The sequence below is a fragment of the Cenococcum geophilum genome (assembly GCF_001692895.1).
Source record: "Cenococcum geophilum 1.58 unplaced genomic scaffold K441scaffold_46, whole genome shotgun sequence".
Lineage (NCBI taxonomy): Eukaryota > Fungi > Ascomycota > Dothideomycetes > Gloniales > Gloniaceae > Cenococcum > Cenococcum geophilum.
In genome coordinates this window covers 681039-803238 of record NW_027137604.1, presented here as the reverse complement: position 1 = coordinate 803238, position 122200 = coordinate 681039, and the positions used below count along the sequence as shown (strand labels likewise).

Below are 122200 nucleotides of genomic sequence, written 5' to 3'. Positions count from 1 at the left end.
CTTTAGAGCGGCGACTAGTGCTGTTTATAGAGCTTCTGTTTTTAAATTATCTAATAAGGATGTAATTTGCCTAGTTTATAGATTAACACCTAGAACGCGATGGCCTAGTTATATAGCCTTTACTTAAGAGGGAGTAAGCTGGCTTTTACCTCCGCTATTAGTAGAGTGACGGTGCGGAACCCCCTAATAATAGCTTATGCCGTAATCCTTTGCGCCTACTAGAGGAGCTGCTTTAACTCTTATATTATAAGTGGGTACTATATTAGTAATGTATAGTCTGCTACTAGTAGGACCAAGCTCTTAGCTAGCTGCTTAACGCTCTTAAACTATAGTCCCTTTAATCTGCGCAACGCTAGCGCTACCTTAGTGGCTTTACTTGCCTTATTTGCTAGGTGTGCCTTAAACCATAGCTCCTTATTAAGAATTACCCTAAGGATTTTAACTTCCTATATCGGGGGGATTCCTTTTCCTTTAAATTGGAGCGGCGTGGTGGTATTCCTGCCTACTTCTTTATATCTAGTAAGGTGGATAAATAACGTTTTCTTTGCTTTAAATTGAGCTCTACTAGTCCTCTCCTATTTCTTAAGTATTGGTATAATCTCGCCCTAGATGATTTGCGTGTTTTCCTCCGCTATAGGGCCTATAACCTATGCCGAGTAGTTGTTAATAAAGGCCATAAAGCTACTATTTCTAGGTGCGCTTTATATAAGATCCGCGTTAAAGAATAGAAAGAGTATTAGGGCTAGTGCTGATTCCTGCGGGAGACCCGCTTATAGGAGCGCCTATACCTCTAATATGTATCTGTTAACTAGGATATAGGCTTAACAGTTTATATAAAAGTCCTATACATATTATATAATTGTCTAAAGTATCTATTACTACCGTAATCTCCTAATTTCTGGCTCTATAGCCATATTATTATACATACCCTTAACATTAAATAATACTAGAGATAGCGTCTTCTTTCCTCTTTATATTCTGAATATGTCCTTATAGAGATATAATAGCGTATATATTATTAACCTTTGCTTCCTAGCTCCAAAGTATATCTTAGGTAGTAGGCTGTGTTCCTCTACTAGGTATGCTATCCTCTCCGCTACTAGTAATTTGAGTGCTTTTTCTAGCGTTAGGAGGAGGGAGATTGGCCTATAGTTGTTTGCTACTGTATAGTCCCCCTACTTTAGCTTCTATAGCGGCATAATCTTTACTACCTTCTATTCCTATAGTACTTTCCCTATCTTAAGTAATTTGGTAAAGAGAGTGGTAATTTTACCGCTTAATACGGGCTATATCTCTTACTATACCCTAGTTAGTAGGCCGTCCCTTTTTAAAGCCTTATCTGGGCTAGCCCTAAATATAGCTACCTTAATCTTATGTTTAGTAATAGGCTTCTACGGTAATTGGTTGTAGCTAGTTATAGCTTCCTCTTCTTATTCGCACGGCGGCGGGACCGGAAAGAATGCCTAGAGTAGTTCTCTTGTAATATTATAGTTCTCTATAATAACCTTTCCCTATCCTCTAGCCTTCTTAATTAGTGGTATTCTAGCGAACGCGGTTATAGCCTGCGGATTAAGGTATTTCGACGCTTTCTATATATTATTACTGTTACTAAGGAATTCGTCCTAATAGAGCTTCCTATATTGCTAAATAGTCCTATAAAAGAGCTTCTTTACTTTTACTGCGATATTATATAGTTTAGGGTCGTCCCTTCCTTACCTCCGCATTATACTATTCCTATTCCTTTAGTATATATATAACTTCCTTAGCGTTATAAGGTCTTCATTCCACCATCTTTTTATATACGGTAATGGCTTGGCCCGCTAGCAGTGTGCTTTAAGGGCTTTATTAACCCACCTATTAAGGTAGTTAACTATTTTATCTATATCTTTTAAAGGGAATCCTATCTTTTTTTATCGCTCTATGTCTTTTTAAATCTTATCCTAATTTGCATTCTTAATAAGTAGCCTCTTCTAGCTCTCCTACGTGTTTATGTTAACCTAGAAGCTAGTGTAGATGGCTCTATAGTCTAACCCGTACTTATACTCCTAGATGGCGTACTTTGCTAGTTTACTTACTAGGCCCGGGGTTATAAGTATAAGGTTAATTATTAATATTCGCCCCGCGTCGCTCTTAAATATAGGTACTTTTACTAGAAGTAGGCTCTGAAGTAACCGGTCCGTTATAAAGTTAATAATTAGCGCGCTTTCTTCCTGCGTTAATGTGGTACTAATATAACTTCCTCCCTATAGCGGATTGTGCCGATTAAAGTTACCTATAATTACTACCTTGGTATATAGGTTGCGCAACAGTTTACCCTGGATTAGACTATTAATTATCTCTAGCCTGCTAGAGAGCTCCTTTAGGTTCTCTTCCTTGGTTCTCCTTAAATATCTATCTGGAATATATACTAACATAATTATAAGTCTCCTTTGGCTGACGTGCGCTACTACCGCTATAATATCTGCTAAATCTACCTATAGCTGTGTAGCTGCTAGCTCTCTAGATGCCTAGATATATAACCTAACTAGGGGATACCGCTGCTGCCTGCCTATTAGGATAAACCTTATCTACTTGGGGTTTAAGCTAGCTAGCACTACTTCCCTATCTAAGAGAAAGTAGTAAGGCTCTTAGCCTAAAATAAAGTAGAAGTCCGCTAGCGCTTTGTTATTATATAGCGTATACTGCGCTTCCCTATACTTCTTTATATTCGCCTAGAGGATCTAGAGTTCTTTATTTATAGTGCTATTATATAAGAATCCTATTTATCTCTTTCTTATATACTAGGTATTTACGGTATAAGGCTTAGTAAGGACCCTAGTAGTTTATATAGTGTAGATTAACCATCTTATACTAGAGATAGCCTTCCCGCCTATATATTTTACACGTGTTAGGTCACGTGTAGTCTCTAGCCCTATATCCAAATCTTTTGCATTTATAGTATACTATAGGGGTACGTTGCTCCTTAAATGGTGATATAATAATTGCGCCTCCCCTAAATAATACGTTATCTAATATAAGCAGCTTCTCTGCATCCTCCTTTATTGCCACTTTAATAATTACTAACACGTACTAGCCGCGCGGCCTTAGTTGTCCCAGCTATCTTATTATACATACCTTTACACTATTCTCTACCCTAAAGCGCTCCATGGCTAACTTACTTACTTTTCCGCTGTTAATATTTATTACTAAAGGTACTTTAACCTAGTCTGCTTTAACCGTATACTACTTAGGTCCAATAAACCTTACGCTAGAGATATGCGGTTTAAGCTATTAAGCAGTCGTCTGCCTAAATACAGCTTTTTTATCTTTTTCCACTGAGAATCTAATAATGCTCACGCTATTGCTTATTCGCTATACGCGGAAGTCCTTAAGTATAGCTCCCGTAAGCCCCTTAACATCCTTTATACCTTACGCAATGGTTTACTTTACTACTTTAGTAGTAACTACCCTCTCTGTTACTTCTGAACCTGCTTAGCTAACGTCTATTACTAGCTACTAATTGGGTTCCTTAGGGTTCCTGGCGCTTGTTATTTATAGTAAGGTTATCTCTAACCCTATTATACCTCTACTAGCCGCTACTAATGCCTATAATTGTGTTAGAGCTAAGGGAGTGTTTAGTTGTACTTATAAGGACCAGATGGCCTTTTAGAGTTTGGTATTTTGCTTTTTAAGGCTTTACTATTCCGATTTAATGTCTATAAGGTTATTTTTAATGCTCTTAATAATACTATTCTAGTTTGTAATAATATTGCTCTATTATACTATAGTTTCTTTAAGGCTTTTAATAAGTTGATAAAATTTATTATAGTTAATACCTTCCCCTTTATATTTAGGTAAGGTAAAGACTCTTACTATAGGGAATAGAGGCAGTATATGCTGTGTAGCTTATAGTCTAGTTTGTAGTGCGGTTGTCTGCTGTTTAAACTATGCTAATATTTAGGCTTGTGTCCTTAGCGACTGCTAGGCCTCTTATACCTTCGCGCTTGGTTTCTTTATACGTCTTAGTGGAGCTGCTGGTGGGTCTAGAGGTGGTGTTGCTAATACGCGTTTAGGGGTTAAAGTAGCCATTAGGGCTCTAGGGCTTCGTTTGGTGGGCCGTAGGGGCCGCCTTATAGTGGGAACTAGCTAAATAAAAGACTAGGATTTGATTAAAAGAATGTCTAAGATCTTATAGCCTACGTATCTAGCTATAGGGTTTGGAAGCTTGTACAAGGGTGTGGCCGGAGCGGGTCAGCTATTTTCCCTACTAGTGGTGGCAACATCTAGGTGCCGAATCGCTTTTATTACCGTTATATATCCCTTATAAGCATGCTTACGTAGCTTGACCCGTCCTGTATTTGCACTGACGATGGTACTAGAAGAGTCCTCCATGTTTATTACCTGCTTACATAAGCAGATTCCCTTTAGTTCCTTTTTAGACGACGTCCGTAAGCAACCACTTATAACTCTGTAGGTATAGGCCTATATAAAGGCCTATATTCATTATAGATATATTTAATAGATTTATTTATTCTTTTATCCTTAGATCTAGTTTATTAGGTTATAAGCACTTGTTACTACTAAGCTGCGACGTTAGAAGATTAATACCTTACTATAGGCTATATAAAGGGTTATTACACCCATGCTAGGTCATATCTTACTGCTCTATATTTAACGCCTTACTATAGGCCGTATTAAGGGTTACCACACCTGCGTATAAAGTTATTCCTTATTATTAAAATTACGCGTTAAAATCGTTTGTTTACGCGTTTAAAAATCCTTTTATTTACGCATTAAATTTATTTATTTACGCGTTGCTATAGGTAAAGACTATCTAGGCATTTAACGCCTTAAGAAAGATGGTTTAAATTAGTATTAATATTGGATACAGCTTAGCACGTACCTACGTGGTAAGGGCCTTCTATATATTATTTAAGAAGATGCGGCCCTACTCTACCTAAAGCTTTAGAAAGAAAAACCTATAATATCTATTAATTAAGTACTAAAGGACGCCGGCAAGGAGGAGCGAGATAAGATCCTTAAGAGGTCTTAAATTATTACGGATACTAATAACTTAATCCGCTTAACTAATAAAGCACTCTCTAATAAGTACTAAAAGGAGTTTAAATAGTTTAATAAGGACGACGGTAAAGTCTATTTAGTTATCTTTGGTATAATTAATAATAAGATCCTTACTGCCTTAGAGCATAAGTAGATGGTAAAGGACTATATTAATTACCTTAAGTAGACGTTTAAGGCCCGTGGCTTAATCTATAAGGCTAATATATAGAAGACTTTTATTAAGCTCCGCTTTTAATTAAACTAAGTAGTTATTACTTTCTTAAGCCGTTACTAAGAAGCGGTTTAAGGAGTTAAGTAGGTAAAGCTTACCCTAGATAACAAGATCATTAACTATTAATTTATTAACGCCGTTGATAAATACTTCCTTATATAGGCTCAAATCTAACGTAATAAGATTCGCGACGGCTATATAATTTTACTACCCTAATTAATCGCTGACCTTACTAACGAGGCCTGGCGGAAGAACTTACCTAAGAGCTTTGCCTTAGTCAATAAGCCACTAGGTGACTTATATTTAAATAAGTAGTCCGGTTAAGGACGCGGCAATAGTTATAGTTATAGTAATAGTCGCGGCGGAGGCAGGGGAGCCGGTTATAGTGCCTTATTAGGTAATTAAGGCTCTGCTAAGGATACTTTAAATAAGTATAGGTGGTGCAAGCAAGGTTATCTAGGTAGTAAGGAGGGCTACTAAATAAAGCACGCCCACCTAAGGCCTAAATAGTGGAGACCTAGAGAAAGGTAACCTTAGCGCTTAGGTAATAAAGTAGCCTTAAATATAAATAAGGCCTCTAAGGGGACATCTAATCGCCTATTTTAAGCTACCAATTCGGTAACTAGATTAATCTTTGCTATATAGGTTATTAGGCCAGCAGCTATAGCTTTAGGAATAAATATTAAGAACTTCTAAATAGCCAATAGTTGCTTAAATATTTATATATATAATGATATTAGGAGGTTTATATAATATAAGGAAATTAAACCTATTTAAATCCAGACGGGAGGAGGCCTAATGAAGGCTATTAGCGTTAGATTAGTTAAGCTTACAGTCGCCCGAACTAACCACTCTACCTATATAATTATATTTACTAAAGTATATCACTATCCTGACTTCTTTATAAATATTATCTCGCTTAGCATTCTATAAGGGAAGAAAGCCTTCTTTAACAGTCTCTATAATACAATTAACTTTATTAAAGATTGGGTAGAAATAGCCTACACCCTATATATTAACGGACTTAATATGTTTATACTAGTAGACAACCCTACAGAGGTTCCTTTTACAATAGCTCTGGCTACTATATAATCGCGCCTTTATAAGAAAGGCGTGCTTACTAAAGCTACTATAAAGACTTAGTACAAAAGACTATAACACCTTCCTCCTAATTAAATACGTCTCCTCACCAGGAGTATAAAGGGGATTGTAGTTACTAAGGATAAGCCATTTTACTGCGAGGACTGTTACCTTAGAAAGGCTAAGAAACAAATATTAAGACGCCCTTAATGACGTAGCAATTGTATATTTAAAAAGGTGCATATTAACGTAGTTAGGCCATTAAAACACAAAGGTCTCTACGGTAAGAAGTACTAGGTATTATTTACTAATAACTAAACACGCTTTAGATAGATCTACTATATATTAAATAGAGGCTCTATAGCCTCTACCTTAAAGCAGTTTATCTATATAATTAAGACTTAAATAGGGATAACGATTAGTTACTTCTAATTAGATGGAGCTGCTAAGTAGTTTAGTAAGGACTTAACTAATTTCTTTAAGGACGAGGGTATACTTACTAAGGTCTCTACCCTATATACCATATACTAGAACGGAATAGTAAAGAAGGCTAACTACCTAGTTAAAGAAAGGGTTAGGGTGATGTTAATTAAGACTTAATTATTACTAAAGCTCTAGCCTAAAGTTGCTAAGGTAGCCGTATATAGGCTTAATATGTTACCTATATTAGTTAATAAGGATAAAGCTCCGCCCGCTTAAGTAATAGCTTACGCCCTAGGTAATACTAACTCTATAATTATATACAATAACTAAAAGATTTATGGCTGTCCCGCCTACGTCTATATTAGTAAAAAAGACCCTTAACGGTAATAGGGTAATAAGTTCGTTATAAGGGCTTAGAAGGGATAATTAGTTGGCTATAAAGGCTTATATATATATCGCGTCTATCTACCTTATAAGAATAGGGTTATTTGATTAAGTAGCGTCACCTTTAATAAATTAGGAACCTTTCTCACTATACTAATTAGTAAAGAAGAAGGTGGCGATAATAATATCTACTGGATATTACTTAAAGAACTTCCTACTAAAGACACTATACTAGAGGTCTCTTAGTTACTACAGAAAGGAAGTAAAGTCTCTCGGTTACTATAGGAGGTAGATAAGGTCTCTCAGGCCTTGTAGTTGGGGGGTGACTTTTAGTCGGGGGGTACCTCTGATGATTACGATATCGCACCCCAGCCTAATTAACCTCCCCTTACTGATGACGAATAGGCAGGCCTTGACTAGCAAGAGCTACCTAATCTAGGAGGACACCTCTATAAGGAAACGACTCCCCTAAGGGATATTTACTAGGAGAATCTAGAATAGATTCTAACTAAGTACTTAGAGGAAGAAGTTAAGATTGATATATATAATACGGTAAATACACGTATATAATTAAAGCCACGGCTTAACTATAGCGTACTCTATAGAACCGGAAGGAAGGAGCTAGCTATAAAGGCTACCTACCTTACCCCGTCCTTCGCCTATATATTTACAAGTGCTCTATCGCAGCCTTAGTAAATAAGGATAACTAAAGAACTACCTCCGGAGCCACAGAACTAAAAGGAAGCCATAAATTTAATATTTAAGAGGGAGTGGAAGGCTGCGGCGGATAAGGAATAGAAGTCTTAAATAGTTAATAACTTATTTAAGATTATTAAACTTCTACCCAGAGCTAAGGCTCTACCTATTAAATAGGTCTTTACGTATAAATTTAATAAGAACAACGTCCTATTTAAATAAAAAGCACGGCTAGTATTATGCGGTAATAAGCAGCGCCTAGGGATTAACTATAGTAATACGTTTATAGGCGTCGTTCAACCTAGTATATTTAAGCTACTAATGGCCCTAGTTGCCGTATATAATCTAGAGTACAAACACTTAGATGTAATTACGGCCTTCCTTAATAGGAAGCTTAACCATAAAAACATCTACATTTAGCTACTAGAAGGATACCGCCAGTATTAGAAGGACGGCGTTGTTTTTATAGGCCTACTGCTTAAGGCTCTCTACGGTCTTAAGTAGGTGCTATATCTTTAGTATAAGGAGCTTAAGAGCTTCCTTATTACCCTTAAATATATACTAATTCTAGCTAACCTATGCGTCTTTGTTAGCTAATAAAGCGGCTAAATTATTATCGTCTATATTAATAATCTTATCTTAATTGGATAAAACACACAAACAATTAAACTGCTTAAAGAAGTACTTAGGAATAAGTACAAAGTAAGAGACTTAGGCCTAATTATATACTACCTAGGTATTCAAATTATAAGGAACTAATAGGCGCGCTTAATTCAACTAGTATAAGACGCCTATATTAGGAAGATCCTATATACATTTTATATAGACGATTACGCACCAGCCTCTATACTAATTTACCTCTCTGCGGTAGACTTTAAGCTATATAAAGATTAAGCTCCGCCGGAGCTAATAAAACGGTATTAATTACTAATAGGCTTTCTACTTTATCTATATAATTAGACTCGGCCTAATGTGGCCTAAGCTATAGGAAAGCTCTATTAATTCCTATATAACCCTGCCGAACTATATATAGAAGCCGTAATGCAGATACTCGCCTACTATATAGGAACAATCGACTTAGGTATAGAGTTTGGCTTCCCCCAAGGGCAACAACTACCTCCAAAAGCCTTCACTAAGGCATTAGTTACGGACTATACTACCCCTAATTACAATAGGGAATATAGCGGAAGCCCACTAAGTGATATACCTGACCTATAGCTATATAGCTATAGCAATGCAGCGTTTATAGATGCAGTTAATAGGAAGTTAACTTCCGGCTATATCTATAAGCTAGCAGGTGGCCCAGTTTCACACAAATCAAGTAAGCAGTTAATTCTTACAACCTTAACTATGGAGGCTAAGTATATAGCGATAACGCATGCGGCCAAGGAAGCCTTATAGCTCCGTTAATTGCTTACTAACTTAGGCTATACTAGAAAGAATCTACTACCGATACATTTATATGGCGATAATTAACCAGCCATTAGCCTTGCTAAAAGCAACAACTACTACACGCGCACTAAGCACTTTAAGCTATACTAGCACTATATTTATAACAAGGTTTAAAGCGGCGTAATTCACCTACAGCACGTTCCTATAAGCAGCATAGTAGCAGACGGTCTTATAAAGCCACTATTAACGGCTTAGTTTAAGAACTTCGTTAAGCAGCTAGGCCTCGTTTAATGCGATATAGACACTAAACCTAAGTAGGAAATCATACACAGGTCAGCAAAACCTCGGAGGGTATGCCATTTGACGATTTTAACCCACGCTAACAACTTTTAAATAGGGGATGAGAACAATATAGAGCTCAAGACGGGTGATTAATTATAGCTTAGGGAGAGGTTAAATAGGACCTATAATACACTCAGAGGATTACGAGGTGTTTCTTTTATATATTATTAAGTTCAACACTAATTTAGGAAGGATCTGCTTCTGTTTTGGTGGAGTACTAGGGGGTGTAACGATGGTGCTGGAAGAGTCCTCCACGTTCGTTGCCTGCTTATATAAGCAGATTCCCTTTGGTTCCTTTTTGGACGACGTCCGTAAGCAACCACTTATGACTCCGTAGGTATAGGCCTATATAAAGGCCTATATTCGTCGTAGATAGATTCGATAGATTCATTCATTCTTTTATCCTCAGATCCAGTTCATCATGCACTAGCTTTAGATTATTATTTTTTGGTCTACCGATGAGGCTGCAGTATGCTGGCTCTGCAGAAGTTCATAAGCCAGTCTCTACCGTGAGCATACGATCATGAGACTTGCTTAAGGGACACCATGACTGCATCGACACCATGCCATCCAAGAGACGCTCTAGTCCATGGAGGAGCCGTCCCTGACAAGATTAGAACCTTGTCGACGCACAATCCTAGAGACATCACTACCCCCCTTGCCAACTGGATACTCTGATGTAAGTCGCCCGCGGAGTATTCATATTTGAAAACCACCCGGCCTGTACATCAAAACTTGTCGGACACATAGGAGAGTTGCAGAGAAATCTCCCACACTCGCAGTATTCTTCCATCATGTCTTCTGTAATAAGCCTAACACAGGCTCCTTCCCCAGACTCGAGGCTCTGCAGCAAGTCTTCCATGTCGAAAATTTCCGAAACCCATGAGTCACATTTATCTTGGCGACGATATGTCAACATTTCCGTTTGGACAGCGGCCCACAGCTTTGCAAGGTCACGATTCATGCCGAATACACTCTTCTCCTGGCCCCATTTAAAGTTCTCTTCCATACCAATTTCTTCCTCGGAGTGTAGCACTGAGCAGGGGAGATGAAGATTCTAAGGGCTCGAAGCAAAGGTTGATGTTTCCGAAGGAGTTTCCAAGGCTTCCTGTAAGCATATATCTTGCATTATGGAGTTAATGGTCCCGTCTTGTGTCCGGTCGCACCCGAGTATCCATTCTAATTCAGCGTGTGCCAAGACCCAGTAGCATATGCGCCACCCAGTTACAAGCTTTGGCGACCAACTAGTGGAAAATTGAGCAAGTATCCTTTCCGTAAGCCTGGATGGTGTTAACGGCTTATGTGAGCATTGGTCGTCGTTGTATATGTCGTTCAATAGCGCGTCAGATATCTCTGCAGTCTTGGAAGGGTCAACATGATTTACCAGGAGGCACAGAAGACAGGCAAGAATTCCAAATAAATCTTCATCATCTTTACCGTAAAGAGAGAGCTGCAGCGCAACTAACATGAGCGTATGCAATGGAAGGAGGTCAAGTCGCCTTCCGCAGTGGCCACAAATTCTCCGAAATAGCCCGCTGGGGTAATCTCGCGGGGGGACACTAAAGAAGCAAGAAAAACTGATAGAGTGGCATATTGCTAATGCCGATGTGTGGCAAAACTTGTGCTTCCATTCAAACGGGATGGTTTGTTTCCCAGTGGCGTATAAAGCCCGAATGCATTCAGAATCGGCAGCCCACCGGCCACATATATCGATGTCCTCTCCAGGAAAGCGGATTTGGCCCTTAAGCGCTGGATCAACTATTCCGGGGTCGCAAGCAGAGTGAGATCGAAGGATAGTCATCATGAGCGCATCCAAAACCGTGTCCCAGGTCGTTGACGTAACAGTCTCCCAAGATGTGGTCTATTTCGTTCACCAAGCAGTCGAAAACCAAGCAGCATCCCACGGCTCCATCTAAATATGTTGCAGCTAAGTGCAACGGGAATATTTCATCAATGCAGACTTTGGACTCTTCAGCTTCTTCGAAGAGATTACATAGCAGTGGTCTATTGCCGCTCATGATTGCAATCCGAACGGATTCGATAAGGAATTGCTCTGGAACTCCCCGACCTTCTTTGGCGACATAAGCGATGGAAATAGGTAGCGACGTTTGCATTAGATTGCTAAATGAATTGGATTGGAGATTTCGGATGAGTTTCTCGGGAAATGGGCCAACTGCAGCTGACTCCTCGGCTGTCCACGCATGTTCCTCCGTATAGACTTTCAAGAATTTATCCCATTCATGAATAGACCAGAAGCATATCCTAGACGGCTTCAATCTTGAGTTCGCATTCAACCCAAGGATGACCTTATCAGGATCTGTGTCCGGACGACAGTCTTCATCGTTTCTAGCATCATCCTGCAAGGGGTCCAAGTCCATGGGATCATCTCCAAGAGTGGAAGGTGAACTTTTGGAATGTGCAGGTGGGATGTCAGTATGCCCAATTAAATCTTGCGTCCATTCTTTTGGTCCACGACCCCAGTATTTGGCAGTTTTATATGCGTGGAGCCAAAATTGATGCACCCAAGAGCTCATGGTTCTGGAATGCATTAGCGACATTAACACTTAAACTCTTGGGTCAGCGTACTGTCTTTCCACTCTATTCATGGACTGGAGGAGACTGTTATAATCCCCAGCCACGAAAAGACGACCCCGATCTGTGGCAATTTTCCGTTGGACCGCAGACATGAGAGAAAGTGGCAGCTGTTGCGGAGACGTAGGCGTTTCTGGTGGCGGAGTTCCATTGGGAGATGGTGTGGTTATCCATCCGTCTTTCTGTGGAGCAAAGATCGGGCTTTGATCCGATCTTTGTGTCCAACTGAGGGGACCCCATGGAGTGCACCATGACATAAATCTTATATAAGTGGTCAGCATCTGCTGAGATTTTAAAATAGCACTTACAATCGAACAAAAGGTACTCCATTTCCTGACGTGTGAGATTGCATATCCACTGTTTGGGAAGGTGCGATAGCCAGACGCGGAGCACGAGTTCTTAGTTTAAGATGACGGATCAGTTTCCTCGCCGTGATTCCATCGTAGGTTATGGGTGCGCTCGGCTTCCCCTGCAACGTCTTTTGGATGGACGCTATCATTTCTTCCTTCTGTCGAACCGTTAGGCGTTTCTTAAGGGCCCATTTCTTGTTGATGTGGTATTTGTATTGAGCATCTCTTGAAAGATTAAACACATCAGTACTTTAAACGTTCCACAAATAAAAAAAGGAATCCTCGTACGTCGCATAAAATCTAACTTGCTCCCTCAGGGTCTTCGCAATCTGCGGGATCGTCTCCCGTTTCTCGATGAAAAGATGCTCAATGACATGCCTTAGAATCTCCCACTTAGCTGCATAAGGCTTGCCGCTAAGCTCTTCTTGAAGGCGTTCAAAGGTGTGTCGGTCCATGATTAAGCGAACATTATGTGGAGCGGCGTGACGGTTGTCACAGAAGGGAGCTTGGATCTTAAATACATATTGCTGGCAGTCAGTTCTGCAATTCACTTCTAAGGCTGTGCGGGCAAAATATCGCACGCAACAAAAGTGACCTGAGCAATCAAGCGACGAGGCAGATGCAGCCACAAATGCCAAAAGGTAACGGATTAATCGAGTCGCTGCCCGTTAAGCTGCAGCCACCAGTGCAGTTGGTCAATGCGCTTGTACACCGGACAACAAGGACAAAAGTGGACTGACCAACCAAAAACAGATAGTTGCCCAAATGGGTATCAGTGCTCAGCTGTATAGCAGGCTGATTCGACGGTGTTGAGACCTAAAACATCGTCCGCATTTAGAGTCTTCCGGCACAAAAGTACTTTACCCAATCGAATGCTTTGGTGTCGTGAACGCAGCAACAAATTCAAGTGCGGTCATGCGGGACGGGGGCGACTGACTAGAGATAAGCAATGGGACCGTCGATATGAGGTAAATTGCCGTGGGTTTTTTGAGCGTTAGAAGAGGACTATCGAATGAAGGCAGAGCTGGTCCTATCTTACCGAGCGCGACCTCTGATAACAGAATCATTGAACCAGAAGCATGAAGCAGCTTTATCCGCGGTGTAGTTTGGCAGACTTAGACTCTCGTCAAAGCCGTGGAGCTAGCAAACCTATTCATATATATAGTAAAGGAACGTGACGCGGCAGGACTCAAGACCCCAAAAAAGCTGTTGTTCTTGTGTTTGGAGCGATAAGTGCAAGTCGATCTGCGTAAGCATGCTGATAATGATATCTAACGGTAATCAAATTATTGTGGCGGATGTCGCCACCATAACCAGAGAGGACGGCCGACCCCACACCCTTGTACAAGCATTCTCGTAGTCAAGATGGTTACCGCACTACTGCCTGCAACGTTTAAGATAGTGTCGCTAAGAATAGCCCACCAATTCCTGGAGTAGGTTATGGCTGGAGCGTCGGCGATGCTCGTGCCTCCGAGTGCTTCTTTACCCGAGAGCAAGGGCAAGGACAAGAATATTTCGTGCAAAGTAACAGCATTCCGAGCTCAGCCAGACTTAAACGACGTGGTTAGGGAAGATGAGGCTGTTGATGGCTAAATTTCGAGGCGTGCCGGGGGATTCGGGGCATCGGTGGGAAGAGAACGCCGGGGAACTTTGGTTCGAGGGGTTGCCTCAGCTGTCGCCATCCCTGCTAGCGAGCTTCAGCCATTGTCCCCTGCTCGGATCTTGACTTGGCTCCGATCCCACCTTCAACCCCTCCATCGTGATCGCTACACGCCGCCATTTGCAGTATACCATCGCATCAAAACATGGACCGACTCTGCGCAACTCATGCTCCCGAACGAAACATGGAGAGCGATCTAAGATATATAAAAGAACCTCCAGATGCTCTCCAATTACAATCATCACAACCGCAATCATCTCCAGCTTCACTAAACAACTAAACACTCCAGCCTCCAAAGAAACCATTCCTCCTATCCAACCCAAACCCACCCAGACCAACTCAATCTCAACCCCAAAATGGCATCCCAAACCAACCTCCCCGAAATCTCCCGCTATATCACAACCCACGACCCACACACCGGCCTCTCAATCTTCTCCCCTTTCCACGCCGCCACCGTCCCGAAAACGACTCTCCCTAACGGCTCCGCCTTTCAACTCGACTACACCACCTCCAGCACTCCGGTAACCTACACCGCCGACGCGGACATCAGCGCCTACAACGCGCACCTCGCATCCCACCCGCCCCTGCCGCCCGCCCACACAACCCCCAACGGCACCGTCCTGCGCCACACCGAGATGCCGCCGGGCGGCGCGACGCCGATGCACCGCACGCTGACGCTGGACTACGCGGTCGTGCTGGACGGCGAGGTGGAGCTGGTGCTGGACGGCGGCGAGGCGCGGGTGCTGAGGCGCGGCGACACGGTCGTTCAGCGCGGGACGATGCACGCGTGGCGGAATCGCAGCCGGACGGAGTGGGTGCGGATGCTGTGCGTGCTGATGCCCGTTGAGGAGGGGTGGATGGTGAAAGGCGAGGTCATGAGGCAGGAGTTTAGGGGGTCGCTACCACAGGCGCAACAGACGCAGCAGGTGCAGACGCTGGTTGAGTGAGTGGGTTTGCTCGTCCCTTGTGCTCTATTTACCCTTCGCTTCGCTTTTTCTTGCGGTCCTCATGTTTCTCACGACTGCTTTTTGCGTAAGGGAGAAGTGCTAATGTAGGTGCAACAGGACTCCCCGCGTTGAACTACGGGGCGGCGGTGGCGGTGGCAGTGGCAGTGACAGAGGCGCTGGGTGTCCGCGAGCTCAGAGTCGTGGCCGGTTCTTCGGCAGGAGGGAGCAGTCGCTCTCGCAGGCCTCGCAGGTGGAGGAGAGCAGTAGCAGCAGCGTGAGCAGCGTGAGCAGTCCGCAGGGGGGGAGCGAGAAGAAGTTTGGGTTATTCAGTCGTTGATTTTCATTGGTTCGTTCGTTTTCGTTATGCTGTATTGCGATCTGCTATCCCTTCCCACGTTGTTTTGTGTACACAGCTATCGATAAGAATCTGGCCAATAAGAGGCTCTCAATCAGCCCTCTGTGGTAAGGACCGGCACGGTGTTCCTAGGCTTAGCGCCAAGCTGTGGACGCAACGTGGGAAGGGATAGTTTGGCCTATGCTATATTTTGGCATTTGCTATATTTCTAGGATTTTACGATATCTTTGGTATCGAGGTCTGTCCACAGCCTGCCTAGCGATCTCGTAGGCGTGTATGGGTAGCTGAATTAAATGTGCCTTCTTTCGTCCACGCTGGTGCAGATTACATGAAGGGGGTTTTGGAGCCTCGCAGCTGGTCAGCTTACCATAATAACTGAGACCTGGGCCCAAGCACGCTTACTATCCAGGTTGTGCAGCTGAGGTTTAAACCCCTCTCCAATTTCATTCCTCGCCAATAGTCCGGCCTGCAGTCGTAAAATAAAGCCCTGGCTACTCGCTTCCGCCCTTCTGGAACACCCAAACGTTGCGCCCGCACAACCACGCTTGGCGGGGGTCCTTCATCCCCGGAAACGTCTGCATGCGGCAGCTACCGTCCTGTGGTGTCAAGGGTAAGTTTTGTGCCAAGTCCCTTACAAATTATTAGAGTCTTGGCATAAACTTACCCTTGATACCACAGTAGTTGCCCACCCGCTTTGCCAGCTGGACTAATTTTGTACTAGTCTTAGTCATCCAATACGATGACCACATCAATTCTTGTGACACACGCTCGGATCTTTCCTGTCATCAGCCCGTCGCCGTGCTGTAAATCAGCTGGAGCGTATAAAGAGGAGAAGAGCGCGCGTTGAGGAGAGTGCTCATCCCGCAGCTAGGACGCAATTGCGAGAATTTCTTAGGCTGTACTATTTATTTTACGACTTCTAGATTCCTCGGCTTCAAGATTTCACAACTTTCGGGCATTTCGGGCTCCAGCCAAAAAAAAATATGTCACGCCTACCTCTCCTCGTCCTCGCAACAGCCGTCCTGCGCGCTCTCGCCCGCGACATCCCAGAAAACGTCCAGGACTTCTACGATGCGAACATCGTGCGTCTCTCCCTCTCCCAATTCCCTACCCCACCTCTCCCTCTCTGTATATATATACAAACCCTCTCCAATCCACAATACACTTATATTTATTCCCCACACCTCCAAAAACCCTCCACTAACATCCCCCGCTAGGGCGGCGACTGCGCCAACCCCCTCTCCGACGCCTTCACCGACGGCCAAACCTCCACCGCCAACATCGTCTACTGCAGCGACGCCTCCACCGGCGCCGTGTACCTCAAAGGCCCCGACGGCACCTACGACGACATGGACATCGACTGCGACGGTCTGAATGCGTCGGAGGGGCTGTGCAACAACGACCCCTCGGGCCAGTCGCAGACCGCGTTCCAGAGCGAGGTGCAGGAGTTCGGGATCGCGGATCTGGACGCGCACGTGCATCCGTACGTTGTGCTGGGGAACGAGGGCGAGGATCCGAGTTTTGATCCGCAGAGCGCGGGGATACAGCCGTTGAGCGTGGTGGCGGTGGTGTGTAATGGGCAGTTGGTGAGTCTGCGGCCCCGTCCCACCTTTTCCCCCTTTTCCCGGGAGCAAGAGCGAAATTGGTCATTGGTTCCCTAGGCTGGTTCGGGCTGAGGCGGGAGGTGGGAGGCTGGAGAGAGCGGAGCGAGCGGAGCGATGACGGGCTGGGCTGACATCCCGCTAGATCTACGGCGTCTGGGGCGATACCAACGGCGGCACTTCGACCGGCGAAGCGTCGCTGGCACTTGGGCAGCTGTGTTTCGGTGACGATGCGGTCAGTGGGGATAATGGGCATACTGAGCATGATATCCTGTATATTGCGTTTCCGGGCGATGACGCTGTACCAGGCAGCGGGGCGGACTGGACGGCGGCGACGAAGGAGGATTTCGAGAGCAGTATTCAGGAGCTTGGGGATAGCCTTGTTGCGGGGTTAGGTGCGGAAGGCCAGAGGGAGGTTAGAGGGGTGAGGAGGTGGAGGGGGAGGGGGAAGAATTGAAGGGAGGGACGGAGCGGTTGAGAGGATGTGTTGGGGGTGAGTTGGTGATGAATTATGGGTAGGTGGGGGTTATAGGTTGCTTGTCAGTAAACCATATGAGAGAATTACCTTTTGGAGTTTTCTTTCTGCCCCGTTGACAACTTCGCGCCGAATAGGTGGTGGGTACGAAATTTGAATCAAGCCAAGATGAACATTCGAGCAATGAACTGGAAAGTTAGAAGCGAAGGACTTGGATTTCCTGCTGCTTTAGAGCAAGGCTCGAGCATATTTAGCGCGCTAAATAATGGAAATAGATAAGTTTATAGCGTCTCTAAGTGTTGCGAATGAAACTGCGATTACCCTTGATGATGGGTTATTGGGTAGACTACGGAATAAACAGCTGAGGGGCCGCAGGTGTGGGCCAAAATGCCAAGGATAAACCAAGAAATCCGAAATTATTAAAGGCATCGTGGTATCCAGCTTTGATGTGGTGGCCCTTCGTCGCGGGGGAAATATAATACCAACTCCCTGCCACCAGCAGTGGTGATGTTCGGCCTAGCATTGAAATCACCTTTGCTGAAGCCGACTCTGACTTGATTTGCTAAATGGTTCTACGCAGAGGGCGAGATCAAAAATGAGGTCCGCCTTGGTTTTTAACCGCCGACACGTAGAACAAAAATTTCGCGCATCCGTTGGTGAAGGTTATTCTAATGCGGATGGAAAATCGCGAGTGAAGGACAGCATGGAGAGGAGAAGTAGAGCCAAGAAAGTAAATACTGTACATGGATTCGTCTAGTAACGTGTTTTATCATCTAGTAATATCAGTCATCCGGTAGCCCCAAAAATTGGAAAAACTGCACCTTAATATCTTAACAACGGCTTAATAATAAATTCCAAAATTTTATAATTAGCCTTTCGTGCCTACATTAAGGCTTTTAATAAAGTTCTAGTATAATAAGCCTGGCCATTATTAAAATATCGGGTTTTGGCCCCTAATTTTAAGTTAAATTACGATATTTTTAGAGCTACTTAATAGATTATTTTTTAAATCTAATAAGAGGTTTAAAATAGGTATAAAAGGCTAATTATAAAATTTTGGTTTTTATTGTTAAGCCGTTGTTAAGATATTAAGGTGCAGTTTTTCCAATTTTTGGTCGTTTTTGGGGCTACCGGATTACGCTTGCCGATGGCGGGCAGTTTGGGACAGCAGGGCCGTTTTCATCGGATTATCTTCCGTTTTCCGTCAAGAATAACTATGTTTACGTCTGTAAACGTGCAGGCTTTATTTGGTGAAATGTAGCTTTGACTCGAACATTTTCATGGTGCCGCATCTTCCTGCACTATACAGTACGACTTGCCCATCATTTGATTTGATACCTGCGACGCCTCCACTGAAGTATTGCCTTCCGATCATACCACCCTCAAAGCTGAAAGCCCCCGAAACATTGCGTCATGAATAGGCCGGGATTTAGTAATTCAGCTCGAGAAGAATTGTCCGCAAAGTTAAATCTGAGACCCCATATCCACATCTTCTGGAGCATATTGCGGTGGCTGCCCCACACACACGCTCAAGCCAATTATCCCAGACCTAAAACCTTGAGGCGCCGAGCACCTTTTAGCATACTTTGAGGAGGAAAGTTCAATCACCGATGCCCCTGCATCTTGATACTGGATATGGCAGAGATGCGTCGTTACAGCGCCACTGCTCGGCAGTTCCCCTACTGGCAGTTCCCCTGCTGTCCCGCGTTTTCTTCCTTGGCAGGGCGGACAGACCTCTCCAGACCTGCATGGGCCACTCCATCCACGAACAACATTCGCACTAAAAGGATCGTCGAAGGCGGGGAGTTTGTTGCGAGCTAGGGGAGCTAGATTCGGCTTAGATCGTCGCTTCCGTTCATCGCTCGGAAATGATACTGGCTTCTCGGAGCTTTTAAATGCCTCTGCTTATGCTGCGTCGCCCGAAAAGGAGTTTTCACAAAATGAACTTCTCAGAAACTTTCCTTTCAGGAGACCAGATATTGAGAAACTAAAAAAACCTGCCCTAGGGTATGGATTCCGGCTCATGCGAGTGACTGACTCAGGTACAATTCATCTGCGAACTTTATTTTACGTGAACAGGGTGAAACACGACTGACGGGCCGCCTCCTGAAAACCTTGACTTCTCCACGATTCGCTTTCTGGGCAGCTAGTCATAGGCTGGCTTCGAAAATCCTCTTTAGGCCCAGCCAATTATGTAAAGACGGCTTTGAGAATTACTCGTATCAAGCATGGACCTGACTTTTGTCTGTTTTGAGATACACCTACTGCAGGCTTACGGCTGCCCGCGAAAAATCTGGACCCTGAAGGCTTTGCTTTGAATTGCTTTCGGTGCTGCGAAATCATTTCGCGTGTAATACAGAGCTATGCAGCCGCTCTTGTATTCCCGTAGCATGAAGACCGATAAAACGGAATAGCTAATAAACTGCCCCCGAGACATGCCCTCCGGCCGTAATAAGCGTGCCAATACGGCGAATCGAAAGGGTGAGATGCGAGATGTCGACTGGGCAAGCCACTATGCAGCTAAAACCTTGTCTGCGACGCCAGGCCAACGGCAAAGGTCAACACAAAGCGAAGCCGGCTAGGGATGGCTGATGTGATCTTGGGAATATATCTATATAGTATGTCCTCACTGCATGGCTTGCTGGACCGCACAACTCTCCGCTTCTCTAAGCAGCAACGTACTTAGTCCCGCTTCCTGTCTGAGCTTTCCAGAGGCAGGTGGAGCACATCTTGAGTACCATGGCCACCCAAACAGCTGCACCTGGCCCGAACGTCAACCACGCTCCAGAATTACTAGGTATCACTGGAGCGCTGTATATCGTCGCACTTCTGCTATGGGGAACAAGGATGTATTCTCGACTCCGACCCACACCAATGCTAGGATGGGATGACTACACAATCACGTTAGGCATTGTGAGTAGACCACTGCCTACTTCTGCGCCGTCTTCAAAACGCTAACGAATCCCGAGAGGTCATAGGAATAATAGGATGGGGCTTCTTCGTAGTCTCCACCGTGCATGGCGTCGGCCGCCACAACTACTACGTCAGTCCATCTGACCAAATCATGGCGCAACGCTGGCTCTTTGCCAGCGAAGCGCCTTGGCCAATCGCGGTGATGTTTGTCAAGATCAGCATTGCTTGCATGCTCCTTCGTATCAAGCGAAGTAAGCCATGGCTAGCCTTCCTATATATCATGATCGCTATTCAGGTAGCGACTTGCATCGGCTCCGTCGCATTCATACTCTTCCGATGCATTCCTCTGCGCGCACATTGGGATCCCAGCGTAACCAATGCTCGATGTGTGAGTATTAAGTCAATATATTATAGCATCTACATCACCGCGGTAGTTTCCATCGTAACCGACCTGACATTGGCCTTCCTACCATTAGCCTTCATCCGGAAAATGCAGCGACCTCTACGCGACAAGATCGTCCTCTCAGCACTCATGGGCCTCGGCATCTTCGCAACCATCATGTCCATTGTCAAAACCACCGTCGTGAAACACTACGGCGCGACGGGGGATATTCTCTGGGACAGCATCGATCTCTCCCTGTGGAGTATCCTCGAAGAGCAGGCGGGCATCATCGCCGCCTGCATCCCTTGCCTAAGGTCGCCCTTTGAGCGGATCCTCGACCGCATCCGCTTCGTGCCTGGCGGAGAGCGGGGCCAGGACGCTAGCAGCGTCACTTACATTGGCGATAGGAGGTCGTACCAGATCTCTAGTCCAAAAAGGCTCTCGAAGAACACGAGTGGGGTTGCGGATGCGGATGCGCTGAGTGAAGAGCCGGTTCTGCCTTTTGAGAATGACAGAGTGAATAGGCAGTCTGCGACCGGGCGGATCTTGAAAACGACGGAGCTGCATGTTTCGGAAGAGGTGTCGAGGGTAGAGTCGGCGGGAGGGGTGGAGAGTTGGAGGACGGACTGTGAGAAGGGCCTTGTGTGAGAATGACGCTGAGTAGTGTTGCAGAATGAGATTTAGCATGGAGGGTATCTGGGAATTTTGTCTGATGTTAATTTTGAAAGGCGTTATGAAGCGCGGCTATCTTGATACTTCTGGGATGCTGCATAGAGCATTGGGCCGTATCAGAAGGCGTTGATACTTTTGGGTGTTTTTTTAGTGGTATTCGGACAAGCTATGACCTCTATATACAATCCTCATCACTTCGTAGAACAATGGAGCAGGGCGGCGAGGTGGGGTTAGGCAGATGCATCTAGATCAGAAACGCGTTTAGAGATGTGGCCGAGCATTTGGTGAAACGAATTGCAATGTAACTGTAATTAAAAGTGACTCTACATGCCTAAATTATATTTTGAGATGGTTCGCTCTAGCTACATGTATCAATGACTCCACGGTGGCTCATTTAATGTTACCTCAGCAGGCTCAGACCATAGAATTCAATTAGCGGATATTGCTAACCTTTTTGTCAAAAAGTTGATTCTATGGTCTACTCGCCGCACCGACCAAGAGCAGAGCGGTTAGAGCCGTAGCTTTACAGGACTGTAGGAGTACTATAGACAAAAAATATTGCGATAGTAATAAGTCTATTTTACTAGGAGATATAAACCTTTACTACCCGCAGTAGGGAGGTATCTATATCGCCGCTAAACTATAGGTAGAGAGCCTACTAGAAGCTATAGATAGTTAAGGCCTTAAGCTAGCTACCTCCCTAAGGGCAACTACCTAATAAAGAGGTATAGCCAAGAGTATAATCGACCTTATATTTATAGATAAAGGCCTATGCTAAAGGCTTAAGGGATATACCCCTAAAGAGGAGTAGGTGCTTATTTTAGACTATATACCTATCTAGGTATTAGAGGTCCGGGTTAGGCTTAGTATAACCTCGGGTTACGCACGACCCCCCAAGGTCCGCGACATATCGTCCAAATATTACCCCCCCCTTTGGTGGTGGCCCCTACTTTTTAGACGCGTTTTTAAGGCCTAGGTTAGTACTAGGTTAGTATAGAGGGCCTTAGCGCGCCTTCGACCTTACCGTCGCCTCGACGATCTATTTTCCAACCCTCTCCTATCCTTATGCCCGCGCTAGCTCGCGTAGGGCTTCTGATTTTATATAGAAAGGCCTACCGTAATTATAATTGTATAATATAAAGCCCTCTTCTCCTTCTTCTCCTTTAATATTTACGCGTTCGGTAGCTTTATTTACCCACGCCGCGCTTACGCGTCTCCCCCTTACCTCTTATAGATATGGAGTCTTTTAAGAATCTCCTTACCCTATAGTCCACTTTATAGTTAACAAAAGCCCCTTTAGCCTCCTCCCCCTATAGCCTCTAGAGCGAATTTAAGGCCCAGATAGTACGGCTACACGATATTTATAAGGCCTAGCGCTTAAAGAATACTATAAGGGCATATAAGCTAAAGTAGAAAAAGTGGGAAGACTAGTATATAAGACTAAAAGGTAATATAAACGGCGCCTAGGTAATAGAAGATAAGCTTTACCTATTTTTAGAGTAGTAAGTTATTAACTAAGAATTATAGGCTGCTAGTTATTAACCAAGAATTATAAGCTGCTAGTTATTAAAAATAGAAGTTAAAATAGAAAGAGATATAAAAAGATAGTAAGCGGGTAAAGAAGAGATAGAAGATAATTAAGCGGGTAAGGTAGCTAGGGGGGAAGGCAGCCGTAGGGGCAGCTATAGGGGTAGCTGTAAGTATAGGGGAGGAAGCTATAAAGGAGGAAGGGGAGATATAGGATAAGGAGGCCCTAAACGCCCTATTTAACGAGATAGTCCAATACTTAGTTATAAATAGCTACGTCTCCGCTATTACTAAGCTTTACGCATAGTAGTTAAAAGGTAAAATTTTACAGCCGCTATAGGGGGTAAAGCTCTTAGTAGTACTAGATAGCGTCCGCTATAATAAGAACTGGATTTAACGCGTTAACTTTATTAATTAAGGCCTATTTATAATTACTAGCGGCTATAATATTAAAGGGCTTAAAAAGGCGATTACTTAGTACTAGGAGATGGGCTCTAAGATACCAGGTTTAGTTAAGTTTTACCTTTAAACTATAGCTAAGTATTTATTAGGTTTGTATATACCCTATTTAGTTTATATAGCTACCATTTTCTAACCTATTCCTTAGGCTATACTACTATTACCTATAGTAAAAGTAAACGAGACGTTTAGCTTATTAACTTTATCCTTATTAAACTAGAGAACGAAAGGCCTAAACTAAATAAATTAGCGCCGTGTATAATTATATTAATAATATAAGGGAAGCAGAATTAGCACGGCAAGGTTAAGTATATAGGCTATATACGGAACGCTAACCCTATCCTCTACCCCCTCTTTATAGTAGCCTTCTACTTCTTTAACCGCTAGGGTAAAGACGGCGCTAAGAGCTTCCTATTCTTTTAGCAGCTAGAGGACTACTATAACCTATACGTCTTCCCTAGCAGTATTAAAGTACTACAACGGCCGCTAAGCTATTATACGCAGTTTAAATAAAATAAAAAGATATTCTAGGGGGTAGGAATTTACTTAAAGAAGAAGACCTATAGCGCTTATAAGTAGAGCGTCTAATATACTAAGCTTAGCGGCGTTAAGGAGACCTAAATTAAATAGGCCGGATACTAAAATATGGATATAATAATAGGAGCCTACCTTAGCTACCTACCCTATACGTTTATACGGTTAATTGCTAGCTTCCTAAAGGAAGAAAAGGGCTACTTTTTTCCCTACACACGGGAGGTGCCGGAGGAGGCCTTTTATTTAAAGATATGGCCTAAGACTAACGTCTAGCTAAAATATATAAAGGCCTATTACCTAGGTAGGGCCGATAATAAGGTTATACGGCTTAACCTTATAGGCTTAGGATTTCTACGCCTCCTCTATACACTTAGGGTAATCTTATTATAGGACTTAGTAATTTTACGCAAGCAGTTCCCGCTTTACCCCCTATAAAAGGACCCTCTTTTTAGCTGTAAGGAATACTAGAGGTTTACTACATAAGTAAAAAGCTCGCTAGCTAACGTAGTTACGCTAGATAAGCTAATAATGTGGAAATACTAGCCCGCCTATAAGGCCGTAGCTAAGCTAAAATATAAGGCCGTAATCTCTAAGGTAAAGGGGGTTTAATTACGCATATAGACGATTTTAGAACGCCTTAGTGAAATAAAAAGGTTATTAGTATTATTCGCACCTATATAGATTTAGTAAGGGAAGATAGGTATTTAGATAGGGCCTATAGAGTCTATATATCCACCTTTAGGCGAGCCCGCGCCGTCTATTATAATATCTACTATATCCGCGCCGCCTATTTAGCCGTCTATAATATCCGTACTGCCCGCTTAGCCGCCGTTTATAATATCCGCACCGTCCGCTTAGCTATTTATAATATCCGCACTATCTGCTTAGCCGTCTATAATATCCGCACCGCCCACTTAGCCGTTTACTATATTTATATTGCCCCTATTAGTATAGGTACAAGCTAATACTTAACTATCTCTTCTATTTATTCTTAACCTATAGGCGCTGTTAAGGAAATATAAAATGCTTTAAGGTAGTAATTTAGTCTTTTAGCTCTAGATTAAGTAGACTTTAGGGCTAGCAGGTAGGCTATTAATTAAAGCTCTTAATTACTACTAGAGGGCACGCTGGCGGGTTAACGGCAAGGCTATATTCTATAGCCGTCGCTATAGGATTATTAAGGATATAAGATAGCGCGTAAAAGACGGTATGGTAAGAAATAAGAGATAGGCTATTAACTAGCTAGAACAGCTACAAGGCTAGCATTCTTTAGATTAGCTTTATAAGAATATCTAAGGTAAAGAAGGCTCCCTCTTAAGTAGTAAATAATACCTATTTTACTATAGTAACCAAGACGCCTTAATGTAGGACTATACTAGTAACCGAGACGTCTTAATATAGGACTATACTATAGTAACTAAGACGCCTTAATATAGAACTGTACTGTAGTAACTAAGACGCCTTAATATAGAACTGCACTATAGTAACTAAAACGCCTTAATATACGACTGCACTGTATTAACTAAGACGCCTTAATATAGGACTATACTATAGTAACTAAGACGTCTTAATATAGGACTATACTATAGTAACTAAGACGCCTTAATATAGGACTATACTATAGTAACTAAGACGCCTTAATATAGGAATAGAGCCTATTTAGGTGTTATAAATTTAGAGTAATATTACGCGACCGTCTAGAAGTACCAATTTAATACAAATTATGTACCTTTTCGCCTAAAATCGCGTGCGAAAGTACTTGGGGGTGGTCGCAACGCGACCTTATATAGGGTTCGGGCGCGTTATTAGTAGGGGTAGCCCTAACCTTATATTAACCCAGGTCGTAACCGCGCTAAATTAGCCCCCTTAATATATGATAGGTATTAGAGGTCCGGGTTAGGCTTAGTATAACCTTAGGTTACGCATAACCCTCTAAGGTCCGCGATATATTGTCCAAATATTACCCCCCCCCTTTAGTAGTGGCCCCTACTTTTTAGACGCGTTTTTAAGGCTTAGGTTAGTACTAGGTTAGTATAGAGGGCCTTAGCGCGCCTTCAACCTTACCGTTACCTTAACAATCTATTTTCTAATCCTCTTCTATTCTTATGCCCGCGCTAGCTTACGTAAGGCTTCTAATTTTATATAGAAAGGCCTACTATAATTATAATTATATAATATAAAGCCCTCTTCTCCTTCTTTTCCTTTAATATTTACGCGTTTAGTAGCTTTATTTACCTACGCCGCGCTTATATATCTCCCCCTTACCTCTTATAAATATAGAGTCTTTTAAGAATCTCCTTACCCTATAGTCTACTTTATAGTTAACGAAAGCCCCCCTAGCTTCCTTCCCTATAGCCTCTAGAGCGAATTTAAGGCCTAGATAGTACGGCTATATAATATTTATAAGGCCTAGCGCTTAAAGAATACTATAAGGGCGTATAAGCTAAAGTANAAANAGTNGGAAGACTAGTNNNCGAGANTANAAGGTAATATANACGGCGCCTAGGTAANAGAAGATAAGCTTTACCTATTTTTAGAGNAGTAAGTTATTAACTAAGAATTATAGGCTGCTAGCTATTAAAAATAGAAGTTAAAACAGAAAGAGATATAGAAAGATAGTAAGCGGGTAAAGAAAAGGTAGAAGATAGTTAAGCGGGTAAGGTAGCTAGGGGGGGAGGTAGCCGTAGGGGCAGCTATAAGGGTAGCTGTAAGTATAGGGGAGGAAGCTATAAAGGAGGAAGGGGAGATATAGGACGAGAAGGCTTTAAACGCCCTATTTAACGAGATAGTCTAATACTCAGTTATAAATAGCTACGTCTTTACTATTACTAAGCTTTATGCATAGTAGTTAAAAGGTAAGATCTTATAGCCGCTATAGGGGGTAAAGCTCTCGGTAGTACTAGATAGCGTCCACTATAATAAGAACTAGATTTAACGCGTTAACTTTATTAATTAAGGCCTATTTATAATTACTAGCGGCTATAATATTAAAGGGCTTAAAAAGGCGATTACTTAGTGCTAGGAGATAGGCTCTAAGATGCTAGGTTTAGTTAAGTTTTACCTTTAAACTATAGCTAAGCATTTATTAGATTTGTATATACCCTATTTAATCTATACAGCTGCCGTTTTCTAACCTATTTCTTAAGCTATACTACTGTTACCTATAGTAAAAGTAGAGGCCGTCGAAATCGGACTCTATACCTGTACGTGGTGACGGCTACGAACCTAGTCTTTGAAGTTTAGATTCAGAGCCAACGCAGAGACGTTGTATAGCGTGCGGATAGGACCTGTGGTGGTTATAGGCGTTAAGGGCGGTAGTGAAAAATTTTCAGATGGTAAGATCTTAAAAACCACTACTGTTGGCTCTCTATAGTACGATAACTACTACATTCTCCTATCTAGGGCACCTATACAATCCAACATGGATGCACAGTATTTAATATCACCCCCCGTCCCCCAGTAGAAAGTATTAATAACCTTATATTAACAAATAAGCAAATGCGAATAAACGAACGAACGAGTAAATATACGGCCCCTTCTAACCCCTAGGGCGATCGCCCGCGGAGCATGCGGTCACTCGCCGTACTGCTATAATACTACTAAAAGTAGCAGCTGGATAACCCCATACGGTTTTCCTTGTCTCCTCTTAACGGAGTAGTGCCCTTAGAGAGGGCCTAGTAACTAGGGCCTAGGCATAAAAGATAGCCAGATATATATATATACATCCCGCTTTTATCTTTTAGTTTTAAGATAGTAGAACGGATGAATCCCCCTTACGCCTTTAATAGGCCTTAGGGGGGGGGGAGGCATGGCGTATATGGTAATAGTTAATAAGAGATAGTATATAGGGGTAGTTAAGATATAGAGCACAACTATAAGCATATAGCAATCGATCGGCAAGGCCTAGCTAGGACGTAGTAAACCCTAACTTTAGATAAGCTAGAGAAGGAAGCAGTAGTTCCTAAGGAGTTTAAAACATCTAAGGAGGAGGACGAGCTTTAGGCCCGTAGGGCCGCTGCTCGTGCAGGCATAGTAATTTAGGGTTTTTCATCCTACTAAGGTAGCTTATAGGGTTTTTCCTCCCCCCTAATAGCAAGGGGTTTTTCCTGTTAATATTACTTTCCCCTTATATACGGAGTAGTCTGCGTAGGCCTAGATAGGATCTGTATTAGACATTAATCAAAGAATCTACTACTACTAGTAAAAGTAGATAAGATATTTAGCTTATTAACCTTATCCTTATTAAACTAAAGAATAAAGGGCCTAAACCGGACGAGTTAGCGCCGTGTATAATTATATTAATAATATAAGGGAAGCAGAATTAGTACGGTAAGGTTGAGTATATAGACTATATACGGAACGCTAACCCTATTCTCTACCCCCTCTCTATAGTAGCCTTTTACTTCTTTAACCGCTAGGGTAAAGACAGCGCTAAAAGCTTTCTATTCTTTTAGTAGCTAGAGAACTACTATAACCTATATATCTTCCCTAGCAGTATTAAAGTACTATAACGGCCGCTAAGTTATTATACGCAGTTTAAATAAAATAAAAAGATATTTTAGGGGGTAGGAATTTACTTAAAGGAGAAGACCTATAGCGCCTATAAGTAGAGCGTCTAATATACTAAGCTTAGCGGCGTTAAGGAGACCTAAATTAGATAGGCTAGATGCTAAAATATAGATATAATAATAGGAGCCTACCTTAGCTACCTACTCTATGCGTTTATATAGTCAATTACTAGCTTCCTAAAGGAAGGAAAGGGCTACTTTCTTTCCCGCGCATAGGAGGTGCTAGAGGAGGCCCTTTATTTAAAGATATAGCCTAAGACTAACGTCTGGCTAAAACGTATAAAGGCCTACTACTTAGGTAGGGCCGATAATAAGGTTATATAGCTTAACCTTACAGGCTTAGGATTTTTACGCCTCCTCTACGCGCTTAAGGTAATCCTATTATAGGACTTAGTAATTCTACGTAAGCAGTTCCCGCTCTACCCCTTATAAAAGGACCCCCTTTTTAGCTGTAAAGAATACTAGAGGTTTACTACGTAGGTAAAAAGCTTGCTAGCTAATATAGTTATATTAGATAAGCTAATAATGTGGAAATACTAGCCCGCCTATAAGGCTGTAGCTAAGCTAAAATATAAGGCCGTAATCTCTAAGGTAAAGGGGGTTTAATTACGTATATAGATGATTTTAGAACGCCTTAGCGAAATAGAAAGGTTATTAGTATTATTCGCACTTATATAGATTTAGTAAGGGAAGACTATTAGGAAATTTTTTTTTAGGCACGTTGTTGCAAACGAAAATCGGGGTCTACAAAACCTGCGTAAGTCGCAAATTTGGCAATTTGCGGCGATTTGCAGCAATTTGCTATAAACATATAGGCTACCTATACACGCGCCTACCTTATCTATATATTTATAGCAAATTGCTGCAAATCGCTATAAATTACTAAAATTGCGACTTACGCAGGTTTTGCAGACCCTAATTTTCGCTTGTAATAATATACCTAAAAAAAATTTCTTAATACAGAGGCTCTATATAAGGCTCTATACAAAGCTCTATATAAGGCTTTATATAAAGCTCTATATAAAGCTCTGTACGAAGCTCTATATAAAGCTCTATATAAAGCTTTATATAAAGCTCTACACAAAGCTCTATACGAAGCTCTATATAAAGCTTTGCATAAGGCTTTATATAAAGCTCTACACAAAGCTCTATATATAAAGGCTCTGCACAAGGCTCTATATAAAGTTCTATACAAATTTGTGCACGAAGCTCTATATAAAGCTCTATATAAAGCTCTATATAAAGCTCTACATAAAGCTCTACACAAAGCTCTACATAAAGCTTTACACAATACTCTACATAAAGCTTTGCACGATGCTCTATATAAAGCTTTACACAATGCTTTATATAAAGCTCTATATATAGAGGCTCTATATAAAGCTCTATATAAAGCTCTGTATAAAGCTTTATATAAAGCTTTATATAAGGCTCTATATAAGGCTCTATACAAAGCTCTAGGTATAAAGGCTCTGTATAAGGCTCTATACAAAGCTCTATATAAAGCTCTATATAAAGCTCTATATAAAGCTCTATATAAAGCTCTACACAAAGCTCTACATAAAGCTTTATACAAAGCTCTATATACGGAGGCTCTATACGAAGCTCTATATAAAGCCTTTATATATATACGCGCGACACATTACTATTAGGTCCCCGCTATATTCCTAATAGCCTCTACACATACCTCTACTAAGTATACCCCCTATATATACCTAGGTAGCCACCTTGTTTTTTACCCTTCCTTATATCCTCCCTACCTAGGAAGACACTAAAACGACAGCTAGTAGACAACTATTACCGGAGCTAGACGACCGTCGTTAGAGCTAGATAACCGTTAGAGCTAGACAACCATTATTAGAGCTAAACAACTGTCGCCAGAGCTAGATAACCGTCGCCAGAGCTAGACAACCGTCACCGGAGCTAGATGACCGTCGCTAAAGCTAGACGACCGTCAGAGCCAAACAACCGTTATTAGAGCTAGACAACCGTCGTCAGAGCTAGACAACCGTCGTCAGAGCTAGACGACCGTCGTTAGAGCTAGACGACCGTCGTTAGAGCTAGACGACCGTCGTCAGAGCTAGACGACCGTCGCCGGAGCCAGATGACCGTCGCCAGAGCTGGACGACCGTCGCCGGAGCTAGATGACCGTCGCCAGAGCTAGACGACCGTCGCCGGAGCTAGATGACCGTCGCTAGAGCTAGACAACCGTTAGAGCCAGACAACCATCGTTATCGCCACATGACCGTCGCCAGAGCTACACGATAACCGTTTAAACGACCAGCTAGCGAACACGATAAACGATTCGATCGATTAATTAAATTAAGGTGACATAGACAGGTAGGCATAGATAGGTAGGTATAAACGGGTAGGTATAGACAGACAGGTAGGTAGGTAGGTAGGTAGGTAAGTAGGCAGGTAGGTAGGTAGGTAGGTAGGTAGGTAGGTAGGTAGGTAAGCAGGTAGGCAGGCAGGCAGGTAGGTAGGTAGATAATTTAAAGCCTTTGTAAGAGGCTTCCCCTTAACGCCTAAAGTAGATAGCTCTATATTTTATATAGTTATAATATAAATATATTTAAAAGTATACTATAGAAATCTATGGAAATATGTGATAATTTGGTTATTATATAATATAATTATAATTTATATAGTTACAATTTATACAGTTTTTACAATTCGTATAATTTGTACAATTTGTACAATTCGTATAATTCGTACAGTTTTTATAATTCGTATAATTCGTATAGTTTACGCACTATTTATTTATAGGGTAGCATTTTGCCGCAATTTACTATTAGGTGCTGCAAATTTATTATAAAACGCGCAAATTGCTATTAGGGTGCTGCAAACTTGTTACAAAACGTGCGTTTTGCGCAAATTGCTATCGACTATATCCACCTGCCGCAACCGTACGGTTTACGGCAATTTACCGCAAACCGCAACAACGAGCCCTAAAAAAAATTTCCTAATGGCTACGGGTATTTAAATAGGGCCTACAAAGTCCGTATGTCTACCTTTAGGCGAGCCCGCGCCGTTTACTATAATGTTTACTATATTTACGCCGCCTACTTAGCCATTTATAATATCCGTACTACCTACTTAGCCGCCGTTTATAATATCCACACTATCCGCTTAGCTGTCTATAATATCCGCACCATCTGCTTAGCCGTCTATAATATCCGCACCGCCCACTTAGCCGTTTACTATATTCGCATCGCCCCTATTAGCGTAGGTATAAGCTAATACTTAACTATCTCTCCTATTTATCCTTAACCTATAGACGCCGCTAAGGAAATATAAAATACTTTAAGGCGGTAATTTAGTCTTTTAGCTTTAGACTAAGTAGACTTTAGGGCTAGCGGGTAGGCCATTAATTAAAGCTCTTAATTACTGCTAGGGGGCACACTAGCGGGTTAACGGCAAGGCTATATTCTATAGCCGTCGCCGTAAGATTATTAAGGATATAAGACGGCGCGTAAAAGACGGTATAGCAAAAGATAAAAGATAGGCTATTAACTAGCTGGAACAGCTATAAGGCTAGCATTCTTTAAATTGGCTTTATAAGAATATCTAAGGTAAAGGAGGCTCCCTCTTAAGTAGTAAATAATACCTATTTTACTATAGTAACCAAGACGCCTTAATATAGGACTATACTACAGTAACTAAAACGCCTTAATATAGAACTACACTGTAGTAACTAAGACGCCTTAATATAGAACTGTACTATAGTAACCAAAACGCCTTAATATACGACTGCACTATATTAACTAAGACGCCTTAATATAGGACTATACTATAGTAACCAAGACGTCTTAATATAGGACTGCACTATAGTAACTAAGACGCCTTAATGTAGGAATAGAGCCCGTTTAGGTGTTATAAATTTAGAGTAATATTACGCAACTGTCTAGAAGTACCGATCTAACACAAATTATATACCTTTTCGCCTAAAATCGCGTGCGAAAGTACTTAGGGGCGGTCGCTGCGCGACCTTGTATGGGGTTTGGGCGCGTTATTAGTAGGGGTAGCCCTAACCTCGTATTAACCCAGGTCGTAACCGCGCCAAATTAGCCCCCCCAATATGTGATAGATATAACTAAACCTACAATAATATTAGTATTACTATATTAAAAATTCTGCTATAACTTTATAAGTGGAATTGTTAACCGTATTATAGAATTAGGGTATAAATACGGCTAGGTAAGGCAAATACTAAAGTATATAATGCTAGTATGCCCTATATATACTAGTTAAGAGGTAATACTCTTAGTAGTGGGTATAGAGGACTATAATACAATACTCTTAATACGAAGAGGCCTTAAGGTAATTACCCGGTAGCTTATTAGCTAGAGCGTCCTAAACTAGTATCTATACCACTATATTACCGTAGTGTTTCCTATAAGCTTTATATAGCGGGCGGAACCTAATATTTTAATAGATTATAGAGTAAATTTCTATAATTAATTTACGCTATTTAGATAGTTAATTAGTTGCGTAGTTATAGAGTTATTTTAAATTAAAAATCAAAGTATTCTGTAATAGGCCAGTTGTTAGCAACTTAGTCAATTGAGGTATAAGCACGGCACGAGGGACGCGCAAGCCTATACAATTAGTAGTCTATTAACGAGAATATTAAGACAAGGACTAGAAGAAGGTCGAGGAAAAAACACGTCTATATACATACGCCAAGGCTCCAGACGAGCCCCTAACGAGGGTCTGTAACAATGCTATAATATTACCCCCCCCTCTATAAAAGCCTGCCCTTAGGCTTTATAGTTATCCTCCCCGTCAAGAAAGCTATATTATAGATCCGTTCTAAATTATCATTATAGGCGGAGCAGCAAGGGTCGATCGGGTAGTAGTACGGTACTAGTGTTAGGATCGGTGTCGTAGGCGTATTAGCACGACGTCTTATTAGTTAGGTCGGGTTAGGTTATAGTATAGAGAATAGTTAAGTAGGATTTAGACTAGGGGCTAATTATCTAAGCTCCTTACTAAAGAATAGTTGAGTAGGTTCTAGGCTAGAGACTAGTTAATAAGGCTCTTCCCTAGGGGTGCGGTCCCTAGAGCCGCGGTCCTAATATTATCTAATAAGTTTAGAGGTATAGACCGATTAACCGTCCTAATAACACATCCGATTCCTCCGTTGTTTAATAAAAGGAGTAGATTTAATCCTCTATCTAAACTTAGGAGAATTACTAGGCTCCCAATATATAGACTTAGGGCTACGTCTTCCTAAATCCTCTTTTTTAGCTACTATCAGCAGTTCTATAAGATCTCTTCTCTCTATATTAGAAGGTACCTATATCTACACTAATATTACCCTACTTAGCTAAGACCTTTAGTTGTTAACATCTTATAAAGAGGTTAATTCTAATCCTATTATAGAATCGTTATCCTGGTCTTCTCGTGCCCTAACTTATCTTAATCTACTATCCGTCTCTACCTTACGTTTCTATCGTCTTTTTAGGCCTTCCTATTGTCCCGGGTATTCTAGGAGGCTATACTATAGGCCCTACCTTATAGCTAGGGCCCTAAGACATATAAGGGGTTACGCAGTAACTATATTCTCTAGCTCCGTATAGCAGCTAATATCAGTATCCCTTAAGCTAGCTCTCTTCTATTATTCCTAGTCTTATACTAAATAATGTCTTATAAGCTCCATTAGGGTAGTAGGGTCTAAGATAAGCCTTTAAAAGTTTTTAATTCTATTAGGAAAACCTTTAGCTATAATATACCTCTAATAGCCTCCATCCTAAATAGGAGCTAAAATAGGTTTAATTGAGTTATTAAGCCACTTTTGTATAGAATTTAGTTAAATAAATATATAGTTATTAAGGCTTTATATCTGGTTAAAAAGACTATTTCTAACGTTGTTAATCTATGTCGTAAGACGTTCATCCATCGACTTTATCTTAGTCTTAATTTCCGCAACCTCCGTCTTAATTTCCGTAACCTCCGTCTTGACTTCTGTAACCTTTGTCTTGACTTCTGCAACCTCCGTCTTAACCTTATTAACCTTAGCATCAACTTAATTTATACCCCTTTTAACCTCTATAACTCTTACGGCCTAAGGGGCGTTATTATCGTATAGGAACACTATTAAGTCGCTTAGTACGCCTATTACGCCATCTAGGTAAGGGTTTAGGTCCGTAGAGAGGTCCTATAGTTGAATAGGTAGGGTAAGGTTAACAGAGGTAGTAATATACTTGTGGATCTTTTGACGAAGGTTCTTTAACGCTATATAGGACGGCTCGAACGGGACAGCTAATGGAGCCATTTTATTAGTAATATTTGCTGCCTTTACTGTCGCGTATATCTAACGTCTGCGTGTTAGATATCTGTATATTTTAATAAAAATAATAATAGAGTCCTACAGGGTAGGCAGTTATTAGATTTAACTTTAATTACGTATACTTAAGCGAACTAATAGTAGAAGCTTGCTTAGAAGTTAAGATATATAGGTTCTTTAAGTGGTCCAAATTAATTGTTATAATTTTAATTTAATCGATCGACCGAATCGTTCTCTGTTTACTGGCTGTACGTTTAAACAATTAACGACTAGGGTCTGTTGACGGTTCTCTATAGGCTTATTCTGGTTCTAGTATTAGTACTTTTCTAAAAGGCCTTAATCTGGGGGAGACGTCGGCCCGATTAAAGGCCTTTGTTAATCACTAGGTATAGGGGTATTAGGTAACTTCTAGTAGGTTCTTTTAGGGGTTCTTGTCCGTGCGTATCTGGTTCTTAAGGTCGTGGTTATGTTTGTATACTGTTTATATTCCGTTCGTATTCCGTTTATATTCTTAGGGTTCTAGTTCTTGTTCTTGGTTCTGGTCTTGTCCTTAGGGTCCTATTCTATGTCCTTGTCCTGTCCTTAGTCTGTAGATATATTTGGGTTCCTTCTTAGAAAGAAAGGGTAGATGGTCTTAATATAATGTTAGCAACTTAGTCAATTAAGGCACGAGCACGGCACGAGGGACGCGCAAGCCTGTATAATTGGTAGTCTATTAATAAGAATATTAAGACAAGGACTAAAAGAAGGTTAAGGAAAGGACACGTCTATATACATGCGCTAAGGCTCCAGACGAGCCCCTGATGAGGGTCTATAACAGTGCCGTAACACCAGTCTAACTAAAACGTATGATTATCTAATCGACAGTGTCGAATGTTAAAGGTAGAATGCACTTTACGTGTTTGAAGGACAATTGCTTTCTAACCTCTTCTATTTAAAGACTAATTGCTAGTTATTAAAGGAGAACTAACTCCCCTTATAATCCTTCTAAGACACTAATAAAACCTTTCGCCGCTTGTCTGTCTAACCATATTTTCTCTAAGACGTTAGTGAAACTTTTATCTGTTTGACTACTGTCTCATCTAATATACACCTTAGGAGAGCCCGTTATATATTCATACTAAAAAAAGGGTGCGGCGCTTACTATAAAAAAATCTGGAAATTGTTCCTTAGACCCTAGCAGCGCTAAGGGCCGGCGCTAGGTCTAAGACCTAAGACTACTGACTAAACATATATAGGTAGCGCGACTTAGGTTTTACTAAGACCGCTTTTAGTTATTTAAGAGGATTTAGTCGGAACCGACTTGTATACGTTTTTCTTATTAAGAAAACTAAGATATACCATTTTATGCCACCTATATAACTTAATAACTTTTTTATAAAAATTATAAATATAGCTATATTATAGTTTTCGTTAAAACAATTCCCACTATTAAAGTTGTAATATACTAACTTTATATATAATATATATAATATATAAAATTTCACCATACGGCAAGAGACCAGCTATTTGCTAGGGCGGGTACAAATAATATTACCCAAATGCTTTCCACAAGTAGGGGCCTACATGCAGCAGCACAATGGCTTATAAGTCAAGGAGCCCTCCAGCAGTTCCGGACAGCACACGAGATCCAACAGAAGGACACGGGAGGATACGCCCCCTTCCAGCCCCTTAGGGACTAGACACCCCCGCCGAGCCGAAGGCGGCACGCAGGCGAATCACCAGACCCTCTTACTACCCCCTAGGCCTCCCGAGATACCCTAGAAGCATAGTACGAAAGGCGGACATACTATAAAGGTAAACAGGCTAGGCGTAGGCGGAGCGCGTAAGACTAGCTGGAAGGATATACCTAGGTTTTTCCCTTACTAGGGATTCTTCCTATAAATAGAAGGTAGAAGCCTGCATGGACCTAGAAAAGGGACCGAATCGGGCTATAAATAGAACTAATAATAATAATAATATATAAAATTTATTAAGTAAATTTATTAGTTAATTATTTAATTATTTAATTAATATATAAGGAAAAACTAAAAGTATTAATAATTTAAAAAAAAAAGTTTTATTATTATATTATTTTATAAAGGTGTTAAGGAATTATTTAATTTTGATAGGGTAGGAACGCGTGCACAAGGTGTGTCCGTGCACAAACTGGCCTAGGCGTCTAATTAGTCTTGGCCTTCGTGGAGTGTTTACTTCAAACGTCGGCATTCAGACCCCTCTTCCCCACAATTACCTCCTTCCGAATCTACAGTATCATGCTTCTTCACTGGGAATAGATTATTTTCGCGTCGTCAAGGCAGTTGATTCCTGAATAAGCAGTCCCAAGAGGGGAAATAAATCCTCTGGAATGGGAACGCCATGTCGTTCCAATTGGCCAAACAAATTACTGTCCGTCATAAATTTCGTATCTGGTCTAAGAAAAAGCTTCCGTGAGGTTTCTGGTTGAACGTGCTAATTTGAGATACTAAGGTGCCTACCATGGAAATTAATGCCTCATCTTGAGAAGCCATCTTTATAAAGCCACTCGGGCCCGCATGAACCCACCATGAAACACATCTCAACAAACCTTTAGCCAAGATGCACCGGAACTCGCTACTCACTGTTCTCTTCTCGGCAGGAACAGCTCTGGCCACACAGCCCCCAGTAAGACCCGCGGTGGCAGCTTCACGATCGGCATGCGTAATAAAATGTCCCATCATTTTTGACGGACGCGTTCCTAACGGGACGGCCATGACCTATTTCGACACCTCCAACTCGCTGTTCAACCCCGACTATGTGAAAGGAGCGAACCTGAAATGGTCGCAAATTTTACAAGTTCCCTCAGTCACAGCATCGAGGTTCGACGCGGGTGGTTACGAACCCCTTGAAGTAACAATTTCGGACGCAAGCATATTCAATAATCAAACCGGATTCCGGAGGGCTGGTTTGCAATTCTCAAGTGATTCACCAACCGGTCCTGGAAACTCCGGGATGAAGACAATTCATTGGAGTGTTAAGCAAGATCCAGCGAAACCAATGAATCTAAGCCATGAGTATCTAGTAAGGCTCTTTCCATTGGAAAATGCAGCTCAGAATTGAAGCCGTAAGGTGCTGATTCGTAAATAGAATGTCTGGCATGAGACAAGCGACTACTCTGCTGACCAGTTCATGTTTGAGGCTGGAACGATCATTGGGAGTTCCGGGAGTGTCAAAGACAATTGGAAGATACTGAACAGGAATAGCCAGTCAATTTGGTCAACGCCCATTGACAGCACACAGTGGCAGAATTTTGCTGTGACGATGGACTACAACAAAAAGTAAGTATTTGGGGAAAGAAGTTTTACTCCGTACTAATAATAATACTTCACACAGCACACTCCAAGTTTACTACTCCGCAGGCACGGCAGCTCTTACGGCTGTTACTAGCGCTGTTTCCAATGACAACTCAGGAAACGGACAATTTCAGATGGGCATACTCAAAAAACCGACCGGAACATCAGATGTGGTGAATAGCGGGTACCAAGAAGGTGGAATGCATGAAGGACAAATATACGGAGGCCTCTTCGTTGAAGATAGCGCCAATGGCTGTATCTCCACTTGAACAATTTGGATGGTAGATGAAATTCATGGCCACAAAAGCTCTCTACTGGAAGATTGATATTCTATGACCCTAAGTTTCGAAAGTATACAGTGCATTCCCATTCTGTGGTACACATAATCGTGAAGAGGTGATGTGAAGATGGAGACCTCGAGGTTGGGTCTGCAGACGGAGAAATTTCTCTCTGCTCCTGATTCAGCCAACGCTCCGGATCGGTTTATAAGGCAACTAAAATCCGAGCAACCACCAGCTGCAATTATTTCCGCCAAGTGAACATTATACACTGGTAAGCTTATATTTAAAATTTTATTTAAATATCTTTAATAGTGGTAGAGTTATAGTAAGTGAAAGTTAGTGGATTTAATGGCCGACCCGCTGGCTGTCTCAGTTGGGGGCCAAAAAAAAGTGGCATAACAAAAAGTCAACTTGCTCGGGGGCGTCTAGCGCAGCAACCTTTGTAGATAGTAATACAGCTTATCTAGACAAAAGGTATATTCGAAGTCCTTAAAATAATTTAAGTACTCCTAAATTTTATGGACTTAGTATCCGCGGCTGTAGCAAGCTCTAAAGTTGGGCTACTTTTCAAGGACTTCGCTTATTTGATGACTTGTTATCACTACACCGCTTAATTACCCCTAGTTAAACCTTTTTGTCTGAACGAGTTCGAATAGGAATTTATGGTCGCAATCACGTGAGCTAAGCGAGCTCAGGAAACCCCTTAAATTGCACCTCTTTATGTACAATTAGAAAACAACCATTATATAACCTAACAAGACTACAATTACAACATGACGTAATATTAGCCTTAGGTCATGTGTTCCGACATTAATTAATAAATGCGCATAGATTAAGCACTTGACCTAGGGCATTCTGTAATTATAATTTAAGAAGACGTTCGGCAGTCTTGTGGATTAAGCAAGTTATATAACGTTTGGCAGTTAGCTACTTGCTTTGTTATAAAGAGTAGTAGAAAGGTAAAAAGTATTTAGCAGCTTTTAGAGCGTTTAGTAGCTCTCTTTTTACTATTGCTACCTCCCTGTTAATCTTTAGAGCGTACGGCAGCGAACTAATTGATTCTGGTGTTAGGAACACCATAAGCTAGGCTTCTACTAATTAACGGCCCTGCTAGCCTACCACACCTTAATTGACGGCCCTACTAGCCTACCATATATAGTCAATCGACGGCCCTACTAGCCTGCCATATACAGTCAATCGACGGCCCTGCTAGCCTACCCTACCTTATACCTCAATCGACGGCCCTGTTAGCCTACTATACCTCAATCGACGGCCCTACTAGCCTGCCACATACAGTCAATCGACGGCCCTGCTAGCCTACCCTACCTTATACATTAATCGACGGCCCTACTAGCCTGCTATATACAACGTTAAAGGAAGAGCTGGATAAGACGTTAAAGGAAGAAACTATTGAGACGTTAGATGAGGACGAGACATAGGTGGACTCTGGAAATTGATAGATGATAATGTAATAGGCCCGTAAGCCTCAAAGGACGATCCTCTACCCAACCTCCCTACTCCGTTCATACAAGCTCCGCCTGCATAACCTCCGCCTATATAAGCTACGTCCGCGCAAGCTACGTCTGCGCAAGCTCCGTCTGCTTAAGTTCCGTCTACGCAACCTCCGTCCGCGCAACCTCCGTCTGTATAAGCTCCGCCCGTGCAAGCTCCGTCCGCGCAAGCTCTATCCGCGGAAGCTCCGCTAGCTTTACCCTCTTTATTAACTAAAGCTAAGGAGCCACAATAGCCAAACTCGTACGAACCTCCGCAACCTACCATTATGCCTACCTTTGTTTCTGATGAAAGAACTATTTAAATTATAAGGGATGCTATATAACTTTCCGATTCGGTATAAATTCCATAATTTCTACGAACTTAAGGCTTTATAATAGCCGATTTTGCTCTTATTACTAGAAAGACCTTATAAGAGCTAATTGCGTACCTTAAAAGCTAAGGATTTTAAATTCAACTAACCGATTAACGTCACTCTCTTATAAGCGTACTTATAGAGTAGATAGAAGGTAAATGGCAAAAGGAAGCATAAGAGTAAGCTCGCTAGGCTCGCTAAGCTCAGCTCAAAGCTTAACATCTAGAAGAAGTTTAATAATAAGCTTATTAGGCTTAAATCGAAGCTTAACGTTAAGAAGAGATTTAATAGCAAGAGTAAGCTCGTTAAGCCCTTTTCCTAGCTTAAGTTAAAGCTTAAAATTAATCTTAGTAGTAAATAATAGGGAATAGGTAAAATATTAGGAACGTATAACGTTTAATAGTGTCTCTTTTTACTATCTTTTTATACTAGTAGTTTTATTTTTTAAGTACCGCCAGTGTCTGAACGAGTTTAAATAGGAATTTATGGTCGCAATTACGTGAGCTAAGCGAGCTCAGGAAACCCCTTAAATTGCACCTCTTTATATATAATTAGAAAACAACCATCATACAACCTAACAAGACTACGATTACGACATGACGTAATATCAGCCTTAGGTCATGTGTTCCGACACTTTTAATTTAAAAAAAAATAAGTCACATCTCAGATTATTTTTCTTTAATTGTTATCACATTTATATAGTTGAACTAAGTGAATAGTAATTCTAGGGAGTTTTTGGCCTATAACACTGGAGACCAGTCTCAGAAGCTACGTTAGCATAGACGGTCTCAGCGCTGCAGCAAGTATCATTGCTATTATATAGATATCTGGAAAAAATTTCGATCTCTGCCGGGTATATTACTTCAGGGATCCCAATAATCATTAAGTTAGTTATCTAAATTACAATTATTTAGATTATCTGATAATTATAATCGAAATTAAAGACTCGATTAGTTATATAGATTATATAGATTATATAAATATATATAAGGGAGTGGGTAGAGGAGGAAGTTGTAATATAGCGCGACAGTTATCAGCAGCTGTATCCATGCATGCGCTAAAAGGCCAAAATTTCGCTGTAGCCCCTAGTAAAATCTGCCTAACGCGTAATACTCGCTTACAGCACGCAATAAGCACGTCTGGTCGTGTTGCTTACTTTTTATTAATACCAAGCTTCTATTCTTAACATTAACACTAACCATAACTCCGCCACCGTCCCCCCGCACCCATAGCCAAAAGAAACAGCAAGAAGAAGAAGTAGACGAAGTTTCCGTCCTTAGCAAGCATAATTTATATAAGTTTAACAACGTAACGGAAGCCCACAAGGACCCTTATTACTAAATTAGAATTCCTTAACTAAAACGGAAGAGAGAACGCGAGGATAAAGTTCTCTAGTTATATGCCCTTAATAAACCTCTAAAAGGTTAACTAGAACGTAGCAATTTAAACTAGGAGCTTTTCTACTATAAGCGCTGCCAAAAACAATATTTAAGTCTTACATTTGCTCGCGCCCACCTAAAGAACAAACACGGTATAAAAATCCCCCTTAAGACGTTAAAAGTTAATAAAGTAATAAAGTCTACTATTGGCGCCTTATTTAATAAACAGAAGGAGACAACTGCTAGTAAAACGGACTCTAAAATTAACAAGATCCTGCGAGATTTAGTAAACAAAACCGACTTTATAAACGCCCTTTATTACCTTATAGTTACACGCAATCTTCCTTATATAATTGTTAAGTGGCTAGAGTTTAGAGCCTTCCTCTATATTTATAATTATATAGTTAACAACCTCCTCTATAAATCTGCCGGCTTAGTGCCTTTACTTATTAGCAAAACGTTCGTAATTTATAGGGATTTAGTAAAGAAAAGACTTAAGAAGGCAATATTAAAAGTCCATTTTATAACTAATTATTGGACGGCTCTAAATAAGTCAGCTTTCCAGGTAGTAACTACTTACTTTATTAACGAAGCTGGCTACCTTTTAAAGGCGACGCTTGCTCTACGGGAGTATAAGGAGTCTTACGGTGGTAAGGAGCAGGTAGAGGTATTAATTAAGGTGTTAGAAGAATTTAATATTAAGGAAAGCCAGATTGGCTATATAACAGGTACGCTTTTATTAATTAATCTAGATCTCTATCTAATTCTAGCGGCAAATAGGTAATAATCACGGCAGTAATAATAAGCTCTGCCGTTTAATCTAAAAGCGCTTCCCCTTCTAGTCGGCTACTTAACACCAAATTTGATATATAGGCCATATAATTAACCTCGCTGTTTAAGCCTTCCTTTTCTACAAAGATAAAGAAGCTATTAAGGTTGTAATCTAGGTAGCCGAATAACTCTAATAAGAAGAGCAACTGGTAAATATCCGTTCGGAACATAAGTATAATTAAGATAAAGCTATGTAGGTTAAATGGCGAGAAATAGGAGCCCTTGGCAAAATCTATAATATTACCGTATAGTTAAGACATTTAATAGAGCGATATTAAGCCTTTCTAGCGCTTGCTAAGAAGACGCTTTCTTATAATAATAATACAAGGTGGAACTCGTGGCTTACTATACTAGAGTCGGCCATTAAGCTTAAAACCGCTATTTACGTCTTCATTAACAAAAACTGGGACTCTATATAGAAGAATAACCTTAGCCGCAATAAATGGGACACCGTCCACAAGACTATTGCTATCTTAGGGCCTTTTAAGGATACAACGAAGTCCTTAGAAGGGGACTTAACAACTCTAAATAAGGTTCTGCGGAGTATAGATTTCCTTATTAAATACGTTAAAAGCAAGCAGGAGGAACATGCTGCTGATATAAACCTCTCGGCGTCGCTTTTAACTATATGGTTTACTTTTAATAAGTATTACAAGCTAACTAATAAGACTCCTGCCTACGCCTCTACACTTCTTCTTAATTTAACACTTTAAAAGAGATATCTAGATAATCACTAGTAGGCGTTAGAGGAGCGAGATCTAGGTATAATTAAGCAAGCAATTAAGGCAGCACGGAGCCTTTAGAAGAAAGAGTATAAATATAAGCTAGTTAACGGTAAGCAAGTTCAGCAAACTGATCTAGATCTTATTAAGAACGTATATAAGAGGTAGAAGTATAAAAAACAGCTAGAGCAAACCTCTACTAATAATAAATTTAAGCGCTTTATTACAGTAAGTTAAACCTCCCTTTTATACACCTTCCTACTATTCACAATAATTAACGTTACTGGCTTTTGGCAGGCAACTCCTTTAACTTTAATTACCAACTCCTTACTTAGCTAGTGGCTCGAGCCTTTACAACGAAAACTCTAGCTAAGGCTTTTACGTATAGCTATTAATATCCTCTCTATACCTGCTATATCGGCTAAATCTAAGTAAGTTTTTTCTGGTGCACATTAAACAATATCATGGTAACGCTTAAGGCTTAAAGTGGAGGTGGTGGAATAAACAGAGTGCTTAAAGAGCTGGATTCGTCAGGTAGTAAAGGCAGGTGGCTTTATAACAATTAACATAGCCGCTGAGGTATTAGATATTAAAGGACTAGATAAGGTAGAGGGCAATATAGTTAACAACCCAATTAAGTTGCAAGAGGATAAATGGGAGTATGACTGACACTAGAAGTCTATCACCGACTTCCTCTTTTGGAAATCTGGCAGGCGCGGTGGCAATTGGCAGTAAGTAGAGACTTCCGCAGGCTTTATCCTATACTTAAGCGCTCCTACTGACTTCTCCTTAGTGTATTAGGTAATCGTTATATAATGGTTATAATCTATATAATATAATCGAAATCGAAGGCCTTAATTATCAGATAATTGAAATCTAGGTGTCGATTATGATTACATCGATTATTGGGACCCCTGTATTACTTTGCTGTAAAAGACTTCCGGAAGGACATTCAACGTCTGCGAGACGAAACGATAGTTCTTCAAGATGTTTTGACTAACTTATCCGACCTAGTCGAATCACAAGGAGCGGCTAGATTACCCACTCTAGCCCTGCTCAATCACAATTCCAAGTTCGATATAGATGCCATTTCCCCATCAGGAGGTGCTCTGAAACCCACTCTCCGTTTTGAGCCAGCGCTACAGCAGTGCAAGAACGACCTTGAGCGCTTACTCCAGCAATTGGAGAAAGCAGAGCAATCGAACGCCCATCCGTCTAGGCTAAAAGCGCTACAATGGCCGCTCACGAAAACAGAGGTCGATGAGGCTATTCAAATAATCCAACGACATAAAGCTACATTTCAGTTGGCAATCTCAACCGACCAAGCGTAGGTACTACCGCCGATATCCCCTCACATTTTCCTCTGCATGCATATCATTTCAAATGGTGATAAAACACCCCCATGTTCCACAAGCAATTAGTGGGCAAGGTTTGTGAATGACTCTGGGAAAGCTACAGAGTTAATTTACTCCTCTTCGCACTCACTCCCGTTTTGTCTGGATTCTCATATACTGAATTCATGCTAATGAACGTAATAGAGCCTTAGCTGTGTTGACGGATCTGAAAATTACACAGACGCTGGAACAGCTTGTGGCTGCCCGAAACGATGTCAGCACTAGGGCCGATTATGAATATAGAAACCAGATTATGCATTGGCTATCAACGGGCGATCCGTCTTCTAATCACCTTGCAGCTCGTAAAAAGCACCAGCCAAGTACAGGAAATTGGCTATTTGCGGGAACAGATTTTGCCATGTGGAAGAAATCCCGAAACTCTCTTCTATAGCTCTACGGAATACGTAAGATTCCTTCCAATGTGGTCTCAAACTTATTTCCGATCCCAGTTAACGATTGCAAATCTAGCTGGTTGCGGAAAGACTATACTCAGGTACGCATTGCGTTGTCAATAGAGTGATCCAAACGCACTGAACTTGATTAGTTCAACAATTATTGAACACCTGAGACCATACTGCGATCCCGAACCTAGTCTTGCGGTAGCTTACTTCTACTTTGATTTCATTTCCAAACAGACTGTCGCCGAATGTGTTTCGTCTTTGATTAAACAATTGTTTGTTCAAGAAGAGGTCCCGCCTGACAGTTTGAAAGAGTTATACAACAAGTGTGGTGACGGTAGCCACAAAGCATCCATCTTCGATCTCACAAATCTTCTTGAGACTTTTGCAACTTCAAGAAAAGGAAACTTGAGTGATATATTCTTTGTCATAGATGCTCTAGATGAGTGCCCAAAAGACGGACAACAAGATTTTCTTAAGCTTATCGAAGAAATGAAGTCCTGGGAAAGCTCCAAGATCCACCTTCTTACCAGCCGACCGGAACAAGATATAAGGGATGTCGTTTCTCCTCTTACGACTAAGGCAATATCTATCCAGGGCTGTCATGTAGATTCGGATATCAGCCTCTATGTTGTTTCTCAACTTGCCGCTGATCCAAAGCTGAAGAAATTGTCCCCGCAAATGAAAGCGGAGATTGAAGGTACTCTTGCCAAGAAAGCAAATGGAATGCAAGTAAACCTAATTGTTTAAGCTTTATGGATTACTTGTAAACTCACAATTTTCAAGGTTTCGATGGGTTTATTGTTAGCTTGCTGAACTTCGCAAATGCAAAAACCGGCTATCTCTACCAGGGTTGTAAACGATCAAACTGATTGCAATCAGATAAGATTATCGATTGGATTGTGATTGGATTGTCGGTTCGCAATCCGATTATAATCCGATTCCAAATATCAGATTAGCGGCTTGGCATTCCCACATTATAAGCTAAAGCTCTCCTTTTACATCGTACGAAAAAATGAGCTCTGAAGTAGATTTATCCCAGATTACGAATACTCTTTAATTAATTAAGCTTTCTTCTTAGAATAAGGGGAAATATTAAAGCCCAATCCTTCTATATACCCGAGAACTGTACGAACATAAGCCAGCGCAAGATAAAAACAGAAAAAAAATCTATTACTATAAGTCCACAGACTACAAGTATAGTATAATAGTTACTACGAATTTCCAGAGGCATCTTAAACGAAATTACTTAATTAATATTAGCCTCTTAAGAACAAGTCGTACAAAGACTAAAGCAAACGCTATACTTAAGGATCTTTAGGGGCAGGCTAGATCCAAGAGCGATCTATTAGAGTTTAAATCTATTGTTCTAAGGTCCTCTCTTAATCATAAAGTCATTAATTAAGCCCTTATTAATTTAATTGTTATATAAAACCTTCTATTTAATACGGTTAAATAGCCAGAATTTTATACTTTCTATTAGGCTTTAAATTAGAAGTCCTAGAGCTTTATTATAGCAGCTTATAGAGATATCGGCTAGAAGATTAAATAGTTATTTAATTCTTAAAAGGATGTCATACAAAAAAAACTTTAGTTAGCGATTTTAAATATTTATCTCTCTATTAATATCTAGACCTCTCTAAATAACTACTCTCTCCTCGCTATTTATTTCTATTTTATTAATACTTAAAAGCAAAGAGCGCGGGCTCTTCTTACTTTACGGCCAATTATAAACTATAGTGGAGAAGAATAGTGGAATACCCTTCTTTTAGTGCTACTGGATTACGGTATCATACAAAAGATTAGGGCTATTATTAGTAACAATTCTTCAATAAATAATACGCTATATCGTACAATATCCGATTTCCTACTAGAGAATAAAGATATTTAATAGGATCCTATCTACTAATAAATTCGATGCTAAGGACATATCATTAACCTTACGGTTAATACTTTCCTCTTTAGTGCTACTTAGGAGGGAGAGATTAAGGCGTACAAAAGGCTCTCTAAAAAGGGGAGTATAAAGCTAGAGATAATATAATAATAATAATAATTCATTGCTTAACGTCCGATTCGGATCCCTATTAGGCCTACGTAGACTACTCCTTATTTATATGTGAGGAGAAACTCTATTTAAGAAAAATAAGAAAACCCTATAATCCATCTCCCCGCCTTTTAGGACTCGCCTACTTAGCGCCTGCAAGTCGCCTATAGTACTCTATTACCTTACTATTTAACCTTTTTAGGAACCACTACTGCCGTAATAAGCCTACGGACGCGCTAGTATTATAAACTTTTACTCTACTACTATAGAGTTANTAGGGGGCACCTACTGCTCGCCCCCTTACCTTTTATTACTATTTCCCTTGCAACCCAGAACTAATTTAGCATATTTTAACTAATAAGCCACTAGGTAACCGCCTTAAGGCCTTTTTATATTAAGAGTAGTATATTATAGTTCTCTATACTAGCTACTAAGAGCATTATTTCTTAATTAGTGCATAGGGGGCATAGCAGTATTACGTGTTTTAGTGTCTGTCTTAGCTAGCTATATTCGCATCTTAGGCTACCTACTAGAACACCCACCTAGTAAAGCCAATCTTTTAGTCCTATTATTCCTATTCTTAAAAGTATTATTATTATATTTTTTACCTTTATTAGGCCTTTTTAGAGCCCTTAGGTATTTACCCCCTATAGCGTTAACCATACTATAGCTTAGGTTCGTCTTACCTAAGTTAGCCTNTATACCTTTAACTCCTATTTACCTCTCTAGCATTAGTCTAACCAGTATTATATTACGGTAGATAGTTTCCTAGCATTCTTACGTATTTTACTTTAGCTCCTTTCTCTATTTTACTATTGTCTTTGCTAACCTCTTATATGTTTCCCTTTCTCCTCTATATAGGCCTAGGCCCTAAAGCAATACCATTTTTCTTCTACTTTCTTTACCTGTTTCTCTAATATCTCTTCCCTACTTTAGGGTTATTAGTTTATTCTCCTACGGGGCACCCTAGGGTCCCTCTATAGTTTACTTAGGCGTGTCTTAATATACTTTATAACATTAGAGTTACGTTTATTTTACGTCCTTTATATTACAGCAGCTTTAATATATAACTATAGGGGGGGAATATTGGATTCCTTCTCAAGCAGTGCTATGGCCGTTTACTTATACCCGCCTATAATACTCTAAAGGTAAGCTATTTAGACCTTTTAAAGTGGTTTAAGGAGTAATTTTAGAGGGCCATTTTTAGTTTCTCCAATGGCCTAAATACTAGATCTATATATTATAGTTAGCCAGACAACTGCTATATATAGTAGGCGTAACCTCTAAAAGCATAGACCCTATATAGAATTAACAATCCTAGATAAAGTAATAAACTATACTTAGCCTTTATAGGCCGCTTACGCCGTATATACGCTCCACTAGAGCTTACTATCTACCTATACTCCTAGTACCCTTAGGCCCTAAACTAGTTAACCCCTAAAGCCTTAGATATAAATTATATACTAAAGATCTATAGATTAGTTACGTTTTCTTATAAAATAGATTATATTAGCGACTTAGTTAATCAAGACATAAGTATAGCAAAATGGTCGCGCAAGCCTATACAATTGGATTGTCTATAAACGAGAATCTAAAGCTAAAGAAAGGAAAGGAGAAGAAGGGGAGCGCCGCTTAAAGCTATATATAATCTTCGCGTTACATAACCGCAATATACGGCAATCTGTGGTAACTTGCCGGTACGTAGTTCTACTAAGTTTTACCAGTGCTATAACATTACCCCCCCCTCTAAAAAAGCCTGCCCTTAGGCTTTGCCGTTAAAAGTTTTGGTAAGAGAATCTAACTAATTAGACAACTTTAACCGCCGGTTGAAGTTCTTAGACATCTTAACACCTTATATAACTAAGAAATTTCTAGGGCGTTTTTGTCCTTATATTCTTCTAGTAGCTTATAATCTTTATTATGCTAGCACTCTATCTACTTATCTAGGTACTTTAGCGGTCTAGGTTTATTAAGGTAACGGCTATAGAACTCCTAAAGCTTATAGGGGCTACCTATAAAGTTCTATATAGGGTATTAAGTAGGGTCTGGGTTATATCCTTTCTAACTAATATAATACTTTAACGTTCCCTTTACAAGTTTATAGGCTAGTATTTCTTCAATTTCCTATTTATTATCGTCGTTAACTTAAATTAATAGGGGAGGTTTATTCTTTTATCTAGGCAGTAGGTTATTTATAGCTTTCTATAGCTTATCTGGTAAGAAAATAGGGTAGACTTTAATTAAGTTTAGGAGTTTAACCTTGTATAAATTGCCTACTTTATTAAGAATCTTATACGGTCCTACTATCTTATAGTCTAGCTTACGGCTAGGCCGTTCTATCTTCTAGTTCTTTGTTATAACCTAGACTATATCGCCTATAGTAAAGTTAGGCTTACGCCTATGCTTATTTGCTTACTATTTTATTAATTTCTAGGCCTTTTTTAGGTTTATATAGGCTACTTTCTAGGCTTCTTCTAAGCGCTTAGCGTACTACTAGGCTTCCTTATAAGATAGTTTTTCGCGTATAGTTTAGGGCCCTTTTAGTCTTTCCTAGTTAAAGCTTGTACGGGGTAGGTAACCTATTTCTAGTTAAATAGGGGCAAATCCGGTAGAGTTATAGGGTAGGGTTACTTAGGTGTAGTTTATTAAGGGCAATAGTTTGGCCCAGTTATCCTAGAAGTAGTTAATAAAAGGCTAAAGTCTCTAGTCTAAGTATTAATTCACAATCTCCGTTTAACTGTCTGTTTAGGGGTAATATACTATAGAAAGCTTTAGCTTAATACCTAAGATCCGGGTAAACTTATTCTAAAAGGCTAATATAAACTGCGGCCCGTAGTTAGATATAATAGTGTCTAGTAGTCCATAAATTTAGTAGATATAGTAGATATACAGTTAGGCTGCCTCTTTAGTATTAATATTTTTGTAATAGGGAATTAAGAACGGGCGCTTGCTGAAGCGGTTAACCAGAATTATAACTATATTATATCCGTCACGGTCTAGAGGTAGCTTATAAAAGTCTATAGAGATATATTACTAGGGGCGGTTGGGTATTAGGAGGGGTTTTAATAGTCCTAGGGTCTTATCTCGTGGGATTATAGACCTATAGCAGTCATTGCAGTTCCGTATATAGCGGTTAATATCTATAACCATTCTGGGCCAGTAGTAGCGGTCGCTAATAATCCTATAGGTCTTATTCTTTCTAGGGTAGGCCGTAGAGACCTAGGTATATACTTTAGTAATAAGCCGAGTCCGTAAGTTCTATTCCTTTACTACTACCAACTGTTCCTAATGCTTAAGTAATCCATTTTTAAGGGACTATAGGCTGGTAACGTTCTTTGCCTTTTCACAGTACTCCTGTAGAGAAGGGGCCGTACGGTTTATCTATAGCAATTTGTTAATTAAGTTAAGTCCTAAAGGGTTAATAGGATACATCTCGGCGCCTAAAGGGTCTGTACTTAGTTCTGCCTATATCTAGGGGTTAAGGTACTCTAGTTGTAGTAGCGTCTAGGTCTATAATGAGATCTTTATAGCCGTATAGTTACCTAGGTCTTATTCACGCCTAGTAAAATCATTTGCACGGTTCGCAGCGCCTAGTCTATATATAATTAAGAAGTTAAACTAAGATAGAATGTCCGCCTAGCGTGCCTACCGGGCTGTAAGGGCCTTAGTTGTTATAAAGTATTCTAGGGCCTTATAATTTAATACTACTTTAATAGGTTTAGGGGTCCCCTTTAGCTATACACGCTAGTGCTAAAAGCTAGAGATAATAGCCAGCATTTCTTTATTATAAATATGGTAGTTTAGTTCAGCATCTATTATAGTCTTTAAATAGTATACAATAGGGTGCTATTCTCCGTCCGGTTGCTTTTAAAAAAAAACACTAGCTATTATGCCGTCTAAGGCATTAGTTTCTAGTATTAAGGGCCATTCTAGGTTAAAGTAAGCAAGTAGGGGAGCCGACACTAGCCGTTTTTTAAGCTTATTAAAGGCCTGCATATATATAGCGTTAAAGTAAAAGGGCTGGTCTTTCCTAGTAAGGCAGTTAAGAGGCCGGGTAATCCTGCTGTAGTTCTTAATAAAGCGTTGGTAGAAGTTATAGAAACCTAAAAACAATTATACCCCCTTTATGGTCCAAGGGGGTGTCTACTAGTTAATTGCGGTCGTTTTCTTTAGGTTGGCCTTAATTCCGTCCGTACTAATAATAAAACCTAGGTACTTTATACGCTTAACACTAAATTCTAACTTCTTAATATTAGCCTAGAGGCTAGCTTCGTGGAGCCATTATAGGACTTTATAGACGTACTCCTTGTGTTCTAGTTTATTCTCTAAATAGATTATAATATTATCTAGATAGGCCGTATAAAAGTCGTTAAGGTAGTTAAAGAGTACATTATTTATATACCGCTGGTATATAGCTAGTCTATTAGTTAGTCTAAAAGGAAGTACCTTATATTTATACGTCCCGTAACGGGTCCGGAATATAGTAAGATTCTTAGACCTAGGGTCTATCCTAATTTAATAAAAGGCCTAGCGGATATTAAGCTTTATAAAAACCTTAGCTCTACTTATTTAGGTAAGAGTCTTATTAAGTAAGGGCAGCGGGTAGCGGTCCTTATAGGTTATATTATTTAGCTTACGGTAGTTAATATAGAAGCGTAGTCCTCTATTTAGCTTTTTAATAAAGAGAATAGGTAAGTTAAAAGGGGCTTGGCTAGGCTTAATAAAGCCCTTATTTAGGTTATTAATAAGGTACTACTTTATAGCCTATAATTCGGTAATAAACTATAGGTAGAGAGGGCTAAAGCTAAGGGTGCTTCCCTTATCTTACTTAATCTTAATCTTATAGTTATATAGTTAGTAGGGTAGAAGTATATTAGACACTACCTTAAAGAATACATCCTTAAATTTCCGGTGTTAATTAGGTAGTTTTTACTCCACTAGTTCTTTATCTATAAGCCCGCTTTCCTATCTACTAAGCTCGCTTTCCTTTTCCTTAATTATTCGGTTAATTTCGTATAGGCTAGTCGTAAAGGTAATAGTATTAGGCTAAACTAGGTTCCGGTAGAATCCTATAGCGCCAATACAGCAGATATCAACTAGTGGGAGGTCCGTAGGTTTCTTTAACGTCCGTTGGGCCATAGTTTGCGGTATAGGGTTTATGGTCTTCCTTAGCTTATATTCCATTTTCCGTAAGTTATCCTTCCTATCTATTAGTTTAGTATAGCGTCCAATATCCTTAGCTTTCCTTTATAGCTTTATAGGGTTCTCTATAGGGAACTTAGCTAGGTTACTACCAACTTCCTAAATCTCTAGTGCGGGTAGCGTAATATAGGTAGTCTAGGGGCGGTATAGTATATAGATCCGTTACGGGTTAAGCTATATATCCTTCTTAAAGGCCTAGTCTCTACGCATAGCATCGGCCTAGTAAATAGTATTAATCTAGGGCCGTATAAGGTTTTCTATTATAATGCTAATTTCTTTTATAAAGGAAGGGTGTCGGGAATGAGGCAATTTGCCGTCACGTACGGCAAACTGCCGTCACGTGATGGCAAGTTGCCATCACGTGTCGCCGCGGCACTAGCGTGGCGAGGAGCCTTAGGCTCCTCGCCCTTCCTCATTCCAATCAAAAAGCTTTATCAACCAACATCACTGTAACCCTACTCGAGTAGTCGTTATTGGTGAGTCACCCTGTGTGACCAACAAAGGGGTTAGGGGTAAAGTTTTAGGCCAAATAAGCCGTCTACTCCGTACTTTAAGCTATCACTTACATTGTTGTTTACGTCCTATAAATTGTGGCACGTGCGTGCCAATCAATAAGCTGCATTCCCAGGCGGTCAATCGTTCTGCCACATCACCAAAGTTTTGAGCTGCCTCCGCGCCCGCGCCCGGTAAGACCTAAATTAAAACCTCTACTTCGCATCCAATAGCCTGCAATTATAGAGCGTCGCGGCGGTCAGTCAATTAACTCTACAACTAGCTCTATAATTGCCAATCGCGTCGACAGATGTACTCGTAGAGAGCCCTCAGCATTATGGGCTCGCACTTTGATGTTCTTGATCTCGCGCACGGGCCACATTTTATATCACATTAACAATGCAAGGGATAAGCCTAAATAGGCTAGCTATTTTCTTCTTAAGATTATATTATGGCTTCCTAAGTCCATAATAAGAAAGGGGATATTATACTACCTTTATCCGTTAACGCGGAGGTAAATCCGCAAGATAGTTATAATAGGTAGCCCTATCTGTCCGTTATAACCGTAAATAGGGATTAGTTTAGGCAGTTCTTTAAGGGGTGTATTTAAAAAGTCGGCCAGTTTTATAGCGCACTTTATATTAATTAAGGTAAAGGTATTTGCTCCTAAGTTAGCTAAAGTAAAGGTTAAAACTTAATATCTATTACGAAATAAAGTATAAGGGATAGTGCAGCTTCTTCTATTAACTAGCCGACCTAGATTAATATATAACATATTAATCCCTTTTAACCCTAAAGAGGAGTCTTCCTCTAAGATTTCTCTTTTTCCGGCTTCGTACTATCCTTCTAAATTAATAGGACCTTATTTATTCTTACCTTTATCGGGCAGTTCCTTATAGGGTAGCCTATTTAACCGTATAAAAAGTAAGCTCCTTAATTGCTAAGGGCCTATATATAGGGGTCGCTATATATAAGCCGGGTGTACACTAGGCCCGTAGTAGGGGTAGCTACGCGGCCAGCTGCCGGGTTAGCTGTAGGAGTTGCCGATTATACTAGGGCACTATAGGCCGTACTTATAGTACTTACGGCCTAGTTTGTAAGGTTTCTAGTTTTTAGCTAGTTAGCGCGTACCTTAATTTAACGGAGGCCTTAGTTAATAGCTAGGCAATAGTCCGTAAGTTCCTTTAATGTCTATACTATAGTATAAGCTGGTAATACGGCCCGCTATAGGTCTAGGGTAAGCTTATTAAAGAGGTCTAGCAGTAGGTCTTCCTAGGGGATCTGGGCCTATCCGGTTAGGTGTAAAAAGCGGGTTTAAAAGGCTAAAAAGGTCTCCATTGTTTTTATGTTTAGGCTTTTATAGCTAAGGCGAGCGTTCTATACTTTAAAAGGGTCCTTATAAATAGAAGACAAGTGTTTAATTATTTCTTCTTTAGAGATAAAGGGGTTTACTAAGTCTTTAGTATATTACGGGCGTAAATATATCTAGGCGTCTCCGCCAGTACGGCTAAAGATATAGGCCATTCTGGCTCGGGCGTTAGGGAAGTAATCTATATTAACTTTAAGCTTATTCTATAATTAAAGCTTCTAATTATTAAATATAGGGTCAGTTCCATCTATAAGTAGTAGGGGGTCCGTAACCTTTACTAACCGCTTCGGTGCTATATAGGCCTTAGTAAATCTACTAAGGCGCTAGAATAGGGCCTAAAGGACTATAGTAAGTCTTTAATTATCTAATAATGACTTATTATTAAATATAGGGGTATCTCTAGCTTTAAGCAGCTCTCGCAATTATTTAATTTCGGTATTAGCAGCCGCAAGCTCCGCCTAGGGGGTTAAAACGTTAATTATTTCTTTGTCTAAAGTATTTAAGGGTCCTACAGCTGCTTTACCTACTACTATAGTTCGTGGCATAGTAGTAGGGGTATTAGGTAATTCCGGGTAATTTCTTTAGGGGTTCTGGTCTGTGTGTATCTTATAAGTCCTTTCCTTAGGGTTCTATTCTTTTCTTTTAGGTCCTATTCTTATAGTCCTAGTAATATCCTTAGGGTCCTATTCTATATTCTTATAGATATATTTAAGTTCCTTCTCAAAAAGAAAGAGTAGAGTAAGCTTTAGATAATATTAGCAACTTAGTCAATCAAGATATAAGTACGGCAAAATGGTCGCGCAAGCCTATATAATTGGATTGTCTATAAACGAGAATCTAAAGCTAAAGAAAGGAAAGAAGAAGAAGGGAAGCGCCGCTTAAAGCTATATACGATCTTCGCGTCACATAACCGCAATATGCGGCAATCTGTAGCAACTTACCGGTGCGTAGTTCTGCCAAGTTCTGCCAGTGCCGTAACAGATTAGCTAGTATTTCTCTGGTAAGAATTGGACTTTATAATATCTTACCTATTCTATATAAGTATTATAGGCTTTCTCTAGTGTTCTACAATTCTTTATAGCTGTTAACCCGTATATAATTAGGTTTGTATTATTAATAAAGCCTATCCCCTAGGTTGCCCCTTTCTTAAAGGAGTTAAGTAGGTTGCTTATAAAGAAAAGAAAGAGTATAGGCGAGAGGGGTAATCCTTATAGTATTCCTATTACAACTATAATAGGGGGGCTCTAGTATCTGCTAAAGATTAGTAATATTTCTTTCTAGCCTATAAACCCTTAAACAAATTATATAATCTATTCTAGAAAGCCTTTTACCCTAAGGATATATAGGAGACGCTTATGGGGTATATTATTATAGGCACCACTAATATCTAGGCTAAGTATTAATACTATAAAGTCCTTTCGCATCACCTATGCAGATTTAATAGTGGTAGCGAGTAGCGTAAGTGCTAATAGTATTAAGCGGTTCTTTCTTGCCCCTATTTAGCTTTATAGTAGTAAGGCGTATTCCTCTACTATATCTACTATGCGTTCCGCTATTACCCTTTCTAAGATCTTACTAAGGGTGTTTTCTAAGGCAATAAGGCGGTAGCTTCCTAGAATTAAGTAATCTACTTTACCTTCTTTTTATAGGACAACCGTTATTATAGATCTTCTAAGTTATGGGTAATAGCCTATAGTAAAGTATGCTCTAGCTACATCTACAAGCCAAGATACTATAAGTGGCCTATAGGTTTTTAGGGCCTTATTTAGAATCCTATCTAGTCCTAGTGCTATATTATTTAAAAGGCGGCTAATAGTTCTAGCCATTTCCTCTGTTATTATGTCGCTGTCGACCCGCAGGCGAGTCACCGGTGTTTCGCCTGTGATATTACTAAGGTCTGCTAGAGCTGGTTAGGGGAAGAACCTTTCTATAAGGATCTTTGCCTTCTTATTATTATCGTTTATAGCCTATAATTCTCCTGCTCTTTGTAGGGGTGGTAGGTGTAGGTCTTCTACTAGGCGCCCTGCCTTTTTCTTTACCTATTTCGCTATAGCCCAAAGGCCCTTATTATAGGGGAGGCTCGGGTTAAAAGTATACTCGTTTATAAACCGTCTCCAGTTATTCCTTACTTCTTTTTTTAGGGTATTCTTTAGCTGGTTTCTTGTGTCTTTATATCGTCTCTCGTCTTTAGGGTCGTGGCTGCTTGTATATTTCCTTCTTGCTCGTCGTTAACTAGACTAGAGATAATATATAATAAGGCCGCGCAAAAGAATGAAAGGGATATATTCCGCGCAATAGGGGCGCTTAGGCGGTTATATAACATTATTATCCACTCCCGCTCCTTAAGCAATCATATAAAGTAGTTTAAGTTAATTATTAGATAAAGGATTCCTCTTAATAATTATACAAGATAGAATAGCTAGTGGTAAATGCTGGAGATTGCAATCTAGTACAAGTCTAGAGTTAACCAGTATACAAAGGCTAATATAGATACACTTTATAAAGACTTTCTTAACCCAGCTAACTGGTCCCTCCTTTATACAATTAAGAACTTTCTTAGGCCTTTCCACAGCGCAACTATAAAACTTTAAGGGCACAGCTTAAGCCTTAGCGAAGTTCTCTTTATAATAGACGTCCTTATTAAATATATAAAGATACAACAGGCATTAGCAGGTATTAGATTAAACTAAGACCTAAAGTATTATATTAAACAAGCTTGGAAAAAGTTTAACAAATACTATACTAAAATAGACAGCTCTCCTTTCTACGCTATAGCACTAATTCTTTAGCCTTAGCGTCATATAAAATACATTAAAGAGATATAGAAAAAGGAGTGGCAGAAACCTACGCTTCGAAAGTCAAAGCAGTTCTAGGAGCAATTCCAAGATTTATATCCCCTTTATACTATATTATACGAGAGGCCTTTACAGTACCAAATAAAGGAAAAGAAACTAGATAAGTTTAATCTTATTACAAACAACCTTAAAGAAAGGATCGTTTAACCGCAAAGCCTTAATAAGTATAAGGATTACTGCTTTAAAGCTCCATACGAAATATAGGGCCCAGCTCTTTATTGGTAGACTTAGGAGCTATAAAGAAAACGATGGCTAAGGCTTTTAATTCTTACTATAAATATCCTCTCTATTCCAGCTATAAGCGATAATCTAGAGAGAGTTTTCTTAGGTGGCTATTATATGATAAGCTAGGAAAGAATAAAGATAGAAATAGACAGCCTTAAGAGAACAGAATGTTTAAAAAACTAATATAGAAGTAGGATTTTAAGCGGGGTTATTTAGAGTCTAGTTTACCTTTATTTCCTTATACGGTAAAGGTTCTAGGGGTAGAAATATCTCTTTAATAGGATTAATTATACGGAGTGCCAAGGAATCTGCTATCACGTGCTGTGATTATTAATTAGATTGTGATCGTCAATTAGAATTTACCTCAGAAGCTCAGACCAAGAAAACGATTGTGCGGATATAGGAATATCCGCACCGTCCGCTAAGCTGATTTAGGACGGCAATCGTTTTCTTGGTCTAAGGGACTTTGGCGAGATTTATAGAAAACCTAAATACGGTTTATATGAGAAGACCTTATTAACTTTAACGAAATTAATCTACCCTCCCACAATACCTATTAACATAAAAAGTACACCAAATTATAGAGAAAAGCCTACTCTATAAGTTATAAGATCTTTAGCTCCTTATACGCCCGCGATGTTAAGAGAAATTCGTCGCCGTAGAGGCCCCAATTCTACCGCCGAGCCGCGCAGTAAACACCAACGCTGAACGCTTACGCCCACGCCGCCAGCCCTCTGCGTAGAGCTTTGCGAGAGCTCTGCGGAACGAAGCTTAGGGCGAGACCTGCACGGAGCTCTGCAAAAGCTCTGCACGAAGCTCCGCACGAAGCTCTGCTCGAAGCTCAGTTCGAAGCTCAGTTCGAAGCTCAGTTCGAGGCTCTGCTCGAAGCTCTGCTCGAGGCTCTGCTCGAGGCTCTGCTCGAAGCCCTATATAGAGCTCCAAAGCTCTACTAATACGCAGCGCTAATATACTGGGAAGGTTCTACAATCGCCCGTACGAACGCCCATACAATCAATCGATTAATTGCCCATACAATCGTTTCTACAAACGTCTCTGCATTTGATCGCCCGTACGAACGTCTGCACGTCTGCACAGCTACACGTCTGTACGCCTGCACGTGGCTCTGCACGAAGCTCTGCACGAAGCTCTGCACGAAGCTCTGCACGAAGCTCTGCACGAAGCTCTGCTAAAGTTCTACACGAAGCTCTACACGAAGCTCTGCACGAAGCTCTGCATTAAGCTCTGCATTAAGCTCTGCATTAAGCTCTACACGAAGTTCTACTAAGGCTCTGCACGAGGCTCTGCCCCCTAGTAGTAGCAGAGACACTCCAGGCCAAGGGAGGATATTTTCAAGNAAGGACCCAACTATAGNACCTACTAGGTGTTGCAATAGCTTTAAGTAGTAGATGTCTACATATCTATATAGTTTTATTAATATTAGTAAACTATTTAATAAGATATAATACGTGCTTAGGCTTTTAACAACGCGTTTTTTAACTTTAACGAAATTAATATTAGGACCAAGCAATAGCCGTATTATAAAATTTATACTATTTAGAAGCCCTAAATCTTAAAAATAATATATAAACTTTTAGTAATAATAACACGTTGTGTGAATAAATAAATTAGATATCCGCAATCTCCGTTTTACGGATTTTGCTTAGGATTTTAACAAATCTCGCCAAACCCTCTCAGACGTGATTTTGCAATTCGGAAGACGGCGTAGGTTATTCCGATGCTAGCTAAAAAAAATCGCGTCTGAGCTCGCTGAGGTAAAATCAGAATCTCACAATCACAATAATCCGATTGTGGCTGATTGTGGCTGATTGTTTACAACCCTGATCTCTACGCAAAGCTCTAAGGAACCTTCCAAAAACACTTGATGATACTTACACTCGTATCCTTGAGGATATTGAGGAGGATTTACAGCAGATTGCGTTCCGAGCATTAACATGGATATGTTTTTCAAAGGAACCTTTAACTCCTGAACAGGTCGCGGAGGCTGCTGTCATCGACCCGCAACTGTGCCCACCATTCCATCCTGAGTATCGTCTCTGTGATCCTGAGACAGATATACGGGATATACTTGGCAGCTTAGTATCCGCTCCTATTGTGGAATCCGAATTCGGAAAAGTGTGCTATTTACGGCTTGCCCATTTTTCAGTGAAAGAGTATCTACTCTCCGGTCGAATCCTCTGCAGTAAGAGGGTCTCAAAATTTAGCTTGACAGAGCTCATTGGCAATGCACTCATTCTTGAATGTAGTTTGCTCTATGTCTTCAACGCTGTTGACATTGACGAGATTGTTAGTGTTAGTGAGACTAAGCCAGCGACAACCACTTCTAGGTCACATGCTATCCCTAGAAGATACCTGGCAGCAGCGGCTCATCAGCAGGAGGTGTCCCTTGTGGAAAAATTCCCACTCCATGGATATATTGGAGCCTGGCTAGTAGACCACGCTCAAGAGCTGCGATTTCAATTTCAACGAAAATTGGAATCCCTTATCAAGCTTTTCCTTGACGATTCTGCATTTCGGTTCTGGAGTCAACTGTTCTGCTGGCCTCGGATAAAGACTAAAATCAGGCGATACATTTTTCTGGAGCCTGACTTCGACCATGCTCGACTATTTTTGGCATCCTACTGCGGATTTAGTGAAGTTGTAAAGGCTTTGGTTATAAAAACGACTATAGTTGGTGCGAGGGGACCGTGCAGCGATACCGCTCTGCGCTGGGCGTCTTCAAGTGGGCAGGAAGTAGTAGTGGAGTTACTCATCGATTCGGGGCTTAATGTCAACGCAAAGATGGACTACGGGTATTCCGCCCTTCATTTCGCTGTTTCCTCAGGGAAAGAAGCAACGGTACGGATGCTGCTTAAACACAAGGCCAACGTTAATGTTAAGGCAAATGACGGCGTGACTCCGCTCCATATCGCGTGCTCTGAGGGAAACGAGGCGCTTGTGCAGATACTGCTTTGCCACGATGCTGATACAAATGCCGTACAAAAATATCTCTACACCCCACTGCACTTTGCGTGCTTCAGCCGTAATGCGGCGGTAGTCCAGATGCTTCTCGATTCCGAGGCCGATATTAGCGCGCGAAATATGGCTGGGCAAACCGTCCTTCATTGCGCATGCAAAAATGCCCAGTTTGCAGTAACGCGCATCTTGCTCAGTCACAAGGTGGATATCGCAGCAAAAGATAGATATGGATTGACGGCACTGCATGAAGCATGCAAAAGAGGACACTTGGCCATAACGCGAGTTTTGCTCAACCACAAAGCGGACATCACGGCCAAGGATCGATATGGACTAACCGCACTGCATCATGTAACTCATTCGATTCCGCATCACACGCGAGGGGAGAGGACAGCAATAACACGATTGCTACTCAACCACGGAGCAGATATTTCTGCTAAAGATAGTAAAGGGATGACTGCTTTAGATTTAGCGTCTAGGCACAAGCATTTATGGATAGCGAAGGCACTTAAAAAAGCTGCTGCTAGGAATTCTGGGGATTCCAATGAAAAACTCCCGTAACTCGTAGAGATATCGGATAAGCGATGGACTCGTACAGCATACGGAAAAGCTTCATCGAGGATTAATAAGAATATGCTGATACTAGATTGCATGGTGACGGTTTGGAGGTCAGTTTTGGCGTTTGATAGAGGACCGAACATTTTGATCCAGGGTGAACTCCCTCGGGACTTTTATATCTATTTCATAAGTTTTCAATCGCTGTGATCTGAGATTCACAATGGTTTCATTAGCAAATAGAAAAGCAGAATTTTTGTTGTGGAACCAGATAGAGAACGATGGCAACGCTTCTCCACGACTTTACGAGAAAAGAGTTCAGACTAAAGTTCATATTTTTACCTCAGTATCCACAAACTGCGCATTACAGCAAAAAGTGGGTATAACAATGCAGTAAGCTCACCTAAACGCCTCCTACTCTTTCACACGATCAACCTTGTCTCTTTATTACAACTCCCAAACATGGGCCAGCTCTGTCCTACGTCATATTGTCATTCTATTCCGTTACCCCTTACCAACCTTCACTCTAACTCCAACGCCCCTAACACTGCCCCATACGCTCTCGCTTACTTTGACAGGCAACTTCCGACCTTTCAACCTCTGATCAATCAGCCACATACCAACTACAAACTCCTCTCGTCGCAGCCTGCCAATCTCGCGCCCATCCACAAGCGCCCACACCTCCTCTAACACATGTTCTGGCAGCCTACTCCTCATCCAAATATCCCTAACCACCAAACTCAGCACATCCCACGCAGCTTCCGACGGTTCATCCATACGATTCGGCGAGTGTGCCTTCGGCTTCGTTTGTGCACCAGGGGAGATATAGAGACTTTTATTTGCCGCCCATACACCCTCATAGCGTTTCCGCTCCCGCTCGGTGATGGTGTCGCGCCAGCGCTTGCGCGCGCCTTCGCGGTGTTTGTTAGGGTGTTTGCGGCCTACGCCCAAAACTCGTTTGCCCTTTCGCTTATATCGCTCGTTCTCGTCTTCGGTGTCGGAGGAGGAAGGCTCTTTTCGCATTGTGGTGCGGAGCTTGCCTGGTTCTGGCTTGGTTTTGGTCGGGGATGGGGAGCGGGAGTGGAAGGGGTGATGGTGTTTCTTCGCTTGATGGCGGGTTGGAAGAGGAGGGGCTGACGAACGGGCTGGTGAGGGTGATACGTTTCGGGAAGAGGCGAGCGCGGCACCGACCATTGCATTTGCGAGGGAGTCGCCAGTCATGTGAGGTGTAATCTGGCGGAGGGATTGGCGTTGGTACGTTGAGGTGGGTTGGTAGGAATTCGATGAAGGAGCTGGACGCGGGGCGGAAAACGTTTCAGGTGGCGTAGTCAAGCGGGCTAGCTGAGCTGTCTTAGCTTGAGGGTTAGGCTTTGCAGTGGTAGTTCGGGATAATGGCTTGGACTGTGGTTCAATGTAGGTTGAGGACATTACGCTATCAAGTCTATTCTTCCCAGACCGACGACGAGGCGGCAGGTCTGGTTTTGCTTTAAGTTCAGCTTTTGTTTCGGGGGCAGACTTGTAAGACGAGGGAGATGAGTCATTATCAAGGCTATCGAGAGATCCGGAGAGTGACTTGGAAGAGCGATGCATTGCTGTCGAGTCTTGGGATATTATCCCGGGCCTCCTTTTGACAGGGGGTATCGGTGGTTCTCCAGTTGTCTTTAAGGCCGTCAATCCGGTTGGTTTTGGTTTCGTTCTCGCGGTGTCCCACTTCTCACCTGGACTGATATCCCTCACTGGCGCATCTGACACCTCTGGAAGGGGCAAGGGAAACTTCCTCTGGGGTTTGGGGGATTTCACTGCGACTGGATCCCCGCGAGAAACGAAAACCTGCTGGGGTTCTTCTTTCACTGGGGTGGTAGGACGCACCTCTTCGAAGATCTTGACGAGAGAGTTGGTAGGTAAAATGGGAGTGTCATCCGTAGCCCTAACATCTCCAGAAGCTTCCCGATTATTGTCCATTACTATCGGCCCTATCGTGTGGCTCTTCTTTAACCCAACCAAACTTCCTCCCAAGAGATTGAGCCTCGTCTTGGCATTTCCCACGCTCCCAGCAGGCGGTAAAATCTCTCGAACTTCCATGTCCTTACGTTGTGATAACGGGGAAGAGAGTGTGTTCGGCTTTGGTCTGATGGGGCTATGCCTTGCTGCAGCTAATTTTGCGGCTATATTGGAGGGCGAGGAGGAACGGGTTGAAAATCCGTCAAAAGTGCTTGAACTGTTTGATTTGGTGGATAGCTGTACAGAAGAGGGGCTTGGGCGATAGCTGCCTCCTGTCCACTGCCTTTGTACCGGAGACAAACTGTTCTGTGGGCTAGACAGGCTAGGGCCTCGTTGATGTGCTGTGCCCGCTGTTGTTGCGGCCGCTAAAGCCCCATTGCTACCACCAGTAGAGTTGTTCACCAGTGGCTTCGGTTTAACCGGCGGCTTCGAAAAGGCGGAAGATGCTCCTCTGAGGGCAGCATCTCGAACATTGTACTGTGTTTCGCCCGGTATCTGGCCGGTTTGGGAGGGATTCCGAGTATTGTTTACTCCGTTCATCGAACCATTGGGCTGAGCCGGATGCAATGGAAGAGCGCTTTGAGCTTTCAGGACCTAGCATGTGGGGGGATAGATAGAAGATAGATAGAAGGATGGGTTATAGATATAACGAGAGTAAAGAAATAGAAAACCGCGTCTTCTCAAGGAATAGTATAAAGCTGAAGTTGTCTGCCGTTGTTCCTTAGCTGCGACTTTACTAGTCCACATTCGACTTAAATGGTCAGCTGACTGCGCGTCTCCCCGTAACACGGTACTACTGCTGCCTCATCACCTCCGCCCGCAAATAAAACTCATTAATGCTTTGATATTTCTCGACACAAGCATTGTAGCCATGGCAGATGATAGTGATATGCCCGATGCCGACGCCGTGGACGAACAGCACCGCCAGTATGGCCATGGCCTAGAGTCAGAAAAAGAACTAGACGCAAAGTAGGTTGTTGAATAACCTCCGGTCATTTCTAATATATGTTAACTTCATAGGTATCCTAATCGGCCTAAGAACATTCACAAAACACTCCCCTTTCATGATTTGTTCCTTACTCTCTTCAATCCCTTGGATGAGAATCGCAAGAAGCCGGGAGGGCTAGCTATAGCTAGACGAAAGCAAGGGCCTCATGGGCTAGCAAACCTCTCCCCGCATGAAGCACGCCGCAATATCATTGAAAAATTTATTGCAAGATGGCGAAAAGAAGTGGGTAACGATTTCTACCCTGCATTGCGCCTTATCATCCCAGATAAAGATCGCGACCGAGCAATGTACGGCCTCAAAGAGAAAGCTATCAGCAAATTACTGGTCCGTGTCTTGAAAATAGACAAAAACTCCGAAGATGGATTTAACCTACTCAACTGGAAACTACCAGGCCAGAAAGCAACCGTTGCCATGGCCGGAGATTTCCCCGGCCGCTGCTTTGACATCATCTCGAAACGACCAATGCGCACCACTGTTGGGAATATGAGCATTGCCGAAGTCAATGAAGAGCTCGATAAGCTGTCCTTCATGTCCAAAGAAGAAGACCAACTTACGATATTTCGGAAGTTTTACCAACGCATGAACGCGGAAGAAATAACGTGGTTAATCCGAATTATTCTACGTCAAATGAAAGTCGGCGCAACCGAGAAGACATTTTTGGACATCTGGCATCCGGACGCCGAGACGTTATTCAATATTTCATCAAACCTGCGTCGAGTATGCTGGGAGTTATACGATCCGAGAACCCGTTTGGACGGCGAAAACACCGGGATTTCATTAATGCAGTGCTTCCAACCCCAATTAGCAGCTTTCCAGATGGATAGCTTTCAGAAAATGGTTTCGAGAATGAAACCCACTGAGGATGATGATGTATTTTGGGTAGAAGAGAAGCTTGATGGCGAGAGAATGCAATTACACATGGTCGAGGATAAAAGCTTACCCGGAGGCAGGCGCTTCAAGTTCTGGTCAAGAAAAGCCAAAGATTACACTTATCTGTACGGTGACGCTTTTGAGAGCGAAGAAAGTGCTCTTACGAGGCATATCAAAAATGCCTTTGACCCTGGAGTCCGGAATATTATTCTCGACGGAGAGATGATCACTTGGGATATGGATGTGGACCGCATCGTTGGGTTTGGGACGTTAAAAACAGCTGCACTGTCTGAGCAGAAAAACCTATTCTCTAACGGCTCTGGGCAGCGCCCGGTGTACCGCGTTTTCGACTGTCTTTATTTAAATGATCAACCCCTCACAGATTTTACTTTACGAGATCGGCACAACGCTTTGGAACGAAGTATAATATCTATCCCCCGAAGGTTAGAAATTCATACTTATACCGAAGCACATACTGCGGCTGAAATTGAACCACTTCTCCGGCAAGTGGTCGCCGAAGCCTCCGAAGGCCTGGTGATAAAGAGCCCACGCTCCATGTACCGCTTGAATGAAAGGAACGACGACTGGATTAAGGTGAAACCAGAGTACATGACAGAATATGGCGAAGCGCTCGACTGTATTGTCATTGGCGGCTACTATGGATCTGGTCATCGAGGTGGCACCTTGTCTAGCTTTTTGTGTGGCCTGCGAGTCGATCAAAATCAGATTGATAGAGGTGCGCTTCCGACGAAGTGTTACTCTTTCTTGAGAGTTGGTGGTGGATTATCCCAAAGCGACTATAAAGAAATATGGCATCATACGGAAGGCAAGTGGCACAAATGGGATCCCAAGAGGCCCCCAACTGAATTCATCGAGCTCGGTGGCCATGCTGAAAACAGGCAATACGAGCGTCCCGATATGTGGATACGAGCTGATGAATCTGTTGTTGTCTCTGTGAAAGGGGCGTCTGTTAGTTCCTCTGATCAATTTCGAATGAATGAAACTTTGCGTTTCCCTCGATTTAAGAAGTTGCGACTTGACAAAGATTGGAAGTCAGCTCTATCAATCAGCGAGTTTATTGAACTGAGGAATAATGCGGAGTTGGAAAAGAAACAAAAAAAGACAGAATTCAAAATTGACGAATCGAGGAGGAAAAAAGCCAGGATCAGGAAGAAGCCTCTGGTTGTGGCTGGCAGCGAAGTCTTAAAGACAGCATATGGAGGCCCAGAGACTAAAATATTCGAAGGATTGAATTTCTGTAAGTGGACCGACCCCCGCCCATTAACATAAACATCCACAGCTGACAACGATCTCTTCGCAGTTATTTTGACGGAATCGCTGAGGCCAGTGAAGAAGTCCAAAGCAGAACTAGAGCAGATGGCGAAGGCCAATGGGGCTCAAATTGTCCAGAGAGAGAGCACTGCAGATAATCTCATCATCATCGCTGATCGACGTAATTCCTACCCCTCATAAAGCGCGTTTACGCATAATGACGACCACTGACTTCTCCTAGCACTGCTCAAGGTCACGTCACTTCAGAAACATGGCAGTCACAATATCGTACGCCCCATCTGGCTATTCGACTGCATCAGACAAGCAGAAGCCGATGTTGGTCGACCCAATTTACTCTTGCCCTACGAACCTAAGTGAATTCCCTAAGGTCTTTGTATACCAACGCGAACTGATGATTACCTCTAATATAGCCGTCACATGTTTTTCTTGAAGCCAGATGATCAATTTCAAATTGAAGGGAACGTTGATCAGTACGGCGACAGTTACGCACGAGATGTTTCTGTTGACGAGTTAGAGGAGGCACGTCAGGCTATACCATCCTTCAACCAGCGTTGTTGCTAACGAATCCTATTAGATTTTTCAACATCTTCCTGCCAAGTTCGAGGCCCGTTTTGAGCCCGATAGGTTCCTCGGTCAAGCTGATGATCACGGACTTGACCTTGGTTTACTTCCTGGTTTCATGTTCCATAGCCTAACTATCTACCTTGATAAGGCGCCTCTAGATGGATCCGATCAGATGCTGCAACAGTGCTCACTAGAGCCAGCGCTAGACTTTGCGAGCAGCACCATCCGGTTTGGTAGTGGAAAGGTGACTGATGACCTAAATAATACGAGTATCACTCATGTAGTTATTGGAAAGGACCGCTCAAGATTGCAGAGCATTCGAGAAACGATTTCTATGTTAGTTAATTGCAGTACTACCTTTTGTGATTCCCCCCCTAATATTTGATAGGAGAACGTGTCTTCCGCGAATTGTGACGTTTGACTGGGTCGATCAGAGTTGGAATGAGAAGACATTGCTGGATGAAGAGAGTAAGTGACTTCTGTTAAGTCAGGACGTATTTTTGACTGGCATTCTTTAGGATTTTTGGCTGCTTGAGTAATATGACATACGGAATAACGAAACACTAGACCGTCATCTGCTTGGATATGGTTGTCATAGCAGAGCGCTTGACGAGAGATTTGCCAACATTAAGCTGATTGCTTCCAAGCACATCCCTAAGGGCAACACGAGCTACAAAGTAGTATAGGTAATGACGATTATGATACGCTTATCAAACAGATCCAGTATGTGGAAGGCCTTGCTTTGAAACAGTCCCGAAAGAGAAATACATTTTTCTCTAAACATGTTTGAGAATCTATTTTTCCACTACACCCGCGATCTCCCAGTTAATTTTCCCAAGTAGAGGAAGTGGCCGATTCCGAACGTACTGATTTCACCCAGCCTGCTCCAGCCAGTCTTAGCCTGTACCTAAACCAGGTAATTGATGGTGCGCTGATAGTTAGGTTAGGTCCCCTTGCGGAGCCAATAAGGTGATATAATGCACTCTCAAAAAGAAACTGCGAGCGGGCAATTGAACATAGAAAACCTATACAATTACTACATCTTTGATTCAATCGGATCGGGTCTTGCTCATCCACCCATCCATCTATCCATCACCTAGCAGAACAACACCCTTTAGCACCATAAGTCTTTCCGTTTCCTAGGCCCAGGAGCCCAAAATAAATTACGCAAAGAACAATATTCGCCTCCCAACCAAACTACCAAGGCGTTCAACCACGCGATGCAGACATTGTGTATAAGGAAAACAAAAAGACAAGCGATGGGAAGCGCGAGGGCTTCACAAACGGGCCCAAACGCCAAGAGATGCTAATCGTAACATGGAGGAAAAGCTGGTCCACGATGGTGAGAGGCCGTGGTAGATGAATGGCCGTAGCTGCGGGAAAAAGATGAGGCATGCTAATTGAGCGAACTTTTTCTGTTTGCGGAGCGCTTCCTCTGTGGGCACTTAAAGTTATTGCCATCAATTAAGGAAGTGCTCAAAGGAAGGACATGGAAGGTCGAGCTAGGGTCGGTGGCCGATGCTATTGAGAGCGGGGGAGAGAGTGAAGAAATTTCTTGCCTAAGAGTAGCTTGCTCTTCCGGCGAGTTCTGAAAATGCTGTCAGTAACCAATTTACTTCATTTGAGAGCAGTGCTATAAAGAGCTTACGTGTCCTCCGAATCCTCGGCTGCGGTTGCCAAGCCGTCTTTTGGACGTGACTTGTGACTAATGTTCGTGAGGTGTCTACTTAGACTCGAGCGGATGGTTTCACGATCGGGCTGTGATGTAATTGTTAGTAATGAATACTCTTTAGAAGATCACAGGAGTTTCTGAAGGGTCTCAGTTTGATAGCACTCACCTCCGTCTGATCAACTCTACTCAATTCGTCAGCAAATTTTTGTCCCTCTGCCTCAAGTCCAACCTTTCCAGCCCCCTGCGTCCATTTCGCCCCAGTTCCGGATTTCAAACTACTCTCGTAGCTATCTGTCACACTCAGTGTGCTTCCTCTTCCGCTTGTGAAGCTCCTCCTCGGCTCACCGCTTGCTTCACTGCCCTCGTCGTCACTAGGACTACGGTCACGTACGCTGTTACTCTCACTCGTTCCTGAGAGGTTGGGAGACGTATTCAGCAGCGTAGATGAGTTGGCAATTTGGCGTAGGCGAGACTGCTGTTGCTTCGTCGGGCGGTGATGGGAGAACTTGTTTCCGACGATTGCACCAGCATGCGAGATGAGTGCTCTGATGACATCCTTCTTTAGCTGCAGAGCAAGGTCCAGATTCGACCATGTCTTGTTCCGATATTCCAGGATCGGCATACGAAATACAAGATCGTGGACGTCTTCCATGTTATGTTGGCCCTTACCCTTATAAGACAGACAGAGAACCATGCTTGGTATTTTGACATATGCCAGCGTCATATAGTTTGAGGCTCTAGTCATCATTTGCGTCAGATCATCAGAGCGGCCATCCTTGCTATTGGATTTGTTATTGTTAGCAGCACGATGTAGTGTGAAGCGCTTAGAGGATCTGTCGCCATCTGAGCTATTAGCAACCGATAGATTGGAGCCGGAACGGTAGCTGCTGGGGCGGGAGCTCAAAGTTAAGGTATCGGAGGAAGCATCGCGATTGCTGTGAAGTGTTTTACGAAGGTCAATTCCGGACTTGTTAGTTTCTCTGAAGAGTCGAAGATGATGCACGTTCGAGCGAACACCGTGCCCTGACGATTTAGGCCGACCAAGCGATGACTTCGGTTGTCGTTTCTCGGGAAGCGTTAGTGTCGGTTGCAGCCTCAATTCTAGTGAGCTAGCACTAGCTTCGGAATTTTTGAACAATTCCAGGTCAAGGCTCTGGACGTCGGCTGAAATACTATCAGAAGCGTGTTGCCCGGCCTCTGTCTCGCCTTCTTCCTCCTGAGTGGGTAGAATATGCTTGACCAAGAACGGCGAAAAGCCACCATTCTCTCCGTTCGAATTTGCGTTTGGGAAGATATATTCGAATAGTTTCATGCCAATTTCATGCTCCAGCTGTACCTTTAACGGGAAAAGATTGACTTCAAAATGATCCATAACCGGAATGCCAGCGATAGCTTCCAGCATAAACCAATGCACTCTTAGCATTTTAGTGTCGCGACCTTCAGCAAATGGCCTGTTGTTGTCGATGTAAGGTGCGATCATCTCGGGATATAGAGCATTAGGAAGCAGGTTAAGCCCATGGATACGCTCAATCTCCATAGAATTCAGGTTCGATCCATCATTATTGTCAGTCCGGTCATACAGCGCATTCTTTAGTTGAAACTCTGCGAGCGACTCTGAACTCTCACGCATAAGGTGCCACACAATTTCAGATGCCGAGATATACCATCGAAGTAGGCCATTAGACTGCTTGGTTTGAGCTCGGTCGTCCATTTTTCGCTGTGACGTTGTAATGGCTTTCATGATGAAGAAAAGTTCATCTTCGCAGACAGTCAGATCCTGTTCCATTGTTATGCGATCTCTCCATCCCTGGCGATCGAGATACTTCTCGTTGACTTGAAAGTGGAGCTTAATCTCTTCTAGTTGCCGAATTCTCTCTTGGAGGCTGATGACCATCTCCGGTGCTCCAGTAAGGTCACTGAAGTCAGAAGCAAGCATGATTTTTTCCAGCCTCTCGCTTCTTGTCTTCTCTAATGGCTCGCTGTACAGCAGTAAATCGAGCACAATAATGTACATTGCATAATATTGCGTGGAATTGCACAGAGCTCTGACATGTGGGAAGTCGATCCAGAGATGATCAATGCGGTTCTCAAGATTTTCCGGACTTCTACTATGACTGGAATTTGCGCCAGTGACATCGTCATTGTATTTGAGCCGAAGAGTGTTATACTTATCGTATCGCATACTAGCTGAAGTCCTCTGTATAACTCTCTGGAACCCGAAAGGATTAGTATTGAACTCGAACATGACCTCGAATGGCACCCAAGGTGGCCAAGACGATCCCTTTGGTGTACCGTATGTACTTCCGGAATACATATGAAGGTCTTCAGTGGTAAAGGTCCTTGAATTGGTGACAAAAATCTGGAGACTGTCCATAGCGGCTGAGAATCTGCGTTGCACTAGGCCGCTAACGTCGTCTGTCACCCTATCTTTGTCCATAATCTGGATGACTTTCAACTGCATCCCTTTAGCAGTAACTAGAACGGCGGATTTGGTGTTCTTTTCACTCTGGAGCTGGATCTGAGGTGCAATCAGACGAACGTGATAGGTGTTTTGTGGAGTATACTCAAGGGCGATATAATCGCCCATATTGTCGGCTGACGGTTTTGTGCTTTCAGAATGAACTGGATCATTCGCGCTGACAAACTTCTTTCCATCTTCTAGTAGTTGTTGAACCCGATCATTGATGCTCAGCTCATCGTCCTCTTGTGGTGAGAGGGGACTCGTCGCCGAAGAAGTGCCGCTGTTAGTATGGGGCATTGGTGACTGTTTTGATTTGGACTGCTCCTCCACAATATCTAGGATGAACTTAACTGCTCTTCGGGACATGTAGTAGACGAAACCCCGCCGCTGGCTGACCTGGTGGATATATCGCAGAATGATATTTCGAAGCGAGTTGCTCCACTTGAGATGCACATTGTGAACAATGAAACGGTTGTTGAAGTCGCTGATATAATCAGCCAGGGGCGTTGAATCCACACCTTTCACTTCAGGATCCGACACGTCATACTCTTCTCGAGCCTCAAAATACTCATCCTCTTCATTCTCAATTCCAGGGACGACCCGGGGGTCATTCTGCTCGAGACGGTTTACGAGACTGTTGTACATTGACCGGAGCAATTCCTGCTTTCTTTGGAGCGTGATGCTATGGTTGCGTAGTAGCTCAATGCGTTTCCTCATATGATCTTGGTTTTCACTATCACGAATGACCTTCAATTCTTGTTCCCCAATAGCCCGCTGATTTTGCAGCACCTGCTCATTCACTCTTTTAAGCCGTTCCTGAATAAGCCTACATTGTACCCTGCGGGGATCATTTCTCGCCGACATAACACAATAGTGGGTGTCTTCGTTTCCAAAGGGACTGGATCTATGAGAATCTCCGGAAACATAGTCAGGGTTGTCCGTTTGACGGAAATATGTAAAGCGAGGTGCAAATGCTAGAGGCAAAATAGTGGTCTCGGGATTACGATCGGCGGGTAGTATCCATCCAAGTTCAACAAAGTCATCCATGTCAACCCACTCGAAGTTCTGATCAGGTATGGTGAATTTAGAAAGATCCGCGCCAATGTGGTCTTCTTGATAAGAAGCAAGCATTTCATCAGTCGCAGTTTCCAGATCCCCTGGGTTTGTTCCACTAATGCTTGCGGATACGGCTCGGACATCAGCTGAAATGAAGTCAACCTGAGCCTGATTAATTCGCATGCCAGTGGTTTGATTCTGCTTGTTATTTTCTTGATTTTTTGGGACTTGAACTTGGGTGCGGAACTCCTCGCGACGCTGATGAACATCCAACATGAAGCTATCCAGGCGAACTTTGAGGCCAGTAGCAGAGACTACACCTCCGCCGTAGTCCTCGGCATCTTTATGTTTGTATATGTGGCTCATGTATAGCGGAGACAATAGGAGGTTGTACTTGATGGTTGCAAGGTGGCGGCCGAATTTCTTACTTGACTTTTCCACACCGGGCCAAAGCTTGCCTTGACGGATTGGGAGAGACATGACGCCGGAGAACATAGACCACCAGCTGTAGAAATGGGTGAAGAACCGGGGGGTAAGATGGACGCTATTGTAATTCGTGGAAGGTTCAAGATTTGATACGTCCCAGTTTCGGTCAAAGGGGGCAGCGACGGCAACGGACATATGGATGTGGTGACTTCGAAATCCTCGGAAGGCGTCGTATGGCTAGTAAAACGTCAGTCACTTATTTCCATGGAATAGTAATATAGGCCTTACCTTTCCGTCTACAGACTTCGCATATTTAGGGTTCTTCCACACTACCTCGTAGTGAGGTATAAAGTCGAATGATCGCCCTCCATCATCTAGATTCCTTTCGAAAACTAGGCCAGACAGCCATTGAACATTGCCGTTCAGTTTCATGATCGTCTTTTTGAAAACAGCGGTCTGATTGTAGCTTGAGATACTCGAAGATGCTTCCGAGTTATTAGAGCGATCGAGCTCAGATTCTTGTCTTGCGTAGTGACCAAGGTCAGGAATCGCCAGAATGTAACCACCGCTATTGACAACCATGAATTTCTTGGGATCGTTATCGTGGGATATGGTCCAGCGGACGTCGTTGTGCCAACACATTACAAAGCCAGCACCTTGTCCTGTGACCATGTACGGATCTCGGGAACCTAGTCTACTCAGTCAGTAATGTGTAATGGATATTTGAAACGATCACGGACCTTTGAGTATAAGATGGACATCTCCGTCACCCTTCCATGCAACTTTGACCCGAGAATGGAAAGTTAGCCTAATCTTGTCCCAAAAACCCACTCTCTCAGATGGGTCAATGGCTGGTTTTGTGAACCCTTCTATGACTTGCATCATATCTTGGATTGCTGGTTGGTATGATGTGCCCCAAGTAATGCGTGTGGGATACCCGCTGTTGATCTCGATGTCTACATCGGAATAAGTCTTGACAGGAGATACGGTCCTTCGAACATCGATAGCAAAACCACCAGACTCTTCACCCGACTCTATTGTCTCCGGCGGAACTACAACGATTCGGGAAGTTCGGGAAGACTCTATATCTCTGAATTCCTCTGCAATGACAAAGTCTGTCCGCAAGGATAAGCTTGGTAACCTTGGTGATTGCCCATGCCGTATTGCTGGGACATGAAGCAAAGGCAAGGGATAGTCACGCAATGTAACTCTTGCTTCACCCATATTGATTTGCACATGCGTTGGTATGAGCAATGAATACTGCATGTCGAATGGCATGCCTTTACCGATCCGATTAAGAAACTTGGGGTAATCGTGGACAGGAAAAGATGGCTTGTCTAGAAGAATGTCCAAATCACTAATGAGTACTGCCATGAGAGCTGGGCGTTGGGGGATTGCAAGAATCGTCTCCTTCTGTTCGACTTCATCCGGAAGTTCATCAAGGCCCCAAAAGATGGATCGTATATCTTGCATGGCACGGTTTTGGCAAGTAAGACCATGGTCAATTCTTTTCTTCCATGTCTGGGCGTTTAGCCGATCTAGTTTATCTCGTGCTTTTCCAGCTGTGGTTCGAGAAATCTCGCTCAAGTCTGAATACCCTTCCTTATCGTAGCGCATCTGCCGATCCGGCCTGCATGAGCGCCCGGGAGAGTCACGATCGCTGTGGACCTCGCTCTTACTACGGTCTTTAATGCTCTTTTCTTTGCGAAGCTTGCTCCTCCCACGTGGCTGATGAGCCGACTTGGCACGGTAGCGGGAGTTTCCACGCCGATCTTCCATCTCTCTAAGTTTCTTCAGCTTCAAGTTGAACGCGTCTTCTCGAGCAAGTCTCTGCTTCTGCTCCAATAGTCCAAGACGATAAATAACTCCAAGTTTCCATTCGAAGGAACCATCCTCAATCTCGAAAAGCAGCGCTTGGCTTCGTAGTGATATTCTGGGGACATGTTTCGGCACCTCTGGCTCCTTATCTAGAATGTATTCGTTGCTATTTGTTTGGAAACGATGATGCAGTTGTTGAACTGTCTTTACAACGTTTGTTAAGTTGTCGAATACTTTATGCACGACCAGCTGATGAGGGACTGCTAAGCGTATGGCGTCAGTCGCAATATCGATTGATTTTTCCTCCGTGATCATTGTTCCGTATTTCCGTCGGGACTGTCTGAAGTCTACTCGAAGTGTCTTCACACTCACAACACGGCTCCATACGCGCTTGATCTTTGGTGTCTCGGTGTAAAGTCGTACAAGTCGTGACCTCACGAATGGGTTTGTCCATCTATGGCGGCCGGCCTCCAACCCATGGACTTGCACCATCAAGGGCGGATCGGAAGGCATGTCGGCCTTAATTTGCACAAACGCTGCCTTGAAGTCCAGTGCGACACATGTCGGCCTTAATTTGCACAAACGCTGCCTTGAAGTCCAGTGCGACACATGTCGGCCTTAATTTGCACAAACGCTGCCTTGAAGTCCAGTGCGACAATCTCATTTCTCAAGCCTGTGGCCGGATCTATATCGTCCCCATCCATAGAAGGCGGAGACAGATGCCGGGCCATTCGCGGCTCGCTTGCAACTCCATTCGAACGATCTGGTTGGCTATTGAACGTTTTGCGAAGGACCACCGCAGCAACACCAAGTGCAAAATGGCGGTATAAAGAGTAATGAATGAATAGGCTTTTAGCATAGGAGTTGATATGGAAAACGGGGCCCAACTTATCAGTCGATGTTGTAAAAGCTACTTCAATTCGTGGAAGTGAGAAAAACGGCTCTTGTTCCCAGATATCAGCAGCCTCAACCACAAAGCCTTCAAGACCTTGCCAATGTAGTGCAAGACGCCTACCGTCAGTGCTATCTCCGAGCTTTCTTCGGGGAGACGCTGGGCTTGATGGTTTAAGGAGATAATCATCACGGTTAATGGTTCTGCTTGCTCTTCGCCTTGATGGACGTGAATCAGTATCATCACCCTTGTTTTGCTTGTACTCGGCAGTCCAGGAATCGAGATGTAGAGCAAGGCCTCGAGTATGCTTGGATACTTCCGGGTCCACCCCCGCCACCTCAATGTTGAAGTCCGAGCCTTGGAAATGAGCATGGAGGAGCCACGCAGGCCACCTTCGCAAGAAGTTTGGTCGTCTGCTGCGTGGTGAAACTTGTCTCTTTCGAACAACATCGCTCTGAAGCTGAGCTACGATCTGACGGAGGCCTTCACTTATCTCTGGTCGAACCATGTAGATCGAGAAGGTTTGAATGTTACCATTCATAACCACAATAACTTCTGGCGAAGCACTGAGTTGAAGTTTCAGTTCTAGACTATCTGTCAAAAGGAGGTTGTGCTTTTCGCTGGATGCTGTTTGATAGTAAAGTTGGTGGGAGTTGATTCGAAACGTAGAAATAAGTGAGTAATGGAGATCCCCGTCCGCCGAATGCGATGATTCCACATCCAGCGAGATTGATGACATAGCCGATATTAGTAGATCAAACTCATCGGTCTCCTGCTTTGCAGGCTCCATTGGGGGGAGGGTTACTCGAATTACAGGCTCATGAATGGATATCTTGATGCTAGCTTTCGGGAGAAGACGAGAGAGCAAATGACGCTTGTGATGTCGCATTGGCGGTTTTGATCTCTTTTTGGAATTTTGGAAAAGCGCCAGTACAAAGGGTAAGTGCTTGGGATCCAGATCGAGGGATGGGGAGGTGACCACGAGGTTTGCAAACAGAATGTTAGTATTTCTCTCGTCCACATTTTTCTCTTTCGAAAATTGGATTGTCTTCGATGGAAGAGTAGTATTGACTGTGGTTGTTGCCATGGGTACATAGAGAAGCCGCTCGGGGTGATCATGGCCATCATCAATACCCACTGAAATAGATATGGCTGCAATAAGGGCCTGATGCGCGATATCATTTGGAGAGAAGTACATTAAATGCGCAGGACTCCGAGGGTCAAGTCGTAACAAATCCATTCCCACCTCCTTCATGGACATATTGAGGAATATTGGAGGGCCAGAGGAATGAACTGACTGGATTTGCTTAGTCAAACCAAAGAAGCTCACGGCAAACTGGATTTCCTGGATACCCCTCAGGATAGAGCTAGCAAATTCTTTCGAGTCAGAAACCGTCCGAACTATATTTTCTTCGCGGCTCCCAGGTTGGTCCAACTCTTCCATAACATCTGTGAACGAAATTTCAGTCTCACTTGCATTTGTTGCTCGCCTTCCGTAAACGCTGCGGCAATGCTTGGCTCGATCCATGCTGGTCCTGATATCGTCATATGGAAGACTCAATCGACCAAGCTTCAGCGCAATGGATGCATCACGTAGACCATCCAAATCTTTGTAGAGCAAGCCATGTATGTTGAGTGTACAATGATCCAGAATTTCCGTGGAATCCTTACCTTCTGGCGTAAATAGAACGCTTCGAACTGTAAAAATCCACTCAGCAGGCCGTTGTTTCTTCGATGAATTCGACCTCCGATGCTGGAACAATCGACTTCGGTCCAAGGTCTTGCGTCTAGTATCAACAGCCATTGTGAAACTTCCGACCTGAACAGACCCAACATCCACAATAGCAAGAGTTGATGTTGACGCAACCAGGTCCACTAGCCTTATCCATTTGATTTTCCGGTGTAATCGCTTTATCCTCTCTTTGGCACGTGTCAGTGTTTCCCAAGTTCGACTTCTCTGACTTTCAAAGTCACCATTATCGTCCAATGCATCCTCCTCCCCTGCTGAAGTCTCAGACGAGGAGATGTTGCCAGATATCTTTTCAGTCGATCCGTTTGCCCAGTGTGTCCATGGAGCACGCTTTCGCGGTTTCTCACCCAAAGTCTTTAAATCTACTGTGACCTTTAACTCCGTCAAGACTACACTAAGCCACGTCGGTTGTGCGAAGGTAGGACGATGTAGGGTGAGGCCGAGGCCGCGAATTTCGATCTTGAGTCCATCTTTGGGCGTATATGCAATGCGGCGCAAACCAGAGAAACCCAGTCTCTGGATGGATATGCCGGTTACGACTCGAATGAAGGCGAAGAGAACGAAGGAGGAAAGGTAGGCGAGCAGGATAAGCCCTGCCACGAAGGAGACAGAAGGAAGCACCATTGTCGATTAACCGCCATGGGTTGTTGCCCTTTGTTGCGCGGTCCCAGGTGGTGCTCGGTGGAGCTGCTCACAGGCTTTCGGAAAGTCGCCGAAGAGCTCACAATGAATAACAAGGGCCATGCTAAGGAATCACCATCATCGCGATAAAGTCGTCAAGGTGGCCGCTGTTGGGATGTCGTAATGCGGCACAAATAAATGACGGAGGTGCCGGAGCTACCGGAGACGCAGACTCCCCTCAAACAGCGCAGAAATTGTCGAAAGCAAAGAAGCTGATTAATATGACTGATTGGGGATGCCTTCGATAGATGTCGGAGCTGGCACCGTCGAGAGTTTATCTGTTGCACGTCAGAAGAATGCCCAGATGTCACCCTCGCGAGCTTCCAAGGCAGGTCTAACTTGCCTTGTCCCTGCCACGCTTACCTTGCCGACCGGAAAGGCCAGGCAGAACCAATGGCACGCGAGCTCAACACCAAAAGTCTATACAAGATGACACTGCAACTATTGACCGATCTAAAATTTAAAATAGATTCTACGTATATCCACAGACTATCGATCATGCTAAATTTGCATATTAATCAAATAATTGAACGAGCACTCCTCCAGCATCATAGTCTATCCCCACATAACAGTTTTTGAAATATCATCCAACTGCAACTACTAGAACAAAATACCTTCTAAATAACCATCGAATTCCACTAATCGAATCCGAACAACCGAGCTTTCTTAATCGAACTCTACCAATCAAATCTTTCCGTACGCAGCATAATCTCCTTACTAAGACCTCCCCCCGTCTACACCCGTCGCTGTACACCTTCTACAACATTACATACGTCCACCTTCAATCCGTTAGGTCCACATCATATTACCGCCGTTCTTTGATTTCCTACAAATCCGTGAATCACCTCTGTAATATTCGGTCGCACACCTAGGCGAAGCAAGGAGTGTCCTGGGCCACGTATTATCATCTCTTTCGCTAAAGTATCGCCGCTGTCTTTCTGTGAATTTGAGTCAATGCTGACATCAATTTTATCAGTCGATAGAGGCACAGTCACGGGTGTTGCTCCCATGGACGAATAAGTGGAACCAGCGAGTGAGGTGCGGTCTGTCACGTACACATTAATGGTAAGAGAGTCTTCCCCGAGTGCCAAGCTGGCAGCGGCAAGTTCTTCAGATATCCACCCCATGTTCTCAGCTTTTCGGACCATCCAGACAAGACGCACTCGCCTCGTAATTGCTCTTTCCGCCCGCATGCAATTCACAAGGTACAACAACAACGGCAGCACGGCTGTTATTCCACCACCACAGGCGATTACAATAACGTCTTGATAACGGTGCACTAGAGAGCGTATGTGCCGCAAGGCCCATCGACGACAGTTGAAAAATGATGTTCCAGAGTGGGTGTATTGGATGCGAAATTGAGAAGTGTGCTTGTGAAGCTGGTATGATAAATCGAGGGTTATTTGGAGAATCACCATAGTCCGGTTCTCCATTTTCATTCTTTCCAGAGAAACCATATACAAACTTGTTAATAAAGCAAGCTAGGAGGCCTTAATTTAGCAAGCAAGAAAGCTGGAAGGAGGTTAGCTTGCTTGTTAAGCTTGCTTAGCTTAGGGGTAGGCAAGTGCTCTACCCTCCCTATAAGGATGCACAAACCATGTACTCACGCCTCTTTGTTATGCTTTAAGTTTATTTAGCAATTCTTCGCGATGTCTTACCGGCTAGGAACCCTCCTCAGTCTATACTTATGTATTATTCTCAGCGTGGCTTTGGTGGAGGCTGTATTATATTCTACCACTCCAACTGGGATCCTTTAGAAACCCCTGTATCTAAGTCTGGGCTAGGAGACGTACGTATAGTCTTATTTACGAACTTGGAGCTTAGTCATCCGGAGATATTCCAATGTATATGCGCTATTTGCTCTTAAAGGGTTGGGCCTTCTTCGAAATATTGGAAACTACTTAGATCTACCTCTCAACTAATTTTCTATTGGGCTCAGATTGTTACCGCAGGCAAAAAATTTGTTACTACTTGGAAACCCACAACATCTATCGCCATATCTCTCGTACTATTACAGGAGCCTTCGACCAATGTCGTTCCAGTCACAGCAATAGCTGAGGAGATTTCTAATACGGGCACCTTTGGCTGGACACCTAGCACTAGTCTAGAATCAGATTCACACTACGGTCTTCAACTCATTGTGGATAGTACCGGGCAATATCGATGTGAGTATGGACCAGAGGTTTGGGGTCGCATCACAGAATACATTGGATGCACGGAAGTGCGGAATTAATGTTCATTGTCGAGGGTTTGATAGACTCGACAAATCCACAATCTCAAATACTAGTGCAGCAAAAACTTGTTCATCCCAACCAGCTACGCTGCCCTCTTCGTCTCCGTTCTCCCAACATCCATCGTCTGCTGTTTCTTCGCCGACATTGGCGGAATCCTCGCCTCCAAGCATTGTATCATCTCCTAAACCCGCCGCTACTTCCTCCACCACCGTTACTAGTCCGGCTGAGTCGTCTACTTATTCTTCTTTTGCTATTAAGCAGTCCTCTGTTAGCGTTGTCTCCTCCGTCATTCCGGCTTCCGTCTCTTCAGCATCTAACGTTGGTGATGCCACTCAGGTTCTCGTCTCTATACCATCTTCCCGGTCCGCATCTAGTTCAACAATTTTCGGAAATTCATTGGCATTAGTTATCCTTCCTGGCGCTTCAAGCTCTAGTGGACGATCTATGAGCTCTAAGATTGGCATTGCCGCAGGAGTACCTGTTGGATTATTGATTGTTGCCTCAATTGTTTCATTCTACATACTACATCGGCGCCACAAAAGTAGGGTCGCCGATAATGACGGATCGGGCCAGCCCGCTGCCACCGACTATGTTCGTGAAGCTTACGAGATCCAAGGTCGCGGTATATCAAGGTATGAGATGATCACTAAGGCAAATACTGCGGAGCTTTCTGCAGACGGAAAGGGCGTGGAAACAAGGGCAGTGGCTATTGAGCCCTCTGCTGTGTGTTGAAAGTAGATACATTGGTTGCATAAATTATCCCTCCAATCTTGGAGGGCTGGTAGCTATATAATACAATATTGAGGAGGCTGGGTACCCAGCCTTCTTACGCCACCAGAAGGTCGAATCTCAACACTGTGGAAGAGTCTATTCCATATGGAAAAGCGGAACTACCTGCTGAGATACCTAGACGACCAAATGATGCTGAGCGGGTAAGTCAAGCTCAGTTGAGAAATAGATACCCATAATTACAAAGCACATCTTTCTATTTCTAATAACGGCTCGCTGTAGCCAGGCTGCTTCATTGCATCACAGCATTGATGTATTTGAAGCCAAGCCAGCATAATCAGCTAGCTGTAGAAACCGAAGAGCGCCTGATTCAAATTAGGTAAAAATTTCATTACTGTCTGTGATCATTGTCTGAACTTCGGGGCGATGTTTCTATAGTACGGTGTTAATGAAATTGAGATTATATATTGTAGCAAGAAGCAAGTGTAGAGCAAGCTTTCCTCAGCAGGAGTCGGCGTGTGGAGGGCGGATTACGCTTGCGGGAGATGTGCCCGGCTGTAAATGAATTTAGGACTAGGAAAGATTTCATTTAGCTTATTCAAATACTTAACTATTCTCATGACGCTTCTTAAAATTAAATTAAGTTTATAATTAAAGGAATAAAAAGGAAGTACTTTTACTTAGTAATAAATTAGTAAAAACTAATGTAAGCTTTGCAGTGTTTACCTCAGCGAGCTCAGACTAAGAAATCGATTGTGCGGATATAGGAATATCCGCACCGTCCGCTAAGCTGATTTAGGACGGCAATCGTTTTCTTGGTCTGAGGCACTTTGGCGAGCTTTATAGAAAACCTAAACACGGTTTATATAAGAAGACCTTATTAACTTTAACGAAATTAATCTACCCTCCCATAATACCTGTTAATATAAAAATTACACCAAATTATAGAGAAAAGCCTACTCTATAAGTTATGAGATCTTCAGCTCCTTATACACGCGCGACGTTAAGAGGAATTCGTCACCGTAGAGGCCCCAATTCTACCTCTATACCGCCGAGCCGTGCAGTAAACACTAACGCTGAACGCTTACATCCACGCCGCCAGCCCTCTACACAGCCAGTGGATATTCTAGCGGATATTCCATCTGCTAGTCAGACAAAGATATTAAAGGAAGAGAAGGTTAATATCGTAAAGGACCTTCTATATTAATAGGGCTGGTCTTTTTATAGGCTAATCTTTAAGTACTTAGAAAGCGAGAACGGGCATAGAGGTAATAGGAAGAAGAAGAAAGTAGGGGACCTACTTATTGCTTTACTAGAGAAAAATGAAATATAAGAAGAGCTTATTAATAGGGCTAAAATTTATATAACGCTAGTAACCTATACTACCCACTATATTTAGAAAGAATTTTACTAACTATAATTATAACGCGGCCCCTTTAACACATGGACTCCAGATATAGAGTTTTAGGATATTAACCTTAAGAATATAGCCCAGTTTATTTAGCAGCACGGTCCGCTACTATTTTAGCTTATTAAGGGGATATCTGTATTAAATAGAGAGGAATATAGTTAGGATCCGCATGGCGGACGTATAGTTATAGTTACCTTTATATTCCTCTTAGGGTTTACCTAAAACTCTATAAATGGTTTTACCCGTCTACTTAGTTTATATCTTTAGGCGCTTAGTATAAAGCGCTATATACTATCTTTCCTATTACGGCACTAGCAGAACTTAGCAGAACTACGCACCAGTAAGTTGCCACAGATTGCCGCATATTGCGGTCACGTAACGCGAAGATTATATATAGCTTCAAGCGGCGCTCCCCTTCTTCTCCTTTCCTTTCTTTAGCTTTAGATTCTTATTTATAGACAATCCAATCATATAGGCTTGCGCAACCATTTTGCCGTACTTATATCTCAATTAACTAAGTCACTAACATTATCTAAAGCTTACTCTACTCTTTCTTCCTAAGAAGGAACTTAAATATATTTATAAGAACACAGAATAGGACCCTAAGGACATTACTAGGACTATAAGGACAGGACCTAAAAGAAAAGAATAGAACCCTAAAGAAAGGACCTATAAAATACACATAGACTAAAACCCCTAAAGAAATTACCTAGAATTACCTAACACCCCTACTACCATGCCATAAACCACAGTAGTAGGTAAAGCAGCTGTAGGACCCATGCCATAAACCACAGTAGTAGGTAAAGCAGCTGTAGGACCCATGCCATAAACCACAGTAGTAGGTAAAGCAGCTGTAGGACCCTTAAATACTTTAGATAAAGAAATAATTAACGTTTTAACCCCCTAGGCGGAGCTTACGGCTACTAATACCGAAATTAAATAATTACAAGAGCTGCTTAAAGCTAAAAATACCCCTATATCTAATAATAAGTCATTATTAAATAATTAAAGACTTACTATAGTCCTTCAGGCCCTATCCTAGCGCCTTAGTAGATCTACTAAGGCCTATATAGCACCGAAGCAGTTAGTAAAGGTTACGGACCCCCTACTACTTATAAACGGAACCGACCCTATATTTAATAATTAGAAGCTCCAATTACGGGATAAGCTTAAAGTTAATATAGACTACTTCCCTAACGCCCAAGCCAGAATTGCCTATATCTTTAGCCGTACTAGCGAAGACGCCCAGACGCATTTACGCTTATAATACACTAAAGACTTAACAGACCCCTTTATCTCTAAAGAAGAAATAATTAAACACTTATCTTCTATTTATAAGGATCCTTTTAAAGTATAGAACATCTACCTTAGCTATAAAAGCCTAAATATGAAAATAACGGAGACCTTTTCGGCCTTCTAAACCCGCTTTCTATACCTAGTTAGATAGGCCTAAATCCCCTAGGAAGACCTACTACTAGACCTCTTTAATAAGCTTACCCTAGACCTATAGCGGGCCGTATTACCAGCTTATACTACGACATAGACGTTAAAGGAACTTATAGATTATTGCCTAGCTATTAACTAAGGCCTCCGTCAAATTAAGGCATACGCTAACTAGCTAAAAACTAGAAACCTTATAAACTAGGCCGCAAGTACTATAAGTACGGCCTATAGTGCCCTAGCATAATCGGCAACTCCTATAGCTAACCTAGTAGCTAGCCGCGTAGCTACCCCTACTATGGGCCTGGTATACACCTAGCCTATATATAGTAACCCCCGTATATAGGCCCTTAACAATTAAAAAGCTTACTTTTTATACGGTTAAATAGGCTACCCTATAAGGAACTGCCTAATAAAGATAAGGACAAACGAGGTCCTATTAATTTAGGAGGATAGTATAAAGCTAGAAAAAGAGGAACCCTAGAGGAAGACTCCTCTCTAAGGTTAAAAGGGATTAATATATTATATATTAATCTAGGTCGGCTAGTTAGTAGAAAAAGCTATACTATCCCTTATACTTTATTTTATAATAAATATTAAGTTTTAACCTCTACTTTAGCTAACTTAGAAGTAAATGCCTTTACCTTAATTAATATAAAGTGCGCTGTAAAACTAGCTGACTTTTTAAATATACCCCTTAAAGAACTACCTAAACTAATCCCTATTTGTGGTTATAACGGACGGATAGGGCCACCTATTATAACTATCTTGCGAATTTACCTCCGCGTTAACGGACGAAGGTAGTATAACATCCCCTTTCTTATTACGGACTTAGGAAGCTATAATATAATCTTAAGAAGAAAATAGCTAGCCTATTTAGGCTTATAGCTTAAAGTATGGAGTAAACGGCTTATCTAGCCCAAAACTCTACCCCTAACCCCTTTCTTTATAAAAGAAATTAGTATTATAATAGAAAACCTTATACGGCCCTAGATTAATACTATTTACTAGGCCAATACTATATGCAGAGACTAGGCCTTTAAGAAGGATATATAGCTTAACCTATAACAGATCTGTATACTACGCTGCCCCTAAACTACCTATATTACGCCACCCGCACTAAAGACCTAGGAAGTTAATAGTGACCTAGCTAAGTTCCCTATAGAGAACCCTATAAAGCTATAAAGGAAAGCTAGGGATATTAGACGCTATACTAAACTAATAGATAGGAAGGACAACTTACAGAAAATAGAATGTAAGCTAAGGAAGACTATAAACCCTATACCGCAAACCACAGCCTAATAGACGCTAAAGAAACCTACGGACCTCCCACTAGTTAATATCTACTATATTAGCGCTATAGGATTCTACCAGAACCTGGTTTAGCCTAATACCGTTACCTTTATAACTAGCCTATATAAAATTAACCAAATAATTAAGGAAAAGGAAAGTAAGCTTAGTAGATAGGAAAGCGGGCTTACGGATAAAAAACTAGTGGAGTAAAAACTGCCTAATTAACACCGGAAATTTAAGAATGTATTCTTTAAGGCAGCGTCTAATATACTTCCACCCTACTAACTATATAACTATAAGATTAAGATTAAGTAAGATAAGGGAAGCACCCTTAGCTTTAGCCCTCTCTACCTATAGTCTATTGCCGAATTATAGGCTATAAAGCAGTACTTTATTAACAACCTAAATAAGGGCTTTATTGAGCCTAGCTAAGCCCCTTTTAACTTACTTATTCTCTTTATTAAAAAGCTAAATAGAGGACTACGCTTCTGCATCGACTACTATAAGCTAAATAATATAACCCGCAAGGACCGCTACCCGCTACCCTTACTTAATAAGACTCTTACCCAAATAAGTAGAGCTAAGGTTTTTATAAAGCTTAATATCCACTAGGCCTTTTACTAAATTAGGATAAACCCTGGGTTTAAGGATTTTATTATATTTTAAACCCATTATAGGACGTATAAATATAAGGTACTTTCTTTTAGACTAACTAACGGACTAGCTATATACTAGCGGTATATAAATAATATACTCTTTAACTACCTTAATAACTTCTATACGGCCTATCTAGATAATATTATAATCTATTTAGAGAATAAACTAGAATATAAGGAGCACGTTTATAAAGTCTTATAACGGCTCCGCGAAGCTAGCCTCTAGGCTAATATTAAGAAGTTAGAATTTAGTATTAAGCGTATAAAGTACCTAGGTTTTATTATTAGCATAGACAGAATTAAGGCCGACTTAGAAAAAACGACCATAATTAACTAGTGGACGCCCCCTCGGACTATAAAGGGGGTATAATTATTTTTAAGTTTCTATAACTTCTACTAACGCTTTATTAAGAACTACAGCAGAATCGCCTAGCCTCTTAACCGCCTTACTAAGAAAGACTAGCCCTTTTACTTTAACGCTATATATATATAGGCCTTTAATAAGCTTAAAAAACGGCTAGTGTCAGCCCCCCTACTTACCTACTTTAACCTAGAACGGCCCTTAATGCTAGAAACTAATGCCTTAAACGGCATAATAGCCAATATTTTTTCCCAGAAGCAACTAGATGGAGAATAGCACCCTATTATATACTATTTAAAGACTATAATAGATGCTAAACTAAACTACCACATCTATAATAAAGAAATGCTGGCTATTATCTCTAACTTTTAGCACTGGCGTATATAGCTAGAGGGGACCCCTAAACCTATTAAAGTAGTATTAGATTATAAGGCCCTAAAATACTTCATAATAACTAAGGCCCTTACGGCCCGGTAGGCACGCTAGGCGGACATCCTATCTTAGTTTAACTTCTTAATTATATATAGACTAGGCGCTATAAACTATGCGGATACTCTTACTAGGCGTAAATAAGACCTAGGTAACTATATAGCTGTAAAGATCTTATTATAGACCTAGACGCTACTACAACTAGAGCACCTTAACCCCTAAATATAGGCAGAACTAAGTACAGACCCCTTAGGCGCCAAGATATATCCTATTAACCCTTTAGGACTTAACTTAATCAATAAATTACTATAAATAAACTATACGGCCCCTTCTCTACAGGAGTACCGTAAAAAGGCAAAGAACGTTACTAGCCCATAGTCCCTCAAAAATGGATTACTTAAGTATTAGGAACGGCTAGTAGTAATAAAGAAATAGAACTTATAGACTTAGCTTATTACTAAAGCATATACCTAGGTCTCTACAGCCCACCCTAGAAAGAATAAGACCCGTAGGATTATTGGCGACCGCTACTACTAGCCTAGAATGGTTATAGATATCGACCGCTATATACGGAACTATAACGACTGCTATAGGTCTACAATCCCACGAGATAAAACCCTAGGACTATTAAAACCCCTCCTAATACCCGACTGCCCCTAGTAATATATCTCTATAGACTTTTATAAGCTACCTCTAGACTATAACAAATATAATATAGTTATAATCCTAGTTAACCGCTTTAGCAAGCGCCCGTTCTTAATTCCCTATTATAAAAATATTAATACTAAAGAGGCAGCCTAACTATATATTTACTACATCTACCAAATTTACGGACTACTAGATACTATTATATCTAACCACAGACCGTAGTTTATATCAGCCTTTTAGAATAAGTTTACCTAAATCCTAGGCATTAAGCTAAAGCTTTTTACGGTATATTACCCCCAGATAGACGGTTAAACGGAGATTATAAATTAATACTTAGACTAAAGACTCCGGCCTTTCGTTAACTACTTTTAAGATAACTAGGCCGAACTATTGCCCTTAATAAACTACGCCCAAGCGACCTTACCCCATAACTCTACTGGATTTGCCCCTATTTAACTAGAAATGGGTTACCTACCCTATATAAGCTTTAACTGGGAAAGACTAGAAGGGCCCTAAACTATACACAAAAAACTATCTTATAAGGAAGCCTAGCAGTACGCTAAGCGCTTAAAAGAAGCCTAAAAAGTAGCCTATATAAACCTAGAAAAGGCCTAAAAATTAATAAAATAGCAGGTAAATAAGTATAGGCGCGAGCCTAACTTTACTATAGGCGATATAGTCTAGGTTATAATAAAGAACTAGAAGACAGAACGGCCTAGCCATAAGCTAGACTATAAAATAGCAGGACTATATAAGATTCTTAATAAAGTAGGCAACTTGTATAAGGTTAAACTCCTAGACTTAATTAAAGTCTATCCTATCTTCTTACTGGATAAGCTATAGAAAGCTATAAATAACCTACTACCTAGATAAAAGAATAAACCTCCCCTACTAATTTAAGTTAACGACAATAATAAATAGGAAATTAAAGAAATACTGGCCTATAAACTTATAAAGGGAACATTAAAGTATCGTGTTAGTTAGAAAGGATATAACCTAGACCCCACTTAGTACCCTATATAGAACTTTATAGGTAGCCCCTATAAGCTTTAGAAGTTTTATAGCCGTTACCCTAATAAACCTAAACCGCTAAAGTACCTAGATAAGTAGATAAAGTACTAGTATAATAAAGATAATAAGCTACTAGAAGAATATAAGGACAAAAACGCCCTAGAAATTTCTTAGTTATATAAGGTGTTAAGATATCTAGGAACTTTAACCGGCGGTTAAAGTTGTCTAATTAGTTAGATTCTCTTGCTAAGACTTTTAGCGGCAAAGCCTAAGGGCAGGCTTTTTTAGAGGGGGGGGTAATATTATAGCACTAGCAGAACTTAGTAGAACTACGCACCGGTAAGTTGCTATAGATTGCCGTATATTGCGGTTATGTGACGCGAAGATCGTATATAGCTTTAAGCGGCGCTCCCCTTCTTCTCCTTTCCTTTCTTTAGCTTTAGATTCTTGTTTATAGACAATCCAATTATACAGGCTTGCGCGACCATTTTGCCGTACTTATGTCTTAATTAACTGAGTCGCTAATATTTCCTATATAGCCTTAGTCTAATTAATAGTTATAAAACTCTTAACGCTAAAAAGCTTAGGCTAGCTAAATGTTTTAAGGAAGGTTTTATTAATTCTAATAGCCCTTCTAATACTAATAACCCTTAAGAAACTAATTAAGTCTTTATCTATTTATAATAATGTCTATATTATCTATAATAACTTTAACTATTACTAAAAGACTTAATATTAGGTTATTGGCGAGATTAGTAAGTTTAATTTGTATACAGTAAAACCTCATTATACCGTTCAGCTCGGTAGTAGGGGGTTTAAACGTTATGCCGTATAGAAACGTTATATTGCGAGCTTACTTATTAATTGCTGTAAGGAGCTAAATTAACTCTTCTCTCTATCCATAACTACTTAAAGAAGCTCGTGATAGTTATTTGCCTTACTCGCGCAGCTTAACGGCCTTAAATTACTCTCTCTGCCTTTATAAGAGCTGTAATTAGAGTCTTATTACTATCCTCTTGCTGCCCCTTATAGAGCTTGAGGCGCTCTAGTGCATCTAAAGCCTTATTAAGCTTAATAACTTATAGCTTAACCTCCTTATCGCTTTCTTTATTATCTGGCGCGTTATATAAAGCGATAATTAAGGCCTTAATTGCTTCCTGTGATGTAGAGGCCTTAGGCTCTGTTAAAGCGTTCTCCCTATTTATATTAATGAAGTCCCTAATAGGAATTAATTGCCTAATTTACCCTGCCTGGCTAAGCTGCTGTAAATACACCTCTAGATCGGCCTTAAGCTAAGGCTCGCTGTACCCGCTTGGCGTACCCTAGGGGCCCTCGCGGGGTCTAAATATCGTTAAATGCGTGAAGCAATTTATTACGGTTTGAGGGCTAATTTTATGCCATGCTGCGATAGCCCACTAAACGGCCCTAAGTACGTTTATCGTCTTAAGGGGGTTCCTATCTTGTTCCACCTGATCTACCATATAGGATAGCCAGTAGCGGCGGTAATAGGCTTTAAAGGTTTGAATTATACCCTAATCTAGAGGCTAATAGAGAGAGGTAACGTTTTTAGGCAGGAATTCGACCCTAGTGTTAAGCAAGCTGGCGCGCTCTAATATCGTAAGTATACCCCCAGTATGGCTAGGAGCGGAATTAATAAGTAGGAGGACCTTCCTGCCGCCTATTAAGCCGTTAAACCACTTGATATAATTAAGGAATATTAACGCCGTTATTTAGGCCTTCTTGTTAAACCTCTAGGCGAAGTTAAGGCCCCTAAGGTTGCTGCGCTGCGTGCTAAAATATTAAGGATTCTTTGCTCTTCTAATGATCCATAGGGGTATAATATGGCTGCCGTCTACGTTGCTACAGTGGACGGTTATTATACGCTCCTTCTGCTTTTTGGTGCCTAATTGCCCTATAGTTGCAAGTCCTATATCCGGCGTGGCCTTATAAAAAAGCCCTACCTTATCTATATTGTAGACGTCTTGATTTGGGTACGCATCTACTATAACCCTAAGCTCCTACATGCGCTCCTTAGCGCCCTCTATATCTGCTGACCCAGCCTCGCCGTGTAGTTTCCGTCTTAATATTCAATTCCTTTTCTTAAAGTTATTAACCTAACCGCTTAAGAAGCTAGGCTATTGTTGACCCTAATAATACGCCATTATATTCCAAAGCTTTATTGCTATAGCCCAAATAAGGTCGCCGGTAACGAGTATATCAGCGGCCTGCATCCGCTGTTGCCATTTAAATAGCGCTTCTTTAAGGTTAGGATTGTTAGGAGCTCTACGCCTCTTAAAGCCCTCCTTACCGCGTTAAAGGACCAGTAAATTAAGGTACTTGTATTTAGGCTTTAAAGAGTCTAATATAATAGACTGTCGAATAGGGCGTTGAAATTGATCGGTAAAAAAGCGAGTAGCGTCTCTCTGAGGTTTTCTAGGGTTCTCGCGGTAGTATACCTGGATTTGCTGCCTTTTATGCTCTAAAACACTATGGCGGCGGAGGCGCTTAGGGTCGTCCTTACGCTTCGCCATTGTATAGGGCAAGAGGGGTGTTAAATTAATGAATATTGATGGCTGCCGTGCTGGTTTGTAGGCTTAAGAGTAAGGGTTGATGCTTCTAAAAATAGGGTTTTTAACACCAAAATATCTCGCGCTATACCGTTCTTGTATAAGAGAGCTTTGAACGTAACGGCGTATTAAATTTGAACGTAAGCCTTATAAACCTTATAGTAAAATTAACTGTTCATGGCTATTGACCGTTATACCGTAGAAGAACGGTGTACCAAGAGAACGTTAAAACGCGGCTTTACTGTACTACGGGAAAGATTTTACGCGGAGTCTATATGCCTAAAGGGGGCCTTAAGCAGTTGATACTAAATAATACCCGTTAACTTAAGCTAGATAAGGTTGTTAGTGCAGCTAGGAATAAGTTTAATAACCTTTAGAAGTGGATATTTATAAGTTTTATTATGGACGCCATCTAATACGCATATTCTACTACAGTTAATAGTATATTTAACTCTAATATAAATATTAAATATCCGTATATACTAGTAATTAATATTCTCCCTTATAGAAGGACAGAGTATATAACTCTAGGACCTATTTTAGATAGTAAGGCTTCTATTAATAGTAACTATCGCGTAATAGAGAATATCTTCCTAAAATAACTATAGTATAATTACGAAACTGCTTTTAATAACTGGCTTTTTCTAGTATACGGAGATTAGAAAACCGTAAAGCTTATCTAATTATATAAAGAGGAGCGGGTTAAGGCGGAAGGTGCGTATAATAGCTATAAGTGGGTATTACCTATTCTAGGGCTATAGTATATGCGATTAAACTTCCTATATATAATTATGCGTACGTTCTATAGGGGTAAGGAAGCCGCGTAGCAGTTTTTAGCGCTTTACGCCTATATAAACTACTTAGGACGGCGTAATATTCCTAGGGAAAAGGCCCTATTTTATTATATGGAAGAGCTAATCCTCTAAAGCTTTAACGCTTGTGTTATTATGTTATTCCTACTCTATATCCGCAATAAGTGTAATATTAAGGCAGATAGTAAGGCTAAGCGATATATACAAAACCTATCTCCGCAGTAATTTCTAGAGCATATTAAGGATATCCGCATAGCAGCTTTTTTAAGAGATGTATGCCGTGATGTAAATTAGCGCTTAGAGCTACCTGCTAACGTATATTAGCTAGCAGTAACGTTATCCTCTATAGGTATATTAAGCTCTGCCGCTAATAACTATAATATAGAGTTCTTTAATTATATCCGGTTTTTATAGGTTATTAATACTTATAAGCTTCTAAAATACGCTATTAAGTATGCGGATATCGGACTACTAAAGCGTATAATCCCCTACCTTTGCTTATACTTTACTAAAAGCTTATTAAAGAACTATATATATAATATGCTAATCCTATAGCAACTAGTTAAAATAAGCGCTTATAATTTAGTACTTTAATGGGCTATTCTTACTAATAGTTTAGTTAACCTTTAAGGGCGGCTAGATAGCTTCTTTAAGACGGATCGCCTTAATAAACTACTAAATTTTTAACTTAAGGAGTTGCTCTAAACGTGTGGGAATTTAATATTTAGTATAGATGAGCTGTTTAAATAGAGTGTTCTTATAATAAGTTATACTAGCGCGCTCCGCGATATTTTTAAGTATATATTTAGTAAATATATAAACAGCGAATATATAACTAAGTCTCTAGCGCTAAATATCCGCTATCTTACAGATTAGATTAGGAAGGATTTAATTATATAATATACGCGGCACTTAGTGGATTTTAAGGCTCCTTCGCTTTTATAATATGGATATAAGAAACTTATAAAGGATAGCGTAAATATATTTAACGCCTTTCTATTAACTATAGCTGGTTTACTATTTAATCCCCTTATATATAGCTTTAGTAATACTAATAAGAATATAGAGGTATTAGGGGAAGCTACTAAATATATTTATATAGTTTATTGTCCTAATATTATACCTATACCTCTACTAATATATATAATAGTTAGTGTATAAGTTACTTAATAAATGCTAAGAGTAATAGTAATATATTATTTTAATTGCGGATATACTTTTATTATACGTTAGCGTATATAGGACGTTAGGTTTAAGGCACCTACTATTCTTTAACTTAGATTAGAGCGGCTCTTATAGGGTAGTATTACTGATTTTAATATATAGATGTCTTATATTAGCGGTTTACTATATAACCCTTATAAGGACGGATTTAATAAGGCTACGGATAATATACTAGAGGACTTTTAAATACTTAGGCTTTTAGTACGTTTCTGTCTTAATATATTAATCAAGTTCTTTTTATTAATATTAACTCTAGCTAGCGTATAATCTTCTTAGTGCGTAGTATATAATATAGCAGTAGGCTATTTTATAGTGCAGATATATAAATATCTATATCTTAGTTTATGCGGATATCTTTATATTAGCTTATATGGATATTATTATCTTAGCTTATATAGATATTACAATATTAATTAAGTATATCTATTAAATATAAGGTAGAGACTTAATTTCTATATATATAGTAGCAAAAAGGTATAAGCTACTATTTCATTATTATAAATTAGTAATAATAGCTAGCCTATAGCAACAGCTAACTTATATTTACCTATATTTAATATCCGGTAGCCTAGTATTACGTATAAGCGTAATAATACCACGCCTTAGGAACGCAAGCTTATCCTTTATCTTACTTAGAGAATCTTTAAACTTACTAAACTGGCGATCTATAGCTTAAATATCTTTTACTATATTAGTCACCCGTTTATAAACTATATTAACGTATGCAGAAATAGCGATTGCTAAATATACCCTAATAGATTCCGTGCTAGTGGAAGTAGTAGTAGTAATGGCAGTACCTAGCGTGCTAGTAATTAGTAAAAGAGTTAAAGGAGCAGCGGCAAAGCGGGTGCCTCTACGGCCGCGTATACTACTGCAAGTAGGAGTCTTAATGGGAGGGAAGGTCTTAGTAGGGGGAGGCGTAGTAGCGCGGGCGGAGATGGTGCGAGAATGAAGCTATGCGGATATTAGTAATATCCGTATTATTAACACGCGGATATTATACCTTCTTAGTAGGCGTTTTAGCTGAACTATTAGCAAAAGCTAACTTTGCATGTTTTTTACGCTAAGGTATAACTGGCTCTAGATCCAGTAAACTTTCCTATACGTGTATTAGCTAGCAGAATAATAGTATACTAATAGCACGTACCTTTCCGTATAACCTACTACCTATATAATATCTTAAGTATGTACCCCTAAAATAAGGCCTAAAGTCCTTCTTATAAACGCAATATTTATAGCTATACTTCTTATATAGAGTATATAGCGGGTTATATAGCTTACTAAAGCTACTATAGCTAGAAGCGTTGGACATATCGTAAGGACGGCTAACGCGCTAGTGGTAAGCGAACTAATAGTGCGATAGCAGAATATGGCAGAATATGGCAGGATACGGCTAATACACTAGTGGTAAGCGAGCCAATGGCGAGGTGGCAGAACATGGCAGAATATAGCAAAACGCGCCTAATATATATATATGACGCGCGTCGCAAGTAGAAAAACAACAATCCACTAATAACACCGCATAGTATATATTATTATAATATATATATTCTGCACGTTATTAAAGCATACCAATACTAATTAGTAAGCGCGTATAGATTAGGAAATATGTATTAGTTTAGAAGATATCTAACGCTCCACCTTATAACGGCCTTATTTTAGTTAAAGAGAGTACTAAGGACAATCTGGAAGCTTAATAGCTTGCCGTCGCCTATAGACCCTTATTACTGCTAAGAATTAAATAATACACTCTAGATTTAGAAGGATATTGCTTCCCACCTTATTAAAAGTTAAGTTTTTAATAACTTATATTAACTACCCTTACTCCTTTCTTACAAATACTATAAACACTCTCTCTCTATAAATACTAACACCCTCTATTAACAACCTCTTTATAACTAGACAAGATGGCTACACCTATAGACTAGAAGGCAGAAGTAGAGTAATAGAAGAATAGAATTAATATATAAACTATAACCAATAATAATATTATAAACTATATTTAGTTTAAGATATAGGAATATAATAATAATAACTCTGTTAATAGCGCTTTATAGGACTACTTTTAAAAAGACTTTAAAGAGTTTATTATAGATACATTCTCTTAAGCTAGCACTAAAACCCTTAAGAATCTTTTCCTCCTTCTTTATAAAGGAGGAGTATACGTATATAAGAACGATAAACATACTAAGCTTGCATAAGTTTTGGCTAATATACTACTTAAAAAAACTTAATATAAATAAAGCCAAGAAGAATTTAATAAAGCCTATAAGGAGCAATTTAATGGTACCTTTAAGTCTAATATACTTACTAATATATTTATACGCGGCTTAAAACATAAGACTGCATAAACCCTTATACCTTAATTAATACCCAAAAGCACACCTATAACAACTCCACTAATGTCTTAAATAACTCCGCCTTTAAGTCTACTACTCCTACCTCCATAGGCTATAATACCTACTACTACTATACCCGTTGCCATAGCACCTACTTCTATACTAGGGTATAGAAAGGAACTAGCGAATGCAGCTAAGTTATATACGGATGACTAGAAATACAGTGGTACTAGCGGAAACTTTAACTTTAAGTTAATAATCTTCTACGATATCTATAATAGAGCAGACGTTCCACCCAATACCTACCTTAAGGCTCTCCTACTTATGCTATAAGGCCTAGCTCTAAATTACTACTATAATACTAGACTTACCACACTTACGTTTAAGGACGTTTATAAGTTACTTTATAGCTTCTTTAGAGGACCTAGTTCTAAACGTAAAAGCCTTAACAAATGGAATTTAATATCACTATAGACAGTTATATAAAAGAATGCGGACAAATTAACCAGTTAATATCTTTAGATACTAGTTACTAAACTCTCTTAACTACAGCATAGACTGAATTTAGAACTATAAGGAGTCCCATTCCTCTATAATAAGCTTGTTATATCTTGTTAGGGGATTCCCGTATATTAAATTACTATATTAGATCCACTAGATAAACTAGGCCCCCTTATTAATAAACTATAATCCTTAATTACGGCTTATAAAAAGCAGAACTTAGAATAAGTTTAAGCCTATTATATAGACCGCTAATACCTTAGAAGGAGAGATAACTATAACTAAAATTGCAATCGTAATTAACCTTGATTCCCTCCTTAATATAAACTATGTTACTTTATATATAATAAGGAGGACTATTGCTTATAGAAGTATAGTAAGGAAGAATAAGAAGAGACAAAGGCTTAGTTTAGAAGTATTAATAAGGATAAGTTTAACAAGTTTAATAATCGCTTTACTTAACGCCTTAATTAATATATCGCCGACTATAAGGACAATAATAGTATTAACTTAAAAGAAGAGCTTAAAGAAGTCTTTTATATACTAACTATTAATGTAAGTACTAAGACAGTTAACCAGAATAATTAGTTACACATTAATTACTTCTATACATCCTTTAGTTAAATTAAGCAATAGGAAGCAACCCTTATGGCTACTAACTTAGTAAATAAGGCCTTTAGTTATTTAGTTATAACTACAGATAGCGTAACTCCTTTTATATAAACACCTCTTGTAACTAATAAAGACCTATTTACTTATAACATAACTACGTTCCGCTATACTACAGACCACTTTCTAGGTATTATAATTAATATAGGAGCCTCTAAACGCTCTACGGTAGGATATAGTTAGTTCTTAGCATTTTAAAGACTTAATACTAATATATAACTTAATATAACTACGTAAGGCATAGTTAACGTATAATTCGGTATTAGATTAACCTCATTAATTAGATCAGCTAAAGTAGCTACCCCTATTAGCACAATCAAGTTTTATATTATTAAGGTTAATACCCCATTTTTACTTTACTTAGCAGATATAGACCACCTATAAGTATATTTTAATAACTTAAAGAACTTGCTGGTTATATCTCGCAGTATAGTACTAGTTATATATCGTTTTAGCCACCCTTTCCTACTTTAAAATACATCCCTATATACTTATTTAACTAAGTTATTTAAGTAAAACCCTTACTACTTAACTAATGTAGAACTGAAACGACTATATCGCCGTTTTGGCCACCCTTTAGTTAAGCGCCTTACGCAAGTACTTAAGCGCTTAAGATACAATGTTAACAGTAAGACCTTAAACTATCTTATACGCTACTACCATCATTGTTAAAAACATAGAAAATCACCTAGTAGATTCAGATTTACAATACGTAATGATATTAATTTTAACTACTTAATTATAGTTAACATTATGTATATTAACGGCGCACCCCTTCTATATATTATTAATAAAGGAATATAATTTTAAGCTAGTAGATAGCTATAAAGTATTAGCGCCAAACATACATAGGATATACTATAAATGTGCTAGATCGACATATATTTGGGACCTCCTAATATAATTACACATAATGCAGGCAAGAACTTCGTAAGTAAGAAATTTAAGTAGTATGCTATAACATTTAGAACAATTACAAAAAGCGTACCCGTTAAAGCCTATAACTTAATTGGAATGGTAGAACGCTATTATAGTCCCCTTCGCCGTATATACCGTATTATTACCACGGAACTACTAGACATTAATAAAGACATAGCTCTATAAATGGCTTTTAAGGCAATTAACGATTTAGTAGGCCCTAACGGCCTTATACCCACCTTGCTAGTATTTGGAGCTTACCTGTGTATAGTGGAATCCGATGCACCTAACCCTATAGTTATATAACGAGCTACAGCCCTTAGAAAAGCCATAGAAGAAGTTAAGAAGATTAGAGCCGAATATTAAGTAGCAGATGCTTTTAATATATATAACGGCCCTAAAACAACCGTAATTTACGACCTACTACTTAACTTACTTATACTGGTATGGAGAGAAGGACCTATAGGCTAGCCTAGTTTCTAGTTAGGTCCCTATAATCTACTTAATATTAATAATAAGACCTATACTATACAACTCCCCTACGGCCCTATTAACTTTCGCAGTATAGTTATAAAACTATACTTATAAGAACCTAGAGATATAGAGGACGTATAACCTAATAACGAGAACAAACTACCTTAGTTAATTGTAAAACCACCTTAGGAACCTTAACCAGTTAAGCGAGGATAAGGTAGACCACGCAAGTATCCTATTATAGTTAATACTATAAATATATCTATATACTTATAAGATAAGAATAAGACTAATAGTTAGTTTACAGCCTTATAACAGAAAGAGGTTAAAGGACTACTTAAGAAAGGAGTCTTTAAATTGGTTAATATTAAGGACGTACCTAAAGGCAATAGAGTATTTAACTCTAGATTTGTTAATAAAATTAAGAATCCTAGTACTAATAAGGCCTTTAAGAAATTAAGACTAGTTATATAGGCCTATAACAACCCAGAAAAAGACCTTATACTAACCTAATTACCTATAATTTAACGAGTTAGCCAACGCCTTATTCTCTGTATTATGGCTATAACCCAGACTAATAATATACACCTTTACTTACGAGACATCTTATAAGCCTACGTTTAGTTAATTATAAAACTAAATTAAGACTTCTATATCCGAGCACCTCTTAAACTCGGTATAGCACTTAAAGTCTTATAAGACACAATCCTTAAGGTCGTTAGACCTTTATACGGCATCCTAAAAGCAGGCAATTATTAGTTTAAGACCTATTATAACCACTATACTAAGGAGTTAAATATAAACCAATCCACTTACGACCCCTACTTACTCTACCTTAATAATTCTATAAGCTTTGGAATAGTTGGCCTTTAGACTAATAATACCCTCTTCTTAGCTAATTTGGTTTTTGCAACTTTAAAATAAAAAAAAATTAAGAAAGCAAAGTTTTTAACTAAGGAATATAAGTACCTTATACTAGAGCACCTAATTAAGTTTAATAGAGGCATTATTTAACAATAGGACTATGCAATTATACTTATATAGGAGCGCCAATACTAGAACCTAACCCTTATTAATATTAAGGAAGCTATTATAACAACTAGCTCTAGAGGTACTATTTATATAGCACTTATACCTAAGAACCAATACGTCGCCTAATGAGCAAGAGGAGCTTATATTGCGTCCATATACTAGCCTAAAGCTTCTTTTAATTTATCCTACGCTGCCTAGGTAATTAACCCTAACGAGAAAAACATAAAACTACTTAATAAGAGAATTTAGTGGCAAATTAAAAACTTAATAAGAGGTTTAAGCTTTATTAAACTTAATATAGAAATACTTTAACTACTTATATTTACTAATTCCTCATTTATAAATAATAAGGACCTTTTATTATAAATTGGATATATCCTAGTACTAGCAGACTCATTAAATAAGGCGAACATTATCTACTGGTTCTTAGTTAAGTGCAAAAGAGTTACTAGAAGCGTACTAGCCTCTAAATTATACGCTATAGCCTATGGTTTTAATATTGGCGCTGTAATTAAGACCATAGTTAAACTACAACTTAATATTAGCCTACCGCTTATCCTTTATACCGATTCTAAGTTAATTTATAAATGCCTTATTAAGCTAGGAACAACATAGGAGAAGAGACTTATAATTAATGTTATATACCTACGCCAGTTATACAAAAGACGTAAAATAGCTAAAGTTAAGTGGATTAACGGAGACAGTAACCCTATGGACGCTATAACTAAAAGCAAACCGTTATTAGCCCTTAAGCGACTTATTAATACAAACCGAATTAAGTTAGAGACGGTAGAATAGGTAGAACGTTCTACCGATAATAGCGTTAATTTAGAGGCATAGGGCAGGGAAGGAAGGGAGGAGAAGTGCGTATATAGATTTCTTGGACTACATAGTTGTAGCCTACTAGTTCTTCGTATTTTCTAAAGTACTCCTAGTGTAGCTAGAAGCGTTAAATATATCGCAAGGACGGCTAACGCGCTAGTAGTAAGCGAACTAATAGTGTAATGGCAGAATATGGTAGAATATAGTAGGACACGGCTAACACGCTAGTAGTAAGCGAGCTAATGGCGAGGTGGCAGAACATGGCAGAATATAGCAGGACGCGCCTAATATATATATGTGACGCGCGTCGCAAGTAGAAAAACAACAATCCACTAACAACACCGCATAGTATATATCATTGTGATATATATATTCTGCACGTTATTAAAGCATACCAACAGCTACCCTTAATATTCTAGATATATGTTAATATCCGCTAGCGGCTTTCCTTTATATTTTCCTAAACACTAGCTTTTAGAGTATACCATTTATTTACTAACGGTACTTAGATAGGAAGGTACTTATTTATATTTATAGTACTATAGAGATTATAAGGGCTATAAAGATTATAAGGGCTGCAGAGATTATAAGAGTTAGCGTTATTAAGATCTTTATCTTTACCACTGTCTAAAGATTTGCTATCTAAAGAAACCTTATAAATATTTAGGTTACTATAAGAGGTAAATTAGTAGATAAGATATTAAAATAGTATAACTAATATATACGATTTAATGGCTATCTTAGCCTTTAAATTTGTATTAGCAGCCTTTTTAGCCTACTTTTTAAGAAAAGAAGATAAACGAGCCTTATTAAGCCTCCTTTTAGAAGTATTAGGTAGCGGCGGTAGAGAAGTAAATAGCGAAGAAACTAATGGCAAAGTAGTTTATGGCAAAGATACAGGTAACGGAAAGGCAGGCAGTAAAAAGGGACGCGGATTTTTAGCGGATTTTGCTCTATCCATATTTTTATTATCTACTAAATCCTGCAAAAAGCGCTTCGGTATATATTTTCTAAAATTATATTAACTATAGGCATAATTTAGTATTAGAAAGCTTACTCTTTAGAAACAGAGTCTAAAGGCTTAGTAAGAGTAGCTATAGCGTGCTTAACAGCATCCTTGTTTACTTCGCGTATATTAAGTTCCTTAACTACCTAGCTACTGTTATTCGCATTAATATCGTTTACAGGTATAAATAAAGGCATTATAAATAGTAGAACGCTAAGGGATAGTAGATAAAATAACAATAATAAAGTTTACGGTATAGTGCTGTAAGGTAGAAGGTTAGTAGAAGAAGAGGTACAGAGGTTAATTAAAGGTAAATATCTACGCTACCGATTTTATTAAATTAGCTTACTAATAAATAACTGCTACTATAATAACTTACCTTAGTAATTATTAACGGTGCGGATATATAAATATCTTTATCTTACCTTATACGGATATCTTTATCTTAGCTTATACGGATATCTTTATCTTAGCTTATACGGATATTGTGGTATTAATTATATCTGTTAAATATAAGGTAGAGACTTAATTCCTAAGTACGTATATAATAGTAGAAAGGTAAGAGCTACTATTTTATTACTCTAAACCTATAATAACAGTTAACCCGCAGTAATAGCTAACCGGCATCTACTTAAATTCTATATTAAGTAACCCAGCGTTGCGTATAAGTGCTATAATACCACGCCTTATAAATATAAGCTTATCCTTTATTTTACTTAGAGAATCTTTAAGCTTACTTAACCGGCGATCTATAGCCCGAATATCTTTTGCCATCTTAGTTACCTATTTACAAACTATATTAACGCGTGCGGAAACAGCAATTGCCGAATATACCCTAATATTTTCCGTGCCAGCGGGAGCGGCAGTAGTACTAGAAGTAGTACTAGGCGTGCCGGGAATTAGTAAAAGAGTAAGAGAAGCGGTGGCGGAATGGGTGCCTCTACGGCTGCGTATATTACTATAAGTAAGAGTCTTAGGGGAAGGGGAGGTCTTTGGAGGGAGGATAGTGCGGGTATAAAACTATACGGATATTAGCAATATCCGTATTGTTAAGATGCAGATATTATACCTTCTTAGTAGGCGTTTTAGCTAGACTACTAGTAGAAGCTAATTGCGCATATTTTTTACACTAAGGTATAACCGGCTCTAGTTTTAGCAAACTATCCTATATGCGTATTAGCTAATAGAATAATAGTATACTATTAGCATATACCTTTTTGCATAACCTACTACTTAAGCGATATCTTAAGCACGCACCTCTAAAATATAACCTAGAGTTCTGCTTATAAACGCGACATTTATAGTCTTACTTAATGCATAAAGTATATAGCAGATCGCGCAGCATACTAGAGCTACCCTTAATATTCTAGACGTGGGTATATATCCGCTAACGAGCTTCCTTTATATTCTCCTAAGCACTAGCCTTTAGGGTATACCATTTATTTACTAACGGCACTTAAATAGGAAGGCGCTCGTTTATATTAATATTTAATATTATAGCTTAGGCCGTTTACGTATTACGAAGCTTATAAGAGCTGCGGAGATTATAAGAGGATAGAGGAGGGCTTTTAGGAGAGTCGGCGTTATTAAGGTTATTCTCTTTATTGTTATCTAAAATCTCTAACATTTCTATTAGGTTACTATAAGAGGTAAATTAGTANATAAGANANTAAAAGAGTATAGNTAANATATANNATTTAAAGGCTATNTTATACTAAANNNTTTGCGCAGCAATTCTATTAGCCTACCTCTTAAGAGAAGTAAAAGCATGACGAGGATTAAACTTCTTAAAAGTAGTAGGCGACGAAGAAATAAGTGGCTTAAAGGTAGGCGGCGAAGAGGTAAGTGGTAAAGAAGTAGGCGGCAAAGAGGTAGGCAGTAAAGAGGTAAGCGGATTTCTAGCGGATTTCGCAATAACCTTATTATAGTGCTCTACTAAATCTAATAAAGAGTGCTTTAGTATATATTTCCTAAAATTATATTAGCTATAGGCATAATTTAGTATTAGAAAGCTTACTCTCTAGGTAGAGATTTTAAAGGATTAGTAAAAGAAAGAGCGTCCTTAAAAGCGTCCTTAATTATTTTATTATCAACGTCACGTGTATTAAGTTCCTTAACTAAATAGCTATTGGACGTATTTAGAGGTATAAAGGAAGGCATTATAGATAGTAGTATGCTAATAGACAGTAGATGAAATAACAATAATAAAGTTTACGGTGCGATGCTGTGAGGTAGAAGGTGCGGAGGTTAATTAAAGGTAAATATCCGCGCTATAGATTTTATCGAATTAGCTTACTAATAAATAATTACTATTATAGTAACTTACCTTAGTAAATATTAACTACCTCTTATATAACACTTAAACTAAATAGCTAATATAATATAGGTTCTATGGGTTTCAGAAGCTTTAGGTATAAACCTTAGTATCTCTTTAGATAAGAATCTAATGGACTATTTAAATACGCATGCAGAGATTAATACTTAATACCTAGATATTAATTAGAGCTCTGCCTAAGTCTTAGTTAAGTTAATAAATAAGTAAAACGCTAAGAAATATTAAATACCAACCTACTAAAGCTGCGTTATATCTAAAACTGAGGGCGGAGATTAAGCACTAGACTGCAGGTTCTAAGCTGCGCTCAGTTTAAAGAGCGGAGATTAAATATTAGACTATAAATTCTAAGCTATACCTAATTTAGAAGGTAGGGATTAAGCATTAGCACGCGAATTCTAAACTACGCCCAGTTTAGAGGGCGGAGATTAAGCATTAGCCTATAAACCCTAAGTCTTAGAGTTTCCTAGGAGCGGAGATCTAGTATTATAACTTAAATCCTAAGCCTTAGGATTTTCTAGGAGCGGAGGTCTAATACTATATTACGAATTCTAAATTTTTAGATTTCCTACTACTTAGGAACTGGTGCTACGCCGCAGATATTAAACTTTAGAATTTTTCGTGATTGGAGATCTAATACTATATTACGAATATTAAACCTTAGGCTTATCTAAAAGTTAAGACTTAGTAGTGCACTATAAGCTCTAATACTTAGGCTGCCCTAAGGATTTAAATTTGATACTACGCTATAAGCTTTAATATCCGGATTACTCTAAGGGCTAAGACCTAATGCTGCGCTATAAGCTCTAATATCCGGCGTTTTAGCCGCGGCCCATTTATACTTGTATTACTATTAATATTAGCAAATAGACGTCTCTACGTCTTTTTTAAGGTTATACTACTAGCTAATATAGTACTAAAGGGGAGGATTAGCTAAAAAGACTAGCTTAGAGTCGTATTAGCACTAGCTATATAAGTAGAGGTAGTACTTCTTACTTAAGCAGAGCGGCGGTAAGTGCTAGATTTACCTCTAGTTAATTCTGCCCGCTAGAAGGGAGCTAACTCTATAGTAGTTAATATATTAGCCTATAAGTCTGCGCGTTAGAATAAGCTTCCTAACCGTACTAGTAAGCCACCAGGCGAAGTATGCGTCTATTATTCACACGCTTGCGGAGAAGAGGATTAATTAATCTAATTGGTAGGTACGGGCTTAAAGGCATTAATTAAGAATGGGTATATTCGCAAGGCCATTTATAGAGGATTGCCCTACCTTAACTAAACGTAATGCCTATAGACCTGTGCGTAAGCATATCGCTGTAGTATCTATTTATAAAGCCCAAAATATACAACTAAAGAAAAAGGTATGGGTGGGAGGGAAAGCAAGTAAGCAAGGCTTAATTTTGTAAATGTTAATAATATTAGTGTTACTAAGATATAGGGGTGCTGCTATAGTGCTTACTTAGCCACATAGATATATCTATCTATTATTTATATGCTTACGGAGAAGAGAATTAATTAATCTAATTGGTGGGTATAGGCTTAAAGGCATTAATTAAGAATGGGTATATTCATAAGGCTATTTATAGGGGATTGCCCTACCTTAACTAAACATAATGCCTATAGACCTAGAAGCGCAGCGCCCGTACCACACAAGATAAAGTAAGGGGAAGAAAAAATAAAAAATAAAAAAGGGGGGAAAAGAAGAGATTTAAGTTAATGTATTAGAGTGCTAAAATAAGCACTTCTGCACGCTATTATACCTAAATACCTTTACCTATTATATCTAGGGCAAGTAACAATAAGAACGGTATTAGCGTTTTATATTAGAAGTTTATACTTAGCCAGAATAGGTCTTTTAGGGATAATAAACAGTAAAGCTAGAACGCTTATAAGGACTACCGGCCCAGTTACTATATTTAGCCGTCTGTAAAACCGTTATTTTAAGCGTATTAAGCAGCACCTTTCTAAAACAAGTGTCCGTTATAGAGCTTAGAGTAAAGGCTGAGAGTAGCAACTTTATACTTTAGCTTATTCCTAACCACGTAGCTTATAAAGGCCAATCTCTTAAAGTAAAAAAAAGGGGCGTTTTTAGGTTAGGGGTTATTTTTAAATAGGTATTTTATAGCTCGAACTGCGTATTTAGGTTGCCCTAAAGCGGCAATTATAATTAAAACTTCTTAGTAATTAACGTCTATTTTACTACGCTTTAGACGTAATATTATATAGTCCTTTACCAGCGTTATGTCGTTTCTAGTACATTTTATAGTAAAGAAGGCGTGGCTATCTTTCTAAGCCTTAGTATAGGTAATCTTGCCTAAATAAAGAAATCCTATAAAGGCCGTAGTAACGGCGGCGTTAAAGTTAAAATCCTTAACGGATTGGGTATTTAGGGTAACCAATTAGGTAAGGATATCTTTGGTAATTAGCAATCTTTTAGCCGTAGTAAAGGGATTTATAAATATTATACTGTTTAGGATTCTCTTAATAATAGGATTATTAAAGACGGAGGTATTATAATTAGCGTTAATATAGTAGGATTAAATTGCGGAGATATAGGCTCTAACTATAGTAGGCTTAATACGGCTTATTCCTAGACTAGCATTGCCGAAGATCTATTAGGTAATTTATTCTCCTAGGTAGTAAAGAGGCGCTAGGTACTTCACTGCTCTATAAAGGTCGTAGTAGCCCTTCTAACTCTTAATTACGGGATAGTATAAATCTCTCATTTTATTAGAGAGGCTATATTATAATAGTTAGCCAAAGTATTCTAAGGGGGCTTTTACCTTAATTTAAAAATTAGGTAGGGGGTTTTTAAGAGGGACTAGGTCTCCTATTTCGGCGTTAGATTAAATATAATAAAGAAGCGTATAGTAACGGTAAATTAGAAGTATCTTAATGCGGGTATAGTAATAACACCTTATCGCGATTAAAATAAGATAGAGTATTAGCTAGCCTATTTTTTATAGAGGAAACCTACTCCGCATAGAGCGTAATATTATAGGCTGCGGTTAGTTAGAGGATCTTACGGAGCGGGTAATTACCTAGTCCTTTTACTACCGTATTCTAGAATCTTAAGAGTGCTACTATATTATCTGTATAGATATAGACTAAGTTATACTCCTACTATATTACCCAAAGCTAGAACGAGGTTATAATTACTTAGACCTCCCGCTTATTAATTAGGGTAAGGCGGTGTTCTACATTAAGGTAGCAGCTTAAAGAATTATCTTAGGGTAAAGATACCAAATAGGGCGGCTATATTGTCCTTTAAGAATCCTTAAGAAAGAAGAAGGCCCTATAACTAAGAATTCTAGATATATCTAAGAAGAGATAGAATTATTTTTAATCTATATTATTAAAGAAGAGGATACTATTTAAAAGGGTAAAAGCATCCCTTTACTATAACAAGTCTTAGCAAAGTTTAGCTATTAGCCGTTGGCGAGAATAACTACCTGCCTTTATAAAAGTGGAGATAAACTCCTAGATAGAGTGGTTATATAAACGCCTAAGCCTAATTACCTAGGCGCTCTAAGCAAGTCTACTAGCTAGTTTTTAACTCTAAACTAGCGTTAGGGATCTACCACTTAACGCTTTATTAATCTCCTTAATCGTAGTAGCCTGTTTTAAAGGAGAAAGATATAGCTTAGGCTTTGGAGTATCTATAATATGACCTAGGACTTTAGCCGTAGTGCCTTTAATATTCTTTAATTCGTTTTATAGGATGCCTAATTTATCGCTTAATTAGTTATATATATTAAGTAATTAAGGGAGAATAGAAGCGTTAGAGAGTATAAAGATAAAGTTATCTAAATAGTGCTTTAAGGCGGCGTTTAGGATATATTGGATAAGTATTTAGTAGAATCCCTCTGTAAAAAAATTAAATAAAAAGGGTGTAGTTTAAAGGCCAAATAAGAGGCAACGTTTAAAATATACTATACCCTTCTAGGAGAACCCTATAAGGCGTTAAGCTTTAATAGAAAGTAGGATGTTCCAAAAAGCGTCCTTAATATCCCTTTTAATAATTATATAACTATGGCCTATATATATAACGTATTAGAGAACCTAATTAACTATTAAATATTATAGTGTAGCGAATGCTATAGGGATTAAGTTGTTAATAGATTAGCTAAATAGTAAGGATAAGTTATAAATACGGCGCCATCCTTTATCCGCTTTAGGTACTAAATCTAGTAGTAAAGATATAATAGGAGACGTTGCTATTATAATCCTGCCTATATCTAGATTAGCGCTAATCTTCTCTAAAATTAGGACCGTATTTATAGCTATTAAGGCTTAGTTCTTCTAGAAGAGGAGCTTAATTTCTAAGTCTACCCTAATCTAGCATCCAAACTTTAAGATACCAATAATATTGCGTTAGAGGTTGCCGGGGTATAGGGATAGATAACACCCCCACGCTTAAATAATTAAGGGGGAGGGAGAGTCCTGTAGAGGAGAGAAGGGTAGAAAGACTGGAAATAATGGTATAGTATTTAGCCTACCTATACTATAAGAGTAGAGCACGGTTTTGGCGAAGTATAGGTATAGCTTAATAAAATCCTCTTCCTTCTCTTTCTTTTCCTTATTAACACTTTCCTCTAGTAATTACTACTTATAATTCCTTATAGCATATAGGCCATTATACTTACTGTAGGTATATAGGAACTTATAATCCTTGCCTAGGTTATACTTCCCTCTATTAAAGCTATAATAGGTCCTTAAGATATTAGTACTTACTTACATATATTTTAAAATAGATACGGATTTATAAGTACTAGGATTATAATAGATATTTAGGAAGTTACTAGAGATCTTCTAGTTAGCTAGCTTTAACTAGTTCTTTTAAATAACTATAAAGTAGTGCTCTAAGGCTATAGTTATTAAAGGAGCAATTTAGTAGGTGGTAGATAGCCAAATAACTTAATTATAGAAGGTAAGTATTTAGGGAATAAGATCTACCAAAAAATTCTTATATATAATAATTAAAATCATTATATAGTTAAGGAAGCCCTTTACTTATACTTTAACGGACGGGTAGTCCTTTATTACCCCTTCTTTCGGTCTTATAAAAAGGACGCTGTTAATAATAAGGATATTATTTTAAGGCTTAGACTAGAGCTAGTGTATCTAAAGGCAAGAGAGGTTATTAGGCAAGAAAGTACCCTAAAATACCTTAAGTATCTCTTTATTTAGGACGCTAAGGAAGAGGGTATTTAGGATATTAGCTATAGATAGGAGTAACTTACCTAGTTTATTAATTGGGGTTAAGGATAATACTGCTATAGCTAATCTCGCTATTACTATAGCGAGGCTTAATATATAGAGTTTAGTCGCCTGATCTTCCTGTTCTTTTTAAACGCGTAGTATTTTAGTACGGTCCTCCTATTCCTAAAAGAGTCTTATTTTCCAGTTAGTTGCCTAGTCCTTAACCTCTTTTACCTAAGCTCTTCTAATCTTTAGGTCCTCTTCGTGTAGTTACTAAAGCTATTCTTTAGCTTTTTTAGTGGCTAAAGTCTTACGTTAAGCCGCGGAGAGAGGCGCCATTATAGAGGATGGAGACTGTAATGCCGGCGTATCGCCTAAAGGTATAGGGGAAGGTAAGGGAGACTGGTAGGTAACCTCTAAGGAGTTTAGCTCGTCGAGTGTGTCGTTATTAGTTAAGTTTTTAAGGTTTTTATAAATAATTCGCGAAGGTTGAGACGAGCGTATAGGTTATTAAGTTATTAATAGCAACAATTAATTATTAGAAATTAAGTAAATAAGGTATTAGCTCTTAAATAAGACTAATATAGAAAGCAAGTAAGCAAGACTCAATTATATAAATGTTGATAATGTTAGTGTTGCTAAAATGCAGGGGTGCTGCTGCAGTGCTCGCTTAGCCACATAGACATGTCTAGTTGTTAAGCATTAGTATACAGTTAGTTAGACAAACTATTTAAAAGCCGCTGTAAGTAATAAGCCTAGGTTAATAGACAAGCTGCCGAACTACTACACTAACCCTATAGATATCCACCCATACCCACCGCATAAGCTAATTCCCTTCTAGTATCCTACTACTAAGTTGCTATAAAGGGTGCCATAATACAGCAGTTTACCATCGCCGTTAACACTAGATTACTATAGATTACTGCTAATAACGGATTATTGCCAGCAGGATTATTAATAAGGCCACATTAATTCGCAATAACCGCACACGGAGATTGCTGCGGAGATTAAATACCGCGCTATAAACTAGCGCCACCTATATTCGAGCCAATAATACTATTAGACCTCTACTGTAGAGCTTAAGGGCTATACCGCGGACTAATACCTAGGTTATTCTAAGATATAAACTAAGGTAGTAGAGAATTATAAGGATCGTATAAAGCTATATTAAGAAGCTATTAGGAATAATAAAGGCGCTATAGGGAGTTATTAGGATGCTAAAGGTTAAGTTAAGGGTTCTGCGGATATACACTAGACAATTTTTAAGCAGGTAGCCGTATATCCAGAGTATACGGATATTAAACATCTAGCTGTTAAGATAACTATAATAAAGTAGCATACGTAGTCTAGGACCAGTTCGCCTATAAGTTTTAGGTTAATATAAGCTAAGTTCTTTAAGACTTAGTTATATCTATTTACGAGCTAGATGCTAATAATAGCTATAAGGGCAGTAATACTTCGGTTTGTAACGGTTAATTAAGGCTAGCACTCTTTATAGTTAATACACTAATAGGTCCCCATTAACCTATTAATAGTAGAGGCGTTTATAATAAGCTTTTAGATATAGTAATACGTCTACTAAATTATAACGCAGCCTATAAGACGCTAGTACTAAAGTATCGCGTTCCTTTCTTATAAATAAAGCGGATAAGCGCGTTTACTTTATCTCCTAGGAAACTATAATCCTATTTAGGCAATATCCGCTTAAGGCCCTTATAAGTTAGCGGAGGTTAAATATAAAGTATACGAATTTAATTATTAGATATAATATAACTAGAAATTGGACTCTAAACTGCATCCTAGTATATTATATTAAGCCATCCTTTAATCCACTTCTTAACACTTATAAATAAATCCTTTAAGTACTTACTCTTTATAATATTCCTAGTATATAGTGCGACAATATTATACTCCTTATAAGCCTATAACAAATTATCATAATTAAAGTAATAGCGTAAACCTCTAGATAACAAACTCGTCTCCTTATACGGCTTAAGTAGAATATTACGTAAATATTTAGTAGCTTTACTTACGAGCTCGTATAATATATCTAGAAGTACCGCCCATTTCTTTACATCAGTCTTTACCCTCTTTTATTTTTCTATATACTTAATTAGTAGGGCTAATAATATTATATTCTTATTAAGTATTTAATCCTCCTCCTCCTAAGTAGATACCTACGAGATAATATTACTATTAATTATAATAAATAAAGCTAGGTCGCTGGCGAAATCTACTACCCTATCCTTTTATATTACTATTCTAGTAGTAATAAAGTTACGGCTAAGTCGGGTAGATAGAGGGGCTGTAGGTTTTTAAGACTTTCGCTTTAGTAGTATAATATCTATAAGAGCGCCCTTATACCAGTCTTTAATAAGGATAATTATATATCCGGTAACACTATTGCGTTAAGCAGCCCGTCCGAATTGCTATAGTATTATATTTAGGCTTTTATTGGGATAATAACCGTATATAATAAAACGGATAATATCTAGAATATCCGCACTATAGACTAGGGCGTCCGACGTAATAAGAATATAGGTAGGTAAATCTTCTATATAGAAATTTTAATACTCCCTACTCTTGTTATATTTGGATAATATTACATAATAACTCCATACTGCTATTTTAGCCTACTTTATAGTATAGCCCTTAGTTATAAGCTACGAATGGATTATATTTAGACACCTATGGATATAATTTTTGGCATAAAGAAAAATAATCGTCTTAGGAATTAATTTAGGGCTTAAAACCTTTTATCCCTTTAGCTATATAGTGCCTTTTGCTAGATTTTAGATCCGCCTAACTAGTTAATAAATAGAGGTAGTGGGTATTTAACTAGAAGATGCGGATATCCTACTAGGCGCTATAGGCGTTTAGCTAGATAATATAGATATTTTACTAAACCCTATAGATATCTAGCTAAGGGTTACGGATATATAATCCTCCTCTACTACCGCCTCTTTAAATGCCTCTTTAATAATAAAGAATAGTGCCTTATAATTATTCTTATTCCTCCTCTTAATATAGCCCCTAATAATAGATAGGTTAGGCTAATTAATATTTATTTATTTAAGATCCGTTATACTCTAATAAAACCCTACTAGCTTTATTACCTTTATATACGTCTCCTTATTAAATATTATAGTATATACAAACTACGGCACTATTAAACTAAGCAGTAATCGGACCTTAAAGAGCTATACGTAATAGGGCCGGAAACTCTTACCCTAATTAATAACTAAATAATACTTATTAATTATAACTAAGGAAATATACGAGCGAAAAGTAGGCTAAGTAAGGATATAGTAAAACCGTTTATTTAATAGCAACTCTAGTAATACTAGAATATATATAAACCGACCCGCCTTAATATATTTTAGAATATCTATATACGCTTTTATTACCTCCGTATATATAAATACGGGATTTACTCCTAGGATAGCCCGTATCTTTAATAACTACTCCTCTCTAATTATGTTTAAAGGTAACATAATAATAGTAATAGAAGCTTAAATTAGTAATAAAATCGCCTGTATTATTATACTCTTACCTTATAATGTCTTTACTACTAGGAATAAGTTTCTCCGCCTATATATTACCCGTCTTAATACCTTAATTTAACTAGGTTATCCGCTATACGGATATAGAAGCTTAATAGCTCTATCTATTAAGCTTAACTATTTATCTTTACTTACCTCCTGTAAGGCTAGAAGCTTATCTTATATGTTCTATAACTGCCTCTCTACTAGGGACGTAAGATCCTCCTGTAAACGATTATCTAGCTTCTATAAGCTCTACAAGACCTTTTAGCGTTCCTATTTAACTACAGTCTTCTAACCCTAGCGGCTAGTGCTTTTCTTCTAAGCTATAGTGGGTTTTCTATGCGGATATAACGCCTAATAGTAGTAGAGGTACTCTAGGCTAAGGGAGGATATTTTTAAGAAAGGACCTAACTATAGCACCTACTAAGTGTTACAATAGCTTTAAGTAGTAGATGTTTATATATCTGTATAGTTTTATCTATATTAGTAGACTATTTAATAAGATATAATATGTGCTTATGCTTTTAATAACGCGTTTTTTAACTTTAACGAAATTAATATTAGGACCGAGTAATAGCCGTATTATAAAATTCGTACTATTTAGAAGCCCTAGTTCTTAAAAATATTATATTAACTTTTAGTAATAATAACGCGTTATATGAATAAATAAATTAGATATCCGCAATATCCGTTTTACGGATTTTACTTATGCTTTTGACAAAACTCGCCAAAGCCTCTCAGACGTGATTTTGCAATTCGGAAGACGGCGTAGGTTATTCCGATGCTAGCTAAAAAATCGCGTCTGAGCTCGCTGAGGTAATTGCAGTGTGGGAGAATTGAATGAACGACTTGATTCGAAATCTATGGAAATCAGGTGGAATATATACATGAATGTAGAGTCATGACCATAGGGTCTTTTGCGACAGCGACAGGAGTATAAGGACCAAAGTTGACTAACCTGACTCATCAAATAGCTTCGCCAAGTAAAATCAGGTACGTACCGCATTACTGACACGATACACACGGACCGAGCTATCCTCACTAGCCACAGCAAGCTGTTCCACCTTGCCGTCCTTGGCAGAATGCTCAGTATCTTCGTTAGAGGCTTCCTCGCTGTGCGCAGGCCGCCAAACCAGTTGATTGATAGCTTTTGATGGCGTAAGCTTCCGATCAATAATCGCAATATCTGGCTTCTCGAGATCACCCAGAGAAATGCTGCAAATTGCAACAGTTCCATCTTCCGTCCCATACGCGAGGATAATGGCACCTCGAACTATATGCCGCAGAAAAGAAACAGCTGTGACCGAAGAAACTGCGGAGATCGAGGTCTTACAAATAGCGCTTGAGTCTGAGAATTGCCATAACTTCACCATTTTGTCTCGCCCAGCTGTGGCAAATACACCACCAGCGCTTTTCGGTCCCCATGATGCGTCGAGGATCATTCGTGAATGGCCTTTGGGATTAGAAGCGACGAGTTTATAGTCAGTTGAAGAAATCCTGTCTCGTTCGAATATTGCCCATTGCCTATCTCTTCCTACGCTGAGCAAATATCGATCGTCTTCCGAGAATTCCAGACCTGTGACGGTCAAAGAGTGGACAGTAAGTGATGGTTTTATCTCACTCCACTCCTCGGTCTCATAAAGACGGATGACTGCGTGGTCAATGGAACTAGCTCTACAGGCCGTCGCCACTAGGCCGCCATCGCTGCTTGTTGCGACTGCTGAAATTTCGTAGCCATGACCGTAAAGTTTCTCGATTTCCGGCCAAAGGAGATGTCTAGCAAGATGGTCTTCAAATGGAGGGTGGTCGAAATTGAGAGTAGACTTGTGTATTACTGAAGCAGGATCGACAGCTTCTCGCTCATCCTCTTCCCTAATGGTCACAGTTTCATCATCTTCCACTGCCTGGATAGCTTTATTGGAGAGGCCGAGAACTGGAATGTTGGCAGCATCCGGCAGTGATTGACTCGAGGTGGATTCAATGCCGCAAAGGCGACATAGCAGGCTTGCTGCACCTCGTGGTTCATCAAAGACTCGAAGAAGCTTCTCATCGGCACCAGAGATGAATTGAGAAGAACTAATAGAGTCGATACAGTTGAGGTCATATCCGTGAATTTGAGGCCTCGAGAACTCATGCCAAGAACGTTTGGTTCCTCGTCTCCATTCAGCATAGAGTCTGGTCGTTTGATCAGAACCCGTTGATAACAGATAAGAGCCATTCTTGGCCCAACATAGTCCCTTGACATCTCTAATGTGACCACTGATAGCAACCTGCTGTGACCACCTATCCTCGGATGATACGTAGATCCATAGTCGCCAACTCCCGGTTCTACCCAGTGAAACAACCGAGCTTCCGTCTGGTGACCAAAGTCCAATCCAGAAACCTCCAGTACTTCCCGTTGCCGATGTGGATCCTTTCTGAGCACTGATTTCCCCAAGCCTCGCCGCACAAATCCACACGCCGGATGTTGGGTCTGGTTCCCATATGGCAAGTGAGTTATCCGCTGATGTGGAGAGAAGCTGCAGTTTGTCTTGATTATGACACCAGGAGGCCGAATATATCCAGTCTTCATGGCCCAGGAGTAACGCCTCAAAGGTGATTGAGTATTTAAAAAGTTTCGACTGTATTCGATGAGCCTTATTGGAAAGGGATTTACCAAGCACGCCTAGGGCGGGGCCATTGGTTGCACTGCTCATGGCCGGTAATTCGTCTCCCTGATGAACGCGCCAAAGGCGGATGTACTTATCTTGACTAGCTGAGGCCAATAAGAGATCTCCACCGCCGCTGGCTTGGTCTTGACTAAATGTCAAAGACCTAACCCATCCTTCGTGGCCAGTGAGGGTTGCTGCGAGATCAAAAAGATTATCTTTAGAAACATATATCTGGACAATACTCTTTGTGCCTGCAATTGCGAGAATAAGAGATGAACCATCTAGTCTGGTAATAGCCAGGGTCAAGGGAAAGAATTTTGGAGAAAGGGTTATCGATTGAAGTAATTCCAAATCAATCTCAGTAAATGTGGCATCATGAACGAGCTTCCATACTCTTACTATGCCATCAGATGAACCAGAGGCAAATATATCTGAACTCGGAAGAGTCGTTAGGCAATGGATGGGATTCTGATGATCAGTGATGGTTTTCACCAGCTCAAAGCTTGTTAGCGAGCTTCCATATGCTCGCCAAATTCGCAACGTTTTGTCAGTAGAACCACTTAATATTACGGTGTTATCGGAAGTTCCAGTGGGAAAGAACTTCACGACATTTACAACATCCGTGTGACCATTAAGTAGTGCTTTGACGCCCCGGAAGTCCTCATCCTTCAGAAAGTAAGCAAATCAACATGTGACCCTGGTAAATATTAAAACACGAATCCCCATTGCTCTCCCCGAACTCTTATATTGATAGGCATAAGAGAAAGACCATCGGTGAAACGTTTTACGTACCAGAGGATCCCACAATGCGACGTTAGAGTCAGCACCGAATGCCAGCAGACCAGAGCCTTCTGGATCCCAGTCAGCGGCAGATGGATGCCGATTCCCACCCGTTGAGATAAAGTCGGTGGCGGCATTAGACATCTTAATAGAGTTCCGATGCGGAGGTAGTGTACGGAAACGCCTTTCAATAAGTCGAAAACTCAACACCAAAAAACTCTCGCGCTAGTGCTCGCTTAGCTCTACATAACCTCGCATCCCGCAGGCCTCTTCAACTGATCTTACCTCCATTGCATAAACAGTATACTCTATTTCAACGCTGGTGCAAATGTCGCAAAACAAAGTCAAAGATGTCATTCCGATAACAGTAGAGTTCAGGTACGTTCACTACCATGCGCTGCAAAACCGCTGACACCTTCAGCGGCGGACTTGAAATGTTATTCTCAAATCAGCGGAAGCATACCCTATCAATTCCTACCAAAGATGAATCAGGCTCGGCATCAAACATTGCCTTTCTCGTCAGGTATCTCTGTGAAAACGTCATGCAGGACAGTCGGAGAGAGCTCTTTGTACTCGATGACACAGTGTAAGCTTTAATCCATCTCTTTATATGTTTCCATTATTTTGACATGCTAACGCTCTCTAGGCGACCAGGCATTCTAGTTCTCATCAATGATGCTGATTGGGAACTTGAAGGAGAAGATAAATATAAAATCCAGGATAGCGACAACATTCTTTTCATGTCAACACTCCATGGAGGTTGAATTTTAATACCGCTTTGGCTGAGGGCATGCATGACAGAATTTTGGCATAGTGGTAGCGCACAGCTAGTTCAATATAGTCCCAGATTCATGCAAAATACCTCTATTCTATGGTGATGAAATATTCCATTTCTGAAGCTTAACCCATTTTGGACAATGCTGGTATTTTGCCCTAAAAAGCAATTCCATACCAGCCATCCGCCTTTCAACTATCATCCTGCTAGCACATTTTGCTCAAGTGCGCAGATTTTGACAAATGGTTTTACTAGTCTAGTAAACACTAGGAGGCCGTGTTATGCCTAGAAATCTATTTAGGTGGATATTCGGGCAATATTTCTCATAAGGATTTTCTTGACACTATCACTTTCTATAAGTTATCTTTCCTATCTATTAGTTTAGTATGGCGTCCAATATTCCTAGCTTTCCTTTATAACTACATAAGGCCTATATCCTCCGTAGTTAACTTAGCTAGGTCACTACTAGCTTTTTAGGTCTTTAGTATAGGTGGCGTAATATAGCTAGTCTAGGGGCGGCGTAGTATACGGATCTATTGCGGGTTAAGCTATACATCTTTCTTAAAGGCCTTATCTCTACGCATAGCATCTATTTAATAAATAGTATTAATCTAGAGCCGTATAAGGTTTTCCATTATAATACTGATTTCTTTTATAAAAGAAGGGGTTAGGGGTAGGGTTTTGAGCTAGATAAGCCACCTACTTCGTATATTAAGCTATAAGCCTAAATAGGCTAGCCATTTTCCTTTTAAGATTATATTATAGCTTCCTAGGTCCATAATAAGGAAGGGGATATTATACTACCTTTATCTATTAACGCGGAGGTAAATTTACAAGATAGTTGTAATAAGTGGCCCTATCCGTCCATTATACCCATAAATAGGAATTAGTTTAGGCAGTTCTTTAATAAGTATATTTAAAAAGTCAGCTAGCTTTATAGCACACTAGGTATCTATTAAGGTAAAGGCATTTACTCTAAAGTTAACTAAAGCAGAGGTTAAAACTTGGTATCTATTATAAAATAAAGTATAAGGGATAGTATAGCTTCTTTTACTAACTAGCCGACCTAGATTAACATATAATATATTAATCCCTTTTAATCCTAAAGAGGAGTCTTCCTTTAGGGTTCCTCTTTTTCTAACTCCGCGCTATCCTCCTAGATTAATAAAACCTTGTCTATTTTTTCATTTATTAGGCAGTCTTTTATATAATAGCCTTTCTAACCATATAAGAAGTAAGCTCCTTAATTACTAAGGGCTTATCTTTAGGGGTCGCTATATATAGGCTAAGTATATACTAGACCCGCAGTAGGACTAGCCATATAGCTAGCTGCTAAATTAATAGCGGGCTATACAGCTAGTGCTGTAGGAGTTGCTAATCGTGCTAGGGCACTATAGGCCGTTCTTATAGTGGTCTAGTTTGGAGAGTTTTGGGCTTTATACTATTTAGCTCGTGTCTTAATTTAATAGAGGCCTTAGTTAATAGCCAAGCACTAGTCTATAAGTTCTTTTAGCGTCTATATAGTAGTAAAAACCAGTAGTACGGCTTAGTGTAGGTCTAGGGTAAGCTTATTAGATGGGTCTAGCATTAGATCTTCCTAGGGAATTTAAGCTTAGTCAGCTAGGTATAGAAAGTGAGTCTAAAAGGCTAAAAAGGGCTCCGTTATTTTTATATTTAGGCTTTTATAATTAAGGCGGGCGTTTTACACCTTAAAGGGGTCCTTATAAATAGAAGATAGGTAGTTAATTATCTCTTCTCTAGAGAGGAAGGGATCTGCTAAGTCATATATATATCGTGGATATAGGTACGTCTATACGTCTTTACTAGTACAGCTAAAGATATAGGCAACGTAAGCTAAGGAAGACTATAAACACTATACCGTAAAATACGTCTTAATAGATATCCGTAAAGAAACTAGCGGACCTTCTACCAGTTAACGTCTACTGTATTAATGCCGTAGGATTCTACTAAAACTTGGTTTAGTTTAATACCGTCGCTTTTATAACTAGCTTATACGAAGTTAATTAAATAATTAAGGAAAAGGAAAGTAAGCTTAGCGGATAAGAAAGCGAGCTTATAGATAAGGAACTAGTAGAATAAAAGCTGCCCTATTAATACCAGAAATTTAAAAACGTATTCTCTAAAGTAGCGGCTAATATACTTTTACCTTACTAACTATATAACTATAAAATCGAGATTAAGCAGGGCAAAGAAAATACCCTTAGCTTTAGCCCCCTCTATAAGTAGTTTATTGCCGAATTATAGGCTATAAAGTAGTATATTATTAATAACCTAAATAAGGGCTTTATTAAGCCTAGCTAAGCCCCTTTCGCCTCGCCTATTCTCTTTATTAAAAAGCTAAATAGAGGACTTCGCTTTTACGTTAATTACTATAAGCTAAATAACCTAACCCGTAAGGACTGCTATCCGCTACCCCTACTTAATAAGACTTTAGCCTAAATAAGTAGAGCTAAAGTCTTTATAAAGCTTAATATCCGCTAGGCCTTTTACTAAATTAGGATAAACCCTAGGTCTAAGGACCTTAATATATTTTAGACCTATTACGAAACGTATAAATATAAGGTACTCCCTTTTAGACAAACTAATAGACTAGTTACGTACTAGTGGTATATAAATAACGTACTCTTTAACTACCTTAACGACTTCTATACGGCCTATTTAGATAATATTATAATCTACTCTAAGAACGAGTTAAAATATAAGGAGCACGTTTATAAAGTCCTATAACGGCTTTATAAGGCTAGCCTCTAGGTTAATATTAAAAAGTTAAAGTTTAGTGTTAAGCGTATAAAGTACCTAGGTTTTATTATTAGTATAGACGGAATTAAAGCCAACCTAGAGAAGACGGCTATAATTAACTAGTGGGTACCCCCACGGACTATAAAGGGGGTATAATTATTTTTAAGTTTTTATAACTTCTACTGCCGCTTTATTAAGAACTATAGCAAGATTTCTTAGCCTCTTAATTATCTTATTAGAAAAGACTAGCCCTTCTACTTTAACGCTATATATAGGCAGGCCTTTAATAAGCTTAAAAAACGGCTAGTATTAGCTCCCCTACTTGCCTATTTTGACCTAGAATGGCCCTTAATGCTAAAAACTAATGCCTTAGACGGCATAATAGCCGGTGTTTTTCCCCAGAAGTAACCGGACGGAGAATAGCACCCTATTATATATTATTTAAAGACTATAATAGATGCTGAGCTAAACAATAATATCCATAATAAAGAAATGCTGGCTATTATCTCTAGCTTTTAGCACTGGCGTATATAGTTAAAGGGGACCCCTAAGCTAATTAAGGTAGTTTTAGATTATAAGGCCCTTACGGCTTAGTAAGTACGCTAGGCAGATACCCTATTTTAGTTTAACTTCTTAATTATATATAGACTAGGTACTATAAACCGTGCGGACGCTCTTATAAGGCGTAAATAAGACCTAGATAACTAGATGGCTATAAAGATCTTATTATAGACCTAAATGCTACTATAACTAGAACACCTTAACCCTTAGATATAGGTAGAACTAAGTATAGACTTCTTAGGCGCCAAGATATGTCCTATTAACTTCTCTAAACTTAACCTTATTAATAAACTACTATAGGCTAACTGAACGACCCCCTCTCTATAGGAGTACTGTAAAAAGGCAAAGGACGTTACCAGCCTATAGTCCCTTAAAAACGGACTACTTAAGCACTAGGAATGGCTAGTAGTAGCTAAGGAATAGAACTTATAGACTTGGCTTATTGCCGAAGCTTATACCTAGGTCTCTATAGCCTACCCTAAAAAAAATAAGACCCGTAAGATTATTAATAACCGCTACTATTAGCCCAGAATAGTTATAAATATTAACCGTTATATATAGAACTGCGATAGCTGCCGTAGATTTATAATCCTATAAGATAAGACCCTAGAACTATTAAAATCACTCCTAATGCTAGAACGCCCCTAGTAGTATATCTCTATAGACTTCTATAAGCTACTTATAGACCGTAATAAATATAATATAGTTATAATTTTAGTTAACCGCTTTAGCAAGCGCCTATTCTTAATCCCATGTTATAAGAATATTAATATTAAAGAAGCGGCCTAACTATATATCTACTAAATTTACGGACTACTAGATACTATTATATCCAATTATAGGCCGCAATTTATATTAGCTTTTTAGAATAAGTTTACCCTAATCTTAGGTATTAAGCTAAAGCTTTTTATAGTATACTACCCCTAGATAGATAGTTAGACGGAAATTATAAATTAATACTTAGATTAGAGACTTCGGCCCTTTATTAACTACTTCTAAGATAACTAGGCTAAACTGCTACCCCTAATAGACTATGCCTAAGCGACCCTACCTTACAACTCTACAGGATTTGCCCCTATTTAGCTGGAAATAGGTTACTTACCCCATATAAGCTTTAACTAAAAAAGACTAAAAGGACCCCGGACTATACGCGAAAAACTATTTTATAAGGAAGCATAGTAGTACACTAAGCGCTTAGAAGAAGCTTAGATAGTAGCCTATATAAATCTAGAAAAGGCTTAGAAATTAATGCAATAGTAGGCGAATAAGTATAGGCGAGAGCCTAGCTTTGCTGTGGGAGGTATAGTCTAGGTTATAATAAAGAACTAGAGGATAGAATAACCTAGCCGTAAACTAGACTATTAGATAGTAGGACCGTATAAGGTTCTTAAGAAGATAGACAACTTATATAAAGTAAAGCTTCCAGATTCGATTAAAGTTTACCCTATTTTCTCTTTAGATAAACTACGGAAAGCTATAAATAACCTATTACCTAGATAAAAGAACGAACCTCCCCTGCTAATCTAAGTTAATAGCGATAATAAATAGGAAATTAAAGAAATACTGGCCTGTAAGCTTATAAGGGGAACGTTAAAATATTGCGTTAGTTAGAAAGGGTATAATCTAAACCCTACTTAGTACCCTATATAGAACTTTATAAGTAGTCCCTATAAGCTTTAAAAGTTTTATAGCTATTACCCTAACAAACCTAAACCCCTAAAGTACCTTAATAAGTAGATAAAGTGCTAGAATAGCGAAGATAATAAGCTGCCTATTAAGTATAAAGATAAGAATACCCTATAGATATAATACGGATATATAAAGCCTAAGGGCAGGCTTTTTTTAGAGGGGGGGGGGGGTAATGTTATAGCGCTGGTGGAAACTAATGGATATTGGTGGAAACTAGTAGATTATAGCTAATAGATATTAGTGGATTATAGTAAATAGTTTTACATAGTTTTAGACAATTGCCGTTACGTAACTAGAGGATTATATATAACGTTAAGCGGCGCCGCCCTCTGTCTTCTTTCCTTTCTCTAGCTTTAGATCCTCGTTTATAGACAATCTAATTATATAGGCTTGCGCGACCCTTTTGCCGTACTCGTGCCTTAATTGACTAAGTTGTTAATACCTTTAGATATAAAGCTAGGAATAACCTTATATATAGCCCTTTTTAAAGATAAAAAGGATAAGCTTTAAGTTCTCTATATGAGGTATAAGACAATAAAGAAGAAATATAAAAAGTAAAAAGTAGCTTTAACCTCTCTATAAAGCTATATTACTAGTATAGTAGCTAGAAACCTAAATACCTATATACTAGGTATTAACTTAGTATATAACGCGCTGGTGGCTCTTAAGGAGAGAATTGCCCTTACTAATACTATATATTAGCTCTACCTATCTATTTAATATATTAAGGTTAAGAAGGGCCTAAAGAACTAGAACTTTAAAGCCTGGCTATAGTGGTAGGAGAAGATATATAATAATTATTAAAGGATTAACTTACTAGTTATATATAATTAAAGACTTCCTATATAAGAGTACATATATTAGATCCCGCGGCGCTTATAATAAGTTCGTAAGCACTCTGTGTCTTTTTGGCCGTATAGCGACATATAGGTGGGAACGTTATATTCTACTAGCTGTAGAGTTAGTATTACTAAATTAAGCCTTAATATAGAGAGTTAAATTTAATAAATATAACTAGGCTAGTGACTATATAATATCTATATATTAACTAGTTAAAATATATTAGAACTATTAATAATTAGAAACTACTTAGAAGAATAAAGCTTAACTAAGTATTAGTAAGCTTTTAGGGCAAGTTAATTAATAGAGCTTTTAAGAATAAAGCTCTTAAGGCTCTTACTACTCCTTTTAGTAGAATGGTATAGAAGAAAAATACCTTAATATGCTACTATAAAGCTGTTTACTGGTTTAAAGATTATCCTTATATTAATGAATTAGTTTAATTAAAAGATTGGAGATTAAATAAAGCCATAGTTAAGAAGGTTAAGGAAAACATTGCTAATGCCCTAGAATAGTATAAGTAAATACTTAAGAATTTAAGGAAAAGGGAAGCTATATAGAGCCCAGATAAAAATTAGAAGGAAGATAATAGCATATTTTGTTAGGTAAAACTTAAGTAAATAGTTATATAGCTATAAGGTATGGGCGACCCTAAGGCAACCTAGGGGTAACTCGCCCATAAGGCACGTGCTCTATACGTGCCTAGGGAAAACCCTTTCTACCTCGCATATAGACTCCTTCTTTTTCCTTAAGGATTCGTCTCTGTCTATACAATATACCTATTATTCTATTATTGGACTCTCTATCTACACCCTTACCGTATATTTAAATTCTTATCAATCCCCCTAGGAGGATAGCCGGTTTAATTTTTCTATAATGCCTCTAAAAAGAAAACTAACGTCTATACCTAACGGTAATACGCTAGCAATATAACCGCAAAATGCCTTAGGATCTAGTGCAGACTGTTACGGACGCTTTAAGTATAATATTACGACTACTTAGGGAAGAGTCGGAAGAAGCTAGTTGGTTAATTTAGGTATGGTCTAAGATGGAACCGGTAGAACTATGTGACGAGGAATGGTAACCAAAGTTATATAATATGCTACGTATTAAACGAGAGGAATAAGAGGAACTTACGTACCTTACGTATAAGACGTATATTACGTATAAGAAAGATTTTATAGG

General features: G+C 40.0%; 16 protein-coding genes across 16 annotated transcripts; 10 read left to right on the top strand and 6 right to left on the bottom strand.

Moving 5' to 3' along the window:
• Positions 1-11343: 11343 nt before the first annotated feature.
• K441DRAFT_680224 (uncharacterized protein) lies at positions 11344-12986 on the bottom strand (the record flags this gene model as incomplete). The annotated part of the gene is made up of 4 exons (XM_067651353.1): positions 11344-12127; positions 12176-12442; positions 12490-12756; positions 12820-12986. The coding sequence occupies 4 exons, from the start codon at positions 12984-12986 to the stop codon at positions 11344-11346; spliced, it is 1485 nt and encodes a 494-aa protein (XP_067500116.1).
• Positions 12987-14547: 1561 nt separating this feature from the next.
• Positions 14548-15475, top strand: K441DRAFT_680223 (uncharacterized protein; the record flags this gene model as incomplete). Its single annotated transcript, XM_067651352.1, has 2 exons — positions 14548-15134; positions 15256-15475. 2 exons carry the CDS (start codon positions 14548-14550, stop codon positions 15473-15475), a joined length of 807 nt encoding a protein of 268 aa, XP_067500115.1.
• Positions 15476-16284: 809 nt separating this feature from the next.
• On the top strand, positions 16285-17891 carry K441DRAFT_665911 (glycoside hydrolase family 75 protein). The gene is made up of 3 exons (XM_067649570.1): positions 16285-16575; positions 16711-17079; positions 17240-17891. The coding sequence occupies exons 1-3, from the start codon at positions 16477-16479 to the stop codon at positions 17549-17551; spliced, it is 780 nt and encodes a 259-aa protein (XP_067500114.1). The 5' UTR covers positions 16285-16476; the 3' UTR covers positions 17552-17891.
• Positions 17892-20308: 2417 nt separating this feature from the next.
• On the top strand, positions 20309-21795 carry K441DRAFT_699003 (uncharacterized protein; the record flags this gene model as incomplete). Its single annotated transcript, XM_067653114.1, has 2 exons — positions 20309-20482; positions 20541-21795. 2 exons carry the CDS (start codon positions 20309-20311, stop codon positions 21510-21512), a joined length of 1146 nt encoding a protein of 381 aa, XP_067500113.1. The 3' UTR covers positions 21513-21795.
• A 15356-nt stretch (positions 21796-37151) lies between these two features.
• On the top strand, positions 37152-38586 carry K441DRAFT_617560 (glycoside hydrolase family 131 protein). Its single transcript, XM_067645804.1, has 4 exons — positions 37152-37301; positions 37383-37952; positions 38019-38209; positions 38265-38586. Exons 2-4 carry the CDS (start codon positions 37491-37493, stop codon positions 38491-38493), a joined length of 882 nt encoding a protein of 293 aa, XP_067500112.1. The 5' UTR covers positions 37152-37301; positions 37383-37490; the 3' UTR covers positions 38494-38586.
• Positions 38587-41860: 3274 nt separating this feature from the next.
• On the top strand, positions 41861-42575 carry K441DRAFT_578799 (uncharacterized protein; the record flags this gene model as incomplete). The annotated part of the gene is made up of 2 exons (XM_067644305.1): positions 41861-42479; positions 42532-42575. Coding segments are annotated over 2 exons (663 nt in total), but the record flags the coding sequence as incomplete, so codon positions are not given.
• Positions 42576-59128: 16553 nt separating this feature from the next.
• On the top strand, positions 59129-60181 carry K441DRAFT_455455 (ankyrin; the record flags this gene model as incomplete). Its single annotated transcript, XM_067641734.1, has 2 exons — positions 59129-59593; positions 59681-60181. Coding segments are annotated over 2 exons (966 nt in total), but the record flags the coding sequence as incomplete, so codon positions are not given.
• Positions 60182-60361: 180 nt separating this feature from the next.
• K441DRAFT_468631 (ankyrin) lies at positions 60362-60769 on the top strand (the record flags this gene model as incomplete). Its single annotated transcript, XM_067641841.1, has 1 exon — positions 60362-60769. A coding segment is annotated over one exon (408 nt), but the record flags the coding sequence as incomplete, so codon positions are not given.
• Positions 60770-60913: 144 nt separating this feature from the next.
• On the bottom strand, positions 60914-63515 carry K441DRAFT_665902 (uncharacterized protein). Its single transcript, XM_067649569.1, has 2 exons — positions 61215-63515; positions 60914-61134 (listed from the first exon to the last, which is right to left on the bottom strand). Exon 1 carries the CDS (start codon positions 63350-63352, stop codon positions 61316-61318), a length of 2037 nt encoding a protein of 678 aa, XP_067500108.1. The 5' UTR covers positions 63353-63515; the 3' UTR covers positions 60914-61134; positions 61215-61315.
• A 168-nt stretch (positions 63516-63683) lies between these two features.
• Positions 63684-67024, top strand: K441DRAFT_578811 (DNA ligase 4; the record flags this gene model as incomplete). Its single annotated transcript, XM_067644306.1, has 7 exons — positions 63684-63781; positions 63833-65949; positions 66013-66144; positions 66205-66337; positions 66395-66485; positions 66559-66884; positions 66937-67024. 7 exons carry the CDS (start codon positions 63684-63686, stop codon positions 67022-67024), a joined length of 2985 nt encoding a protein of 994 aa, XP_067500107.1.
• A 1045-nt stretch (positions 67025-68069) lies between these two features.
• K441DRAFT_578885 (uncharacterized protein) lies at positions 68070-77247 on the bottom strand (the record flags this gene model as incomplete). Its single annotated transcript, XM_067644310.1, has 6 exons — positions 68070-68136; positions 68197-68306; positions 68387-72400; positions 72452-72852; positions 72904-74521; positions 74611-77247. The coding sequence occupies 6 exons, from the start codon at positions 77245-77247 to the stop codon at positions 68070-68072; spliced, it is 8847 nt and encodes a 2948-aa protein (XP_067500106.1).
• Positions 77248-77722: 475 nt separating this feature from the next.
• K441DRAFT_665900 (uncharacterized protein) lies at positions 77723-79138 on the bottom strand. Its single transcript, XM_067649568.1, has 2 exons — positions 78281-79138; positions 77723-78000 (listed from the first exon to the last, which is right to left on the bottom strand). Exons 1-2 carry the CDS (start codon positions 78735-78737, stop codon positions 77888-77890), a joined length of 570 nt encoding a protein of 189 aa, XP_067500105.1. The 5' UTR covers positions 78738-79138; the 3' UTR covers positions 77723-77887.
• On the top strand, positions 78653-79597 carry K441DRAFT_237487 (uncharacterized protein). Its single transcript, XM_067640690.1, has 3 exons — positions 78653-78864; positions 78933-79093; positions 79244-79597. Exons 2-3 carry the CDS (start codon positions 78992-78994, stop codon positions 79535-79537), a joined length of 396 nt encoding a protein of 131 aa, XP_067500104.1. The 5' UTR covers positions 78653-78864; positions 78933-78991; the 3' UTR covers positions 79538-79597.
• A 9718-nt stretch (positions 79598-89315) lies between these two features.
• K441DRAFT_578840 (uncharacterized protein) lies at positions 89316-89531 on the bottom strand (the record flags this gene model as incomplete). Its single annotated transcript, XM_067644307.1, has 1 exon — positions 89316-89531. A coding segment is annotated over one exon (216 nt), but the record flags the coding sequence as incomplete, so codon positions are not given.
• Positions 89532-111789: 22258 nt separating this feature from the next.
• Positions 111790-114555, bottom strand: K441DRAFT_617544 (RNA polymerase-like protein II Elongator subunit). Its single transcript, XM_067645803.1, has 2 exons — positions 114403-114555; positions 111790-114276 (listed from the first exon to the last, which is right to left on the bottom strand). The coding sequence occupies exons 1-2, from the start codon at positions 114532-114534 to the stop codon at positions 111949-111951; spliced, it is 2460 nt and encodes an 819-aa protein (XP_067500102.1). The 5' UTR covers positions 114535-114555; the 3' UTR covers positions 111790-111948.
• Positions 114556-114682: 127 nt separating this feature from the next.
• K441DRAFT_617543 (ubiquitin-like protein) lies at positions 114683-115244 on the top strand. The gene is made up of 3 exons (XM_067645802.1): positions 114683-114768; positions 114812-114976; positions 115037-115244. The coding sequence occupies exons 1-3, from the start codon at positions 114719-114721 to the stop codon at positions 115152-115154; spliced, it is 333 nt and encodes a 110-aa protein (XP_067500101.1). The 5' UTR covers positions 114683-114718; the 3' UTR covers positions 115155-115244.
• The last annotated feature ends 6956 nt before the right edge of the window (positions 115245-122200 follow it).

What these genes read in the sequence shown, in the direction of transcription:
- K441DRAFT_665902 (XM_067649569.1), bottom strand. Translation starts at nt 63,352, where the DNA reads ATGAACGGAGTAAACAATACTCGGAATCCCTCCCAAACCGGCCAGATA.
- K441DRAFT_617544 (XM_067645803.1), bottom strand. Translation starts at nt 114,534, where the DNA reads ATGTCTAATGCCGCCACCGACTTTATCTCAACGGGTGGGAATCGGCAT. An exon ending in TCGCATTGTGGGATCCTCTG is followed by an intron (nt 114,277 to 114,402) that starts GTACGTAAAACG and finishes TACTTTCTGAAG; the next exon opens with GATGAGGACTTCCGGGGCGT.
- K441DRAFT_665911 (XM_067649570.1), top strand. Translation starts at nt 16,477, where the DNA reads ATGTCACGCCTACCTCTCCTCGTCCTCGCAACAGCCGTCCTGCGCGCT. An exon ending in ACTTCTACGATGCGAACATC is followed by an intron (nt 16,576 to 16,710) that starts GTGCGTCTCTCC and finishes ATCCCCCGCTAG; the next exon opens with GGCGGCGACTGCGCCAACCC. An exon ending in TGGTGTGTAATGGGCAGTTG is followed by an intron (nt 17,080 to 17,239) that starts GTGAGTCTGCGG and finishes ACATCCCGCTAG; the next exon opens with ATCTACGGCGTCTGGGGCGA.
- K441DRAFT_617560 (XM_067645804.1), top strand. Translation starts at nt 37,491, where the DNA reads ATGCACCGGAACTCGCTACTCACTGTTCTCTTCTCGGCAGGAACAGCT. An exon ending in ATCTAAGCCATGAGTATCTA is followed by an intron (nt 37,953 to 38,018) that starts GTAAGGCTCTTT and finishes ATTCGTAAATAG; the next exon opens with AATGTCTGGCATGAGACAAG. An exon ending in ACGATGGACTACAACAAAAA is followed by an intron (nt 38,210 to 38,264) that starts GTAAGTATTTGG and finishes TACTTCACACAG; the next exon opens with CACACTCCAAGTTTACTACT.
- K441DRAFT_617543 (XM_067645802.1), top strand. Translation starts at nt 114,719, where the DNA reads ATGTCGCAAAACAAAGTCAAAGATGTCATTCCGATAACAGTAGAGTTC. An exon ending in CCGATAACAGTAGAGTTCAG is followed by an intron (nt 114,769 to 114,811) that starts GTACGTTCACTA and finishes TGACACCTTCAG; the next exon opens with CGGCGGACTTGAAATGTTAT. An exon ending in TTTGTACTCGATGACACAGT is followed by an intron (nt 114,977 to 115,036) that starts GTAAGCTTTAAT and finishes AACGCTCTCTAG; the next exon opens with GCGACCAGGCATTCTAGTTC.
- K441DRAFT_237487 (XM_067640690.1), top strand. Translation starts at nt 78,992, where the DNA reads ATGTATTATTCTCAGCGTGGCTTTGGTGGAGGCTGTATTATATTCTAC. An exon ending in CTAAGTCTGGGCTAGGAGAC is followed by an intron (nt 79,094 to 79,243) that starts GTACGTATAGTC and finishes TATTGGGCTCAG; the next exon opens with ATTGTTACCGCAGGCAAAAA.
- K441DRAFT_665900 (XM_067649568.1), bottom strand. Translation starts at nt 78,737, where the DNA reads ATGGAGAACCGGACTATGGTGATTCTCCAAATAACCCTCGATTTATCA. An exon ending in CGTGACTGTGCCTCTATCGA is followed by an intron (nt 78,001 to 78,280) that starts CTGATAAAATTG and finishes TATGCTGCGTAC; the next exon opens with GGAAAGATTTGATTGGTAGA.